General features: G+C 34.8%; 1 protein-coding gene across 3 annotated transcripts; it reads right to left on the bottom strand.

Moving 5' to 3' along the window:
• Positions 1–33,846: 33,846 nt before the first annotated feature.
• Positions 33,847–132,038, bottom strand: PCDH17 (protocadherin 17). Of its 3 annotated transcripts, XM_053916612.2 has the most exons (6): positions 127,243–132,038; positions 127,033–127,116; positions 95,435–95,493; positions 95,131–95,303; positions 50,867–50,950; positions 33,847–34,759 (listed from the first exon to the last, which is right to left on the bottom strand). In XM_053916612.2, exons 1-6 carry the CDS (start codon positions 129,595–129,597, stop codon positions 34,077–34,079), a joined length of 3,438 nt encoding a protein of 1,145 aa, XP_053772587.1. In that variant the 5' UTR covers positions 129,598–132,038; the 3' UTR covers positions 33,847–34,076. The 3 variants fall into 3 exon arrangements, with proteins under 3 accessions (XP_053772587.1, XP_045057924.1, XP_053772586.1); XM_045201989.3 differs by having other exon boundaries at positions 127,033–132,038; XM_053916611.2 differs by lacking the exon at positions 50,867–50,950 and having other exon boundaries at positions 127,033–132,037.
• Between the last annotated feature and the right edge of the window lie 12,141 nt (positions 132,039–144,179).

Below are 144,179 nucleotides of genomic sequence, written 5' to 3'. Positions count from 1 at the left end.
TTGTTTTCTGATGCGATAATGCACTGGAATACTAATAGCAGCAAATGGTGACATTAACAGGAAGATTCTGTTTTTCTGGCTTTTTACAACTAGCATCAGGTGAAAATTTGTGGGTGATTGGATTGCTTTTGTTTGAAGATGGAAAGATGGGCAAGGTGTTATCCCAGGAAGCAAAAGAAAAAGAAATTGCTTGTATAAAGGGATGAATAGATTCAGATTAGTACTCAACTATTTATGATACCATTAAATGAGTTTGGTACGGATGCAGAATATGGAATGCCCATAAAGTAAATATTCAAATAAGAGAACTGTTGTTTTCATGCGTCTTCTTCCATATTCAGCTTTATTTTGTACTTGATATTTACAAAGAAACTGCAACATTGCTCAAGCTGTATTGAATTTGTGTATTAAATTAATTCAAGTGTTTTCTTATTTCACAGAACAGACTATTTTAGCAGTATAAATGCTTGTATATATTACATACATAACCATAAATGCAATTGATTATTGTATTCCCAGAGTGCTAACTGCTCCTGTGCAGTTAGATAAAGGGCTCTGATTTTAGAAGTTTACAATATGAGAAAACAAAGAAACTAAATAAGGATTTTGCTTTAGATGTAAAATTATCAATTGTTTTCATTAGGTATGGAATAATTTATGAGTAATACCTTACATACAAGAATGCACATTAAAGCCAGTTTTGGAAGAAGCAAATGTCTACAGAAAGCAGACAAATTGATTATTCCAGGCATACAAAAAATACCAAAGGTGAAACACAGAGACTAATTGCACGAATAGTTGAGGAGGAGACATGGTGAGAGTAGCTATAATACAGTTGATCCATTGTGCTTCATACGCTGCAAGGGGCTTGGTGGAACATTTGAAGATCTGATTTTTCCTATACTTTGATTATTCTGGGCTCTCTCCATTGCTTAGAGGCAAGCTGTCAAAAAATACCCTAAAGTGAATATATCCATTTTTGTACTTTACGCTTCAAAACTGGCATATCAGGAATAGGCAGAACAAATATTTGCTACCAGTCCCCTTTCTCTACCCTCCCCCCACCCCACCACATACACACATTAGAAACACGGAGACTGTTTGGAATCATTGTGAACAGAGAGAATTGAAGGGGAAAGTAAAGTAATGCAGGTAGGTGTGGTGTATATCCATGAGAAGAGATCGTGCACCCTCCCAGCATGGGGAATGGGTGACTATGGCTCAGGAGAGCAGAGTATAAGGGCAGAATGGTACAGGGCAGCCTCTTGGAATCTGTTTGCTCCTTGACAGGGAAGAATAAGAATCCTCTCTTTTTTGTGCATGAATGTGGCCTTATTTTCTCATATCCTTTCAGCTGAGATAAGGAAATTATGAGGTGTTCAGACGTCACCCCCCCCAGGTCACATAAACCCCTCAAAACCTAGCTGACTTCCTACAGGGAAGTTAGGAAGGTGCCATTGACCAAATTTATCCTGAAACAGCTGTGGAAATTCTCAGCCAATTGAATTTATGATATTAAGTATTTCATTACCACATAAAATGGCTCATTAAAATTTTTACTTAAGTTAGAGTAAGAAAACAAGGTTAGATTTTTGTATATCCAAGTGCGTGAATTGAGAATTTATACTTACTATATAAATTAATCAACAAATAGTATTTTGGAAAATGGCCATGATTTCTGATTGAGATTTATTTGTGGAGATAAAATTGGTGTGCATAAGGCAATTAGTGAACAAAATCCATGATGGTGTATATGGTACCCTATACTAGAGTGTGTGATGTAGACCATTAATACTGTGAACATTTGGAAAAGGTCACAGATGGAAGAGGTCACAGATGGCTTCTTGGAAGTTCTGGGAAAAAATGGCTATATCCTGATTTTTTTTTTTAAATGTGTATTTGAAGATGGAAAAGGGACAGAAAAAGGATAGCAGAGGGACTAAACTGCAATCAACCTGAGGAAGAGTAGCATGCCTTCTATGAACACTGGATCATCAATACTCAGTCTAAGTCTGACATACAATAGACAATAAAATTGAATTATTGATGGATATTAAAATATCATCATTATACATTTCAAGTTCAATTGAGTTGTTCAAGGTTTCCCAACATCTCACTACTAATATCTGGGACCAGATGATATTTGTGTGTGCAGCTATCTTGTGCATTATGGCAAAGTTAGCATTATCTCTAGTGTCCATTCACTAAATGCAAGTAACAACTAAATGTCTCCCTGAAGTCAGAATAATGCAGAATGAGATTGTCAAATGGCCCTTGGGAGGCAAAACTGCCACCTCATTAAGAACTATTAAACTGGCCTGAACACAATCTAGAAAGCAAATGAGGAAATGAAGTATGATAGGTAGAGCAGCTGAACATATTTTATGGATACAGGTTTACATGTTTTATTTGATGAGTCATGGCTTTGTTTTCCTAAATGTGGCTCCATTTATTGAGTTCATAGTCTGTCAGGGCATTTTATTAAGTGCTTTATACTAATTAGTTAAACTTTGAGATAGGTATCACTACCTTTGTTTTGCAAACAATGAGATGCCAAAGTGACACAGTTAAGATTTGAACCCAAACCTGTCTGACTAAAAAGTCATTTTCAACATTAGGCTATACTATTCTTCTGTAGTACTATAAGTTTATGCTACAATCAGATTCTTTTTTTTGTCTCCTTTGTTTATTAAAGATTCTTAAATAATATATTTACACAGATATGCCCTGGCTGGTATGACTCAGTGTACTGAACACCAGTCTGTGAACCAAAGGATCACTGATTGGATTTCTAGTCAGGGCACATGCCTGGGTTGAGGGCCAGGTCCCCAGTAGGGGGCGTGTGAGAGACAACTACACACTGATGTTTCCTTCTCTTTCTCCCTCCCATTCTCTAAAAATAAATAAATAAATCTTTAAGAAATAAGATATTTACACACATATGTATGCATGTCTATGGAGAAATAGATGATATATAAATGGATATATATGCACATATATACATATGTAGATAAACATAGTTCTTCCATGTCGTACGACATAGCATACATTGATTACTTTGGAGATGGGTTTATCTGGAATGAGAGATGTATTTCAATTATTATCTGAGTCATATTAATCTTGCTTTATTCAATTTGAGTACAGTGTTGACTAACACTTCAATTAGTTCCAGTTTGCTTGATTTCACACCCCATAAAAGTTAATGCTGGCTGTGTCTACTCAGGCAAAGTGGAGATGAAGTGATTATTGCAGTATCATAAGTAGCAAACACACATTCTGTTATTGAAGAAAGGTAGCCTGATAATCCTGAACTGTTGAGACTGGCTTTCTACCTTCAGCTCATAATATTAAAAGACAGAACAATGTTCATTGACCCTTGTGACCCTTACTGTGTATTACATTTATTTCAGCAAAAGAATGGAGGGTAAAATTAAAGAGTACTTTTGACCCTACTTTACAACTAATCTTCAAGTAACACAAGTCTAAAACTCCATTTAAAATGCAACATAAAGAGGTTGTGAGAAGTAAAAATGTTTGGAAGTCTTCTGAATTGTGTAACACTGTTCTCCTCCCGCGGCTGCACTGAGCAGGATGGCTGCTGACGCCTTCAGTTACTCTGAAGAAAAGGCACTCAAGGTCCTCAGGCCTCCAAGGTCGGACAGTTTAGTCTTCTGTTGCAGGGTGACCACATTACCTTTGTGTGTGCGTGTGTATATACGACACAATTACTTTTCACATTAGAAAGTGGCAAAACTCTACTGGGCATTGCAGCTATGCAACTTGAGTTCAGAGGGCTCAGTTACACTGCCCTTGAATTCCTTTACTTAATACTTGAGCTTTGTCCCTTCAAGCAGGGAATCTGGTCAGGATCTGTTTCAAACTCCCCAAATTGCCACCTTATTTATTATCTCTGCTAATATTTGCCTATTAATCTAAACTGGCTATCATGATGGTAATACTGTATCACCTCTTCTTCCACAGTGGTAGTAACATGGAGGGTTAAGAGTATGACCTTCGATCCAATGGTGGTTTTCCCTTCATTGTAAGTATATCTTTCAGCAGGTTATGGAAGCTCTGACCTTCAGCTTTACTCATGGATAAAAATAAAGTAATAATAATAAAAACTACATAGGAATATCATGAAGAATAAATAGCTGAATAATGACAAAGTACTTAAAACAGTGCGTGGTATATAGTAAGCCTTTACATATCTTTGATATTTTATATTATAATATTAGAGAAATAGAAGATGTGATTGTCCAACCACTATGTTATGTACCTGAAACTATTACAAAACAATATTGAATGTAAATAGTAATTTAAGAAAAATTTTAATTTAAAAATTAAAATAAGCCAAAGGAAATCTAGGGCAGAGATATGCAAACAACTAAAAGTTTGTGAGGAAAAACATTTTACATTATAAAATTACTAACCTTCAAGCTATAGTATTGCCTTTTCTCTCTATTTCAACAAATGTGTATAAGCAACACCATTTTATAAGCTTTAAATGTTATTAAAATTGACTCAAAAATGCCAATTATTTTTAATACCCTTTAAAGCATTAACACCTAACACTCATTTTTTAAATAAGCACTTTAGTGCCATAAATATACCTACTTTATATTCTCCCAAATGCCTTCAAATGATGTATTTTTAGGTAAAGTGAATAATATATGTATTTTGAAACAAACAATTGAGCAAAATAGAACCAGAGACATGGAAATAAAGAACAAACTGGCAGTGATCCCAGGAGAGGGAGGCGGGGGATAACAAGGGAAAAAGGGGAAGGGTCAAGTCAAGGACCCATGGGGCAAGGACAACAGGGTTTGGGAGAGGATTGAGTGTGGGAGGTCGGGGTGGGTAGAGCAGGGGAGAGTAATGGACAGAAAATGGGAACCACTGTAATATAACAACAATGAAACAAATTAAAAAATAAACTCTTTTTATTAACCAAGTTTCTTTTTTATTCAACTCACAGTTTTTCTAAAATCCATTTCTGAAGCAGAAATTACAGCCCTTTTTGTTTTTGTAGAAAATTTACTGTGGTTACTGATTTTTATTAAAAAGGGGGAAGTTTTCTAATTTATGAAATAAATACAAGAGGAGCTTCCATAGTGCATAAGGATTCAGGTACTAAGTAACTCGACCTCAAGGCTTGATTATTGTTTGACCACCTTTTCTTCTCTTTCACAGCTTTTACACTGTCCACTCTTTTTCATTCTACTTTAAATGTAAAATTTTTTGAAACAGAGAAATTTAAACAATAGTGAATTAAATATACAGGTTCTTAGATTCAGTACTTAACATTTTACCACAATTTTTTATTGTTGTTCAAATACAGTTGTCTCCATTTCCTCCTACCACTCCTCCTACTTCCCCACCCCCACCTCCCACCCTCAATCCTACCCCCCCCTTTATATATGTGTCCTTTATATATGTTACTGAAAACCCTTCCCCTTTTTCACCCCATTATCCCCTCCCACCTCCCCTCTGGTTAATGTCAGTTTGTCCTTAATTTCAATGTCTCTGGTTATATTTTGCTTGTTTGTTTGTTTTGTTGATTAGGTTCCACTTAACTATGTTTCTTTAAACTTTTAAAAATTAACTCTAGATATCTTTACATTTAACCCTCAATACACATTACATTCAAAACATAAATTGAATTTAATTATGTTCTCTCTGACCTACTCATGACAGAATAGTTTCACTAAATTTTTGAAACAATATATTGAATTTAATTATTATTATTTTAATTGTATTTTTCCAGGACCATTTATCCCCCTTATATCCTGTTCAACATCCACCAACCCTAAAACTGCAAAATCACCACATTCTTCTCCTTGTCCGTGAGTCCTTTTTCTTTTTTGTTCAATCTCTCCTCCTCCTAACCCACCCCCTGCCCCAGCCACCAGCTTTCTTTCCATCTATGAGTCTGTCTCTATTTTGCTTGTTAGTTCATTAGGTTCCACATATGAGTGAAATCATATGGTATTTGTCCTTCTCTGACTGATTTATTTCAATTATCATAATGTTCTTCAGGTTTATCCTTGCTGTCACAAAAGATAAAATTTTCTTATTTTTTATGGCTGAATAGTAGTCCATTGTGTAAATATACCATAATGAATTCAGTAGAGTAGGAAGATACAAAATTAAATCAGTTGCATTTTCATGTGCCAATAATGAACTATCAGAAAGAGAAACTATTAAAATAATACCCTTCATAATTGCTTCAAAAAGTATAAAATACCTAGGAATAAATATATCCAAAGATGTAAAAGACTTGGAAAATTATAAGACACTGAGGAAAGAAAAGGAAGAAGATACAAATAAGCAGAAGTACACACAGTGTTCATGGATAGGAAGAATTAACATCATTAAAATGTCCATACTACCAAAAGCAGTCTATAGATTCAAAGCAAATCCTATCAAGATACCAATGACAGATTTCACAGGACTAGAACAAATACTTCAAAAATTTATATGGAACCACAAAAGGGCCCAAATAGCAGCAACAATCTTGAGAAAAAACAAAATTGGTAGAATCACACTGCTTAAATTTGGACTGTACTGTAAGACCATAGTACTCAAAGCAACATATTTGACATAAGAACAGACATACAGATCAATGGAACAAAATAGACAGCCCCAAAATAAACCCACACCTTTATAGCCAATTAATATTTGACAGAGTAAGCAAGCACATACAATGTTTATTCATAAATGTTTATTCAAGATGTGGTGTTGGGAAAAATGGACAGATGCATGCAGAAAAATGAAACTAGACTAACTTCTCATTCCCACAAGAATAAATTCAAAATTAATTAAAGACTTAAATATCAGACCTGAAGTCATAAAAATCCTAGAAGAAAACATAGGCAATAAAATTTCAGACATTGTTTCTAGCAATATTTTTTCTGATATATCTCTTCAGGAAAGGGAAACAAGGGAAAAATAAACAAATGAGACTGCATCAAACTAAAAAGTGTTTGCACAGCAGAGAAAACCATCAATAAAATAAAAAGACAACCTGCTGAATGGGAGAACACATTCTCCAATACATCTTATGAGGTTAATATCCAAAATTTATAAAGAATTTATAAACCCAACACCAAAAATACAAACAACCAAATCAAAAAATGGGCAAAGAACCTGAGTAGACACTCCTCAAAAGAGGACATAAAGATGACCAAGAGACATATGAAAAGATGCTCATCACTAATCATCAGAGAGATGTAAATGAAAACCACAAGGAGATATCACCTCACACCAGTCAGAATGGCTATCATCAGTAAATCAACAAACAAGTACTGGTGGGGATATGGAGAAAGGGGAACCCTAGTGCACTGTTGTAGGGAATGCAGATTTGTGCTGCCACTGTGAAAAGCAGCGTGGAGATACCTCAAAATTTTAAAAATGGAACTGTCTTATGAACCAGTGATTCCATTTCTGGGAATTCTCTGAAGAAATTCAAAAGAACATAAGCACCCTTATAATTCATCACAGTATTATTTACAACAGCCAAGATTTGAAAGCAGCCCAAGTGTCCATCAGTAGATGAGTGGTTAAGGAATATCATATGGTAGCCCATATACTGGATTTGTCTGATTACTTGTGACTTCATTGAATCTTCATTTTAGCTCTGGAATTTTCTATAAAGTTAATGTTAGTTTTTATATCTTGATATAAATTAATTTTTTGGTAAGACTGTCTCACACATATTTCTGGGTCCTTTTTATGGTATGTATCGGGAGGCACATGACTAGTTGATGCCAAGTGTGACCACTCAGTTAAAGTTGTCACCGTAAGATCTCTATTGAGAAGACTTCTTTTTCTCTGCAAATAACAAGTAACCTATGGGATGATATTTTTCATTGTACAAATATTATTTAAAAATCTCTGTTTGAATAAATTATTTCACTGCATATTTTAAAATTATTTTTCCACCTCCATCACTTCTGTATTTGCTGATATTCTTTTATAAGTATATATTGCCCTGATACTCTGTAGTAAACTTAATTTACTCATTGAAAAAAAAGGATAAATATTTAATTCTTTTAGTTTAAGTACTAATTTTCAAAATTGATGTAGTAGCTACAACTCCCATAGTGATTATTTTTATTTTCCCATTACATTTATGTCATACTTTATGCACATATATATTATACATTATATTTCAAGTGTTATAGTTATATTTATTTACATGATATATTTTATTCTTATATTTTGTTAATATTTTAGCCTTCTTTGCATCAGAATTTTTTAATTAATATTTTATTAATTATGCTATTACAGTTGTCCCAATTTTTTTCTCCCCTTTATCTCCTTCCACCCTGTAGCCTCCCACCCTACAGCATCCCCTCCCCCTTTAGTTCATGCCCAATGGTTGTACATCTAAGTTCTTTGGCTTCTCCATTTCTTATACTCTTCTTAACATCTTCCTGTCTATTTTGTACCTACCAATTATGCTTCTTATTCCCTGTACCTTTTCCCCCCAATCTTCCCCTTCCTCTCTCCACTGATAATCCTCCATGTGATCCCCATTTCTGAAATCCTATTCCTGTTCTAGTTGTTTGCTTAGTTTTAGTTTTTTTAGGTTCAGTTGTTGATAGCTGTGAGTTTGTTATTTTACTGTTCATAGTTTTTGGTCTTCTTCTATTTCTTAGATAACTCCCTTTAACATTTCATCTAATACTGGCTTAGTAATGACCAACTCCTTTAACTTGACCTGATCTGGGAAGAACTTTATCTGCCCTTCCATTCTAAATGATAGCTTTGCTGGATAGAGTAATCTTGGGTGTAAGTTCCTGCCTTTCATGACTTCAAATACTTCTCCAGTCCCTTCTTGCTTGTAAGTTTTCTTTTAGAAATCAGCTGACAGTCTTAGGGGAACTCCTTTGTAGGTAACTGTCTCCTTTTCTCTTGCTGCTTTTAAGATCCTCTCTTTATCTTTTATCTTGGGTAATGTAACTGTGATGAGTCTTGGAGTGTGCTTCCTTGGGTCCAACTTCTTAGGGACTCTGAGCTTCCCAGAATTCCTGGAAGTCTATTTACTTTGCTGGATTCCAGAAGTTCTCCTTCATTATTTGTTCAAATAAGTTTTCAATTTCTTGGCTTCCTCTTCTCCTTCGGGCATCCCTATGATTAGTATGTTGGAACATTTAAAGTTGTCTCAGGGGTTCCTAAGCCTCTTCTCATTTTTTTGAATTATTGTTTCTTCATTCTGTTCCATTACAATGTTTATTTCTTCCTTTTGTTCCAAATCATTGATTTGAGTCCCAGTTTCCTCCCCTTCACTGTTGATTCCCTGAATATTTTCCTTATTTCACTTTGTATAGCCTTCATTTCTTATTTCATTTTGTGACTGAACTCAATCATTTCTGTAAGCATCTTGATTACCAGTGTTTTGAACTCTACATCTGATAGATTGTCTATCTTCTTGTCGCCTAGTTCTTTTTCTGGAGTTTTCATCTGTTCTTTCATTTGGGCCATATTTCTTTGTCTTGGTGGACTTGTTACATTGTAAGTGGTGCAACCTGAGATATTTGCCAGGGTGGGGCAACCCTCCTCCCTGTATTGTGGTGATGTCTTTGGGGGAGAGGCCAGAGAGGGAATAACGCTGCTTGCTTAGCTCTCACCCCACTTCTTGTCACTTCCCTTGCTTCTCACAAGGAGATTGTGCCCTTTCAGGTGCTGATTCTCAGTTGGGTGGGTTTGTGTATGTTCTAGGACCCTGTGGGCCTCTCCAAAGGCCTATGAAATTGGGAATTTCTCCCACCTTCACAACCCCCACAGAATTTTACAAACAGAGGTTTTTGAGTGCTTAGTTTCCTCATGCTGAAACCCTGCATTTCAAAGCGTGTCATTCCCCAGATTTTCCTTCTGGCATATCCGCATGAGAATATGGGAGCACCAATCCACCAGCCCCAGCCTCTTCCCAGCAGTCCACTGCCTTGCTGTGCATCCCCTCTGCCTGGCTGCCCATCTCCACCCCTCCTACCAGTCTGGATAAATGTTTCTTTATCTCCTTGGTTGTCAAAGTTCCATGTAGTTTGATTTCCTGGCACTTCATAAACAGAAGTTGTTTTTTTGTTTTTAAATTAGTTGTTATCCTTCTTTTAGTTGTATGAGGAAGCTAAGTGTTTCTACCTACATTTTCATTGGCCAGAACTGTATCAGAATTTAGGATAACATATATCCTTATAGTCTTAAAGTTCTCAAGAAAATAAAATTTGTGATTTTTTCCTATTATGTATCCTATCATCATGTCTCCAGTTTCCATGACCAAAGAAGCCCATGATATACTCTTAATCAAAATTTACTTGTTGCTTGGCTTTACTCTTGTCTTTTGAGTTTATATAGGGCTAGTAAAGTAGAACACTGTATGCACAAGTTGTTAACTTTTTTTATGTTTTCAACCATTTCCTCCATACTGATGACTTTGTAAAATGAAAATCCCCTGAATCCCTATACATTCTATGTCACCTCCATGATCAGCTTCTCTTCCTACATTATTTATTTGCTAAAGTTGTCACCATAACCTTTCCAGATACTGCATCTCTCTTAAACTCAGTTGTTTTGAAGGTTCAAGTTTACTCAACAGACGTTTACAGAGGATCCATTTTGTTCAAGAGTCACTTTTCTAAGTACTTGGGATATAAGAGTGGAGAATAGAAAAGAGAAGAGAAGAAAACCCCCTTCCCTTTAAAAAGGAAAGATTCTAGTAATGAGATTTGTCAATAAACATAAGTATTTTGTTAAAATGGTACTGAGGATTGGCCTCAGTGACAAGGTGAGAATGAAGCCAAGACTTTAAATAACTGAAGGGCTTAGGTTGATATTGAGAAGAAAAAGTCCAATGTGCCTGAAACATGGTAAGGGGATAGCAAAGTAGTACTTAAGACAACAAAAGTAAAAAGTAAATCCATCTTGTACTTTCTTATGGGGTCTTTGGCTTTTTTTTTTGAGTAACACTTGGAGTTATTTGCAAGTTATGATTTGACAGGATTACTTGGGGTTGAGTTGAGAATAAGCACTTAAAGGGGGAAGCCAAGGGGCAGAAAGACATGGTAGGAGATTATAAAGCAACTTGGGCTAGTTACAATGGTGTCTTGGTTGGTGGCAGTTTGCTGGAAACCATGTAGAATGGAAGGTTTATGCATACTTTGAAAAGAATGCCAACCAGTTGCCTGACATATTGAATGAGTTTGAAAGAAAAAAAAAAGAAAATTCAAGGAGGCCTCTATTGTTAGAGCCTGAGCAACTGAAAGGACAGAGGTGGGCATCAAGTTGGAAACAATGAAGATGCAGGAAGCTGTAAATGGATCCTTTTGTTTGGTTTTGTTTCATTTTAGTCATGGAGATCAAAGTTTGAATTTTGGATATGTTGAGTTTAAGATATCAACTGCACATTACAAGTGGATATATCAGGAAGAAGTTGGACCTGTGGAATTAAATTTCAGGGAGAGAAATCTGGGCCAGAGATGTAAATTTAGGAATCATTTGTAGATTTATTAAACCCATAATAGACCACTAAAGACCAGAAAAGACCACTAAAAATACATATAGGTAGAGAATAGAAATGATCCACAGACTGAATTCTGGGATTTTCCAAAATTAAGAATTTATGGAGAAAAGTGGAAGTCAGCAAATAATACTGAAGGATCAATTGTTGTCAGAAAGAAAACCAAGAAAGTCCCAGAATACAAGTGAAGAAATGCACTGATGAGAAAGCAGTGATCAACTACCTGAAATGCTGCTCATGGGCATAGCTGACCATTATCTTCAACAACCTGAAAGTCAGCCTTGGGTTCAACAAAAAAATCAATGTCATGGGAATAGAGAAGGGAGCAGAAGCCTAGTTTGAATGGTCTTCAGTGAGAATGGGAGATTTGAAAACAGATTACAGACCAGTTGTTCAAGAAATTTCCTTGTAAATGGAAAAAAATAGAGTGATAGTTGGTGGGGAGAATGAAATCAAGCAAAATGTATTTGAGTGTGCATGGGTGTGTATTTATGTGTTTATAAATAACAACATAATTGTTTGCTAATTGCAATGCTCAAGAGAGAGCCAACCATTGATTATTCAAAATAGTGACAAAAATTGCCTGAATTCCTGAGAAGATGAAAATTGGTGCAAAAATGAAGGAATTGGCTTCCATGGGAAAACAGAGGGATTATCTATGGTGACCTTGGAGTAGGCAGAATAGGTGGGTGCATGTTCTATTTTCTCTTTTGATTGCTCCAATTTTCTCATAAAACAAAAAGCAATGTTATTCGATTTGTAAAAGTGCTTTGATATCTGTAGAGACCTGTTAGTCATTATAATTTCTTATAAGGACAATGACCTCACCAATTTATGTGTTATTTGAACATGTCACACATATGTTCCAGATGGGCATTTTTGAAAGTCTTTCATGATCATCTTTGGTATGAAGTACAAACTCGTAACACAGTGCTCAAGGTCATCCAGTATAATACAATTTGAATATCACATTCTAGTTCACATTCCATAATATGTTCACTGGGTATTCTCCCAATATCCAATTAGTCTACAAAATATCAACCATACATAACTTTGTTCTTAGTGTCTCTTATTCGACAACTTTCTCATTTCTACTCATTTAATCTAGTGAATGCCTAGTTTGAATGGATATCCTTCAAATCATGAAAGTGTTTCCCATCCCCTTGGGAAGAATTCTCTCAGACAAAAGTAGCATACCAGTGACAAGGCATATATTTAAAACTGGGTCTTGGATAGAATCCTGTGTGAATGTCTACACTTCAGTTTTCCTATCCATTGAAAAAGAAATAGTGATAATTATATATGCCAATGTGTTTTAAAAATCAAATGAACTAAAATGTGTTCATTGGAACAAAGTATGCCTCTCTTTGCTATTCTTAATAGTTCTATGGTAACTTATTATACAGGGTGAGGCAACAGTAGGTTTACATTGTTCATATGCAAACTAATATAATAATAAATAAATAGTAAAATGTTTTGCCTACTCACAGTTGTAAACCTACTTTTGCCTCACCCTGTATTTTTAAGATCTTCTTCTATTAGTCATATGTTTATTTTACACAGTATCTAGTATATTTCTTTAAAACTCAATAATTGTTTTTCATCTTGTAGTAACTTGAATAGTAAAAGCGTGTCCTAAAATCAACACTACCCTTATAAAGAATTAATATGAGCCAGACACTGTGTTATATGTACATTATATCCTGAACGGTATCACGTTTAGTTTCACAGTGGCCTAATGAAATAGGCATAATCACACAAATGAAAAAATTTAACTCAGATAATTTAAATAAATTGACCAAATTTACACAGTTTGTGAGAGTTTGAAATAGATTGGCACACATATCCTTCTAATTTCAAAGATAATTATCTCTAATTATATATCTTATATTTGAATTAGAGAAACTTTTGGATGAGAAAAAAATAAGTGAGTATTTTGGGACATATTATATAAAAAATTTCAAATATATTCATTATGCTTATTTGCTTCTAGCCCAAATGATTGGCTTAGTGAAATTAATATGTATAGATATTGTTTTGCTTAAAATACAAAAATAGTGCAAACTCAATATTTGAAAGCTAATTCTATAAAAAACCCAAAATTTTAAATGTGTAGGGCAAAGAGAGAACAAGGCAACATCTAAAACATTATCTCATAAATGAGATAGAAAGGCACCAAGCCAATAATAGCAAAAATTATAATCTTGATAGCATATAAATATTTGTTAGAAACACTCACTCGGTGCACTAGTTTGATATAAATATTTTTTTCCTAAAATGTTTCCTTAAGAACGACCAGATCTGTTTTTGAAACACTGCCACCCACATCCATACGTATCGTCTTTCCTGCCAATGTTTTTAGTTAGCTTTTGCTTTGTGCTGTTTTGCTTTTGGTCACCATGTAGACATTAAACAGACAATAAATTTTACATATACCTATATATCACAAGATATATATGACACATAAATCATACCTTCAGAAAAAAGGTTTTTAAATCAAAGTGTAATTGAGGAATGCTTGCCATACTCAAGACATTTGAATTCATTGCTAGTTACCAAGTTTCTAAGCAAGATGAAGTAAGACCCCGCAGAATCTAGATGATTAATACAATTACCACACTTGGAAAGCATGCCAAATTATCACTTCTTTTGAAGGAAATCACTTATTTCAATGGAAAAATATTTGTTTCCTTGGAATAACTCTTTCAATCTAGTTTTAACACATTGCCTTGGCAGTTTATTAAAACTTCAACTGGGAGTCATTCAGATTAGTCTAAATATCTTATTTTGCTTTAACACTAGACTTCTGTTAAAACAGAACAGTTTATTACATTCATTCATCATCATTTGTGAGGCTTCTGTAAGCCAAAAATAGTCAACACTTGTGGAATATATAGTAATTAAGAGTAACAGAAAATTGCATTTTAAGGGCTCATCAAGGTGAGAATGAGACACTTCAATGCCATTCCTTGCTTTCTTGATAGAAACTTTGCTAAAATGGAGAAATTTAAAGATTTGTAAAGCATTGCCTTATCTCATTGACCTTTCTTCATTTGGAAGATTATCACTCCACCTAACTCATTTTTTTCATTTTGTGAAGATTCCCTGGACAGCACTGAGTTGCTTTTTTCAACTGAATTATGGATAAAAGCATAAACTCTATGTCCATGAAATTAAACATCATTGCTAAAAGTAGATCATGTGTTTCATATATTTCTATGGCACATCCCATTGCATCTCACAATTTAATGTTTATATTGTGCAGAAAATATGAGTAACAGGATGAAAAGAACAAAAATAATTTGAACTAAAATAATCTTGGAATAATAAAATGACCCCAAAATCCTCTTAAAACAGTTTCTCTCATTTAAGACTCATATGAGAGGTGACTGCCCCCCAAAAGGGAATTTATTATTACAAATTATGTATTTATTTTTGCATGTTTAAATGTCAGGCACTTTCAAAAGTACCATTTGATGCAAGACACCTATTGAGAATTTTTTTTTCCACTGCTCAAAACAAACTTTGAATTCACCGATTTTGATGCCTTTCAGTGCTGCTACCATTGTTTGTTTCACCTCTTCCACATTGTCAAGATGTTTCCTGCTGCAGACATTTTTCATCCAGGCAAACAAACAAACAAACAAACAAACAAAGGCACTTGGGGTAAGACGAGGTAATGGGGAGGGTGGGGTGAGCAGGTCATGCCATTTTTGGTCAAAAACTGATGAACACTCAGCCCAGGTTGGGCAGGTGCACTCATAAATCACCCTTCATGAAATGGGCAAACACACTGAAAGAGTCTTCAGAAAAATTCAATGAAGCCAAACACAGCCTCTCACAAGTCCCGCCCCCCAGAAGATAATTGCAGTTTTATGGATCCCCCTCATATGTTCTCTGATACAGTTGTCCCCCATGTCTGTGGCTTTACTTACTGTGGTTTCAGTTTCCCACAGTGGACTGCAGTCTAAAAATACTAAATAAACAACTTAGGCTTTAAGTTTTGAGCCATTCTGACTGACAGGATGGTAATCTCATACCAACCCCACTCAGTTCCACTCAGCATATGAATCATTCCTTTGTCCAGAACACCCATTCTGCATATGCTTCCTACCCATTAGTCACTTAGTAGCCTAGTTCTCTCGGTTTTCAGATCCAGTGTTTGTGTTCAATTAACCTTTATTTTATTTAATAATTTCTCATGCACCTCTCTTCCTTTCATCAGGTAGGCATTTCATCATCTCACATCATCACAAGGGGGGTGAATGCAGTATAATACAATGCTTTGAAGAGAGAAGGAGAGCAAGAGTGAGAGCACATTTATATAACTTTCACTACAACACATTGCTGTAACTTTATATTTCATTATCAGTTATTTCATTTTAGTTGTTTATCTTATAATGTACCTAATTTATAAATTATACCTTATTATAGGTACATATGCTTAGAAAAAATCATAGCGTATACAGGGTTCAGCACTTCCTGCAGTTTTTGGCCACCACTAAGGGTCTTATTCCCCACAGACAAGAGCAGACTACTAAATATCTTTGAGTACTGAAGTATTTTCTACCAGAACTTTTGAAATGTAGGTTTTCATTTTTAAAATAATAGAAAATATAGTTATTCAATTCAGTTGTGTATCACACTAATTGCAGTGGGCTAAAGAGAAAATAATAGAGGCAGAATTAATATGTAAATAAAGTTTTCCTTCAAACAACATCAGGATATGTGTACTAATGACTGTTTACTGTAAGCCAGAAAGAGATACAGCTAGGAGATTTGTGACATAAGATGCACAGGAGCTGAGCAACGCCAAATTTAAAACCACCTGCAGTCAGTCTCTACAGAGCAGTGTGCCATACTCGTATTCACATTTCAAGTGGTAATTTATTTTCAATAAAACATAATCATTCATCATCTTAAATTAACTATGATTAATTTGATCTTTATTGGATTTGTATCCTGTTGGTATATAAACTGTAACTTTTTCATTTAAGAATGATCAGTGTATGGAATTCACATCTATTTATTCTCGTACACAATTCACTAACATAATGGAACAAATGATTTTTTAAAAGCAGAAATCTTTTAAATATGTTTCCTTTAAGGAAGTAGAGATGTTAAAGGAAATATAGAGAAATCTTTCACAGCACCCTACTTGCCAAGAAATCATTCAATGGGCTGATAATTTTTTTTACAGCAGTTGATCATTTTAGTACAGAGTTTTCTATTAACATAATTTTTCTAAACAAGTCATAATCTTTCAGGTATCCAGGTTTATATGTACAGTTTCCATTTCCTAGGATTCTATTCTTTCACCAATTTCTCCGTCCCTCCAATTCACTATAAAAACTTCTACCTAACTTTTAAAGTGGGAGGTATTTACTTCCTATGATAACACTTTTGATGAAGATGATTAGGAGAATCAACTTATACTGCCTTATATACAAAAATTAATTCTGGTTACATTTCTCAACACAGCCCTTAACTGCCCTAAACAAAAACTACCAACAAATTGACCCAAAACACTATTATTAAGATACACTATTTATATTTATTAATGATCTTCAGAGAAATATAACCAATAGGAGATAGATAGAGAGATGAAATTAACACAAATTTAGATATCATAGTCCTTTATATATAAATCAAAATAAAAATATTATGAAAACAACATACTTGTAAGGAGATAAATAATTATTTTCTTCTCCTCATGTTCAATTTGATCCTTTAAAGAATAGCATGTATGAAAATTACTTCAAAACATGTTTCTTTATTTTTATACCACTGTTTTGCTAGTGTTCGTAACATGTGCAAAGTCTACTTTACCAGAAGATCCGGCACTGAATGTACCATCTATACCCCAAACTGAGATCCAAAATGTGGATTCATTAAGTTCGCAAGGACTTGATTTTAAGTTGTGAACCGCATGTGAGATTTAGCTCTTATTTCCTGAGATCTCGGAAAGGAAACAGTAATGAAAATTGAACAGAGTTTCCTGAGAGTAGTCAAAGCAGAGGAACTGAAATGGGATAAAGAAAAACAGCAAAAGAATCTAGCCTTTGGTAAAAGACAACATACCGGGCTTTGCAGTCAATGGTTCATGTTGTCCAAGTATTCGGTAGAGTCGACTGGTGGGTGTTTGAAAGCGCAGTTACATTGCGGGTCTGATTGTGTCAGAGGTAAGGTGGGAGCTCTGATTTTACTTTGTGACAGAACCCTCTCCCTCCCTCCTCTCAATATTCAAAACGCCTAAATATTTTTTGACTGGCAGAAATAAGAGAATATTTGGGAGAATATTGGTTTTCTTGAAGGCTTCTTTTTTTTTAATTCTTGGGACTGGACTTAAAGGCACGTATACTTGGAGACATATTTTTAAGGATTATTTGTTCTTAAAAGAGATAAAAAGAACTACTTACTGAGTAGAAGTATTCCTAAAAATATGTGTTCTTAAATCTAAATTATGTTTTATATTTTCAGAAAGTTTTTTATATTTGATATACTTTAAAAACACTTTTGAAACTGCATCATTATATTACATTTTATGTTTGGGTTAAAGAATCTTTAACTTAACTAACTTTTTAATTTTATTTGCCCCAGTGTGGACTATTACTGTGATTTCTTCTGTGGGGTCCTAAAAGTTCTGGTGTGCTATAAATACAATAAATTTCTTATGGGAATTTTGTTCTTTCTGGATAAGATTATAAAAATATTTTACTTTTCTTTGAAAAACACAATGGAACAAATATTAGGTCTTAAGATTTGGGAAAAATCAGAAATCAAGTTGTTTTTTTTAGATTAGATGCTAATTTAAAAAAATAATGCTTACCTATGTAAATATAACAATCCTATGCCATTATTTTATATAGGCATTTAAAGCTGTATTAATGAGTTTTGAGAGAAGAGGAAACTAAACGTTTGCAATTTTTTCCTGAATTCTGCCCCCTTAGCATTTTTCTACTTATTTAAAACTAATTTTATTGACCTCCAAAAATACTTACTAAGCTTTTGCTTTGGAGCTGTTTTTTAAGAATTCAAAATAAATAACCATTCCTTTTTTTCTTTTATTAAATTGCCTCTTTCTTAATCATTTTACCTTTCTCCTTTTCACTTCTAAGCAAGCCTTTTCAGGTTGTTCTCCCATTTACCACCTCATTCATCTGTCATCCCCTTGTAATTTCCAGGTACTGGATTTCATTGGCTACATATGCTACAAAATAATTAAGTCACATATAATCAAATGCTTAATGTGATACTTTAAGTAGAACACATTTATAAATGATTTTTTAACATAATCTGAAGAAAGGTCAACTCATTATTTTAAATCTACTGTAGGTGCACTGGTTATACATAGTTTCGTAAATTCCATTAAAACAATATTCTTTTCTGCCTGTTGACTTCACTTAAAAACATCTATAGCTTGAACAACTGTCTGAATTACATAATGAGACAATTACATCATGTAATGACTGATGTGTATAATATTGGAAGAAAGTTGCCAACCATGAAAAAATTGGTTAGTTTGATATTAGAGCAAAATGCCAATCCTTCCACAAAGTTGGCTAATAAAAACTATTGCTTACAGTGTGATAAGGACTGTTAAATAAATTTATGGTATGCAAAACGTAGAAGCTTTCAAGGATCGCTGTGGAGTTTGGCAGCACAGGCAGCCTATAGTGTGCTCCCTGTTTGTGCAAGAAACAAACACAATGGAATAGAGGGTGAGCTGCCTAGTAAGCAGTCCACATTACAATTGATTAATTAGAAATATTTCATGTTCTGTATGCATCTTTTATCTAGAATGTTCTTTGGAGAGTTCTATATTTCACGTTCAATTTTTATGTTTACTTTCAAGTTTCTCTGGTCCCACATTTCAAAGAGAGTCTATTCAAGGGGAAATTAGAGGCTGTGATTCAGAATTCAGTGAGTCTAGTCCCTGCAGAAACTTGGCAGAGGAAAGAATCAGTCCGTGGGTTGCCAAATTTAGTGGCCCTGGGCCAGACGCTAATTTTGAATGCATGGCACACATCACTTTGTTTCTCGATTAAGCCATGGCTGTGAACCCCATGCAAGCCCGGGAACAGACTTTATACGGTGCATGTATTAGCGTTCAGTGCATCATGGATTTAATTCTGGCTTTAAACATGTGACAGAAATTACTTTCTTACATTATAAATTCCACTTCTAAAAAATAAATAAGAAGTGCTAATTTGTGTGTTTCTCTTCATGGTTCCTTCTTTGGATTTTGACATCAATTCTGGCCATTTTTTATGAAGGCGTGTTCAAGAAGAAAAGTAGTTTTACATAAATGTAAAAATATGGCAGAAATAGTATAGGATTATTTTCTCCATTTTCTTCTTGCTTCTCTATTATATATTAGGTAGAAATGTATTCATGAAATTAGATCTGTTTATTAAGCTAACTCAGAAGTCTTAGAAAAGACTAGTAAAAATTATGGAGTAAAATAAAACTAAAGTTAATATATTAAAATGGATTTTAAAAGTTTTATTTATCAATATATTCACCTTAGTTGAATCATCCTGCTGTTTTATCAACTTGGAATCTCACAAGAATGTTTCCTGTCTTGGAAAAACCTTTCAGTGTATCTGAGTCTGCAGAAACATGACCCTTTCCATTGTTGTTATTTTTAGTCATTTGTGTGTGTGTATGTATATATAAAACTAATATAATTGTTAAAAATGGGAGCTGGTGCCATGAAGTTACAGAGAGGATTAATGTGCTATCTGAATGTACTGAACTTGAACTGTGCCAGCTTGCTTTGTTTTCAGCCCAGATTAAAAAGACTAGGATGAATCACCTAGTGCTGGCTGGGAAAATTATAATAAACATAATATTCTTGTAAATCTATTGTCCGAGAACTATATACAACAGTTTTCTATTCATACTAATAATTTTTAAAAAACTCAACCAATGTATGTGAAACTCTGACCTTTTATTCAGAGAAGAAGTCTACTAGTTAAATGATTTCGTGGTCAATTTTTTCTACTGCATTTTATTTTCTCTCTGTATTCTTTTTAGTGTTTTATGCAACTCTGAGTATTTATTCACCTTTAGATACTTAAAAGAGAAAGGAGAGAAAAAGATAAGAACCAAATTAGAATCTTTTCAAATCATTGGCTCTTGTTGTAGCCAATCTTCTTCGGAGTCACAAACAACGTTGCTTTTTTGAGAATTAAAGAGGAAAAAAAGAGTTCAGTGTAAATTATATCATTATTTTACAACATGCTTGCATTGGCCAAAGGGAAACACAAATTGAAACAGAAGAAAGTTTCGAAGCACAGTCTGAAAAAAATCTTGCTTTCATCCAACACTGGTATGACTTTGAGTGAATCTGGTCTACACTGTGGGTATTGTGGTCACATATAATAGAGATGAGATCGGGAGATCTGACATCTCTTAATTTATCTCTTCTACCAGTGTAATGCTAGCCACCTCCTGTTTTTATTATACCAATTTAATGCCAGCCATTTCCTGTTTTCATGAGACCATTGTCATGCTAGCCTCCTACTGCTCTCATTAGTGCAGGACTGTGTAATGGCAGCCACCTCATGTTTTCATTATTACAGAGCTGTGTGAAGCCAGCTGCCACTTGTTTAACTTTATTGAGAAGCATTTGACCATGGACTACTTACTTTCCTGGCAAAACAAGGTAAAGGCATCCAGAGTTCTGGTGAAATAGAGTTAAGTGCTTAAGTGACTTACTAGCTATTAAACCTGAGAGGAATATAGCTGCTGAGTAATATCTGGAAAACTACAATAAACTGGATAAACTCTTGAACTGTTTTGTTATCATTGTTATTTTATTGTGTTTTGTTTTAGAATAATTTGTCTGACAAACGCCTTCAATGGGATTTGAAATTATCTCTTGTGGTTTGTGTGGAAAGATTCATATTACTGAGAAGAGTCCATTTCCAATAATGATAGCATTCATTGAGAGTTTACTGTGTCCAAAATGCTTCTAAGCTCTTTGTTATCTCATTTATTCATTACAATTACCTTAGAAGTCAGTTACTCTTATTTACACCTTACAGAGGGAGAAACTGAAGTACATAGGAGTTACATAATGCAGGGCTGGCAAATGTGTTTTGTAAAGGGCCAGATAGTAAATATTTTCTGCTCTGTGGGCCATACAATTTTGTCCTAACTACTCAACTTTCCTATTGTACTGGAAAACAGCCATCAACAGCATGTAAATGAATTCGTGTGGCTGGCTTCCAGTAAATCTTTACTTCCAAAAATAGGCTGGGGGTTGGATTTGGCTTGAAGGCTGTAGTTGGCCCACTGCTGACATAGTCATAGAGCTAGAGAGTAGCGGGTGGGGGTTATTGCTGTAACCAAACTACTGTGCACCTGCACAGCCTCTGACGTTCGCCACCATCCACAACTTCCTCTGGGTAACTCTGAAACTGGAAACACTTCCAATTCCTTTTATTTGCAAACCTTTATTGTGCTGACATTAAAGCTTTTAAACAAAACAAAACAAAAAAAACAACTTTGCTTAATTATGTGCTTTTGAAACTTTTTTGTTTTATTATTTATATTTTCAGTTTTGTCTCTGATGCTTTTATTTATGAAGCATGGAAGAATTATTTAGAATAATAACATAAATATGAAATTTATTATGGAAAACAAAAGAAGCTTTTTCTATGAAAAAAGAAACTTTCAAATATGGTTTAACCTGTATTTTTATGTGAAGTTGTTATCAAATAAAACTTTTAAAAAATCCAGCACTTTGTCACCCTCAGATTGCTGTATTATTAACTTTATCGAATAGGGTAATTGACAGATGTGTGTAAGTTTGTTGAAATTATTAAAATCTGTTGAGAATTGCAACCTGTCAGTGATCCCTGGGAAACAAAGCCCTATCCATCTGTTGGGGGACTCTCTAAATAACTGTAATGTGTCACCTTTAAAATGGCAGCTGCCACCCTAGGGTTTGAACCTTGAAGCAGGAAAAAAATGCATTATATATAATGATGCATGTGCTTCAACAAAAAAGGGAAAATATATCCCCAAATTTCATGCTTTCAATCACAGAAGCAGTTCAGAAAGCAATGCTTTGTTTTATTAGCTTGTGATCTACAGTTTGCACTCCTGTCTGAGGCCAATAAAAGTCAGGCATGCAGGAGTGATGATGAAGTTCGGTAAGACCTTCTACTTCTGCATGTAACTTCTCACTTGTCCTTAAGATTTCTCAGGATGAATATACCCGCACAATGAACTCGGTATGGCTCAGCGTCACCTGTGAAAATTACTGTTATTGAACACAACACTAAAGACTTAGAAAGAGGCAGAAGATTGAAACAGAAAGCCAGGGCTAGTTTGAGAGTTTGAAGCATCAGAGATTTCCACGCCCTCTCCAGGCTGCTGGGTTCCCTGTTGCAAAGTGGTGATGGGTAGGTGAGAAGTCTCATATATTCATTCTCTCCTTTAACTGTTTCTATTTTCTTAGTTTTGGTGTTTTATCTAAAGCAGGGCAGGTGGAGTCATAACAGTTGCTGTAAAATAAAATGCAAATTCAACTATGCAAATAGACCATTAGAAAGTAAATTAGCTTGAACAGTAGTGGTATTTCAGCAATTATACCACTTTTTAATATAGAGAAATTCAGCATAAATAAAACCCAGCAAGTCTCTGTATGTGCTGGGAGGTGACTGAGTCCCCACTGCAAAGGGAGCCCCCCAAGGCTGTGGCTATGCTTTTCCCTCTCGGATGCTTCTCAAAGTGCCCCTGGTCTGTCGCTACCACCACCATTTACTACAGTGTATAACAACAGCATTTCAGTACATATTTAATCAAGTTATACCAAATACAATCTCAAATGTGAATTGGCTATGGTAATTATTTATATTAATTAACTTGTCAATGTTCAGACTTTCAACTTTGCCACTGGAGTTCCTGTCACCCTTTTAACACATTACCATTATTATTTTTAACCCAGAGTCATTTCAAGTTCAAATTCATAAAATGTGCATTGGAACCACCCACTGTGCATTACAGATGGGTAAAACAGAATATGTGTCAAGAGAAATAAAACTTTCAAGAAACAGTTTGCACTCACCTTCCCCTCACCTCATTTAGAGAGTCAATTTGACATTTTTTTTGGTATTCCACATATTACTTTGAAAGAATTAAAATCAGTGCTTACACGAGGACGAAGCCTGAGAGATCAACAGGGACATTCATTCTACAGCATCCAGGCATATTTATGGTCACCTAGCTTTGGCTCGAATGTTGCCATTCCTTGATTCGCCACCTCCACACCGTCCTCAACTTTTCCAGTTGTGACCCCCATAGACTTCCAATGTCATGGTAGAGACAAATTCCACACACATACTAAGGACAGGTGACTTGAGAGGATAGGTGGACTAGTTCCTTGAGATGGTCCCAGAGGCAGACTCTTTCCTACCCTTTACAGCTGGGGAATTCGGTTTCACCTGCCCTCCTTAGGGAATCCGCTTTAAACTGCTTCAGGAGAAGTGTAGTAAACAGCCATACCAAACACCACCTTTCTCTTTCATTCCCTAGACATTCTTTCAATATGTGTGCTACTGGAACTTATTAGAGTCTGCGATGATGCTCTCAGCAGTAGGAAGATGCTGGCTCTGTCAATTTCCGAGCAGAATATATCCACAATAAGTTGGCGGTATGTCCTTATGCTAAGTAATTTAGGAGTATTTTCTGGACTCCTCCCAAAACTCTGGAAGAAAACATGTCAATTCATTCAGCATTCATTGCCCATTATCTCAAGCCCAGTGTCATTCACTCCTCTTTTTTAAAATCCATTGTTCTAAGCAGATTTCTCAACCTCAGCATTACTGACATTTTTAAAAGGATAAGTCTTGGGGTGGGGAGGGTAGGGGACTGTGTATTGCAGGGTGTTTGGTAGCTTCCAAATTCCAGTAGCAATGTAACGTCCTCACCTCTTGACAGCAGAAATTGTCTCTAGCTACTGCTAAATATCCCTGGGGGGTCAAAATTGCCCCCAGTTGGGAACCACTACTCTAAGCTCATTATTCCCTATGTCAGTGCCTAAATAATCAATAATTATAAGCTCCTCTACTGATATACATACAACATCATAGAAGCATTAACATAGGACTCATATATCATCAGGCTGGGGATTGCTAGGAGAGTGAACACAGATAAAGAACTCACACAGAAGATACCACAAGATGCTTGGAGAATCAGGGAATATTTAAAATTAAAACAAAACAAAACAAACAAACAAAAAAACCACCTCTTCCAGGCATGAAAATCATTCGTGCTCTTGATCTTCACTTTTTTCTTCTGTCTCTCTTTGCCTCCCAGAGCTTCAAATACGATTACAGATTTCAAAGGAAGAATTATTTTGGGGAAGTTGAAAACATACACATAAATACTGTGCTGAGGGCTTGAAGCTGAGAACTGTGAGATTCAGCAAAGTTGGCATTGCCTTTAGATACTTGGACCGAAACCAAGAACAAGGTGCTATTAGGCAGCATCTTATAAAGAATGGCTCACCAGGCAGCAGCAAGCTGTCTTAGTGTTATTTTCCTGAATTCACATTCAGCTTGGCAAGTGTCTAACACAGCTCCCCCAGCTAGTGAGCCTAATTCAGGTGTCTTCGAGTCTCTTCTTCCTTGGAATAGGCATTTGTGTGACATCTCAGCTCAGCATTCGGTACAAACCCCACTTGGACCAATCCCACCATTTCAACCCTTCCTAACATTCTCACAAGGAAACCTTCCGACTTTTTAAAAATTTTTTGCACTCATTGCTTCTCTCTTCTTCTCAGATGCATTTCCTGTACATCTCCACTGCCAAAATCCTGTCCCACCTTAAATGCTCAATTCAAATGCTGCCTTCTCTAAGAAGCTGTTACTGATTCTCTCCACCACCTCTCATTTCCTCTGCTGAAAGGGCTTGCCGGCTCCCTCTCCCCCTTTCTCTCTCTCTCCCTTTCTCTCCCCCTCTCCCCCACCCGACTGCAACGTGCACTTCGCTCACAGTGCCAACTACAAACTGTGCTTGTGTAAATATCTTCATTTCCCAGAATACCTTAAATTCTACAGAGACTGAATTTTGCTAATATCTGTGTGCGCCATTAAAAAACACAATACAAGCCCCATAAATTAGTGTTGAATTGAATTGGGATGCACATTCTCGGGAAGGAAAACTGCCAGAGGAGCCACATTTAACCCATTCATTTACGTTTTTTCCTCCTCTAGATTATGAACAGAGAGTAAATTTTAGTAGTTATCCAAGATGGAAGAAATTATAAAATATGTATAATAGTTGAGATTTAGAGGTGGTTGGGGAAGAATTGCAGATTGAGAAATCATAAGTGCATAATCTCGGAAGTAAGGGTCTTTTTTATGTCCAATGAAAGTCAATGATAAAATATTAAAATGAGTATTTCTTAATAGATAGGAATTAATAATAGAGTAAGATGACTCACTTTCAACCTTTCGATGAAACAGCAAAACACTCTTGCATAAAGATTTTAGCTAAGATCTGGCATCCTTACCTACTTACAACTGTGTGCGCATCTGTTACATTTCATTATGCATTTTGTTCATTTTAACACTGTATGTAGGTTACATCTAAAAGATATTGTTAGTTTTTCAATAGGTTAATAGGAACAGTTTGGACTTTTTTCACCTGCAGTAATTATTGAGTGAGACATCACTACCTCTGCAATTGATCTATAAACAGGAAGACATTTGAAATTATATATAAACATGAACACATGACAGAAAAATAGATGAGAAAATACTATGTAATCGGTGATATTCAAAAAACATTATGGAACGGAGATAAATAAGAGACTAGTCACATTCAAGAGACTAGGGAAATATTATAAGATGTTTAATACTTTAAAAGGATGTAGACAAAAATCTAATTTTAAAAAAGAAAAGATAAAATTAAAAGTTCAAAAACCTTATCTCTAGCCAAATTATTATATTGAACACATAGTCTCTCATCTGCAAAAGAGAGAACAATACTGAAATATGATTGAATTTGCTAAACATATAGTATTAAGATATTCCACAGATCAGTAGAACAAGTGACTACAACATCTCACCTACTGGAATTTATATTTCCAAAATATAAAATAGCTAATTATTGTGAAAAGAACATTGACATTTATTTCTGGATTGCTTGAGAATAGATTTGGTTTTCTGTCAGTTGTAAAAAGAGATATTAAACAATGTATTAGTAAGTTAAGTCAAGGCAGAATCAGAACAACTTCATTAACCAGCCTGGAAATGACTTTAATGGCAATTTCAATCTTGCTTTTCTACGCGCTCATTGAAGAAGTGGATGACACAATATTTTATCCAATGTGGCTGAGGCAGGTAATATATTTTTTAAATGTGTTTTTCATCCCTGAGCCATATTTCTACTGCTTAAATTCCCTCTCTCCTTAAGTTTGTGATACTGGCTTTTAATGTTATTTGACTCTCATGCCTCTATATGTGTATATTAATTCATATGCATGGATGTAATACATCAAAGTCTCAAAAAAAGTTTGCTCAATATTGCTGGGATTTATGTAATTATTTTCTAAGAAGCCCATTGGTAATCTTATTACTTTAGTATATGCAAAAGTTAATGATATAAAGGAATTCAATAAATTCTATATGATTGCTTTCAGGTAAGAATATATCAAATTCATGTGAAAATAATGTTTCATAATATTCTTTTAGAATAGTTTGGAGAACATTATACCAATGTTGTAAAACACTTATCGATAGCAATTTAAAAAGTTGAGGGCAAACTTAAAAAAAGCATACATTTTATGTTTTTTAATTTTTTTTTAGAAACTGCAATCCCTATTCTCTGCTTTTCAAATTATTTAATATTGTTATGAACTATTAACAGAGACAAACTAAATTCTATGATGTGATTGTCAATTTAAAGATTTTATTTATCTATTTTTAGAGAGAAGGGAAGGGAGGGAGAAAGAGAGATATATCGATCAGTTGCCTCTCACACAACCCCCACTTGGGACCTGGCCCACAATTGAGACATGTGCCCTGGCTGGGATTGAACCAGCAAACCTTCAATGGGTTTGCAGGCTGGCACTCAATCCTCTGAGCCATACCAGCCAGGGCTGATGTGACTGTCAATTTAAAGGGGAAGGAATATAACTGGTGTAAGAGAATTTTTCAGATGATAAATTTAAGATACTAGGAAGGCAAGGTATTAGCTAGGAAAAGATTGAAGAATTCACAAAAGCTGAGATAGGAACTGGACTTTTAGTTCAAGGGTGGTCTTAAGTCTTCCTTGCTCATTGTCCTTGGATAAGTGCATTTGCCTTTTTGAGCTTCTTAATCTTTAACTCTGTCTTGTCTTAAACATTTGTGAAAATGTTCTGTAAATTGGAAAGATGTCCGCAAACAGAATTTGTCAGTACTTAATTTATGTTGGTGTAATTGGTCTTTTAGTTGGCCTGCCTGGTGATGAAAACCCTTAGGGAAGTAAGCACAATTTTATGTAAGCAAAGCTAAACAACAATATTTTCAACAAAATATCAGAACCTGTATAAAGTTTACAAAAAGACGGTTCTGATTTTAGTTCTGTTTGTTTTTTAACAATCTTGAGAAATAGTATGAAATAATTTGACTGACTAATATAACTTCAGGACACTAGATTTTTAAATATAAATCATAATCAAAATTTTGTTTATTGAAATGCTACAGGTAATTTAATGTGCATAAAAAAGAGTGGAACAAATAAGTTATTTTTCTCAAAGTGAAGTATTTCATTTGTGAGACAAAAACAGAATAGCTATCTTGACCTAAAGGGTGATATAAACCAGTGTGATACACGATTTGTAAAGATACTCATTACCATTTAAAAATAGTTTGCAAAATCTGAGTAATTTTTTACCACTTTTCCTAAAATACTAAAATGGCAGAGTAGTAAAAGAACTTCACTCTCCTTTAAGAATATTGAGAATTGAATCCCTAATGTACAATGGGATGCTTCGTATTAAGTGTCTAAAATGAGCAGAAAATGGTACATCTCCTTGGTGAACTATGTACCTCCATCTCCAAAAGCACATGAGTTTAGGGAAGGTCTGTTAACTTGCTGATTTGTTTGTGGGTGCCATACTGATGAACTTTAAAAATGGGTTCTCTTCATCTTTTACAAAGAATTGTCTACAATTGTTGAATAATTGTACTTGTGATCATACGTACATAAAAAAAAAAAACATAGTGGAAGGGGTTTTAATAGTTCATTGACAAGGAGGAAGCCCGTAATCTATGTTCCATTCATGACCACCTCCTGACTTGTGGCATGGCCAGGTGGGGTTCTTTACCTGAGAAACTCAGGCTCCCACAACCTTGGTCACAATGTGAGTGAGACAGTGAACAGCTTGCTCTTGCCTCGCACTTGAAAGTAGTGAATGACATGGTAAGCATGTGGATTTAGCTCTTCTTAAGAATGAAATTTTTCACATTATGAAGAAGTAATAATGTCATGGCAACATGAGGTCAATTCCTATTTTAGTGTATATCACCTGGGCACAGACTGTAAGTTCTCTGAGGGTAAAATGTAATTTGTTTAGTTCTTTGTACTGTAGGATCCTTGTGAAGCACGTTACACTTGAGTGCTGCTCAAAACCAATAATGAGGAAAAGACTGAGTAGATAAGCTATTTAGTCTGTCCCAGTAACTCTAAAACACTTTTCTTGATATAATTTATGCTTTCAGAAGAAAAGTAAAATTAAAGGAAAAAATCTGAAAGAGCAAAATATTACATTGATTTATGGCTTAGGAGATGCCACTATTGAGAGTGAGGTTTGTGGAGTAACTGAGGAAAATGCAAACAACGAAATCCAACTGATAAACAGTAATGTGTATCAGCACTTCCCTATTTGTCTCTCTTACCAGCCTGTGGCCCACATACCATTTCTTGTGTAATCTTTACTCCTGGGATAGCAGCCCAAGGCAAACACACAACAGAAATGCCGTAGATGTTGAGTGAGTAGAAAGAGAGGCTTATTATTTTAGCTTGCCGTAATAAGCATGTATTTATTTTAAAATGCTATTTATAAACATGTGCTTTTCTAAGTCATGGAAGATCATGAGAGGGCTTATAAAAATGACTTTTCTGAAGTCCTTTAGGATCTTGTACCAAATTATCCTCAATTATAAATATTAAATGCCACAAGTATCTTTAGGCTATGACTCCCTGGTAATTATTTGCCTAGCCAACTTATCTGGACTATCTGAATGATTGTTAACCCATTTCTGTGAGAACCTAGTAACATTATATTTACATACATTTTAAAATCTTATTTAACGGACAAACACATAACTAGCAAAAACCATCATGATGCTACAGTTACTTTCCAAAGCATTATGACCAGGGTCTCTGTGGTATAGTGTGGGTAACACATTACCTGTGTGTTAATGAAGTCAAGGGAATGCAATGCCACAATTAGTAATAGCTTTTTATTTGGAGTCCTCATTTTCCAGATAGGTCACATTAAACATAGCCATTAAACAATAGCATTGTGATAAATCCATACAATGTATGCTGCTTTTGTTGTTGTCCTTGTTCACCAATCACTTGGTGCAGCTAAGAACCTTATGGTGTGACGGAGCTGATGTATGGGAATAGCCAACCTGCAAAAACTGGGGCCTGGAAAGTCAGACGTTAATCAGGTCTCGTTCAATTATGTCTCAAAACAACACATTGTGATAGTCAAACTCTCGTTGGAATTAATGCTCTGATAAATGCTGTCTGTTGTCAAAATAATGTATCAGACAATAATGAGTGGCATATATTATGCCAGACCTCAGTTTACCTGTTGACCTCAGCAACTTTTACTCCATTAGGCAACAGAATTTAACCTGGTTCTAACAAAGCATACTGCCCTATTACTACATGGCATTATTTTTATGGTGTGATGTTTTCAATCGAGCAGTGCCTAGATCTAATAAAGGAAAGTCATGTTTTACAAGATCTCAGCTAATTTAGGAAAATAAAACAAGTCAATTTCCCAACCAGGAACTCAATTAATTTATTAGAGTGGGGAACCAATCTTTGTATATTGCCTGCAATAAGGATAAGTATGTCAGGTTAAGAAATAATATGAAAGCATTGTTTGAAATTGCATGAGATGTCTCTTCAATGTTTACTTTGGTATAGGTACAACTAACACTGATTCTCACTGCTTTTCACTACGATGAAAAGATCTTTTATCATTAACATGTAATGAAAAGATTGTTTTGTTGCTGATTTATTTTTAGTTCATCAGTAAACAATTTCTAGAACTTTGACTTTCTTTACAAAAATTTCTATAAATTCTTGTTCTGTGCTTGACTTCAGTTATTTAAAGACCTAAAAGAAAAAGTATCAAATTATTAATTTTGAATATGTGGCAGCTTTTTTGAGGGGTTTGTAAATGAGGGATGTGAATTAAGACAACTTTTTCACATTCTGAATTATGCTGAAGCCTCTTGAACCATCTCTTTTGATCATGTATCACCCCTTAGAGCAAGTTGCTTTCAGAAAGGGTGATTTTGGCATCTCATAAACTTCCATGGAAGCCAAGCAGCAGAGGTCTGCGATAAAGGCATTTGACAGCCAAATGAATAAAAGCAAGATTCCCTCAACTCAACTATAAAAGCTTAGAGTCTTGACTGCTGAATTACCACCAACTTGTAAATAAATAATCACTACTAAATACAGATAATGTGTTAAACAGCTAACACTAGTAAATCACTGGTGACAGAGAGCCTAAAGGTAAATCCCTCACACATTGGCACAACCAATTCTTAAAATCTTATAGTGTTTTAAAGTCTTCAGACACATATACTAAATTGAACAACTGGTTACTCAAAGTTAAGAATGTTTTAAAAATAACCCCTACTCTCTTTGTTGATTTCACTTATATACTGCCTTAGATTTGACTAAGTGGCTATATGTCCAGTAAGAGAGAGGCAACGCTTGGTAAAACTAAACAGAAATTGGTTTCCCATCAAATTTCTGCTATCAAGCTAAATCAACCTGTAGTCTCCTGGCAAAAAAATAACATCGTATAACAGAGACAACACATTTCAGATACATAAATTGTCCAAAATATAGAGAGTCAATTATGTTTCACTGTACAAGATCCCTTCTTTTCTAATTTAAACATTTAAGAATAATAAAAAAAAACAAGACAGAGCTTTGGAAAGGCTGTTACTAGGAACCAAATACAGTTCTTGAGAGAATAAGGCTGATGGGAGTTGTCCACTCTTCCTTTCAAAGCAGTTTTACAAACGAGGTACAATCTAAAGTCTTGACAGCATTTGACGGAAATATTTTCAGTTGAATTTGTTGAGGTTTAAAATTACAAAACTTAATTCAGTTCAATGTTTGTATTTGCTCTTGTTTTTGTTTTTCATATAAGGATTTTATGACATTTTGCTGTTTCTACACTGGCTTGGTGGCCAGAAAAGAAGGCACAGAATTCTCCACCAGTTTGCAAATAATGCATTTTCTGCTCCAGTGCACAAACAGCCTTTATTTAATTCAGCACCACATTTTCTAAGGTATGGGCTGGAAGCTGTTTATCACGAAGCTGTAAAATGCCAAAAATTTTTGACACTGAAGGAATATGTCAATCAAGGCATTTTCCCATCTGCTACTACTTCTGCAAGTGCTAATTTTATTTTTCCCAATTCCTGAAATTTGAGGTTTCCTAGCCTCATATGGAAGTAAGGTTGAAACTTGCTATATGACACAAGAAAAACGTGCAACAAAATGAAGGAATAGAAGGTGTATTGTTTTCGAAGGTCACCAATAAAAAGAAGATGTGGCTTGCACTACTGTAAGGCCTTTTCAGGACTTTCAGTAGAAGCATTTGATGACTGCTAGAAATCTACCACAGAGACCAATAAGAGCATTGAGAAAAATGAAAAACATCCTGTTAAGACCTAGACTTATTGAAAAACACTACACAATGCAAGTAACTAGGGCTGGTACCACACATGCATTAAAGCATTTTTCATGGTTTTGAAATAAATGGGAACACACATCTTAAACCACATAAGATACTTTTGAGAACCAATCAACAGCATGATATCTACATAGGCAGAAACTTTATGTTATCGAGAAAACATGAGAAGTTTCAGGTATTGGTACAAATGTGATTCTTGCGATTTAGCATGACTTTGATAAAAGCTTCTACAAGGACTTGCACATAACCATGACTGACAGATGTATTTTTTTGACCTTTCAGATAGCTCCATCGGCTCACTCAAACACATTTTGAACAGATTATGTACTGTAGTACTTGGTAGACTATACATTAAACAAGAGACTTTGCTCTGAGGCACTGCTTCCCACACTCCATGTGGAAAAGGAAGCAGGAAAAAACAAAACTCATAGAGTTCGACAGCTACCGAGGCAACACTTGCCATTTACAATATAAGCCCAAATATTTTTGCAACACAACTATATATTAATTTAATAAAATACACAATATAGCTCTTAAACACTCAACAATTTGGCTCATATGCACTGAATCTGCAATAAATCAATAAAAATATGTCATTTGATGTAAACACATTGATTCTTCTTACATTTGCACATTTAAATGGTCATGTGATTTGTGTATGTCTAAGAAATTTTCACTTTCCTGAGCTATTTTAGTGTCCACAAATGAGTAAAACATATTAATCATGTTAATTTTCTCTGAATATTATTACTGAATGGTAACTATTTTTCAGAACCTTCTGGGTCAAATTAAAAACATATCCACCATTATTTGCTTGTTTGTTGGACACTAAAATGCTAACGAGGCATTTTTAAATCTTTAGACTTTCTTCTTCTTTAATGAAGTGGATTAGTCTATGTGTGCGCAGGACAAAATGGACTATATTTTTTCACACTTAACTCTTTTACGACATGAAGTGTCTTACAAATGACCAAGTTTTTTTTTTTTAATTTTTCGACTAATGTTATGGAATGCTCTTTGTGTTTATATGTGTGGCAGGTAACTTTATACAGAAATGTTTACCACAAATATGTGTTAATGTTTGGTGTAGCTTGGACCACTGCAAGGTCTTTTCGGGACTTTCAGTAGAAACCTGTGATAACTGCTAGAAATCCACCACAGATCACAAATTATGACCCTGCTTTGACTGGGGTTTATAGGTAAACAGTTAAGTCAGCATAAATCACAGAGGACAGTCTCAAGAGTGATCAGAAATACTTCAGTTCTTACACTGCATACCTTCCTAACAGATTGTCAAAAGGTAACTTGCCTCCTCCTCCTCCTTTTTCTTCTCTCCTTTTTTCTTCTCCATTTCTCTTTCCTCTTTGAGAATCATTAATTCTGTCCTAATGTAAGTTTGGTCAAAACAAAACCATTGTTATCTCTGAAAAAGAAATAGCAGTGAAAAGAACATACTTGTGGGCACTTCAGATGTTCACTCAAAGCCTTAAAGCAGCATTGGTCTCTCTTCATCCCTATAAACCAGGTTGTCACCAGGAGGGACCGTTTTTAATCAAAGAAGAGACAAGAAAATGCCAATGCTCCCCACCCTCACTTTCTCACAGCCACAGGGTCATTTCCCCGGCAGTCCTGCAAAAGCTTGTCAATTTCTCTCACGACTTCCTCCGCATCCACAGACTCTCTGCCCAGATCCCTGCTGGGGTGGTCAAGCTGCTCAAGAACAGCACCCATCTCGCTGGAATCCCGGCTGGCTCTGGAATGCACATCTGCGAAGACCCTTGCCATCTGATCGGAAGCCATGAAAGGGGGGTCTCTTGGTTGCTTACTGGGCGACACATACTGACTGTCAGTGGGCAAGTACTGGCTGCTTGCTTCGGCCAGGGCTCCTGGTTTTGCTTCACAACCATCCAGAGAGCCTTTTGCTGAGGTGCAAGGCTCCATGCATGCCTTGGTTGGACTGCTTGATGCTGAGGGGACCTCTTGGAGGAGAGGGCTCAGGGCACGTTTGGCTTTTAAATAAGGTTTAACATTGGCAATGAGAATAGTGTGCTCTCGCTTGTCTTTTCCGAATGTACAAAAAGTCTTTTTCCCAGTGGGATTCACAGTTTCGTAAGTCTCAGTCTCAACATTAGCTTCAACTGTGGGTACAAAGAGATTTGTGCGGTAATCTGCATTTTCAGCCTGATTGGCTGCAGGGAACTGTGGCATCCAACACCTGTCAGAATGACCAAGCACTCGGCATTCATCTGTGCAATTAACACACTCTTCTGGTTCTGCAAAACAAAAGAGAAGACAGCAAATCCAATCATTAGGGTTGCTTTTACATTTCTACCAAGGCTGTGCTTAGCTCTCAGTGGACTTGCTTGACCTCTGGTCTCTTAATTAAAAAAGGAAAAGAAAACAATAATTAAAACATTTCAGGATGGTTACATAAACCCGCTGGTTGAGACAATGGTTTTATTTAAGTCTATTCTCTAGATATTAATGAATTCCCATAGCCTGAGAAGTAAAAAGTGGCCATTGGAGAATCATTCTCAGTAGAATAGAAGATCACTGTAAACTAATTTCCTGGGGATATTCAGTTAGTCTTTGTTCTGCATAACCCTTTCTGGAAATAGTACACTTCAAAAAGGATTAGCAGGATTAATTTTTCAAGTCAAATAACAGGACAAAAACTGGATTGCAAACTTCTATAACAAGTCCTAAGCTCCCTTTAAAAAATGTTTTATCCCTATTTCACTCGTAATTGTTATTTTGGTGACAGTCATAAAATAAAAGGTTTCCTTTAAAAGTCTACTTTTCCTATTGAAAGTAGCAAATAGAATTTTCTATCAGAATGTGTTATGAAAAAGCTTGTCAAAAAGTGCACATTCCTATTTTATTAGACATGGGTATGTATCATGTAATCAGTTTTCTTTAGCTTTTTGTTTGTGGTATAAGTAGGTGAAAATGGATTTAGTCAACATATATAGTTCAGAATGAATGACAAATCATGATCTCTATTTTAAATGATAATGCTTTTTGTGAGAATTTTTGCTTCTCTTTTTTGCCAATAGGCATTTAGTGATTCTAAATAAAGCATTCCTTAATGATCCCTATTTCAAAGATGCTGAACAAGAAAATATGAAAGAAAATGCCTTCATTATGACAACAGCTGCATACTCCCATGACCCCAATATTTTAAAATATAACTTTGAACTATGTCTTCCTAGTTGTCCTTTCCATTTCCAAATAGTTGTTCCTTTTAACGTTTAATGATCCTTTTTAAGTCAGGGACTTCTTTTTTTTTTTTTTTTTTTTGCAGGAGAGGATATTTACAATTTACCTCTATATGATGGGAATAGAATTCCCTACGCATTTAGGAACCCTTGGGATTGGCATTTAATTGACGCGAGAAGATCCCTGCAAATTTATAGTGTCATGTGCAAGGAAAAAAAGTTCACATGAAAGATATTTAAAATATGAAGCAGCCAATTTAGTAGCTTTGATAAATTTATACAGTTACTTTACAAAGTCATCAATAAAAAGTGTTCATGTTTAAAACACATAAATAATTCCCTCTCCAATAAAGAAAAAATAAACCATAACCTGATTTATCTCAGAAGGTTTCAGATAAAATAATTTCCTATGAGACTAATATTTTTTAGGAAGTTATCAAAATGGTGTCTTGACAGAACAAAAATACTGCGGTATTTCATTTGCATGTGTCACTCATACTTGTGAAATATTTAGAAAGTATTTAGGTAGCTTGCATATACTTCAATTTTGTCATGCTTTTAAAAGTATACTTACCTGTGAGTAAATAAACTATATTAAAGTTTATTATGTAGTATAGGCAAGAATGCTGAAATGGGTCCAACAGAACTTTCACCCAGAAACTCAAATGTTACCTGACTTGAAAGTTGTTAGACAAATGGACACAAACAGAAGCAGAAGAATCGAGGCACATAACTTTTCTAGGAAGCCTTCCTGTATAGACTTAAAGTGAATTTTTAAAAAATCCACAAAAGTTTAATATCTGGTATCTATTTTCTTTACCTATTCTGAATAGGAATCCTACAAATTACCTCTATATCTGTATCAGTTACGTGATAGAAAAAATATGCATAATTTCATTCATCTAATTTTGTCCTTCAATAATACGGTAGAACACTTTACTACCTATTTCACTTGGTGATACTTTTGAATCTTTTAGAGCTGAAATTTTTTAAAAAATCATTTACAAATCATATGCTGTGTCTGAAACACACTGACATAGTTTTATATTCCAATCCTGACTGGCCTTCAATTTCAGCCATTTGGATAGCTTAGCACTGAATACATTCAATATGAATTTAAGAAGAAAGTAAAAGTGATAGAATAATGCAGATACATGAAAGTGCAAATCGACCTTGAATTTGAAACCATCAATATAAAATGATTGTTTGCACTTTACTGCTGAAAATCTGCAGCTTTTTACTTGACTCCTTTATTTTACATCCTAGGGAGAAAATTCTGAGTATTGATTATGATACATTATAAGCTGTTCACCTTCGGATTAGACCATAATTTTGATGGCAGCAGTTCAGACAGTGAAGAAAATCGAATGGACACTTAGGTACTTGCAGCTGAAACAATGAGCATAAACTGAACAATAACTGCCAAGCGTCAAATGAGAATTTAAGAGAGTGAAATTATTTCTGAAGTAGCATACATAAATAAATAAGTAGGTAGGTACATAAAGGAGACAAAGGTAGTATTTAATGAATGACAAGCTAGACAAAAAAAAAAGGAAGAAGAAGAGGGAAGTAGGAAAGGTAAGTGAAGGGAAAGAGGGAAGAGTCAGGAGGAGTGGCTTAATAAAGGCAGTTGTATTAGAAGGATTTCTGTCATGTGTACTTTTTATTATATATTTTCAAATCCCTTCAATAACCTATGCATGTATAATAAAAAAATAATAGCGTGGAATGTTTTCTCAAGCCCTACAGCTATAAAGCTAGATAAACTTCTTCTGCACCTTAGAGAAAACGGATCCCAGAATAGATATGTTGAATTATAAGCTATAATTTTTTTTCAAAAAGCAAATTATGGAGACTACCAAATTATGGAGATTCTGATAAGTTAGTGTATCAGTAAACAAATATCTGTATCAGAAAACAAATTCAGAGTCCTTGGACAGAAAAGTCAAAGTAAAAATAATTGAGCCAAGATTTATTTTTGTCTTCTAGACCAATCTGGGATCATAAGAAAATTATTTACCTTTATTTTCATCCTTTCCTTAGTATAACATGATTACACTTCAACAAATGCACCCTCTTCCAGAAAGATGGCATAGTCCAAATGGTATGCAGATGAGAAAAACTAAGAGGTAAGCATGTCTAGATTGCAAAGAGGATACAATTCTGAAGTCCAACAGCTGGAAATATGGACAGTTTTGCCTACAGGGAATGTTTACAGTGTTCAAATTTTAAAATGTATGATTCTGTGAAGGATCATGCAACAACCAGATAAATGTAATACCTGTTTAGTGTTAAAAATCATTTTCTATACGCCTACAGACCCATCTGACTATTACACCAGTTCCCACAGGGAGGGATCTAAAAACAGTCATCCTAATTGGTTCAGTGTTGCATCTTAATTTATGGTATTCTTTTCAAATGATATAAAGTTACTCAAATGACTACATTACTGCAGTTCAATTGTACCGTACACCACAAACACACACACAGATCTTTATTTGTGTGTGTGTGATAAAATTGAGATTTCTCCAGGATATAGTCCAGACAAAATTTAAAAACTCAGATACATAGCCAATGCATTCCTGAAGTTTAACTATCAGTAACTGTCATAGCGAAGTACAGGTGAATCAATAAAAAACACAGGAAAATTCTATGTTCATAATATGAAGGAAAACATAAATATAAATAAAATATATTAAACTATATACATATAACTTTTTATTTAAAATCTATGATTGGATCTATAACAACTATCTCTGATTTTAGAATTTCATACAATGAAAATTAATTTAGACATAAAGGTATCTGAAATCTGCATATCCACATTGGCTAATGTATCTTAAAGGTTTCCCTCTTTTTTTTTTTTAACATAGATGAAACAGTTTAATAACTTAGTCTTACAGATAATAGGTAAGCAATCATTCTGTGCTAAATATATTTTCAAAAGAGCTGCTATTGTGTATGTAAGGAAAAAATATTTAAGCAACATATCAAATTATCCTCTCTTAAATTATTAGATTTTAACAATCATCCATAAAGTTTACCATAGTTAATGTTTACAGTGTGACTCTAATATGGTAATGTTGCTTTATCATTAGGAATGCATAGCCTTTTCAACAATGGTAATAGGTACTCTGGAGAGCAGTATGTGAAGCATGGGAAGTACAGCAATGACCAGAGAAATAATACAGCCCCTCAGCATGCACAATACAGTGTGGCAGGCAACATGTGCTTATCTGAAGGGTAACAGCACCCTCTCAGAGCATGCACAGTAGAGTGACATAAACCACGTGTGCCTAATGAGGTTGTGCAAAATAACATGTGCCTATCAGAAGGGACATAAATAGGGCCTATCAAAGCTGATGCATATAGCATGTGCCTAGTGAGCCTGAAGGAAACAACGTGTGCTTATCTAAATTAAGGAAAATATGTTTTTGAGAAATTGTGCAAAATCTACATGACTTTGCAACAAAAGAAGCATAAAAGCAGAAGACTTCAGACCATGGACCACGGAGCCAGAGGGTGAGTCACTGTGAGATATGCTGGTGTTCCGCCTGGGGAGCCCTTCCATCCCTTTGACTCCGCCTTGCAAGACACTGCCATCCAGCCCTGTTGCCTCCCAGACCTGGACTTGATCTGGACTCTTGGGACTTGGGTTTGTTATGCCCCAACTATCTTGTGTGATATTATTACTTATTGTTTCTGAGTGACTATTATTGTTATTAGGTTAGTATTATTAGGTTAGCGTGGATTTGGAGTGAATCTGCATTAACAAAAGCTGAGAGAATAGCAGTCACCTGTGTTGGCTCCCTATTATTTCTCAGTACCAGCATCACCTGTAGGACTGATGGTCTTACAGGCAGGCAGCCAGCGATTTCAGTTCTTAAAGTCCTACTCAAAAGACCTGAGCAGGGATTATACCCTAAGAATCCTGAAACACCAGTTCAAAAGAGCCTATTCAGGAGCCCAATGTTCATAGTAGCACAATTTATAATACCCAAGTGCTGGAAGCAGCCCAAATGGCTACCAGTAAATGAGTGGATCAAAAAAAATATGGTACACTTACACAATGAAATACTAAGCAGCAGAAAGAAAGAAGGAGCTCCTACCCTTCACAACAGCATGGATGGAACTAGAGAGCATCATGCTAAGTGAAATAAGTTAAGCAGTGAGGGAAAATAGGGGAAGGTCCATCAAGGAACGTGTATAAAGGACACATGGACAAAGCCAAAGGGGGTAGGCTCCAGTGTGGGAGGCAGGGATGGATGGGGTGGTGGGCTGTGGTGGGGTGAAAATGGAGACAACTGTACTTGAACAACAATAAAGAAATGAAGAAGGAGAAGAAAACCCAAGAAGACCTGAGCAGGAATCAAAGGCTGACTTACAGGAACGATTATATCATGAAATACACACTCGGGACAGGTGCCAAAAATTACTATCCACAAGATGAAAATAGGAAGCCAAAACACGATTTAAACCAACAAGGATTAACAAAGACTAAGGGAATCTGTGCTGAATATCGTTTTTTCGGAGGAAAAGTCAGGGGGACAATCCTTGCGTATTATGACTCCATGGTGTTCACTGCAAAGGAAATATGTTGAGAAACCAGTCTGGAAAAGTTCTTAAGAGAAAATCTACCTCTTTTTCTAATGTCTCATTCTCTAGCCAGAATTTATCACAAATCGGAAATTAAACTTATTTTCCCAGTCTAGGACGTATTAAACAACTCCACCTAAAGAGAGATACTTGACAATTAATTTGTTATCACTTAGGGAAATATTAGAAAACATAAAAGGATTTCTTCCCCTCAGTTTCAAACTTGCTTGCTGCCTCAGAAGCCTGCATATTTGTACATGAAAATATGCATAGTCTCTAGCATTAGAGTTTCAGGTATGCATTTGATTTAATTGTTTTATAATTAGGAAATAACTGTGTCTTTGAAATGTGAAAACCAAAATCTTTAAGTCAGGGCATCAGTGAGCAAGTTCTAAAGTTTGTAGCCATGGGAGAAGGAAATTTGAGAGTTTTCTCTTCTTATATCTTAACAAAATGGGTTTTAGGTCAGCTTTGTACATAGCTTTAAATAGGAAGAGTGCTCTTCTATTAGTGTTGTGGTTGCTACTGTTTGTAACAGCATCTCGAAATTAGAGTTGTTTCCAAGTAGGCAACTCTATAAATGGTAGTTCATTTTTTATTTGTTCTCATTTTTCTTTTTTATTTCTAATTTACCTTTTTTTCACTAACACAGACTTTCAGAACACCTAATTAGCTGTCTAGAAAAGCAGGGAACAGGAAAACGTCCCTATTTACAGCTGGCACAAGTGTTCTGGAGATTAACTCTACACTAGTATGTAAACTAGGTACCCATCACGGATTCTCTACCTGCAAACAAGGATGAGCCAACTTTAGACTGGTAGTTCATTTATACCACTTTTCTACTAAAAGGTTCTAATGATGTAACAAGAGTTTGCTATCTTTTCCTTCTTTGGCACACACATACCTATACAATTTCACACATGCACGCATACTTCCCTGTAAGTACAACAAATTATGATTTATCCAAATATATTCTAACATCAGGGAAAATATCAATACTATAATAGAAATCTTATCAGGATGTAGTAGAACAAAACTCCAATAAATTTTTCTTTCAGTAGGTTGACAGAACTTGCCACATACTATGAGATGACACTTTTCTAACAAAGAGTATCTTTTGTAATGTTGACTGTTATTTACATACTGCCGTTCACCATCCTTTAAACTCTGAAACTTGTTATAATAGGGTGAGTCTTTTCACACAGATTACACCCTAACAATTATATTCATTCAAATAATTTCCATTTATGATTTCCATGTCCCATTTAACTAGCATATTAGTTAAAAATAAACCTGATTTCACCCCACCTGACTCTAAGAGGGGTAAAAATTTCATTTTTAATATTATTTCTAGAGGCAGTATTGAAAAGTTGTCTCAAAACTTTTTTTTCTGTGTCAGAATAAAAAAGAAAGGAGTATTCTAATATTACAGTTTTATCACACATTTTTTTCTGCTAGTTTCCGTGACTGTCAACCTTAATTTTAGCACAATTTTTAATAAGCTTGGTGTATCCCTTATGCAGGGAAGAAAAGGGAGGATAAGGAAAAAAGTCGCATTTGAGAACCAATCGCTTTTTTTAGCTAAGTGGTGTTCCATCTATTACATTATATTTCCTGTGTTTCTTACTCGTGCACAGGGGTCTATGTTGTTCTCCTAATCGAGAAATTGATACACAAATACGCAGATGGGGGATAAGTTTTTGATTCTTTTATTTCTTAATGTGAAGGGGATTGTGTATTTTGTTACAATATGCTCAATTTATGAGCATGCCAAATTCACATAGTGGCACTGATATAATGATGAAACACTAGATAGTAAGAGTCCAGAAACTTAAATTATTTCCTAATAATTGGCCATAAAGAATCAGAACTTAGAAACATACCAAACATAATAAATATATGATGAAGAAACATATTTTCAGGTGGATGCACTGCAAATTTGGCTTCCAGATTTTACCTCAGTTGTGAAATGCCATTCTATCTGCTTTTAATAGGCGAATAGCACATTCTGAAGAAGAAGTTGTTATAATGCTATCCACAGTCACACCATGCAACTTTGCAGCGCTAATCCTCTAGTGCGCACCTGCATCGCACAATGCTTCTGAATGTATTGCCACGCTGCGTTCAGACACAGGAGACCACTGGCCTGTATCATATTCAACTGAATCCAATTGCAGCTGGGTGTTTGGGGGCTTGGCGCATTTGCACTTACTAGTCAGCACAGATGCACCCCTTCAGGGATAATTTTCAGTGTTCGGAACTCTCTGGGCATAACAACCTGTCTACCCGAGTGAACTTTTTGGCATAATTAGGTATTGACACCACACACAGATAATGCTCTGAGATAAAGAAAACTTAAATGAAAACGTATGTTAAGGAGTGAAAGCAAAATGATAAAAGAAAATGTGATGTGACAGCCCCAGAAATATTTTAAAAATGAGAATCTTAACCATAGATAGGGAATCATGGCACAAATATAATTATGTCCTATGGCACACTGCTCTGAGATTAACATTGAAAATTTAGCTGCCTGGCTCCCCCAGTCCCACACCGTAGTTGCCGCCATCACCTGGGGCAGAGCAGATGCTCGGACGTGAAGGCCTAGATAGATGGGGCCATCGCTTCCTAAACAGTTACCGCAAGGAGAACTGGCTCTGAAGCTCAACACTATCTTAATGGAACAAGTTTTTGCTTTGTTTCCTTTTTGAGAAAAGGACTCTGAACGAGCCTCTCAAGGAAAAACAGTATAGCTCAAATGATCCACCAGAGTAAAGACAGCTCGGATTCCGTGGGAGCATTAGCTGTGTGTAGTTCAGCAGTTAATTTAAAGGAGTTATACTCAGTCATTCATCAGGTAGTTTTCAAGGAAAGTATCTTGAACATAATATAGTAGAATAGCTACTGTGTCAAATTTTATTCAAATGCCTCTTTTGTACATGTTCATGTTCATTGTTTTCTTAGAATCAGCAACTCAAGGAAGGTACTATGAGGATTTTTCTAACTGGAAAAACTTGATTACATGTTACACATGAGTACATGTTAAAATGAGGGAATGCAAATTAAGTTAATTATAAATAAATAACAAACCAAAAATGTTTGTAAACATTCAAGTGATTATCTGAACAAATGTGGTTTGTTTTTCCTTAACTCATGTGATGTCCTTCTAAATGTGTAGGGTGAAAAAAATCAATATTAAATTTTATTTACTTAAAATAATTTTAAAAACTGTTTGGGCAGCTAATGTTGAAACCCTCTGGTATCAGTGGGGCCCACCGGCAAACTCAGGGGGATGAGAGGTGCACAGCAGAGGCGGGGGGCCCCGGGGGTAGAAACTGGGTAAAGGGGGGCACCCAGCACAGAAGATGAAGAAGAGGAGGAGGAAGTCAGGAGTCGGCTGGGCACTGAGCGAGGGGTGGCTCAGGGCAGTAGTGGGCAGTGAGAGGTGACTGTGCAGCTAGGGCTGTGTCATTTGTGGTAAACAAACCTGTGTCCACCCACCTCTCAAATCCTCCCTCCAGTCATGACCCTTCACCAAAGAGTTTACACTTAGATTGGAAACTAGAAGAAAGTTTGAATCCAACATAGGGGAAATAACCAATGATAAAGTTGCATTTCATCACAGATAAACCACAGAGAAAAGTATAGCCTACAATGTTATGAATGGCTTTGTACGAGAGGGAGAGGTGGTGCTTGATCTGCATTTCAAAGGATGGTCAGAGTTTCAACAGATAGTGGAGAACAGGAAGAGGGTGATCCAGATGAAGGAATTAGAAAATGAAACCATCATCACACAGGAGTGTGCATTTCACAAGGAAATAAAAAAAACAGCTTTATATGTCAAAGGACATCATATGTGCAGTGACAAAAAGGAAAATGATAACATAGGGGATATTGGCCAGGATTTACAAGAGAATGCAATACCTCTAAGTAAAGGACCAAATTTAATGTCGCATACAATGGAGTATTAATGCAGGTATTTGAGCAGTTTATTGCATCTCAGAAAATTCTTGAAACACTTAGGTGCTTGATTAGAAAGGCAAGAGACAACATTTATGAACATATAAAATTGGGATGAGCCACAGGGCAAGTAGTATTTAAATCGGTATTTCTAGAAAGAGGTATCTAGAGTTTGGGCTCCAAACAAGAATATCTCCAACACAGCAAAATAGGCCCTGGCATGATTCAGTGGCTTAGTCATTCTGACCCTAGTGCCACCCATGTGCAGCTCATCAGACTTCTCTTAAACTACGGAGTGTTTTCATGTGTGTGTGTTCAACTGGTATTTTATATCAACAGTATAAATCTTACATTTTAAATCTGTATTTGAAAAATGTATCTTCTTCCTATATCTACTTTACCTCTCTTCCTTCTTCCTCTAATTTGCTATATTATTAACCAATCATAAGAATGCATATGGTCACATATCTGAGAAATCAAAGAATTCCTTCAAAAAGCCAGAAGAGGGCAAATCTTATAGAAAAAAAAATCCTCCAAAGAATCTAGGGAAGAGATAATAAATTTATAAGGCAAAGAGAATGGCCACAAACAAGGTAGGTATTGACTCCCAGAAACCTTTCAAAGTTGATTTTGGATATCGAGAAGAATAAGTAATTAAAGAAAGTCCCTGCAAAATTTCTCCAAAATAAGTTTCTATTTTGGATGAAGATAATGCCACCATTTGCCCATTTAATTACATATTTTAAGACTTCTCCCTAAGTCATTGTTTTTTTAGTCTATTTGCCTCTCACTGAGATCTTTATGCCCCATGAGGATCAAGAAACCGGCACATGGTGTGTCATTTCATGCTGCATTCCTTTAGGACACAGAATGCACTCCATGTTCATTCTTCTGAGCATGAACAAAATGCTGCCACTGATGGAAAGAAACATTAAATTTAAAAAGTTTCAAAAACTATTGGCAATCTATAATAGAATAGGCTACTCCTTACAAATTACTAATTTCATAACCATTCATGAGGTTGTAATGTCCATTAAGATATGCACATGTACAAATATATTTTACTATGAGATATACAGTGTTTAATGTACCATCAGATCTGTCTGTTAAATGCCATGTTTATATAAAAGTCCAAAGTTCTTTACTTATTATTGAGGGTGCCATTTGAAATAAAATAAATTCTTCCTGACATATATCCACATGAAACATGGAGGTCAGATTTTCTCCTAGGGAATTTTTTAAACCAGAGATGATGATGCTATCATTAAAATTGAAGCTTATATTTAAATAATCACTTCTTTATAATTTTAAATTATGAAAAACTGTATCTTGAAAAACTATACCTCACCATCTACAGGTTTCTTTTTTTTTTCTTGATTATTCCTTTTGTCCTGTTTTGATTCTATTGCATTATTGGGTCAAATATGTCTGTTTCTCTCACTGTAGTTAGCTGCCTCTATATCTTAGACTTTATCTGGCAGCTATTATCAACATATGAATTAATTAATAAATCTTGTAACTTTAGAGTCTTGAAAGGGTTAATGCGGCTTCCAAGAGTGCCTGATTTATATGCAGCGAGAAACCTATGCTCTGGCATGCAATAGTTAGTAAAAGCTGTTTGGTTTACAAGAACAAATTTAAAATTCTAGCAACTTCACACTGTGAATTTCAGACCCAAGACTATTTAAATATTCTACTCTTCTTCATCTTTAGAGAGGATGTTTTCCTTATGCTTTTATGGCCTGTGTAAGCTAACCCCATCTCTAATAACAACACCATTTTTGATGACATGGATGAATACATCTGAAATTCAAGTCATCCCCTTAGCAAAGTGATAATCCTGTAAGGAAAGGCAATGAAAACATGCTAATTAAGCCAAACTCTGTGTAAGAAGCAAGCAAGATAGTCTTATTAGAGTTTTTCTCTCAGGCCTGCTATCTGATTTTTATTGGGATGTTTATCTATTTAGCAGTTTAAATGCTCTTGTTTATCTTGTTTCTAACACCCCTTTTGTTTTCAATTGTTAGAGACAAGTAGACAGGATCAGGTACCATTTTTGGTATTCTCACGAAGCAGAGTTAATCCAGATGCAACTAATCCTCCCCTGGTTATATTTAGTAATCCACACTTGCCAATAAGATTTGGGAGTCCCAGAGGGATGATTTTAAAAAAGTGATTTTCGACATTTTTATATTTTAATGACATTCTAATATCCAAAAGACACTCATTAAGTTTATAGAACTCTACTCTGGAAGAAGATATAAAGTTTAAATTAAGTTACCTACATAGATGTACACGGCTCCAAAAGGACAGATGGGTGTATTGCTTAATTAGCATTTTAAATATGTATATTTAAAGAAATATATATATTTAAATTAAAAAGTAATACAAAATATTACTGTATAGAAATACAGTAATATTTCTATACAATATTTCTATATAATATTTCTATACAATATTATTGTATAGAAAATACAATATATTTTCTTTTAAGAGTTTAAGGATTCTGAAATATATATGGAACTATACCAGTCCATAGATAATTCCTACAAAAATTATTTACACTACAATTAAAAATAAACCAAAGCTAAGTGTCCTCAATGTATATGCACACACACACTTTGCCCAAAATGGCTCTTGTGAAAAGAAGTCTTGTTGATAGAACTATTAAAATTGATATTGTTCCAAAGATAACTTTAGAATAAAATACAGGCAGTTCAAACCTGAATGATTTGGCCCTGGTTTTACTAGAACAACTCCTACCACCAAACTGCTAATACCACCCTACTATTAGTATTACTATTACTATTACTATTACCATTATTATTACAGATTGTTTTAAAATGTATAAAGAGTAGGAAAGGAAAGATAGTGAGCATTTTAAATGGAGCCTGTTCTGGAAGTTACTTCTCTAACACCAGTATGCTGTTGCCTTTGGTGTGCTGTAAGTTTATTGAAAGCTGATGTGTTTCATCCTATTTGATTGGCTCATCCCAAGAATGAAAATTTAAGCAAAATCAATACACTCAATATCCATGTTCTAGAGTAAATACACAGAAGTGTTTCTTGTAATGGGTTTTACTGGCAATGACAAACCATTTTTCTAGTAACAGCTTTAATAATTCGTAATCATTAAAACGCACTGAAGCAATGAAGATACTAGGAGAAGAGGTCAGAAAGACAGGAGACTGGCCCTCCGGATCACCCTGCTATGTAATCAAACTAAGGGTCAAAAAGCTATGGGACAAGGCCATCATTTAATCAGAGCAAATACAGAAATGTGTTTTTAAAGGATATGAAAGCCTATCCATACATAATGTACCATGAAGATCAAAAGGTGCCTACAGTGGTGTGTTAAATACTTTCTTACCTTAGAGAGTACTTCCTGTTATTCAAATTGATAATCAACCACTCCCAGGATAATGAGCAAACAGTAAAAGTGAAGTGAGTAATAATAACAGAGAAATAATTATAGACATACAATAATTTAATTCATCTTCAGATTTATAATCTAAATCTAACTGGAGGGAATTCATTATGACATCACAGGCAGAATTCATTGAGACAGTCTTTTTTAACTCAGGCATGGCATAGTTGAGTACTTCTATTTAAAAATCTGTAGGCTTAGTCTCATCAAGAAGTGGTACTTTGTGCTGCCAAACTTATGTTTGAGTAGCTGCTTAACAATTTCCATGGACATTACTGAAAAAGGTTGAAATCCGAACTATTCAGTTTGATGTTCAAAGCCCTCTACAATCTGATCCAAATAAATTCTTCAGTTCTATCAATTCTATCAGTTCTTCAATTCTATCTTATATGGAAAAAAAAATAACCCTTAAATTCTAGCAAGTCAAATTCGTACACTTCCTTTTACAACAAATCTCTTTGTAACCTTTCGGAAATGGCAGCAACTTTCTTGTTGAAGCCTAACATTCCTATAGAGCGTTGTAGGGCTTAAGTCAGTTGGAGAATGTGTAACCTGTTACTGGAAACACAGTTGGGATCAAAAGTATCTGCCCCAAGGAGAAAACAATTTAAGTTTGAGAAAGTGTCACTCTAACCTTAAATTAGGTGAATTATTTTAATTTTTCAGGTTCAGATGAGTGTATGCTTGATCTAAAATTTTCTAGTATTAAAATCCAAGGTACACATAGAAATAGAAGTTAACTATTTGATTTGGCAAATTTCTAAGAAATACTTAATGTTTTTCATTGAATGTATAAATATACATGATCACAAAAGAATATTAACTACCTAATTACCATTGTAAATATGGTCATTTTGATGAGCATTTATGCAAAATGAACATCATTTTTAATTTATAATTATTTAGAAAATAGAAACTTCCTATCTATTGGGTATAGTTGTTTTATTATTATAGACATATATATATATAATTATAAATATAAGCGATATATTTGTAATCTTAAGATTAAGATTTATTTAAATTAAGATTAACCATTTATTTAAAAAGTACACAGTCATATATTTAACTCATTAACTTACTTATTACATAAGCATAAGGATTGTATCTATATTAACCCTTTGCTTAGGAGATAATAATGATTTAAACAAAAAATATTATTCTGGTTATTTAGTAATATGCACATGAAATATATTACACAATGATTCCAGAACATAATAATAAAATACTATGTATACAGAAATAGGAAACCATTACACTGAGTTAAGCTCTGACAATTAAGTTCTAAAATCAGTTTTATTATAACATGTTAATCAAAAATATTTCAAAGCTTCACTATCTTGCTAGTTTGAAGAAAATAAAAGCTTTGAAGTTATAAATTCCAGTATGTCAGATAACTATCAACAAAGAAATACAACTAAAAACCAAGCATGCATATCCTTATGCTCGTGCCCTTTGTACACATGATAAAAACACACATTATTACACTAGATAGAAATGAATGGAAGGAGCCTTGCCTAAGGGCAAAATTCTTCTAGAACAATTTAGTAGATACAAAAACAGAAGCCTAAACCACCAATGACAGCTCCTGGTTTGCTGAAGCTCAGTCACAGCTCCCACAAGCTTTGTGTTTCTAGTCAGTAGACAGTCGTGGTCAAGCCCAGGTGTGTACGTGCACAGACACATACATGCCCCGGGAAGCAGACGCAGGTACGTGAGGAGAAAATGGGCATCAGATCAACAGAGATTTCAGGAACACATCAAATAGTGTAAAGAAATTTATACTGTAAAAGCTAAAATGCTTTATTGGTATAAATGTTATCCTTGAAATTAGTTTATATTGAATTATGAAATAACTCTTTTCCCAACTGATTATAATTTAATGAAGGTGAGCTCACAACTATTTAAAGGTAACAGGAATATTTTGTATGGATGTGTGTGTGTGTTCAGGCATGCATGGAAAACTTTCCACTTCACCTCCCAAAATCCTTAACGAGTGTAACTCTCTTAACTCTACCATTATTAAAGGCTTTTGCTTGTCTTTTCTCTTCAATTTCCATTCATTTCCATATAGAAAATAATTCAAGCTCTTCTGTTTATTCTGGCATGAAAAAGCAACACAAATGGTCGTAACAGTAATTGTCAGATTGCTATAACATACAAGTGAATTTGTTAAGCTCAACAACACCCGATGTACCAGTTTTCTCCACAAGCTTCTTTCTCTTACATAGAAATTAAAACTACTCAGAAACAAACAAACGAATCTCTCTAAGGCATTCAAATGACCCAAAGACTTGGATTATATTGTCTCCAGACATAGAAAAATATGTGGTTAGCTAAAATTTCACCTGAGATAGACACTCATTTCTGCCTTTCATTATTCCATTCAGTTATTTCAAATTTCAATGTGTTTTCACAGCATATCTGAGTCACATCCAGAGCATACACAGAGATTGAATATATTGGCAAAATTTACTGAACTTGGGGATTTTAATATTGAGCTTCACTAGCTATTACAATTTATATGATATTTTTTCTGCTTGCCCTTAGGACTCATTATTAAAGTGGTGTATAAAGATTTTATAAAGCAATGTGTAAAGAAGCCTTTAATATATTTCCACAAAAAATCACTTATCTAATATGGAGGGTAATTGCCTGTACAAAAGAAAAGAAGAATTTGGTGACCCAGTTTCTCAGGTGAAACACAGTTCTTCAGGGTGAAGCAGGCTGCTTTACCCATAACTAACTTCCAAATAAATAAACCCCCTTTCCTGTACCAGCCCACTTTCCACTTCACCAATTTGTTTTTTCCTTAACATTTCCTGCACTATTTCCAAAGGGAAATTGCTGAGTAGTATATTTTTATATTAAATAATTGAGAGTTGGACCACTTAAAACTCCTTTAAGAATAATAAATATGAAAGACCCTGATATAAATGAATATTTAGATTCTCTTTTCAACCCCTAACTCTACACAGGTTTTCCTGAAATGTTAATAGTACCGAAGCAGATACAATAGAATAAATTACTTCTGTGATATTTTCCTTTAAAAAACAAAGTCTACAGCTTCTGAACGGCTATCTGTAGAGAAAGCCACTTTGTGCATCAAGTCTCACGAGAGCCATCATCTAACAAGTCAAAACAGAGCACAGAAAGGAAAGCTAACACATGACGAGATTGCTCACCTGGAGGAAGCGGATCAACAGACTGAAGTCTACTTGTGATGGTGTGTAAGGTGAGGATAGCAAAGGAAAGCAAAGTCGGCAATGCTTGAAAAATAAAATATTTTTGGTTAACAAATAGAAAGACCAAGTGAGAAAAAAGGGCCAGTTGAATCATGAATCCTTTATTGTTTTCAATTGTTTTATTAAATTTCTTTGGATTGACTGATTCCTAAAAGATAAGGTCATTCGGTATTTCCCCAGATACATAAAACTTAGTCTCATTGAAAGAAAATTACTGTTCTGGAGCATTTCAGCTTAAATGAGACAGAAACAGTACAAAGTAACTATATCAATGCCTAGATCGACAGGAAAAATACTATAGTGATGGTGATGGATTCATTCATCCTAAATAAAATAAGGAAATTTTCTGCCATAGTGGGTAGATGTAAACAAACAGGCCACCAAAATTAAAGTTGTAAACTGTCTACTCTTTTTTTTTTTTTTTTTTTTTTTTTTTAAATTTATTTATTGTTATTTAATTACAGTTGTATGCCTTTTCCCCCATCCCTTCACCCCACCCCAGGTGAACCCACTTCCCTCCCCCCTCTCCACCCTCCCCCTTGGATTTGTTCATGTGTCCTTTATAGTAGTTCCTGTAATCCCCTCTACCTACTGTCCCCGCCCCCACCCCCCACCCCCGCCCTTGCTATTGTTACATTGTTCTTAACTTCAATGTCTCTGGTTATATTTTGTTTGCTTTTTCCTTCTATTGCTTATGTTCCAGTTAAAGGTGAGATCATATGGTATTTGTCCCTCACTTCCTGGCTTATTTCACTTAGCATAATGCTCTCCAGTTTCATCCATGCTGTTGCAAAGGGTATAAGCTCCTTCTTTCTCTCTGCTGCGTAGAATTCCATTGTGTAAATATACCATAGTTTTTGGATCCACTCGTTTGCTGATGGGCACTTCGGTTGCTTCCAGTATTTGGCTATTGTAAATTGTGCTGCTATGAACATTGGGGTGCACAGATTCTTTTGGATTGGTGTTTCAGTGTTCTTAGGGTATAATCCCAGCAGCGGAATTGCTGGGTCAAAGGGCAGTTCCATTTTTAGTTTTCTGAGGAAATTCCATATTGTTTTCCACAGTGGCCTCACCAGTCTGCATTCCCACCAACAGTGCACTAGGGTTCCCTTTTCTCCGCATCCTCTCCAACATTTGTTTGTGGATTTGTTTATGTTGGCCATTCTGACTGGTGTGAGATGATACCTCATTGTGGTTTTAATTTGCATCTCTCTGATGGCTAGTGACGCTGAGCATCTTTTCATATGTCTCTGAGCCTTCTGTATGTCTTCCTTGGAGAAGTGTCTGTTCAAGTCCTTTGCCCATTTTTTAATTGGGTTGTTTGTCTTCCTGGAGTGGAGTCGTGTGAGTTCTTTATATATTTTGGAGATCAGGCCCTTGTCTGAGGTATCATTGGCAAATATGCTTTCCCATATTGTTGGTTCTCTTTGTAATTTGGTGCTGTTTTCTTTAGCCATGCAGAAGCTTTTTATTTTGATGAGGTCCCATTTGTTTATTCTTTCCTTTATGTCCCTTGCTTTAGGGGATGTGTCTGTGAGGATGTTGCTGCGTGGAATGTCTGAGATTTTCCTGCCAATGTTTTCTTCAAGGACTTTTATGGTGTTACGGCTTATATTTAAGTCTTTTATCCATCTTGAGTTTATTTTCGTGTATGGCGTAAGTTGGTGATCGAGTTTCATTTTTTTGCACGTAGCTGTCCAGATCTCCCAACACCATCTGTTGAAGAGACTGTTTTTGCTCCATTTTATGCTCCTGCCTCCTTTGTCAAATATTAATTGATCGTATAGATTTGAGTTTATTTCTGGGCTCTCTATTCTGTTCCATTGGTCTATGAGCCTGTTTTTATGCCAGTACCAGGCTGTTTTGATTACCGTTGCCTTGTAATACAGTTTGATATCAGGTATTGTGATACCTCCTGCTTTGTCCTTCTTTCTCAAAATTGCTGCTGCTATTCGAGGTCGTTTATGGTTCCATATGAATTTCTGTAATGTTTGTTCTATATCTGTGAAATATGTCATGGGTACTCTAATAGGGATTGCATTGAATCTATAGATTGCTTTGGGTAGTATGGCCATTTTGATGATGTTAATTCTTCCAATCCATGAACATGGTACATGCTTCCATTTGTTTGTATCTTCCTTAATTTCTTTCTTCAGTGTTGTGTAGTTTTCTGAGTACAGGTCTTTTACCTCCTTGGTTAGGTTTATTCCTAGGTACTTTATTTTTCTTGTTGCTATATCGAATGGGATTTTTTTCCTGATTTGTGTTTCTGCAGTTTCGTTGTTGGTGTACAGGAATGCCTTTGATTTCTGGGTATTGACTCTGTATCCAGCTATTTTGCCAAATTCATTTATTAGGTCGAGTAGTTTTTGAGTGGAGTCTATAGGGTTTTCCATGTACACTATCATGTCGTCTGCAAACAGTGACAGTTTCATTTCCTCCTTTCCAATTTGGATGCCTTTTATTGCTTTTTCTTGTCTGATTGCTGTGGCTAGGACTTCCAATACTATGTTGAATAGGAGTGGTGAGAGAGGGCATCCTTGTCTTGTTCCTGATCTTAGTGGGAAAGCTCTAAGTTTTTGTCCATTGAATGTGATGCTGGCTGTAGGTCTCTCATATATGGCCTTAATTATGTTGAGGACTGCTCCCTTTATTCCCACTTGGCTGAGTGTTTTTATCAGAAATGGGTGCTGTATCTTATCGAATGCTTTTTCCGCATCTATTGATATGATCATGTGATTTTTGTCTTTGCTGTTGTTGATGTGATGTATTATGTTTATTGATTTGCGAATATTGTACCATCCTTGCATCCCTGGGATGAATCCCACTTGGTCATGGTGGATGATCTTTTTAATATATTGCTGGATGCGGTTTGCTAATATTTTGTTGAGAATTTTAGCGTCTATGTTCATCAGCGATATTGGCCTGAAGTTTTCTTTCTTCGTTGTGTCTTTATCTGGTTTTGGGATTAGGATGATGTTGGCTTCATAAAAAGAGTTTGGGAGTCTTCCATCAGTTTGGATTTTTTCGAATAGTCTGTGAAGGATAGGGGTTAGTTCTTCCTTAAATGCTTTGTAGAAATCTCCTGTGAAACCATCTGGTCCAGGGCTTTTGTGTGATGGGAGTTTCTTGATGACTGCTTCAATTTCCTTTGCTGATATTGGTCTGTTTAGGTTTTCTGCTTCTTCTTCAGTCAGTTTTGGAAGATTATATTTTTCTAGAAATGTGTCCATTTCATCTAGGTTTTCAAATTTCTTAGCATATAGGTCTTCATAGTAATTTCTTACGATCCTTTGTATTTCTGTGGTATCAGTTGTAATCTCTCCACTTTCATTTCTAATTCTGTTTATTTGGATCCTCTCTCTTTTCTTCTTGATAAGCCTACTTAAAGGCTTGTCGATTTTGTTTATCTTTTCAAAGAACCAGCTTCTGGATTCATTGATCCTTACAATTGTGCTTTTAGTCTCTATGTCATTTAGTTCTGCTCTGATCTTGGTTATTTCCTTCCTTCTGCTTGCTCTGGGCTGTCTTTGTTGTTGTTCCTCCAGTTCTTGTAGGCGTAGGGTTAGGTTGTTTGTGTGAACTGTTTCTAACTTCTTAAGGTAGGCCTGTATTGCTATGAACTTCCCTCTCAGGACTGCCTTAGCTGTGTCCCATAGGTTTTGGGTTGTTGTGAGTTCGTTTTCATTTGTTTCCAGGAAGTTTTTGATTTCTTCCCTAATCTCGTTCTTGACCCATTCATTGTTTAATAGCATGCTATTCAGTCTCCATGATTTTGAGTGTTTTGGGTTTTTACCCTTGGGGTTGGTTTCTAGTTTCAGACCCTTGTGGTCAGAGAAGATGCTTGATATGATTTCAATTTTCTTGAATTTGTTGAGGGTTGCTTTGTGTCCTATCATGTGGTCTATCTTTGAAAAAGATCCATGGACACTTGAAAAGAATGTGTATTTTGCTTCTTTGGGATGAAAAGCTCTGTATATATCAGTTAAGTCCATTTCCTCTAGGGTATTGTTAAGTGACACAATATCTTTGTTAATCTTTTGTTTGGAAGACCTGTCCATTTTTGATAGTGGGGTGTTAAAATCCCCTACTATAATTGTGTTGCTGTCAATATCTTTCTTGAAATCCTCCAAGATTTTCTTTATGTATTTGGGTGCTCCTATGTTGGGTGCATATATATTTATAATGTTTATGTCTTCTTGGTGGATTCTTCCTTTGAGTATTATGAAGTGACCTTCTGGGTCTCTCTTTATGGCCCTTCTTTGGAAGTCTATTTTGTCTGATATGAGTATTGCTACCCCTGCTTTTTTTTCCTGTCCGTTTGCTTGGAAAATTTGTTTCCAGCCCTTCACTTTCAGTCTGTGTGAGTCTTTTGTCCTGAGATGGGTTTCTTGTAGGCAGCATATGTGTGGGTCATGTTTTCTTATCCATTCAGCTGTTCTATGTCTTTTGATTGGAGCATTTAATCCATTTACATTTAAGGTTATTATCGATAGGTAGTTATTCATTGCCATTATTTCCTACCTGTGTTCCTCTGTCTTTCTCTTTTCCTTCCTTTCCTTAAAGCAGTCCCTTTAGCATCTCTTGCAGAGCTGGTTTGGTGGAGCTGTATTCTTTTAGACTTCTTTTGTCTGGGAAGCTCTTTATTTGGTCTTCTATCTTGATTGAGAGCCTTGCTGGGTAAAGTAGTCTTGGTTGGAGGCCTCTGGTTCTCATTACTTGGAATATTTTTTGCCATTCTCTTCTGGCTTGGAGCGTTTCCATTGAGAAGTCAGTTGCTATCCTTATTGGGGCTCCCTTGTATGTTACTTCCTTTTTCTCCCTTGCTGCCTTTAAGATCCTCTCTTTGTCTTGGAAATTTGCCATTTTAATTATGATGTGTCTTGCAGTGGGTCTCTTTGGGTTCCTCTTGTTTGGGACTCTCTGTGATTCCTGGATTTGGGTGACTTTTTCTCTCCTCAGATTGGGGAAATTTTCCATCATTACTTTTTCAAACAGGTTTTCTATCCCTTGCTCTTCTTCTTCTCCTTCTGGTATTCCTATTATACGGATGTTGTTACGTTTCATGTTGTCCTGCATTTCCCTTATTGCCTCTTCATTCTTTCTGAGCCTCTTTTCCTTTTCTTGTTCCTTCTGGGTGTTTTTTTCTACTTTATCCTCCAGCTCGCTGATCCGATCCTCTGCTTCATCAAGTCTGCTTTTAATTCCTTCTACTGTGTTCTTCAATTCAGAAATTGTATTCTTCATTTCCTCTTGGCTCTTGTTGATATTTTCTATTTCCTTTTTCATGTTGATATAGTTTGCAGTGAGTTCATTGTAGTTTCCTTGTAGTTTCTGGTAGTTCTCTTTGAGCTCAGAGAGCTCAGTGAGCTTCCTGATGACCATTGCTTTGAACTCAGTATCTGATAGTTGACTTACCTCTTTTTCGGTTAGTATTCTTTCTGAGACTTCCTCCTTTCCTTTCATTTGGGAATTGTTTCTTTGTCTTCCCATTGTTTGTGAGGCTCTTCTTGTTGGCCTCTGCTTCTTAAATTGCTTTGTTCTGAATCCCTGGGTTTATGATATGAACTTCTATGGTAGAATGCCAATGGGATTCGGTGGTGCTGTCTCCTTACTCTCCTGTGCTCACTGGTCTTGAGCTGACGTTTATGTGTTTAACACGGTCTAACTCTAGTCTTTTCAGCACTCCAGGTTTTGTTGTCGCACCTGTGGGAAAAATAGAAAGGGGGGGAGAAAGAAAAGGAAAAAACAAACAAACAAACAAACAAACAAAAAAAACCAAAGATGGGAAGGAGGGAAAAAGGAAATAGGAAAGGAGGAAAGGGAGGAAGGAGGGAAGAAGGATTAAAGAAAGATCGGAGGCAAGATAAGAAGGAATTTTAACAAAAATTAAAACATAGAAATAGATAAAAGAAGGGAGGAAGAAGACATAAAAATGGTAAAGGATGGGAGGAAGAAGGAATGAAAGAAAAAAAAGAGAGAGAGAGGAAGAAGGAGTTCAGGGGGAAAGGAAAAGGGAAAAAAAAAAAAAAAAAAAAAAAAAAAAAAAGGGGGAAAAAGAAAAAAAAAAAAAAATCTTCTGTTGGCTTTAAACCGTTCAGGTTATTTCTGCTGTTGTCCTGTCTGTGCAACGGGAGGCGGTGGTTGGAAGGATTGGTTTCACTTTTCTTCCTTCCTGGGTCACACTCTTCACTGTTTTGTAGGTGTGGTCCCTGGCAGGCAATCAGGCCGTTGATCAGCCAATCCAGCAGCTTTGTTCTTGGGACTCTCGAGTGGCCGCTCCAGCCGCTTTGGCTCCGGACACGTGCGCGCGCAGCAGGGGAATCCAGCCGCTTCGGGTTTGTGACGTTATTTGGGCTCTGAGCGCGCAGCCGGCCGACCGATCGAGCCGCCCAGGCTAGGGAGGCTGGCGCGCCGCAAACTGCTGGTTCAGCCGCCTTGGTGTTACGTCTCTCGCCAGCCCCTTTGTGCTTGGGAAGTGCGCATCCAGCCGGCCCTACGCCTGGTGAGCGCGCAGCCCGCCGCCGAGCCAGAGGCTCTGTGCTTGGGGGCCGATCCAGCCGCCCTGGGCTTGAGACTCTCGGGTGGGCGGGGCCGCCCTGGGACCGAATCACGCGGTCCTCGGTTCCGAGGTTTTGGGTCTGTGGGTGGAGCAGCTAGTCTCTGCTCCAAAAGATCTCGGAGGTTTCAGGTGTGGGCGCCCCTCCGGGGTTTCATGTACGGGCCCCGTTCGCTAATCTGCGCGCGCGTTACCGCGCGCAACCGGACCTCAGGTGAGCGCCGGTGCTGCTTATCCCGCGTTCCCCGTTCGCAGTCCAGGGGCCCTGTCTACTCTTTAGTATCCCTGGAAAGCAAAGCTTTAATTTAAAAAATATATATACTACATCTTAATGTTAGTTACACAGATGTATATTCTCTGCAACCTGAAAAAACAGGCTATTTACAATTTAGTTCTTTATTCAATCATCCAGAAACCCTCAATTTTTAAACATTGTATTGACTTTAGTAATGAGAAATATATATAATTCTGCAACAATATCTACTCTATTTTCCCCAACATAAAATATTTATGTAATATGAAATTAAGACAATTTTTTTGTTTTTGTTTTGTTTTTTATGAATATCTTAGGTGTATTATAAATGTGTAAAACTGATTAATTTCTTGGACTTGAAAACTACAAATTTTTTGCATTAATGTTATTGAGATGTGCAGTGAATACATGAAATCAATTGCTGCGTAAAAGTACTGCTAAAAAAACCTGTCAGTGAGCAAAAGTAACTTTTATTTTAAATGGTCTCGCTGTCTTCTTTCCGACCTTTATTCACCATCTGTTGTTTGCCACTCCCACAGAACGTCCTTATGCAGGATTCCCATGTAAAACAGGCTGAGTAGTTAGTAACAGGAAGCTCAAGTATTTTTTGACATTATTGGCATACAGATGTCTCTTTCATTCCCACCACCACCACTTGTTATTTAATTTGTGTGTGCTTCTCTCTTATTTTAAAGTATATTTCCCACAACAGATACAAACACCTGAAAATAAGTCTGCCTCATGCACATGTTTATATTGCCTATTGTGAAATTTAACATAGTAAACAGAGCAGAAACTATATTAAATATTGTTTAGAGGAAGGGAAATAACTAACATGTAAGTTACCTTGTTACTATGCTCAATTTAAAATTTGGAAGAGACATTATAGTTCTTGCCAAAGACATATGAAGAATAGTTTATTTTCTAAAAGTTACATTTGTTATTTTTAACCAGATTCTTTTGTTTTATTTGCATTTGTCACAATTCTCTTAAATGTGCAGTCCTACCAGAAATTGAAATTTTTCTACCACTGATCATTTTTTCATGTAAAAGGCACTTTACAGTCTCTTGATAATAATCCAAACTTAGGAATCAATATCTAAATATTTTAGATATATTCAAAATGTCATAGTAATGTAATGTCTAAATAATATAATCAGAGTCACATAAGGTATAGAACTTCTTTATCAGAAAAACATATCCCGTCTGAATTAGAGAATGAAACAGTATTGGTTATGCATCAGGTTGGATGTTACCTCCCCTGATAGTCATGGCGCCCTGTAACAAAATAACATGATCTTACTTGAAAACAGGGTCTTTTCAGATGGAATTACTTAAGATGAGGTCATATTAGATTGGCGTGGGCCCTGATCCAAACTCCTGTGCACTTCGAAAAAGAGTTAACTGAGACAAAGAGATAGTCCCGTAGGGAGAACACCACACGATGACGGAAGTAGAGACAGGAACACTGTGTCTCGGATTGCTGGCTACAGGCGAGGCAAAATCCTCCTCTAGAGCCATCACAGAGCATGGTCTTGCTGATACCTTGATTTTGTATGTCCAGTCTTCAGAACTGGTAGAGAATAAATTCCTCTTCTAAGCTGCCCAGTTTATGGTTTTTAGGTCTGGCAGTCCTAGGAAACCAATACTGATTTGGGTACCGGGAAGTGAGATGTTATGGCAACAGATACCTAAAAATGTGGCTGTGACATTGGAATAGGATAATGGGAATAAGCTGGGTAAGTTTTGAGATGCATGATTTTAAAAGGCCTAGATTGCCTTGAGGAAACTACTAAGAAAAATATGGACATTAAAGGTGATTCAGCTTCAATCTCAGAAAGAATAATAGCTGTAGAGAAAAGCGTCTGTCATCTTAGAGAACACCTTCGTGGCTATATTACCATGGACAGAATGTAAATAGAAATATGAACATTAAATGTGCTTCTTGTGAGGTCTCAGACAGAAATGTTAATGGACACTGCAAGGCAATCCTTATTATAAAGTGGCAAGAAACTTGGCCAAATTGTTGCATGGGAAGAGAACTTATCAGCAATGAACTCGAATATTTAGTTGAAGACATTTCCAAACAAAGAGTGGTTTGTGTGGCTGTGTTTCTCTTTGTTGATTACAGTAAAATGTGAGAGGAAAGAAATTGAGGAATGAGCTCTTAATGGAAAAAGGCATCAGAACTGTATTTGGAAAATTTTCTGTCTATCCAATAAGCACATTCTGGAAACAAGGACAAAGTTATGGCTGGACAGTCATTTACTATAATGAATAGGCATGCAATTTAGGGGTCCAGTCAACCATCTCAGGAGAAGTCAGGATTAGAGATAAGATTATCGAGAAAAAGGCTCTGTGGAGGATGCTCTCATCTAATGGTGTGGATTCCCTCCAAGTTACTGGGAACTTTTACTAGCAGAAACATTGTTAACATGGACTGAGAGGGCAGAGATGGAATGAAATGAAAGAAAGATGACTCCAAGAGCACTGATGCAGGAGCCAGGAAAGGCAAGTTAGTGTCTCTTGAGGGTCGTGAGCTTAAGGACATAAAGGGCATTAAGACAAAGAACTAGTACTCTCAGGCCTTGAAACCTAATGAAATTTGCCCTCCTGCATTTGCAGCTTCCTTTAGACTAGTAAGCCTTTTCTTCCTCTTGTTTTCTCCCTTTCAGAATGAGAATTATCTGTCCTACACCTGTCCCACCCTTGTATTTTGGGAGCAGGTAACTTGCTTTCTAGTTTGCTGTCTGTGGAAGAAGCAGAATGTTGCCCCAGGAGGGACCCATACCCAGAGGCTCACTCATGCCTTGCTTAAGCAGCAAAATTTGGGACTTTCTGAGTTAATATTTAGATGAGATTTGGGACTTATGAGTTCATGCTGCAAAGAGTTAAGACATTTGAATGATGTTGCAGGGGGTGAATGGATTTTGTAAAAGGGGTTGATGTGAATTTGGGGGTCCAGAGGTAGACTAAGTTGAATAGTACTCCCTCAAAATTCATGTGCACCTAGAAAATCAGAATGTGATCCTATTTGGAAATAATGTCTCTGAGGATATAATTACATAAGGTGAAGTCACTTAAGTTAATATTAGTGTGTATCCTAACCCAATGACTGCTCTTATAAGTGGGGGAAGAAGAGACACAGAGACAGTCATATAAGAAAACCATATAACAACAGAGGTTGAAATGGGAGTGTATAGGATTACCAGAAGTTAGGAAGAGGCAAGGAAGGATCCACTCCTAGAGCTGAGGGACCATGGTTTTGGACTTCTAGTTTCCATAACTGTGAGGGAATAAATTTCTGTTATTTTAAGCCACCCATTTGGTAGTGTTTTGTTACAGCAGCCCTAGGAATCTAATACAGACTGTCAAAAAAGAAACTTCAAAACAGAGTACCCAGATGGCAAAGCATTACTGTTGTGAATGAAAATGGGATAAATGATAAAGCAGATTCTAGAAAAGTAAAATCAGATTAATGAGACTAAATTAATATGCTTTATTATATATTATAATTTATAAATAAACTAAATTCGGCATTAAATTGATATGTTGCTACTAAGCATAAAACTGAACTTGAAATCACTCAGAAAAAGTGTGCATATATTTGTAAGATTTTTCCAAATCTTACCAAGTGCTTAGAAATAGACTATTTTCATAAAATCTCCACAAATTAATAGCTCTTTGTGCCTATTTTTAAGATGGTTGGCTTATCTTTTCAGTTTGTATTACTTTTGATTTTTATGTCTATTGATCACATTTTAAATACCATTTGCATAGCAACCTTGCTTAAAATTCCCGTAAATACTGCTGGGCTATTAAATAACATGTGTGACTGAAAGAATGTGCACATATGTGAATCAATATATGAATTAACAAGAGAATAGTCTCTCATAAGAAGAAAGCATATCACCATATCTATAAACATGGCTTCAAATTAATGCATGATTTTAGCCAGAAACTTACTGTGGCTAGTATTGATAGATGATTGAAATACATATACTCAGCATCATTTCAAGGAATATATTTAATGTTAATATATTCATCCATTTTTGAGGAAAATACATGCACAAACAATAAAATATTCAATTTTCATATATTTACTGTGAGATATTTAACTAAACTTTTCATTTAAATAAAAAATAAGGCTGAAATCTATTTCCCTTAAGACATGTGATACTAAATTCAATAAAATATATTGTACATAGACAATAGTTACATGCATGATTACAAAAGGCAATTCTTTTTACATTAATTTCGAACACACACATATGCATGCACTATATTTGTTTGAGGCTTTATGTGCCAATATATTAATATTAAATCATCTTTTTTTTCTGTAAGACACATATCTCATTGGGCTGCTATCACAAACTGTAGGCTGGGTGCTTATAAACAACAGAAATTTATTTCTCACCATTCTGAAGGCTGAGAAAATGTTAGTATGAAGACCCCTGCAGATTCAGTGTGTAGAGAGGCCCCACTTCCTGGTTCATAGAAGGGTGTTTCTCCCCCTGTCTGCACATGGTCAAAGGGAGCCACGTTCCTAAGCGCACTAGTCCCCTTCGCTAGGCTTCTCTGCCATGATCCCATCACTTCCCAAAGGCCCATCTCCTGATACCGTCACATTGAGAGTTACCTTTCAACATATGAAATTTGGGGGGATACACACATTCTGCTAATAAAACACTCACTTTAATAAAAACAGTTAATAAACATATTCTACTTAATAAAATAAAATAAATGATGTGGGTGGAAAGCAGACTACAGATCAAGTTGCTCTAAAAAGAAATTGAGTCAAATCTTACAACTGGCCTGTATAAATATTTTTTTCTAAAAATCTCTATTTTAGAAAACAGAGTGTAGGAGGAACCAAGCTAGTTTCCTCCTTTCCAAACACAAATATATAAATATATAAATAAATTATTTATTGATTTATTGATTTAATTTATTGATTTTTATGTGCCCTTTGCAAGTGCAAAGCCTAAGAATCAATCCACTCAAGTTACATAATATCTCTCAAAGTCATTAAATCTAACAGTGTGTAAAAACTGACAATATTTTATCCACAAATGCAAGAAAATATGTCATTGTTTTATTATATTGTTCACAGTCGACTCTGTCATGTTCTTCCAGTTTATTTAAATGAAAATAAATCAATGCATGCTGTATTGTAGCACAGCAGATAATCGCCTGTTACTTTGTTTCAAATAGTATTTTCTAAGGATCATGCCTACATTTTTGGTTTCCAAGGGTCCTAGGTAGAGATTTGAATCACTAAGCCAGGTTTTACAACAAGGAATAACTATTCAATTAATTTATCCTTGATATTCAGCACTCAATCATTATGCTGACCCCCCCAAAATAACACAAAATTAGATCCTAAAAACTGACTTATACTATCAGAACTATAATCAAAGGGAAAAAATGCTCAGTACACTTGGGATTTTATACAGAATTTCTGCTGACTACTAGACTGCTTTAATGAGCAGATTTTGTAATCTGTACTGCTTACCAAAAAGTCATGAAGACATAATAAGCCATGCAATCATCATTATCCTTGACGATGGCTACGGAGAAGAAGGAAATCATTTAATCCATATTACTTTGATGTGAAAACTGGCAAAAGGACAGGCACAGGCTGGGTTATGATGAAATGTTTAGCGATTATAAATGTATACAGCTGCATTCTCTCTCATTTTAGTCACCTATTATCTAAGAATATTAAAACATCAACTAATTCAGAAATAAATCTTATTTGAGAAAACATTCTCTGAATTTTCCCAACTCAACAATGGTAACAATAACAGGAAAAAAGAAAAAGATAAATCAACATCCTCATGACAGAGACCAAACATCACTAACAGTCTATAAAATAACCCAAATATATGTATTCCACAATAACAAATGAGTTATGTTCTGTAAGCTGATTCATTATTCTGACTTTGGAAATTCAAAATGTATTTCATTACATTAAAAACCATAGTGCTTCTGGCAAAGATGGAGGCATAGGTAGATATACTATGCCCCCTCGCACAAACAAAAGAAGGACAAGAACAAATTTAAAAACAAAAAGACAACCAGAACGCTAGAAAATTGAACTGTATGGAAGTCCGTCCACCAAGGAGTTAAAGAAGAAACATTCCTCCAGACTGGTAGGAGGGGTGAAGATGGGCAGCCAGGCAGAGGGGATGCAGCACGGCAGTGGCTGGAGGACCAGGTTGGGTGAGGCAGGAGCTGGCAGACAGGAAAGATGGCAGCTGTTGGAGTGGGTGGTCCCACAATTGAATGCAGATAAACCAGGGAGGAACAACTGGGGAGCGAAACAGACCATGCAACCCAGTGTTCCAGCTCTGGGAAATAAAGCCTCAAAACCTCTGACTGAAAAAAACCTGTGGGGGCCAAGGCAGCAGGAGAAACTCCCAGACTCACAAGAGTTCTTTGGAGAAACCCACAGGGTCCTAGAATGTACACAAACCCATCCATATGGGAGTCAGCACCAGAAGGGCCCAGTTTGCCTGTGGGAAGTGACTGACAGCTAAGCAAGCGGCATTGTTCCCTCTTGGACCCCTGCACTATATACAGCCCTACAATGCAGCAACATGGGTTGCCCTGCCCTGGCAAATACTTAAGGCTCCAACCCTTATTATGTAACCGGTATGCCAAGACAAAAAAAATATGGCTCAAATGAAAGAACAGATCAAAGCTCTGGAGAAAATACAACTAAGTGATGAAGAGATAGCAAACCTATCAGACGCATGGTTCAAAACACTGGTAATCAAGATGCTCACAGAAATGGCTGAGTATGGCCACAAAATAAAGGAAGAGTGAAGGCTATGCAAAGTGAAATAAAGGAAAATGTACAGGTAACCAACAGTGAAGGGAAGGAAACTGGGACTCAAATCAATGGTTTGGACCAGAAGGAAGAAATAAGCATTCAACCAGAACAGAATGAAGAAACAAGAATTCAATAAAATGAGGAGAGGCCTAGGAAACTTCGGGGCAACTTTAAATGTTCTAACAACCGAATCAGGGGTGCCAGAAGGAGAAGAGGAAAACCAAGAAATTAAAAGCTTATTTAAAAAATAATGAAGGAAAACTTCCCTAATCTGTCAAAGGAAATAGACTTCTATGAAGTCCAGGAAGCTCAGAGAGTCCCAAAGAAGCTGGACTCAAGGAAGCACACACCAAGGCACATTATAACTACATTACCCAAGATTAAAGAGAAGGAGAGAATCTTAAAAGCAGAAAGAGAAAAGGAGACAGTTACCTACAAAGGAGTTCCCATAAGACTGTCAGCTGATTTCTCAAAAGAGACCTTACAGGCAAGAAGGGACTGGCAAGAAGTATTCCAAGTCCTGAAAGGCAAGGACCTACATCCAAGATTACTCTATCCAGCAAAGCTATCATTTAGAATGGAAGGGTAGATAAAGTGCTTCCCAGATAAGGCCATTAAAGGAGTTCATCATCACTAAGCCCTAATTATATCAAATGTTAAAGGGATTTATCTAAGAAAAAGAAGACGATCAAAAGTATGAACAGTAAAATGACAACAAACTCACAACTTTCAACAACTGAACCTAAAGCAAAAACAAAAATGAACTAAGCAAACAACTAGAACAGGAACAGATTCACAGAAATGGAGATCACACGGAGGGTTATCAGCGGGGAGGGTGAAGGGTTAGAATGGGGGGAAAGGTACAGGGAATAAGAAGCATAAATGGTAGGTACAAAATAGACAGGGGAAGGTTGAGAATAATATGGGAAATGGAGAAGCCAAATGTACACCCATATGTACTCATATGTACACCCATAGACATGAACTAAGTTGAGGGAAGGCTGGTGGGAAGGGGGGGCGCAGGGCAGAGGGAAATAAAGGGGAGAAAAAATGGGACTATTGTGATAGTATAATCAACAAAATATGTTTAAAAAATCATAGTAAAATAGATTCTTAGTTTAATTTACAAAAAAACATGCTAAATTCAAAGGGTGGCTGACTATAGTATTAAAAACACTAACTGTGGCTTAAATTTGAAGTCCTCCCTACAGGGAAAATAAAACAATGGAAGTGGAGGAGGAACTAAGCTATTTTCCTCTGTGCCAGCCAGAGAAATATTTTATGAATATATATGAAATAAGAGTTTGTTTTAATCCAATCTCCTTTGCTTTCCCATCTTTATATTTCCTGTACTTAACAAATACTCTTTCTCTCATCCCTCAATTTATTAACTTCCTTTATTTTTCTAATGGGAAATATCATTTTGGCTTATTTCCTCCCCACATAAGTTCACGATGCTCCCAAGTAACCAAAAGACTTTTCCTCCCTCAAGAAAACTTCATTTAATGCCAAGTAGTCCTTAGAAGGTACATGTTATGCAAATGAGCATGAAGCAAGATGATTAAATTACACCTAAATTCATGTGACTTAATAAACATAATTTTCTCAAAATTTAGAGAAAAGTATAGCACCTTTTTTGAACTGCTGAATAAACTTCTTGTCCAAAGTGTCTTTACAAAATGGGAATAGTTACAAAATGTCTTAACTGTTTCCTTTGAATTTCTAATACGAGTAAGCTGGTGGCATAAAAACACAAGGAGAAATAAACAAACACCATGCTCACCTGCACACACAGCCATAGACACTTCTGCGAAGAAACAAATGCCAGTGTGACATGGAAGCCTGCCAGCATCCCTCAACCTTCCTGCTTCTGATAGCTCTCTCCCTTTCCCTCTCCAGAAGGCACAGTCCCCAGCAGGGGTTCAAACTGTGTCAAAGACAATGAGGAAGGGAGACCCTTCCTCTGTGCACGTGCATCATTTATAAGTCAGACACTGCCTGTCTCTCCACGTGCAGCTGCGTATTACGCTGTCAGAGAGCACATCGGAGGCAATGAGAGAGCAGTCACACCATCTTTCGACTTTAGCTCTCTGCTCTGTTTGGACAATTGAAAATTTCAACCTCTAAAACTGGATTCGCACAAATATCAATAATGTTGGACAGTTACAATATCCAAGATGTGCAATTTCAGCAAACCTGGTAGCTGAATCCAAACCTTCACTACGTGTGTTCTGGGTCAAATTACTTAGCTTCTATATCTTTCACTAACTCATTTTTGAAATGAGGTTAGCCTACTGTGGTGATTGCTGTAGCGGGGGAGGTGTAAGGGGCCTGAATGCTAATGGAAAAATACAAAATGTTAAAATTAAAAAATAAATAAAATGAGGATATCCTAATAGGGCTGTTGTGGGGATTAAATGAGCACATGCATGTAAAGCCCTTAGAACAGTTCAGGAAAACCACTCAGTAAATGCCACCATTAGGTCTAATGCTAGGGCAGAAATGGTAAGTCAAGGAAGTACAATACAGTTTGGACACAAACTCAGTTTGTATGCATTGCTTCTTGCAACTGAAAGCCATTCATTTTGGGGGCTCTATATTTGGGACTCCAGTTATTGCTCTGGCTGTTTTTAATACGCTCAGTATAACATTTCTTACCCCACACTTAGGCAGAGTAACACTAATAATCTTTCGAGGATGACATTAATTTAGAGTTTATGTTAAAAGAGATATAGAGAGATAGATATACACACACACAATCTCTGTGTAGTTTGATTCTCAAAAGAGATATAATTATGTGTGATGATTTATATTGCAGGGATGAGAGAAAATTTAAAGATCATGCAATACAAAGTCTTTATTTTTCAGGTAAGATAACTGAGGTCCAGAATAGTGGCAAAGCAAAAATTATATAGATATAGATGATAGATAGATGATAGATAGTCAAAATTCTCTCCCTGTACAGCATTTTTATAATGAATGGAATCAGAATCTAGAGCTGTTTATAATGTATCTCTAAGCTTCTCTTTCAGGAATGTGTGTTCAATATACACTAAACAAAAAAAAAAATAGACAAGACAAATTTTCCTGAAGAATAAAATTACTAAATGAAAAATAATTTAAATCATAACTTCTCTGTTAAAACAAATATTATTATAAAAAAGAGGAAAATTATGGGTATTTCTAGCAGTTGTAAGAAGACTCATAAGTATGCATTTACTATCCTCTGCCAGTAGGGATCCTTTAGTGGGAAACCTGAGTAATACCAGAAAGGTAAGGGGATTTGACTTGAGCCACACACAAATCAGAAATAGATTAGGATTAGAATGAATTCCCAAGACACCATGCAAGTTCTTTTGCTACCATCCATTTCTAAAAAGTATGTAACAAAAATCCCGGAGGCAAAGAATGTAAGCAATAGGGTGATAAAGTAATATGATAAACTCAAAAGTGATGATAGCCTTTGTCTTTGATTTTTTTTAATAAACCAAATTCAATTTTTAACATTCTTACCATCACATTTTAATACTAGAAGAGAATAATAAGAAAGTTATTTTTTTTAGATTGGCCATCTATTCATAATTTACATACAGTTTACTGACATTCAAAGAAATGGTGACACAAAAAAGTCCATCTTATTTAACTCTAAATGGAACATTGTGGAGAGAACCCCGTTTTCAGAATCCTTGGTCTGAACTTTTCTTAGAGGTTCAGGTTTCCATGTGTATGATTCACTGTGCACATTGTAACAATACATTTATTTTATATTTTTGTAAAAGGATTTGGATAATACCAACATAACTCCAAGCATGGAAAGCAAATATTCACACATTTTCAGGCCATCTCTTAAATCAAGTACACCCATCTAAGCTTTTTTACTTGCAACTATTATTTATATGCATAAACAATCTTTGTGTAGTTTGACTCTCAAGAGATATATAATTATGTGTGATAATGTATATTTTAGGAATGAGAGAAATTTTTAAGATCATGCAATACAAAATCTCTATTTTCCATGTATGATAACTGAGGTCCAGAACAGTGGCAAAGCAAAAACTATTATCCTTAACCAGGTACAGTTCTTTTCCCACACTATATGCGTCTACATATTTCTCTTCCTAGGTCATTTTGGTTTTGTTATATTCACCCACAGCAGGATGACCACATAGTGCATTGTCCAAACAAGGGTATTACTGAAAATTATAGAGGTCACTATTAATAATTATGCCTGGACAACAGGTATAGGAAGCTAGTAAAGAACAACACACAAAAATAAAAGGCTGAAATACATTATGTCCAGAGTGAATATACGAGTATGCAAAGAGGCCATGTGAATTAATCATACAAAACAGAAAGGAGAAATACGGTGTGCAAATTTAATGAAGGGATTCTGGTGGTGCTCACTTGAGCAATCAGAGAATGACAGATCAATAATTAAAATTAGATAGCTAAGAGAATAGTTTGTTTAAAATTCAGAAAATTAATAGAAAGGAACTTTCACCCTTGTTTTAATTTGGGGATGAGAAAACCAGAGATATGAATTATTTCTCTCTCTCACACACATACATGTTTCAAAAACACAAATCAATGAAACATAACTAAATGTATTCTAATACCTCTTCGACACAACATAAATGCCTACAAGGGAATGCACACATTCTAATATTGCAAGCCCACACCATTCAGATTAACATGGTGAGTAATTATCTAGGACGCTAAAGGATCCCAGCTAAAGTTAATCTAATAAATCTGCCATTATCTCTAATAGTTCAAATCTGTGCCTTGAGCTAAACAGTTGTCAAAATGGAGCTCTGTTTACACAGAACTGAATGTGAGAGGGAGAAAAAAGATGTCAAGGCTTTCCTAATTTTGTTCCTTTAAATTGTTGACATAAATGATTAGCTGGTATTTTCTGATTTTCCACATGAAATGATTAACAGGTATTTTCTGATTTCCCATCAAGGTGCTAAGATCACTTTTTTTCTCTCATAAATGTACACTGCCTACTGTGAACGTGAAGGGGACTATGCACTTGAGTTCTCCAGCTCTGAAAGCCAGCTTTGGCAGTGTTAGGGGCCGTTCCGCAGAGCAACAGGCCAGATTGTTTCATCTCTGTGACCCGAGTAAAAGCTGACTCAGATTCAGAATAAGAGATAATATGTTGGAATGTTTTTGGAGGGGTCACATGATTCAATGATTTCTGTAAAATACTAATAAGTAAATTTATTTACTAGATAATGATCCAAATTAGTAATTTAAATTGTGAAAAACACAATATGCTATTTTTGGCACTTTTAGTCACATGAGCAGGAAAAATTGCCCAAATTATATTATCCACCTGTGTCTCTCAGGGAGATTAGAAAATGCAGTATGATCTTTACAAACCACGGAAGACCACCATCTGAGCCCTGACTTCCTTCAGAATTGTGACTCTATGCACGGATATGCTCTGCAGCTTCAATGTCTCTACCAGGTCAACAAGAGAAATCTCTTCCCACTAGTATCTCCCAGTAATGGTACTTAAAACAGGCAATTAAATGAAGGACTTTATGTTATTAAAAAAAACTAAATAAAACAAAGCACTTCCTCTTTCTATATTTATCCCTCTATATGTTTCCATATTTATAAATAGAAATTCAATCAATTCAAAACATTTTATTGGCCTATGGTACTGCAAAATACAGGGTCAAGGTGAATTCTTGAAATCTCATTGTACTCTGTTACAGCAAAATATGCATTTTACTGCTTTATCAGGATTACGGATGCTCGATGTTATTTCCTTGAGACATTCCATTGTTATGACTTGGTTATCCATGGAAAACACTGAAGAGTATCTGGAATGTTAAACTATATTTTATCAAATTAGAAAGAGCAGTGGAAATATGAAGTAGAATTATGATCTGATTTCATGTAGTAGAAAATATATAAATTCATTTAATATGAAGTGCATTATACTTGGAGTTTTTGTTCTGCTTTGTTTCTGACCTCCTTTCAAACTTTCTTTGTGGCCTTTAAAAGAAATCATTTTTGTTTTGAGCTGTAGGAAGAGGATGCTACACATATAACCTCTGTGTTTTTTATTATTGTTAGTACTCTATGATCTTTAAAATAAAAAAGTTTTAGAATGTTTGACTTTGGATGCTACATACAGAGTATGTGGCGACAGTCATTCTTATCGAAGCAGTACAATTTGCTAACAGGTGGTTCACAGTTCACTGTTGGTAGAAACGTGGCAGAATAAAACCTGAATAGCAGGGAACATTAAAACAAAGCTATTCAAGTTGGCAATGAGAAACTGTTGGCTTCTTAACATAATTTCCCTACTTTGCCTACTTGGCAAGACCTCTGCATTCTTTTTTTCTATGAATTGTATATAGTAGATGTAAAACACATTAACATAATCTAAAGAAATGGTTTAAAACACAAATATCTCTTCAGACAAGAAAGAAACTCATAGATTTCTAGCATGAAATGCTCATGCAGAAATTTACTACATCACTGTTATGCAACATGGCTAATATGCATAAAAATCAGTTTAATTTATGAATAAGTAAGAACTGTTCTGCATAGCCATGAAGCGCTAGAAAGAATAAAAAGCTAGCCTGTGTTCATGGAGCTTTCAGTTAATGGAAACAAGCACAAGCAGCCCGGTGGAGAGAGGGGCATCTGACAATTCAAGCAGGTGCTGAAGTGAATACAAGATTGTTTATACAAAAACCGCACCATAAAAAGCAAGCGGTGTCTCTAAAATAGTTAACCTTCAACAATAAATAAATGCTTACATAAATAAAGAATGAAAGGCAAGAAAGAAAAAGAAAACCCAACAAATGATTCCACTTGATGCAAGTATTTCCTAATGATTTCTTCAGGTCTACTTCAAAAATCCAAAAAATTTGAGAATTATTTAAAACAAATTAAGTGGGCAATTATCATTTTGCTGAGTGTCAATCAACAGCAGATGTGGAAGGAATGTGAGCAGATGAAATCACTGCCAACCTTCATATCTGACTTCCTTCTTCTATCCTCAACAGAGATAAAAACTTAAACAGTTTCACTGCCATTGGGAAGCACAAATGATTTTTTCCTCATTGTGAATTTTAATTTATAATTATTTTCTAATCTTTAATGTTAATACTCAAAATGTGTAATTCTGAGTTTGTGTAATAAAATGTGTAATAGTGAGTTTGAATAAAAGAACTGCTAATTTCCCTTATACAGTATAAATGATAAAAATAAATTTTAATCTCACTATTAATGCTTTGATATAGGAAATATAATTTGCTGAATACAGTTAAAGATAGAGGGCAGAGGATTAATCTTAAAGCATTTAAAAACAGTCCTATTATTTTCCTCAATTATTTGTTTGAAAACCTGTAGATATCTTATTTTTCTTTGTTAAAATAATCTATTTAAAATACCATTGACATTTTCTACTGATATTATCTTCTAATAAGCCTTTCTATTCATTTAATGTGGTTTTGTTTCTTAAAATGTTAAGGCTAAATATTATCAGTTTATATAAAATTATATATCCACATTTTGAAAATTTATAAAATAAATATTTGGCTGTTTCCCACTAAAACTTTAAATAATTTTATATCATACTCAATATTATATTTGTATTATACTCAAGGTAGTATTTTTGTAAAATGTCATCTGTTGAAAGTTAAAAGTAACTGGTTTTAAAAATCAAAATAACAGTTAAAATATGTAAAAAGATCAGCCATCCATTCCTACTTCTTGTTCAGAACAACTTCTATAATAATATCATACATGTATAGAATTATTATATCTGGTTAATATCATAGATGTATAGAGTTACAGAGTTAACACACTTTGTTCACATATGTCAATACACTTGAACTTCATCTCTAAAGAATATGGGATTTACATGTAAGTTGTTAGCAGTTCTGCATTTCAAGAGGATCCTTAAAATACAGGGTTAAAGTGAGAAGTGGTAAAAATAAACCAGAACCCAATTTTCTGCTTTATTGTCTTTTTCTACATGGAAAAAAGCACCTTGGTCAGACTTAAAATACAAGAATAATTGCTGAGCAATAATCTCTTTTTGCATAATATGGGAATAATATCTATATTACAGGGTTTTTAGTTAATCTTTGAGGACATTGATCATAAATGTCAAGAGTTGGACACAAAGCAGAAACACGGTAAATAGCACATAGGTTTTCAACCATTCCAGCCCATGAGACTTAAATTGGGCCCAATTTTTCTATTCAAAATTAACATCACTTCAGAAAACGTTAGGTTTGGGGGTTGGGGATGATGACAATGAGAAGACTATAATTTCAAAATGAATAAAATCTTTAAAAACATAAAAATAAATATGAGTTGGTTTTCATTGAAATAAATGAGTAAATAAAATTTCTCCTAAAAACATAATTTACCTTTAGAAACCAAGTTCCCCTTTCTTTCCCTCTCTCCTTCCTCCTTTTCTAATTTGTAATCACAAATTTATCTTGTATATTTTTATATGAAAGCCTTGTTTCTGGCAGCATTTCGAAACCAAGGCACTAAGATATTGCTGAATAAGAGATAATCACTTACAAGCAAACTAAATGTTTGTGCCCCTCCTTTTTGAGAAATAATTTTTAACACGTAAATTTTCAACATACCTGGATCCATTGTTTTATGCCAGGTATCCTACGGTAAAGAAAAGGCAACTCAACGTTCTCTTCTCCAAACACCTGATTTTAATTTATTTAATAAAGAAAAACAGTTGATTTCATTTCTTGTAGGCTGTGGGGAGTTTTTTCTCAAAATTATATTAAATTGGACAATAAGACATTCCCTTTTTGGAACACAAGTGTGTCCTACTTAGCAGGTACACTGAGCAGCAATCATTCGGTTAATAAAATACAAAACACTAAAATCTATACAGCACAAAAGGCCAGTATCTTTCTCCTCCTCACCAGGGGATTACAGAAACATCCTGACCCAGCTCCTTGGATACGCAGGAGCTGCCATCCCGACTCAGAAACTTGATTAATATACTCTAGACTGATGCATCTGGCAGTGGCCTACATAGGATCTCTCTGAGGACTGGGGAAAAGAAGACGACCATGAAAATGGAACAAATATACCACCTTATACTACAAATTTTTTTCAGCAAAACTAAACAAAAGGTTACAAATTTTAAAATATTCAAATGCTGGTCTCAAGGGAAGAGACTTCAGAATATAATTTATTTAAGAGAATGAAACTAGTATCAAGTATATTTATCAAATAATAAATCAACTCAAACTTCATTTTGAAGGTAAGATTTTACTTCTCACTTCTGAATTAGCTAATCAAGGCTTCCTAACGTTTTTCCTAATACTATATACACACTTTTCACAGGAAAATCCCTGCATGTAGGAGGAAGACTGAACATTTTCATATTTATTACTTATTGGATTTTAAAAATTGCTCTTCATGATAAGTATGCAAGGCATTGCCGACATAATTTTGCAGATAAACTGGTAGCTATTATAATGTAGCTACTGCATTGTGCCCCCAAACTACTGCAGAGATAATCCCTCTCCATCAGGCATTTCTAAAAACAATTTCTCTGAGAAAACAGGACATAAACACGGGTGGGTTTACCTACTTCTAGCTTTCACATATTCATAATTAAGCCAAGAATCAACTTCTGCCACTTCAAATTAGGATGGATTTCATTTTGCCTCTAACTTGATCCAGAAAGATAATGTGAATCTTGGCTGTGAAATGTACGCGAGGTGTTGCCATCAATTGTCTGTACGTCCCTGCTATGCCATTCTTCATGTAGACTGCCTCGGAAAAAACGCGTCTCTGAATGCTGTACTATGGTCTCTAAAATGGATGTTTCTACAGTTTACAAATCTGAAGTATTTTTACAAATTATTTAGACTTTAATCGGTCTCTGAAGACATGGCTTAAATTGTTATGAAAGAATGTAAGATATAAAACTGTATAAACCTAACAGTCTTTAGATTTTTCTTCTTAACTCGAGGGTTTATAAAACTATATTAGTTATTTTTTTCTGACAATATGTGCACCCTCCAAAGATAATAAGGTCATAAAATATGAGCCGATAATGTAAAAAGCCTCATATAATTAAGAAAACTATTAAGCTGCTATGTAATAGTGCTATGTAATATTTTATCTTCTTATAATAAAAGGTATTTCTGTATAACTGAACATTAAAATATGAAGCAATGTTGAATTACTGTATCCCTCACCATAATACATGAAAAATGAGATCCAAATAATTTTAAGTAATTTGATTTCATTTACCATTTCCAAATAAAATCTATAGGATACACCTCCACTCTGACCTATCTACCTGCAACTCCTCTAATAAATGTGCCGAAACTCAAAACAACAACATATGAAAGGATGATGCACAACTGTTAGTAGATATGCATCTCAAACTTGAGTATTACTTGAGGAGATATATCTTGTGTCCTGACTCCCTGATATACCCATAAAAGTAAGCAAACACATTAGTTTTCTTTCTTTCTTTTTTTCTTTACTTCAAATACTATTTCAATTCACAATGAGCTATCACACTGAAATTAAAAAACTGTTGATCTGCATTCAAGTGTTCACCTTTACTACTTACTGCTTCACTTTTACTACTGCTTCCTTGGCATTTGAAAATTGTGGGAAAGTCTTAAAGTGGAAACACTGACAACTGGCACATCACCCGAGAAGTCAGGAATTATCACCCCCAAGCCAAGCTTGGTCCTGGATATCTTTGCAGCTATGAAAAACTGAGAAATTTCAATGTCTTTATTTCTTTAATTGAAGAAATACTTAAAGTTCTTAAAATTTTATTTATGAGATAAATGGACGTTTAAAAATTTGACTATAAAAGAAGTTCAAATAAATATAAAATAAAATATTGTGTTATATAGATACTACATTTATATATGTTTATATGTTTGCTTTTAAATTAAAATGGAAATTTTAAAAATTGCATTTGCTTTTATAGGCTGAGCTGGGAAACTTAAATAAACACTTTTATTCTCCCTTTGAAAAAGACAGCATGGAAAGAAGACTAAAGAGGAAAGAGAAGGAAAGGAAACAACCTAGAATAAGTGAATGTTAAATACAATCTGTGTTTTTCCCTTCTGTTCTGATTATATTAGTTCATCTAGCATTGTCTTATTTCAATATGAGATGCCAAATATCTGCCTTGTTAACCTCATTATGAAAAGTAAAAATTAAAAGTAAATTAATTTAGATATAATTAACTGTTGATAAACCAAGGAGCCAACTAGTTAAGGTAACATTTAATTAATATATAAAAGTGAAAACTGTCAGTATGTTTCCTGGGCATGGATAAGAAATAAAGAATCATTTATTTACCCATAAAATTGCAGTTAATTTAGAAATACACATTCAAAGCATGAAAATGTTAAATATCATTGTCTGGATTCCAGAAAACAGAGAATGAAAAAAAATGGTAGCAGAAAATTTTATCAGCCTGCACCATGAAACATTGTCAAGTTGTAATTATCTTCTGAATTTTATAAGTATTTTAACTTCTTGTTCTCACTGGCATTTATTAAACCATAAGTCACCTTAAATTGGTTTACTTCCATTAAAATTTAATAAGCTCTAGTATACATTCAAAATAGAAGGACATGGTCTGATGCGCATTCAAGTATAGGTTTTCCAGTAATGCAAAAATAAATGATTTTTATTAATTGACATAGTATGAATAAGTGCATTGTTTTAGACAAAGGAATACATGTGCAAGCAACGTGCTTTCACTTTGGCAGCAATTAAAATTATTCTAGTTAGGCTGTTTTATGTATGAATTAATTTTTAAATAATTTTCCTTCTCATGGATTTCATTTCCAGCAAGCCACTTCTACTTCTAAATGCACAAGAGAGGTGTGTAAAGTTATCTGTTAAGCAATTAAACACTTAATTGATGTGTATACATACTACATAATTAACAAAAATAGTTTGCATTTTTCAAAATTAAAATGTAAGTGTTAGAAGCTGCAACATTAAAAAATTAATTAGGGAGGGGCCCAGGAGACAATATTAATTTTATTTCTCACTTCTTATCTCTCTATTGTACTTATATGCATATTTTAGTTTTCTTGAAAAGACATTGTTTATTTGATTATTTAAAAAATCCCTATAGTAGGCTGACTGTAAGTTTAAATTTGCCCAGAAAATCTGTCCCAGAAAAAGTACTAAAAATGTTTTCAACCTAGAAAAGAAATTGCTTTGGATAATAAATCATGTGCTGTCACTAAGTGCTATTAAAACGGTTATGAGTTAAAGAGCTAATGAAGCTCATTTCAAATTCCACAAACTTTGTTTCATATTCCTTCTATACATATATTTTCATTTAATAGAATAATGGCTAAAATAATTAAATGTTTCTATATAATTTCCTTATAGTATTCAACTTTGGAAATGCTTTTGATTAATTAATTGATAAATAGTCACCAAATAATTATTAATTTATTGTAGTTTAAATGAGCAAGGGCAAATTAAAATAAAAGGGTATTGCAGACATTTTTCAGGAAATGTAATTTTTAAGATAAATGCTTGTAACTTAAATGCCTGCAAAATGATTCTGCCAAAATGTTGATGCTGCATTTAAAAATCACGAGGGATACCATTTTCAAAGGTTATATAGTTATACTGTCAAATGAAGGGCATACTATATAGCTAGAGTAATGTAATTAGCGAACATGCTGTGTGGTTAGATTATTTTGAGTCTGTACGTGGCACAGATACAGACTAAACAATTTGCACACTATATATCCTCACATAAATGATACTACGTAGGATTTGTATTATGGCTCATGCATTGAACTATTTTTTTCTATCCATGCGAATTTTCAGTTATATTCAGACAACATATTTTCTGATGAGAGCTACATACTAAGTAGACTATTGCACCCACTAAAAATTCATGCATTTGCTCATTTTCACCTTTTTGATTCAGTTTCAGTCACACAATTTGATAAAACATGGTATATTCCTTTGTGAATATTATGGTAATAATTTGAGGGTCTTTAAACTGCTGAATCTAGAACTGAACTCCCTCACTTCCTTAAATGATCTCTTTACTTTCTGATTTGATAGAGAACTTTAAACACAATTCCCTAAACTCTGTTACCTTAAACTTACAGTAATTCCTAAAACGAATTTGTGAAGCAGTTTTGCCCAAATAATGCCAACACGTAATAAAAACCCAGCATGAATATGGTTTGGGTGCTGCTCGAAATATTAAAATAATGTTATATGTGATTTCTATAATTAAATATAAAATATGAAAAACTAATTATATTTTATTAAGAATACTTCCTCTACACATTGACTGATTTTGCATGCAAAAATTTGAGGAATCTACTATAAGCCTGTTCATTTTATTTCAAGTTCTTATGGGGTTTTTGTTTTTATCAAGAGCTTTAAAAAACATTTGTTTTCTGTTGAAACAATAATTTTACTCCAAGGATCACTTCTTAAGTAAATAATAAGAGAGACATTATTATAAAGTCACCTTTAATAGTACATTATTTTTAAGAGTAATTAGAATAACCAATCATTTATAGAAATAATTATAAAATGTGCCTACATGTGTATTATATGTAAGTTTCCCAAAATAGAAACATGCTTCAATAAAGAATTGCTCAATACCGACTTTGAATATTGAGTTGGATGAGACTAATGCTCATGAAGACATTCAGAGATCAGAAACTTGCTCAACATAAAATAAGCATTATGGAAATGCACACATTATTTATTTGGGATGGACCCAATTATGGTATATGTGTATCCACACATGAATACCTTTAAGACAATAATCGAGAGAAATGCAAACGTGTTTACAAAGGTTATCTCTGTGCCAGTGTGAATATAATCTGTAATTCCCACAAGGTTTGGTGTTATACTGTATGAGAATCCTAGATGATTCTTCACAAGCATCTTTAGTAAGATAATTAACCAGGACTTGGTATATGGTGTTATACCATATGCCACCTTCTCTCCGTTTGATCAGACACCTTCTTCTCAAACTCACTCCTCTGCTCCAGCCGTGCTGGATTTTGTGCTTCTTGTTTCATAGGGCAGACAGGCAAGGTCTGCACTCTGAGAAAGAATCTACCCAGAACTCTGCCCCACAGATAGCTCCCTGGCTGTACTTTCTCACTACCTTCATATGTTAACTCAAATGCCATATTCTCCATGAAGACTCCTGTCCACACTTTCTGCAATATAGCTGGATTAGTGTAAATACTTACTAAAAAATGTTACGTGAATGAACTGTATTGCTCAGAAATCATTTTAATTACTAATATATCATCATCATTCTTACCAACAATAACAGAAAGTTTGCTGCAATTTTGAAATAATACAAACGAATTTTCTCTCTAATGAATTCTTAGATTTTGGTATCGCCTATGTAGAATTAATCATATTTATTTACTGAAAAAATAACTCGTAGAATTTGAGTAGAGGCTGCAGAATCAGTCTTACAATGGGGAAACTTCAGTTTACATGGAATATGTATATACATCCACACACACACAGCATGATAAGGTGGTAAGAAATATTGGAGATGATATAGTTTAGTCCTTGTGTTCATAGATAAGACCCAGGAGGCTATGTAACTGGTATTACCATTGAGCCACTACTAGAACCACACCAAGGGAATTGTTTCATACAATGGCAATAAAATTCAGCTCTCTCTCAAGTCATTACTGGCATTTTGTGGGTCACTTTCAAATTTGATCATTCCAACCATTTATCTTTCTTGAAAAGTTACAGAAGTAATTTATTTTCACTTGAAAATATGGGACATGAAATTATTTTTCATAATCAAAAGTAGAAATGTAAATTGAATAAAATAGAAATTACTACTTAAGATTTCATTTTTTAAATGAATTGGGGATTGTAGCAATGTGCCATTTTTAGACATCCATTATCACCATTAAATAATATTGTGAATATATATTAGAGATTACTGATGAAGTGATAGTCTGGCAGCTGGAAGTTTTCCTATTTTACTCATATTTTAAGAGGATATGGCTCACAATGTGCTTCAAAAAAGATTATATTTTAAATAAGAACTTAGTAATCATATAAAAAAGATTGCAAAAGAGACCATAGTGACATTCTAGACTCAAAAATTCTAAGCATTTCTTATTCACTGGTCAAGAGGTTGCAAATTATTTAACCATGAGACATTTTGGAGGATATGATTAAAATTTCATTTAGCCTTAGAAACCCAAACATATCTTCTTTCACCCTAACACCACCAGAAACTTGTTTCATCCAGTTTATTACGTTCTAAATCTCTTTTCCGTAACATCCAGACTTTGTTTTTCCAATAGGCTTCATGTCCAGTAAACTGCAAACATTGTTAGTTATCTACAGCGGTGAATCATTAACTTTCCATTCACACTAACCACCACATGAATTCTGGTCTTTATCACTTTCTGTGGAAGTTTTTGAATCAGATTGGACTCCTTGATGCTACCTTTCCTTTCCTACAATTTATCTGTACAGTCATGGAAAAAGTTTCCCTAAACGGCTGCATTGATTATGTTACACTCCCATCCACACATTTTTAATGGCTTCCTACTAATCATAAACAATGCTTAAATTCTTTGGTTAACATCTAAGGTTGTGTACAATTTGGTCTGCTCAATTTGTTTTCTACTGAAGTTAATAATTTTTTAATTGTTGTTTAATTGTTTAACAATTTTTAATTGTTGTTCAAGTACAGTTGTCTCCATTTCTCCCCCCCACCACTCCCACCCACCCCAGCCACACCACTTCCCACCATTGATCCTACCCCCCTTTGGTTTTGTCCATGTGTCCCTTATAGATGTTCCTTGATAACCCTTCCCTCTTTCCCCCCATTATCCCTTCCCACCTCCCCTCTGGTTACTGTCAGTTTGTTCTTAATTTCACTGTCTCTGGTTATATTTTGCTTGCTTGTTTGTTTTGTTGATTAGGTTCCACTTGTAGGTGAGATCATATTGTGTTTGTCTTTCACTGCCTGGCTTATTTCACTTAGCATAATGCTCTGCAGATCCATCCAAGCTATTGCAAAGGGTAGTTAACACTTTTTAAATAAACTTTTAAAAAATTTAAATGGTTTTTTTTATTTACAGAGAAATTGAGAAGATACTACAGAGCAGTCCACGTATCTTCCACTCAGTTGGCTCTGCTGTTAATATCTCACAATCATAGAGTATATTTGTCACAAGTAATGGAACAATATTGATATATTATTATTAACTAAAGTCCAGTTTTTTTTCAGATTTCCTTAGTTTTTATCTTATGTTCTTTGTTCAGGATTTCATGTAGAATATCATTCATTCCTTAATATTTTTATCTAAGAGGTAAAAATTCCATCCTATGACTTCAACAGCTGCAACAAGGTAAAATTTTACCCCATCCGATTTTAAAGTTCATTCCTGTATTCACTGATTTTTCACACGGTAGGTTTAAAGTGTGGTTTTCAGACTGGTAGGTTTCACTAACAAAAAGTCAAATTAAATTTTTGTAACTTTCTATGGTAATGGATGGTAAATAGGCCTTATTGTGGCTTCATTTTGCAACACATAAATATCAAATCATTATGTTATACATCTGGAACTAATATAATGTTATACTTAATCATAATTCAATAAAAAAGGCAAAGTTAGATGTTGATCTAAGAGCTCTGAACAACACAAACCTCAACTGGGGTGAATTTAAAAGAGATCAAAACTTAGCTCTGTTTTGTGCATAATTTCATCCCTTACTATCTCATGCAGTCAGTGTCTGGCACAAATAAACGTTGAATCATTTAATGCAAACTATATTTGTATACCACTTTGAAATGTCAATAATGCTTTATACATCAGTATAATTATTACTCAGTAGATATTTCACCTTGTCCAATATGTTTAATTGATATTTCACATTAAAAGAATAAACATAATTGTAAAAGGATACTAATAGCACTAAGGGAACAAACTACTTTTAGTCTCCCTCAAATAAATTAGAAACAAATTATAGATAACATACTAATTACTATCTAACATATCTATTCATCTTTGAAGATTTTAATAAGGATTTATATTGGAACACACTATTGACTCTATTTGAATTTCATATGTCTTTGAATCAAAGCAAAACAGAAATCTGACTTCTTTTTAAAGCAATTAACGATGCAGATAGGACCTCCCAGATAGAATTAATAACTATGCCATATTATTAAAATGAATTTGAGTATTGCATTGACATCAGAGGAAAACTGGTATATCTGAAGAAAATAACATATCACTGAGACATTGATGGTATTGACAAATGTATCCACAGTGTTCAAATAAACTGATAATGTTAAATAATAAATATATTGAAATAAAAGTACATATTTCTATTCATAACACCATAGTTCCTAAAACTAATTAGGCAGAATACATAACTTCTATCAATACAATCATATTGTTCATAACCTAAAAAAGAAAAGATAATAACTTCCCTTATGACTTTTTAAAAAGTCTGTTTCTGCTTTGGCTGGTGTGGCTTAATGGATTGAGCGCCGGTCTGTGGACCAAAGGGTAACCAGGTCAATTCCCAGTCAGGGCACAGGCCTGGGTTGTGGGCCAGGTCCCCAGTAGGGGGCTCATGAGGCAAGCACACATTGATGTTTCTCTCCCTCTCTTTTCCCCTCCTTCCCCCTCTCTAAAAATAAATACATAAAATCTTTAAAAAATAATAATAATAAATTTGTTTCTTTCATTATTTTCAACATTCAAAAATTTTTAAATGATGGTTAATAAAATACTGTCATGTGAACACAGAAATAATTAGGTTGTTCATGGGTTTTGAATACTATTATGCTAATAAATCTATGTGAAATGCATTATTACATATTATTTATACATTCTGTAATTTTAAGAACAAGTCTCTAGCAAACTGGTATAATTTTCAGGTACAATCACAATACATTTGAGAAGTTAATGACATCCTGGTGTCTATAAGTTAAGTGCAATTTAAAAAATAAAAGAGCTTTGTCACTTAAAATTCGAAGATAAATATAGGTTTACAAAAACTCATGTATGTTTTCATGCATATATGTGTGGATACAAAGCAGAAATAAGCTTAGTAATCAAAATATAAGTCAGTTATAGCTTGTAAAAATGAGTCTCATAGATGTATTTTCTAACCTCTAGAATTTCATGTAGCTTAGTTTCTTTTTTATCTCAATATTTCGTAGAAGAAACGAGGGACCCAAAACAGCAATGGCATCCTCAGTAAAATACAAGAAAATAATCTGGAAAAGTTTAGCTTCTGGAGAGTTGTTTCTTTAATCTTTATTATTTTAAATATACATTCTTCTTAAGTTATAAACTGAAAGGGATCTCACATCATAGGTACACTTATCTTTATTTTTAGAAACTTGGAAACTATTTAATATATGAGTACTTTCCTGTTATTAGTTTAGTTAATGTTGTATATTATCTATTTTGACATTTTTATTTTCACTAAACCTCTACCACTTTAGATGAACTTACCTAATTTGATGGTTTTTAGAATACTGTATATGTGTGTGTGTGTGTATATATATATATAGAAAAGCATATTGGTAGTTCACAAACAAGCAAACACTACTTTCTGAGTATTCAAATCTAATTATTTTTGTTGTGCACATGGCTTCTGAGTCCATTGATACGAAAGACCACTTCTGAGCCCTGTGGGAGGTCTCCACCTGTCATATCTAAGGTTCTATATTGCACTTAACTGCAAGATGCTTTCCTCTTATTCATTTGTCTTTTGTTTCATAATAGCGACTTGCTTTACTGTCTTCCTGAACGTGTCAGTTTATCCACTTGCCCTAAATTCTGTATACTTTATTGTCCAGATTTGTAACAGGCACTCAAAAGGCAACATAAATTTGTTCATCTTTCCCTTGATATTACAGTATATTCTGAGTGTCTGCAGTCACATATTTCAAGTGCAGATGTCACATATTTCAAATAGACTGTACTCACTTTTTTGCGTTGTCCCTTTTCCTTTCACCCACTCCTATTGCATCAGGTGCTTACCCTGCAGTTCACTTCAACCAGCCAATACTATTCAAGACCCTGACAATATCATTGAGACTTGATAGAAATTTTTATTATTAAAAAAAATTGATGACTTTATCAAGATGTTAAGGTCTTCATTCTCCAAACACAGTCACCAAATATATGACTGTTAGAATGCTTGTTGTTTCTCATGTAACTATTGCCACTGTGAAACAATGAAACATCCATGAAATTAGCATCAGCTACCCCAGGCTAAAATTTTGGATCAGCTACATAGAGGCTTGAAGACCTTAAACTGCTAATGTTCTCTATTCAAAATGACAACGGCAATGCCTATCTTGTAAAATTATTCAAAATTATGTATGTAAATGAGATAATTTAAGTAAATATGCATACTTCAGGACTCTAAAGTTATTAAATCTTTGTTGGATCTGTTTTTAACTGTAACTTGTACAGAGCTGGTTTCCCTATAGGTTAATGCAATCCCATGTTCTTTACCAGATCAAGACCCTTTAACATTTACTCAGGAACTTCAAGTTCTCTAAAATCTTCACCTTAATCTGTGGTTTTAATCTATAATGACCAATTTTTTTAACTAAACATTGAGGATACATTGGAAAATAAAAGAAATATCTCCTTTGCACCTGCAGTGTGTAGACAACTGGGAGAGGCAGGTTAGTAGGAAAGAGGTCTCAGCACTAGAAACTCCCTCTTGTGAAAGAAACTGCAAACTGAGAGAAGACCTCCACAGCGGGTGTGTAGTGAGCTAACAGGAGAGGGACACAAGAGGAGGGTGCATAGGCAGGCCGAGGTTAGAAGTCCAGGTATTTTTTCAAGTATTCTGTGGTTTTAAATGGGGGAAAATGATTCAATTTTTATTGCAAACAGACAACAAAAGAAGCAGGTGACCACCTACCTGGGAGGGTGTTGTGACCAGAAAGAGAGGAAGCCTCTAGGGTAGGTGTATACCCTGGAGGTAAGTGAACTAAGGAAATGTCAAATAGAATTGGCTGACAGTAACAACTGGATTTAAGGACACATGGTTGGATGAGGAAGAAAAAGAAAAAAGAGCAGTTCCTGTGTTTCTAACTGGAGTGATTAGGTTTAAAAAAGTGGTATCAATGTGTTAACATGGGAAGTTTTGTGTTTTATGTTCGTTTTTAATAAGACAAGTTAAGATTAACTGAAGAATCTGTAGGAAGGAGGAAAAGTTATCCCATGTAAAGGCAGCTAGTTTCTATACAGACCAAAAAACAATAGTCTCAGTACTAGCTGCTGCTTCAGAACAAGTCACAATAATACTAATAACTAATCAGATAACTCTGTGTGTTTCTGAAAAACCTGTCACAACTCTATACACTTAAGCATGAAGATTCAGATTCAACTCTTCTTTCAGCAGTAAGATGTCCTATTTTTAAACTTACAAATACTAGTATAACTGTCTTGCACATTCTCTGTTTAAGACTGTAAATAAGCACAAGTCACTAGAGTGGAAAGAGACGGCATCATATAGAAAATTGCTGCACTGCTAAGGGCATCAACGGTGGGCAAGTTATTTTGGTTCTCAGATGCACAGGTTTTTCATCTATTAACGGACAGAACGGTCATCTCCTCAGCTTGCCATGAGGACAGATTTGTTTAAAAGTGTTTGGTGCAGGGATTGACTTAAAATAGATGTTTACTAAATGTTATTTTCTTTTTAATTCCCTATTAGTACTAGTTGATCTGTTGTAATCTGATTGAATAAGTACACAGTTTGTCATATATTTGTATTCTTTCAAGAATTTCAATAGGATTTATATTTAAGGTAGAGTTGACAGCTCTGCTGTATAATAAAAATGAAAGAAAAAATCAACGGCAATCATTATTGACAAATATAAGTAGAAAGTACTTTGAATAGAGTAATCTTTCTTTTGAGTTATGTTTATTTTTCAGAATAATTTCAGTAAAAACTATGAGGCAGAGCAATTAAATTACATAATATTATTATATACAAAAATTAATAAGTATCAAACATGCCCCTGCCCTTTCAAAACTTAATGAATAATCTATTTGGTCATTCGACTCCTCTGATCTATTATTAATTGGTCATTTTAGAACAAAACTATGATGAGGTAACTCCAATTAAAATAACATTTTTATTTTTTTTAAAGACTATATTTATTTATTTTTACACAGAGGGGAATAGAGAGAGAAAGAGAGGGAGAGAAACATCAATGTGTGCTTGCCTCCTGCATGCCCCCTACTGGGGACCTGGCCCACAATACAGGCATGTGCCCTGATTGGGAGTCGAACTGGTGACCCTTTGGTTCACAGGCCTGTGTGCAATATAATGAGCCACATCAGCCAGGGCGTAAATAACATTTTTAATTGCCTGTAGAATCATATCCAAACTCCTTAGTATGTCATTAAAGGTCTTTCCTAATCTGACCCTAACCCATTCATTTGGTCCACTTTCTATTTTAAATCTACACCAATATTCCAACAAAAATATTTCTATTTACTTGCCTTTCCTGGATTGTGCTTTGACTTACCTCATCTCTAACGCTTTGATCATGCTGCTTCTCCCAGCTTCACATACTCAACTCACACTGTATCATATAGCCCTATTCTACTTTCAAGACCCTACTAAAAAGCACATTGAATTTGTGAAGTAATGTCTTATTTATCCCCTCAGAAGAATTAGATTTACTTATAAATGTAGTTTTTAACTGGTGTAATTACAGCTAGATGGACAGAGAAGTGATATCCTCAAAGATAAATACCTTTAAGGCAGAGTGTCATCTACATGAGTTCTAAAACAATACTTACTGAATGAACTTATTTATGTATTAATTAATGGTAATGAGATCTTCCCCCGAATAAGAGTCAATATAACTCCATGAGTTAAGAAAATTATCAGATATATTTACTTAAGATTCACTCCATTGTCTATTGCTTTCTTATAGTGTAGAGTAATAATCATTCATACCATAAAGTCACTCGGCATGTCTTAAATTTTTCTGAAGTTTTATTGCCATCTTCTCTTAAATACCTTAAAAAATGTTACTTTGTCTGGGGTGGAGTAGAGGGATGGGGAGAAAAGGCAGACAACTGTAACTGAATAACAATACAAATTTTTTAAAAAATAAAAAAATAAAATATCTAAAAAAATGTTAGATTGTAGGGGTTAAAGATCAGATGTCTATAAAAATGGTATTATGTAGGAAATAGTAATTAAAATTAGGCAGGAAATGACTCAAGACAAAAAAATAATATAATTTCATCCCTCAATATGAATACTCAAAACTTCAAAGAAAATAAAATCCAGGTCAGACAAATCCATCTCCATGAAATATATATTTTATATCAAAAATATAGCTAGTATCATATGCAAGAGTACATTTGTTATCAGCCTGAAAATCCTAAAAGTACTACTCAAAATTATCTTATGAACTGATTAAATATTTAAATGTTCTCAACTTATTCTGGCTTCCCAAAGTGAATATTTATCATATTAAAATCATTAAAGGGATAATAGACAATTTTTTCTATATTTAGTCTGAGGCAAGAGGTCAACTACACATTCCTAATCTAATAGGAAACTGTATAAAATCACTTTTCTTTGTGGTAGATACACTTTTCATTATGTTGCTAGTTGAATCATCATCAGTACAACTGATTGTCAAGAATTTAAGTGAGCAAAGCCCCAACATGCAAATTAACTACAAGTCTACAATTCCTTGTCCATATTTTGAAATCCCAAGCAATTCAGATCTGGCAATTATTTTGTTACTCATTTGTTAATGAAAACTGACTTGAACTGACATGGGCTCTTAATGTTTTCCTTTATTCCATTTAGCATGAATATTTAGTTTTTCACCACAAAATCATCAATGTGTTTGACTGTGAGCACTGCCTCAGATCCCAGTACGATCATTATGAAATATATGGCACAGGCATCACATTGCTTTTGTATAATTTGAAAAATTCTTAACTCTGGAAAACTTCTGGTTCTACGAATTATAGGCCTACCCATCAAAATACAAGTTCATGTGAGTTATGAAATTGAAACGTATAGGAAGATTCAATTTTTAATGTGTTAAATGTTTGGATTGATATATTAGAAGTTATTATTTCTTGTGTTTTAACAATTATGAATATGAAATAATTGCTATATGTTTATGACAGACATGCATCTTCTACTTCCTGACTTTTTCTTTGACTGCCAAAGCATAATTTCCAGCTGTCTCTTATGATACTCATTTAAACTCTCCTTGTTTCTTCCCAGATGTTCCCCCTTTGGTGACCTCACCCTGTCTTCACCCCTTTCATAAACTGAACTCAGTTACCCAAGTCGTAATTCTAAGATTCATTATCACACAATTTTAAACCACCTCATTGTGTTCTGGAAGTTCTCCCAAAGATTTGATTAACTGAATTTTTTTTGTTTGTTTTGTTTTGGTTTTTGTTTCTCTTAGTTTACTTGGATGGTAAAGTTTTTTAGTAAGCCAATTCCAGTATGCAGATAAGCATTAGTCATTTACAGAAAATTCCAGAAGTTCAAAACATATATGTTAATTTAATATGTGTGGTATATATGTACTACATAAAAACTTAAAGGCATTAAATAATTCAATTGATGATTCATTCATTTGGTTATCAAGTGATTTCCTTTAGAAATCCTTATCCCAAAAATCAATTTTAAATGAATACTAAGCAACTTATTATAATCATGAAAATAATAGCATGTAGTAAAAGGAATTTGCAATCTTTCACTTGGTTCCATTCTTATTGCCTCTTTACTACTCTGGGCCTCATTTTATCTTGTCTTGGGTTACTTCTTCAGCTTCCTAATTGTATCCCTGTCTCCCCAGGGATTGGCATAAAAATCAACTCTTTAAAATGAAACTGTGAACTCTTACTTCCTGAACATCCAATGGCTCCCTCTCAGTTAGTCCATCACTGGGCTTCTCATACCCTTGTCGGTCTCATACCCACCAATCCTAGCCTCACACATCCCTATTCATCTGCACCTAATAGTAACTCGCCATACAGTGCTTATTGCATTTCCGTTTCTGAGAGTGTTCTGCCATCCTCCCTTTCCCAACTTCACCCTGCCAGATGATCTAAACATTTTCTAAAGGGTCAGCTCAAGTGTCTCCTTTACCAGAATTTTCTTCGATTTCCCCAGTTCTGGTCTGAGTGTTCATTCTCATTACACCATTAACATTTGGGGCATAGCTCTCACTGCACCAACCTCATTGCTTACATGTCCAATTCTCTGAATACAGTGTGGGCTCCTTGAGGACCCAGTCAGCACCTTATCTCATCTTTTATCCCTGGAATAGTTGTTTATTAAAAGAAAAAAACTCAGTGATTGAATAAATGAACTCATGAGAAGCTCTCCTGGACCCACCATTCCTTAATGCACTAAGAAATAACCAGGGACCTGTAGCTAGGAGCATTGTAGGTATTGTGCCCAGATTGAAGAAGAAAAAAAAAATATATATATATCCTTGTGCTTGGAGACAAACCATACAGCAGTGTCAATGTCTGCCCTTGAAACGATACAGTTTACTGAACTATTGGAGCTTTTATTCAATATATATACAAAGTACGTGACCATATTAAATATTTATTTAAAATATATGTAGAACCAAGTTCTCAAGCATTGCTGCTGACATCCTCAGACTAATAAGAAAATAAAATGTGATGAAAATTTCAAGTGCCTGTACTACCTCAACCACCAATTTAAAGACTCCATTGAAGTCACTTAATCTGTTTGTTTTGTTACCTATAAATAGGGGATTTGTACTTCAAAATTTCTTTTTACCCTAATGTTTTGTAATATGGTTTCCAAAAGAACAGAGAGCCTATAATATTAGAATATGCTATTAAACTAAAATAATGGAAAACTTCTGGGAGAAACATAATTTTCTTTGAGTTCTTAGTTGACAGATGAGCTTATAGTCACTCTGGATTTTCATAGTTTGCAGACATACTCTTAGTTTCATAAAAGTGTACATAATATTAATACAGTAGCATTTAATTTATAAAATGAAATTGATATAGATATAGATATATACATATACATGGTCATTATAAAAACACACAAAAAGGAGAATCCTCTGATTGTGTGGAGTATTTGAGAGATTACAATAACGCTAAGTCTAGGGAAGGTGCCCCTGTCCCCAAGAATGAGGCAAAATGGGTTTCAAAAGTTTGGGGAAAACTGTCCCATCATTTCTAATTGGAATATTTTAGCAAAAATTATTGCTGTGCTTACTAAAAGCAAGTGAAATCTCAAAATTACATGAGTCTATAGTAAATCATGCAACACTTGTTAGGAAGGTTTTACGATGAGCAACAAATGTGAGGGTGATAAAATCTCTATTTTCATGATACCAGCTGCTGGCTTCTAGAAGCAGATGTTTGCACAGGAGAAAAAGAGATATCATTGAAACTTTTAAAGTTAGTTGAACTATGAGACAGTTGCAATGTTTGGTAAGCAAAAATTAACTGAAGCTGCTCACAGTTTGTGGACCATTTTATCCAGTAAAATGAAAAATCAGATGAATTCTGAAAGCCCTAAAAGATAGAACAGTAGGTAAAAAAAAAATTGACATTAAAGTGTTTTTAGATAAATGCAGTCCAAAAAACTTACAGGACTTGAAAACAATAAGAAATCTTGGCAAATAATATAGTCTTGTAAATACCACATATGTGAATCATAAAGTATTAGTGCCTTTTAAAATTCATAAGTGATTTTTCTGAAATTAAATATTGAACAGTTTCTTCCCACCCCCATATATGGCAATAATTGTCCATTTCCTTCCTAAGACATATTTACTATTAATAAGTTTATAGCAACACTTCTTTTAAAAATTATTTTCAGAGGTTGCCAGATGGCTGCTGGTGAGAGGATGGACATAGTCATCACCTTTATGTTCTTCCTTACGTAGAGGTAGATTTGCTGCTGCCTGTTATGAGAAGTTCTAGGAAAAGACACTGCTTGATTGAGAGGGTCAGAACTGTAGTAACCATGACGGAGAGTAGAAAACAGAGCAAAAGCTTAAGAATAGAAAAGTACTATCCTAAGTCACTTCTGGGGGAAATTGAAAAGTAGGTCAAGTTTGTGTTCAGTGTCATAATCCTCTGTCCAAATAGTTCCTCCCCAACCCTCGATATATGGTTCTCTCCTTACTGCAGCGGATAAGAGCCTTGGGGAAATTTAAAGGAATAGGGCTCAGAACCTTGTCAAACTCTGAAATCATATAATAAACACTGCAGTCATTTAAACTAACCTAATCATCTTTTGAATGTAAAATGCATAAGCGAAATTTAAACACTGACTTAAAAGAAAAAAATTCCATCAGCTTTAATTTTTATAGTGTTCTAGAATGCCCTCTGGGAAGACAGAAGGCAACCTTTAAGAATGCCATTTAATTTTAAAATTGAAATTCATTGGGGCAAACCTGGCTCATTTGGAATTTCTATTATTCTCAATTTTCTATTGATTTTATTTTTATTAGATTTTTAATCAGGGATTCCATTGTGAAATATTTGGAACCTGGAATGAAATTTAAAAAGTAGAATTTTCTAACATTAAAGGGAGAACAGGGAAAGCACAGAATTAAATAGGGGAAAAAAGGGAAATTATGTAGCAATTAAATAAAATGAGGGGAAAAAATAAATTGAATGGAGCAACATCTGAAGATCAGTAAAGTCCTGGAAACCAGTCACAGAAGGGACTCTGCCAGCTGCCTACCGGACACAGGAGTTAGATGATGATGGTGAATTTTTCACTGCAATCCCGGGTATGGGTTGTCAACAGTTATAATGTACCATGATATTCCACTAAGTTCAGGCTTCAAAAACTTGGTTTCATTCAGTTATAAAGATATCAAGAAGACTGATTATCCCTGGAAAATTGAGAACTTGATATCACTTGGTATCAATAAGAAGATCACCAGTCACTCTTTACATAAATGGAACATTTTTATTTGGGAATCAATAAGAACTACTGAATTTTAGGGAAAGTTCATTAAATTTTTTGAAAGAAGAAAGTTATTGCTAGTAAACAAAATAATTTAGAAGCTTTTAGTGGCTAGAAAATCAAATACTAGAAGTGGCTAGAAGTCAAAGATTGAAAAATATCCTGAAGCATAAGAAGTTAACTTAAAAATGTTTATTTTATTCTTTATAACACTGTATGTGACTCTTCTGCAAAGAAATAACATTACATGTATTTTTTTAGTTCTTGGTATAAATCTTTTTTTTATTCTAAAACATAAATTCAGAAAAATAAGATCACATGTATAGTGGTCAGTTCTCTGTGTCACTTTCTGACAAACAATGCTTATTAGATAGAACTATAAATATTTGTATTTCTAACTAAGTAACGTCCTACTGTGATAGCATACAAATTTCAAAACATTTGGATAGTTTTATCCAACTACCTACCTACCTATAATATTTGGTGAAGGGAGTATAGAGAAAAATCTAATTTAAAAAAAAGGCACAAAAATGCAATGAAATACAAATAAAATAAGTACATTCTTTGATAGCTTTTCTTAATCACACTAAGAAAAACTAAAATAACCTCTTTCTATTAGAGGATTTGTTAACACATAATCCTTAAAGCTGCGTTCAGAGGATGTGCAACACATCACACCTTCAATTAACTACTGGACCCTTTTACTAACATAACGGGCAACACAAACGTGTGCTGTACATTTGAGAGGATTAAACTGATGGGAGCAAAAATAAATACCAAGAACAGAACAAATAAAAAAAAATAACTGCACAAAAGAATGAAAACCTAATATTTGAGCTCATAAAATAAAAGCTCATAAAGGCTTAGTCATAGACACAGGTAAACCATTATTAGCATAAAAAGTTCCACTGAAAATGTGAAGATTATTTTTTGAATTTATTTTAATTTCTAAGTTAAAGAAATATTTTAATTTACAAATAGAACATTATTTATCTTGAGATTATTTAAATAGAAACGCAAGCCAACTAAACTAATATGAAAGTGTAAAATACAATATGCTGATTTATTGAAAGCTGTTAAAACACTGATCCAAAATTTTTTTGCCTTTTTTTTTCATTGTTCTTCAAGTACAGTTGTCTCCATTTTCCCACCACCACTTTCCCCTGCCCCACCCACCTCCGCCTCCCACCCTCAATCCTTCCCCTCTTTGGCTTTATCCATGGGTCCTTTGGGAAAAAAACTGATAAATGGGTTTCTTTCTGTTTAGGTCTTAGTTACTTTCACTAATATGAATCTACTTTTGTTCTTTTATATATTGAAAGCATTTAATAGATACATATTAAATAAGTGTATTAATGAATCAAATTATTTTTTCAATGTAATAATATGTTAGCTAATCCTCCAAATTCATGTTTTAAAGAGTCAGATTCCTATTCATAGACTACCTAAGTGTGGCCTTGATTTATAATAATTGCCCCATGTTTATTAATAAGGATGTGTGGAAACTGTTTTACAGGAGACCTTTCTACTGGCATTCTTAGACTAGCAATATTTATGTATAATATTAAATAAAATATATGCCAAATATATTTTCTTTTAAGAATAATAGCAACCTTTTAAAAATATTACTTTTTGATTTCAAAACATTATCATCAGATTTCAGTATAAATTATATTTTCAAACATGAATAAGACAACTTTCTTTTTCTATAGGAGTCTTTTTCATGTCCATTAAATACACTGCTCAGTTAATGGGTGAAAAGGAATTAAAGGACTAATGTGAACAGCAGTGTACTCGTTTTTGGTTTTGATTAACAAAGTTTCTCATGAAGATATGCAAACTCTATGCAGCTTTACAAATAGGATGAAAAATTATCTGTTTAATTCCTTCATTATGCACATAGATGGGTCTATCTTATGCTGTGCATTCACATGTTAAATTGTAACAAACTATTATTTAAAATGTATCTAAAGGACTCATATAATACTGCATAGTCTTATGCATATAATGACCCATCAAGATCATTGAAGTTACTTTAAGTAACCATTACATATGCAGGAACTGTAAGTATTAGGTAAGTATTTAAATAACTTTAGTTAAAAAATTTTAAAAACAATACCGCATTGTTACAAACAAAATTGTGATGGTAAAAAGTCAGAAAAAAGCTATCTGGCACTTACTACTTAGAAAAGAAGGCTTTGGAGAGGTCAAATTTAAGATAAATACAGAATAATTATATTCATTGCACAAATATTTATATATATATGTTTATTTCTGTATTGAATATATGTTTGTGTATTAAAATTTCAACATGATTAGAAAAGTTAAGAAGGATTATATACACTACCTGCTAAGGCAGAGATCCCCAACCTTTTTGACACCAGGGGGTAGGGGGAGGAGGCTCAGGCTAATGCCAGCGACCTCACCCACTGCTCACCTCTTGCTGTGTGGCCCGGTTGCTAACAGGCCAAGGTCTGGTACTGGTCTTCTGTAAGCCCAGGGTCTTGGGACCCCTGTGCTAAGGTATATGTGATGAGATAGAGTGCACTACAGTTAAAAATTACTGTCTATCAATCATCTATTAATAAATGAATTAGCAGCACTGCTCACATTGTAGAAATCTAGTTGTTCATTAGAAAACTGAAATGACAAATATTAAATATTTAAATACTATGACTATTTTGAAAATTAATATTAACTAATATACATCTGTAATTCTGAAATACAGTTTATAAAACAATTCTTTTTATTTATTATAATTGGAGATGAGAAAAGAACTACTCATAGTTTAATTCCTACACATAAAAGTAGTAAGTAGTTTAATTCTCTTTGGGTAAATCATTAGCAAATATTCCATTGTATTTGAAACAATACAAACACCAAATTAATAAAAATGCATATCAATTGAATAAATTGATGGTAGACTTTTAGAATATATATACTTATTAAGAAGTGTTTCTGTTTTATCTCTGAGCAAAAAGTTCATGCTTATTTGATATCCTTGAAAACTGATGTAAATCAAAAATTAAAAAGTCAAAACTCTGGTTTAGCTGTTATTTTACTATTAAAAACTGCTTAAAAATTAAAATACACACTAAAAAACCCAACATGCTAAGATCTAGAGCATTCTAATCAAGTTTTCATTTCAGTTAAAAGTGTTGAATGTACAATTTTAATCTTATAAACTAGTATATTAAAATGTGCATATCTAACTAATCTGTGACATATTTTCCTTGTTAATAAAATGCAAAATAGAAAAAGTTAGGAAACATTCACAAAAATAACAAAGCTAGTGACTTTAATCAAATTCTCATTCTAAGAAGATCAACGAGTATTACCCATGGCCTTCCTTATTCTGTTGTTACTGAAGTACTTGAATAGCTGTTTTTTGTTGGGGACAAACTTGGGATTTGCTGTTTGTTTTGATACAATATTAATGGTCCATTCCACCTTAATAAATCACAAATCTAGTACTAACAGGTTTATAATGATTGCTTAAGCTTTATACTTGGTAAGCATTGGAAGGCTTCACTCACCTTGTTCAAGTGGTTGGCTTTTAGTTGAAGTAGTTTTCATCTTGAGTGCCTCCCTAACAGACATGTCACAGCAGGAGCCTTTGTTAGTGTCTTGGTCACTGTCAGCCTGATCACTGTCCCCGTGCCCACTGTCTCTCAGGCTGGCTCTTTCTGGGTCCTTAAACGTGGAGCTACTGAAATACATACAAAGAAAAAGAAGAGAAAGTGTTGTCTCTACGAGTTGGAATTGAAGTGTTGTCTCTTGCAAAGCAATTTGACATGAATGCAAATGGGGAAGCTGGGAAAGTTATTTAATAGGCCTTACCTTTGAACAAACTGCTGCCTGCTGCCCATGTAATTGGGCTCTGCGGGAAAATTGTCTGTCTGTGAAAGAGAAGGAAAAAAATACGTATAGTTGTACACTGGACAAATCTCCTGCAGAGCAACAAGATTTCCTAGTGGAAAAATGATTAATAATTCAAAAATTCCCTTTAATCTTCAGATTTGTACATTTTAATTAAATTGGAAATTGCTGACATGTAATTATGTACTCAGAACAATTAAATGATTCCGGTCCACAAATTACCTGTTAAAGTAAACAATGAGCCTGTCATAACTGGCATTCCCAGTTAGCACCAGAATGGATAGCACTGTGTGGTTTCATTATTTAGATATTAAGATTGAATATTTGTGGGAGGAGTAGAAAAATGACCTAATTTCTCCATATTAAAAGTATGAATTATTTAATAATACCCATATTTAACATAATTACATAATCTGCTGGGAATCTATGCCTCCCTTGATGTAATACCATTTTAAACTCATCCACTCCTCAGTGAGGAGATTCAGGCCTTCTCTTTCCAATTACAGAGAGGAAGGAAGCCAGGGGGAGGCAGAACAGTATATGGGGGGATACACACAATACCATATACAGATGATGTATTAGAGAATCGTACACCTGAAAACTATATAATTTTATTAACCAATGTCACCCCAAAAATTCAATAAAAATTAAAAAATACATAAGCACGGAACATATAATTCATTCTCATCTACATCTTTACTATAGAAATTGCACGCAAACAGGACAATGAAAAGAGGTGGTACTTCCTGGTTATTAAAACAAAGTAAAAGAAAAGCAAGAAATAAAGTGTTACTTAAAACATGGAGAGTAAAGACATTGAGAAACCAGGCTTGTTTTCGTGGCTGTTTTTACTGCTTCCAAACTGACATGGATATTTGCCAAAAAGAACTGAATTCTCCTTGTATCATGGAACAGAGTCTTTTGGGAGAAAGAGACTAGATCTTTCATAAATCTCCCTATACTGTACATTCATATGCGTTACTTCTTCTTGCAGCTGACTCCAGGACAAAGGTTCTCCTGTTTTCTGCATCACTTCGTATCACACCATTATGCTCTGAAGCAGCTATGGGTTCCTACAAGATCATCCAGCATGCGAGTATCAGTGGCACAGGAGCATGCAATTCATGAAGCAGAGGGCCCAAGGTAAGGCTTAATATAGTGCAATATGTGTTTTCTGTGTAAATAAGGTTAATCTAAACTAACAGTACTCTTTTTTTCTCCCATGTAATAGTTTAAATGATTTGGCTTAAAAAAAAAAAAAGAAACAAGTTAAGAGCAACAGCTTAAAGCATTAAGTTTCAATGTCTATTTGAAGTTTGGAGGCAGGAAAAAACCACTCACAAATATTTTAATTCATACTCTTCTGTTGTTGTTCAAATGAATTTTATCAAAATAAATGTAAAGGTAAGGGTAAACAAGGTAGTTTCATTTCTCACACTTAATCTACTTTCACAAGTAGTTGGTAGCAGACATTTTTCATTAACATGTTTTACTTTTGTCTACATTCTGTGAAGCACCTTATTTATTTTTAATGACAAACTATCAATTTTAAGGATAACTTAAAGATCTAATAAAAATAATAATGAAAACCACCACCAGGGGCAAAAATGTTTGCAAAAATGTTTTTCCCATATTTAAAACTATAATTACTTAGAAACTCCACATTTTAATTTAATAAAATCTAGTTCACCTTTTGAATTGGTCAAAAATATGTATCCAACCTAACACTGAAGTCAGTTAAAAGCTAAGGATGAATGTCTTACATTTCAGAAAAAGAGAATTCCTGGGTATTTAGGAGAGAGTAAAATGTAACCTGAAAGTAGAAACTCTAGTTAGAATATATAAGTGCTATTATAAGTAATCTTGTGATTTTAATGGATTTAATTAGGCAAAGCCTCTTAAGAAGTAGATCTGTACTCAGTCTGACGCAGAGAGACACATTGGGGAAACTTTTCTTTCCCTGTGCTAATCAGGATTGTATCTAAAAATGTTTGCAATTTATTAAAGTTCTAAGGAGTTTTAATAAAATAAGAGACTTAAACTAAAAAATAAAGTGCATTTTCTCATTGCATGAGAAGTTGTTTTTAAACATGTGCAGGTGAAAAAGCATGAGTGTGTGTATGTTTTCACTCATGTGTCAGTGTCTCATGAGCACCAGGAAATGGTATGGCTACCAAAAACTCTTTTGATGAAAACACAAAAACAGAGAAAGTTAGAAAAGAAGTGATTTTGAAGGGAAAGAAAGAGAAGAAAAATAACAGCAGTGAGAAAGGCAAGAAAAAAATAGGGGAAGAACAAGAAGGAAAAAACAAAAATATATATAAAGGAGAAAGAATGAGAGAGGGAGTTACAATGAAAAAAAATAAATGGGTTTATTATTGTGGAATTTCACAAAGTGCAATTTCAAAAGTTTATAACTTAATCAGTAGTAAAGTATCAGAAGTTTACTAATAATGCCAGACATTAAAATAGGTAGAAATGGACACATAGAGCACACCTACATCTCCCAGAGGACAGGGGAGTAGGAAGGGCTGGAAGAGATTAGCCTTTGGGACTGTATATGCATATATGCATAGCCCACGGACACATACAACTATCTGGTAAAGGCCATTGGGGGGGGCTGGGGACATCTGTGACAGTGTCAACAATAAAAATAAATAAATAGGAACATGAGAGATTGTGTGTGTATTTATAATTATCATAAGGAAATAGCCATTTGGCCTTAACAAACACATAATTAATTCACTCTCAAAAAAACCACACCGGCTTTATTAGAGAAAATAACATTTTCATTATCCAGGCTCCAGGGGTGTCAGACAACTCATTTAAAATAATCTGAATATAAAATAACAGTATTTGCACACAAAAATGGAAAAATAGCCATGTGTATCAACATATAACATCAGTTAGAAGTAAAAGGGTTTTTTGATATTTTTCAACATTGTACTCTAAGAACTGTGTTCTATCTACTACATTTATAAATTATCTTTTATGTCTAGGAAAAAAAATAAATTTAAGGTCACACACTTGTAGCATTTTAAGTATCAGCAGTGTAATTGAATGTGAATGTTTATAACTCCTGAAAATTTTATCTTCTTCCACACAAACTAATCTTTAAAATGTTTCCCCTTCATATTCAACTTGAACACAGTCTCAACTATTATTTTTAAAAACATATAATTTATTATAAAAATGTGTACCTTGAATTGGGTAATTACCGAATAGATGTGAAGTAGACACTTTCGATATATGTTTATCCTATTTCAAAGTCAGGAATAAAAGTACAGAAGTTTGGGGTTTTTTGTAAGTGATAATTTGTTCATAATAGAAAAGATTTGAACTTATAAAACAGAGTATGCTCTCTTATTTTGACTTTGCTTGTTTCTTATTTTCTTTGATAAAAATAATAACAATTTAGATATTTTTACTCTTTTTATAAAAACAAATAAAATTGTTTCCAAGTAAACCCACAAAGTAGATATGAATGGTTTCTTTAATTATTTGCCTTTATGCTTTTTCCTAACAGTACAGTAAATTGTAGTAAATCGATAAATTATATTCCAAATCAGAATTTTTTATCAGCCGCAGTTCACAGTCAAGTGTCATCTCTAATTTGCTCATCCTTTTAGAAATATAAAAACACATCATGATTTTAAAAATGAGAGTCTCTGAGAAAGTGGAAAGGGAGCAACTACTGAAACTGAATCAAGCTGCTAACATTGGGAAGGCTCTTCATTTGTGGAAGTACATTAATTTGATATAGTCACTTACATGCGCCTAAAGAAGTTGCAAAAATGAATAGTGAAAGGAGTCAAAATAGTTTTTTAAACTATTAATATATTACAATTAGAAAATTTAAATATGTATCTAAAATTTGACAAACAACATTTATTAATGATAAAATTCTCAGCAAGTTAGAATACAAGAAAACTTCCTCAATTGTGTAAAGGGCATCTGCCAAAAGTAAATGGTATAACTAATGTAATACTAGTGAAAGACTAAAAAATTTCACCATGTCTACTAATTATTACACTGAAAGTCTTGCACTTAAAGTACTAAAAGTTTTTATACCAAAAGTACTTTGTACTAAACTGTATAAACTTTCTCAATGTATAAAGGGTATCTACCAAAAAAAAAAAAAAAGGTATAACTAATGTAATACCAGTGAAAGACTGAAAATTTTTACAACTTCTATTAATCATTGTACTATAAGTATAAAAGTCTTTGTACTAAAAGTACTAAAAAAATAGGGGACACACATATTAGAAATGAAGGGAAAAATTTACACACAATGTTATTGTATCCACAGATAATATTATGTAGATAGAAAACAGGAAGGAATCAACACCAAGAAAATTTCTTAGAACTAATAACTAAGTTAAACAAAGTTGCCATATTCAAGGTCTCACACAAAAATCAATTATATTTCTGTATTGTAGCTATAAACTAATCGGAATCAAAATTTCAAAAGCAATACATTTATAATTGTTCCATGAAGATCAAATACTTAGCAAAAAGTACTTACGAAAAAAAACCAAGTATGGAATCTGTATGCTGAACATTACAAAATCTGATTAAATAAATGAAAAAAGCCTACACACTGGAGAGATGTATCACGTCTATCATCAAAGACACAACATGGTAACGTTGTCAATGCTCCTCAAGTAATGTACACAAGCAGCATAATTCCATTCACATTCCCAGCACAAATTTCTGCAGATACCAACAAGGATTGAAGGTGTATATGGAAAAGGAAAGGAACTGTAATAGCGAAAATAATTGTTAAAAAGAAGAATAAAGTTGAAGGAGTTATACTAACCTATTTTAAGGTGCACCTTAAAATATTTTATTTAAAAATATAGAAAGACCCAAATTAACCCATCAATTTTCTATTTACCTTGAAGAAATGGAAATTATTTTCAAACACAAATTTGCACATGAATATTTATAGAAATTCTCTTTGTCAAAACTAGAATCAGCCCAGATATCTTCTAACAGGTGAACAGATTGTGCTACCTACATACAATGGAAAACTATTTAGCAATAAAAAATGCATTACTGAACAACTTAGATGAATCCCATAAGAACAATCTTGAGTGAAAAAAGCCAGTTTCAAAAAATTGCTTGGTGTAAGATTCTCTTATAATATTTCTCAAAAACAAAAAAAAAAGCAAAACAAACTAATAAAACAGAACAGACTAGTGGTTTCAAGGGGTTAAAGTTGACTTACAGAGGAAGCTTTTTAGGGCAATAGAACTATTTAGTAATCTGATCATGACGGTAGTTTCCTGATGCCATACATGAATAAAAATACGTAGAACTATATACTTAAAAAGGTTCATTTTACTGAATTCATTAAATATTCTCAATAAGAAGTGTTTCTGAACAGTATCTTTTAAAATTATAGTAAGCCAACTTTTAAAACCCATCTAGAAATCCCATTTTCATTTGGGCAGACTTACAAATGGATTAAAGATATAAAGATCTATTTAGTCACAGTAGCAAACCCAAGTAAAAGCCCTGTAAGACAGGCACCTTAAATATGAATTATTTAGGTCAATTTTCATTTATTTCAAGGATGTTTTTCTTGTGTGCAGTTCCCGTTTACCCAACCACAAAGTAAATATTTTAAATAAAGATTTCAGAATGTGTTTTTTTTGCAAAGGAGTAGGTTTTTATTTCGGTGCAAGAAACAAATGTGGCTATATCATGAAGAACTGGGAGCCATCCTGAAAAATGGTGAGTTTTTAAACTGTGAAATACCTTGTAAAACTGAGTCTGCAGCTGCAAGTGAATAGCATATCTTCATAAAGCCTCTAAAGATACTTAATGCGAAATGATTAGTATTAAGATTTGCCAAAATGTTTGCAAAATATTGTCAAAATAATTTTACAACTTTGAGGCAAAGTTAGAAAAATGCTATCTAAGAATGCGTAGGTTTATATTTTATATGAGATAATACAGGACAACTTCTTAGTTGTGTAGTACCATCCCTGGTATAAGTTTATAATGTTCTTAAAGCCCTATGTGCAGCACACAAATGATCGTGAAATCAAGATAACTGGATGAAAAGCCAGGTAAAATTTAAAACAATACTTAGATTTCTTGAAAATATGACACTTGTAGGATGAGAAAAATAAAGATGACATAATTTTCAGTAGTTTCAAATGAATTTCTATGAAAAACTACCAGAATACTAGTCTCCAAATGTATCCCTGCAAAAGGAAGAGAGAATAATGTAAGCATTAGGAAGCTGGATTTTATTGTTAGTTTTCACCATCATAAATACTATTTAAGTAAATGTTGCTAGATTCCAACTTTGATCTGTGCAATACCTGTGTGATAAATATATACACAACACCTTAGTGTTATTTTGGCAGTATTATCTTATATTTCCCATAACAGAATTATGGGATAGTCAGGAAATTGCACATGGAGAGAACAATTTTGGCATTTCCAGAACTATCGTTGTGAAAACCTAGGAGACAGTAGTTTATGAACTGCTGGCATTCTTGACCTCCATTTGCCTTTCTATGTCAGTTTCTTCACACAAGAGGACATCTTTGGGACAGAAACCAAATGGATACATTTATTTCACAACATACGTGTAGCTTGGATTGTAAGCAATACTTTAAAATCCAGCATTTAATCATGTAAAATTCACAGTATCTGAGATATTGCACAATCAGAAATGACAAGGCATACAATAAACCAGGAAGATATAACCCTCACCTAAGAGAAAACCCATCAATAAAAACACACCCAGGAATGAAAAAGCTGATAGAAATAGCCAATAAGCATCTTTAAAAATCTATTAGAAACATTAAAACTATGGCCAGGAATGTAAAACTATGTTCCTGAGAGCAAATGCCTCCCTAAATTTGGGGCCCTAAGCACCTCTCTTATGTCATCTTAGGTCAGGCCTGAAGGAGAAAAGTAGAAAATATAAAATGACTCAAATGGAACTTCTAATATTTAAAAAAAAAAAACACAATAGGATTACACAAGAAGATTAGACACTGAGAAAGAAAAGATGCAGCATTTGTCACCAGGTTTTAGAAACATTTTACTCAATATTATATACAATATTAAATCTATTTTATGTGTTTATATGTATAAGTTTATACAGTATTTGTCTCAATTTTATCTTTATAAATTTGCAGTACACTAGAGAGTAAAGACAGGTGTGTCAAATACAAAAGCATCTCCCAAAGGTTGAAAAAAGAAAGTTTTAATTCTAGAGATATTGATCTAGAATAAGAATTAGTAAGAAAAAATTAAAGTATTCATTTGACTCTGACATCATCATTAAGAGAGCAACTTACTCTCACAAACTAATTTGGGGTTAAATGTGTAGTTATGGTTTTAAATCCCATCATTTTAGGTTCAGTTATACTTAGGTAATCAGTGGTTTCCTAATCCAGAGATAGAGGGGGATTAAATTCTGAAAATTCCTCTGAATTAGGAACACCAGGTTGATTGCACATATCAGTGCTATAGGGTTGAAAATGAAACTAAAGTCAAACTTTTCCCTTAATTCAGAGGCACTGCTCTTCACATGGATAACAAGCGTTCTTTTTGTAGTAGACTAAACACAAGGGAGTATTAAGAGGTGAATAATTCACTGTAAGCCTTTTCATACTGACATTGCTTCTGATAGCTTTGCCTTCAACAGAATATATAGTGTGGTTCTCTCTACATTGCTGAAGTAGGCAACAGTATTTTAAGCCACCACTTATAAAGTTATCTGACAGCACCTATGGATTTGGAATTTTAAAAGTGCATGAGGTATGGCAATAACTGTATTTATCACTGATGTTCAAAATAATACATTTTATAGAAGTATGGTGTGGTCAATGTTTGTGCTTTGTTACTAAAGAAACAATAAATAAAGTAACAATGTTTGTTACTAAAGACACAATAAAAAAGCGTGAAAAATTCATACCACATTTATCAAAAACAAGAATCATTTTAAATGTAAAGTGGAAGGACAACAATGCCATATCTTGAAGCAAGAATTTTGTCTACTGCTCAATTAGAATGACTTAATTTTTTTCTTTTCTACTTCTAAACAATGATGTTATTTTATTTTATTTTTAATCATTACCTGAAAATATGTATTTGATGAGAGAGAGAGAGAGAGGGTGGCATCAATGTGAGAGAGGAACATCAATCAGTTGCCTCCTGAACTTGCCCCCACTGGGGATCTTGCAACCTGGCTATGTGCCCTAACACAGAATTGAACCTGCAACTTTTTGGTGCACCAGATGACATTCCAACCAACTAAGCCACTCATCCAGGGCCCCTGTTTTCCATTGTATTTTTTTATTGTACTTATTAGGGTGGCATTGGTTAGAAAAACCATACAGGTTTCAAGTGTATAACTCTCTAACACATCATCTGCATATTCCTTTGTGTGCTCACCACCCAAATTCAAGTCTCTTACCATCACCATTTATTCTCCCCTTGACTTCTTCTACCTCTTCTCTTCCATTTCCTCTGGCACTCACCATACTGTTGTGTCTTTTTTTTTTTTTTTTTGGTTTAATCCCTTCACTTTTTCCACCCAGCCCCCAAAGTCCCCTCCCCTCTGACAGCTGCCAATCTGTTCTCTGTATCTATGAGGGTGTTCTACTTTGTTTGTTAGTTTATTTTGTTCATTCGATTTCACATGTAAGTGAAATATGGTATTGGTCTTTCTCTGACTTCCTTATTTCACTAAGCATAATGCACTTTTAAGGGGTATCCATCCATGCTCTCGCAAAAGGTAAGTTTTCCTTCTTTTTACTGCTGAGTGGCATTCCATTGTGTAAATGTACCACAGCATTTTTATCCACTCATCTACTGATGGGCACTTGGGCTTCTTCCAAATCGTGGGTATTGTAAATAACACTGCAATGAACATAGGGGTGTATATATTCTTTTGAATTAATGTTTTGGTATTCTTTGGATATATTCCCACAAGTGGAATCACTGGGTCATAAGGCACTTTAATTTTTAATTTTTTGAGGAAACTCCATAATATTTTCCCCAATGGCTGCACCAATCTACATTCCTAAAAACAGTGCAATAGGGTTCCCTTTTCTCCACATCCTTACAAACATTTGTTGTGTGTTGCTTTATAGATGATAGTCATTCTGACAGGTATGAGGTCATGTCTCATTGTAGCTTTAATTTCCATTTCTCTGATGATTGCATTTCTCTGTTGAGCCTGTTTTCATTCATATATATATATATATATATATATATATATATATATATATATATACATATATATAATCTGTTGGCCATTTGTATGATCTAGAAGCTCATTAAAATCTCTTATAAATATGAACTTTTTATAAATGACACTAACTTAAATAATAATTCTGTGCCAGAATTAGATTATGTAATTGATGAATTAAAGAAAATCATCTTTGAGAACAAAAAAATTAACATAAAAGGTAAGATGGATGCTATTTCTTATCTATAAATCACAGAAGATAGAGAATGCTCTACATTCTCTGTGTTTTTGCTGAAGCATGGAGATCAGAAGCCACTGCACTGTGGTGCCACTAAATGCTAAATGTGCTTTCTCATTGGCAATGGCAGAGCATTATACCATGAGCTGATGTCCTCAGATAAATATTCAAACATATATCCTGGTTGCTAATTTCAATTTCTCTGATTAATTCATTCTCTTCAGTGAGGTCAACCTCTCCATCTTAACCCTGTCCAATAATCAGTCTACTCTTTTTCTTCCAGTGGTGGGACTGTGGTGGAGGAGTTCAGAGCTCTTTCATCTGCTGTGTGTTTGCTTTCTCTCAGCCAGAATTTTCATCTTGGGAGACCTCTCCTCCTATTGTGCTCTTTAATATCTCCATGAAGATATACTAAAGGATTTTTTCAACTGGAAGAAATACCTAAAACTGAATTCTCTGTAACTGGGTCTCCAAGACTAAAGAATTAAAGATTATAAGTAGACAATAAAAATTTACTACAGGTCTGAACTTCTTGTAGAATTCTTGACATATGACAAGTGAGAGAGAAGATGGAGGGAGACAACTTGGTGACAATTTTACTTATGATGAATGCTGAGTCTTCTGTAAGATACATTTTTAAGTATTTTCTTAATTTTTGGAACTTGTTAATTAGAAAATTGTTACAAATTGAATATTTAAATTCCAACCAGTTTTTAATCTAATTTATTTAGCTAATACAGATGTACTTTGAAACTATACTGCACTGAATCTAAAAATACGTAAATTGAGTCACTGTGTCCATTCTGTGCTAGGAAATTTGGAAGATGCTGTCCTATGTTAAGATCTTCAAAACAGTACTATTAATATTTATTATTCATTCTTCTCATAGCCTTAGTAGACACAGTAGTTTACTGTCCACATTTTTTTAAAACCAACTACAGCTAACAGACTTTTATGGAGTTGCCCATGATATGCCTGATTCATTATAGAACAATAATACTTGCCAAAGACTGACAGACTCATTAGTTGCTGTACAGCTTCTCTGAGAAATAGAGAAAAATAATGATCCATCCTCATAATGTATCCAGCAATGTAATATGGAAAATAGAGAAATTTATTGAAGAAGATATAAGAAATGTACATAAGACATTGATGCCTCAGTCCCCTTCAAAGTAGGTACTTTGGGACCTCACACAGTTCTCCCAATTGCCGTCAGCTCCCTCATCATATTTTCCTGAATCTCATCAATGGTCTGAAATCTCTTCCCTTTCAAAGGTGATTTTAGTTTTGGGAAAAGCCAGAAGTCACAGGGCACCAAATTTGAATCTGTAGGAGGGCTGAGTCACCTGGGTGGTTTGATGTTTCACCAAAAATCTCTGCACGAGATGTGATGCATGAGCAGGTGTGTTGTGGTGATGGAGCTGCCAATCTCCAGTTGTCCATAGCTGTGGCCTTCTGAATCATCTGAATAGTTTCCATCAAAGAATGCTCAAGCTTAACACAAAATTTGATGCAGATTCATTGCTCTACTTGCTCAGTCATTTTGAATGTGACAAATACACAATACACATGTTCACTCAAAAACATCTACGGCTCCCACTGACTAGTACAGTGAAGTCATCACTTTCATCCAGGCGCATTCCAGACCACTCTCTTGGGCTGCCAGGTTACATCAATGTCACACAAACAGGTCTCATTATATTAATAATAAATTGAATTTTTTCGGACAGACCAAAATATCATATATGACTCTAAAACTAGATGTTTCCTTTGGTCAATAACATAAAGAGGTAATAATGGTCACTTATCATCAAATATCCTAATGCATAAAGTAGGCTTAACTGTACGATTACTTACCATCATTATAGTCAAATAAATTGTCAAAATGGGCACTTCAGAACAAATGCTTACTTCTCGAAGTGCAAAAGAAATTTATTAGGTTATGTTAATTATTATGTAACATTCTCAGATAACTAATTTTAAAAATGAACCAACCTGTATGTCTGTTATCAATTTCATCAGTTTTTTAAATAATACACTAAAACTAAAAACTTTGTGAATGTAATGATTTGTTAAACACAGTTCACCAGTCTTCTCTTAAAAATATTAAATTGTTAAAAGGAAGATAAAGTCTATTATTACATAATGGATAACATTTTACAAATGAAATTAAAAGTGACCAATAAGGTCAGTTTCTTGTCTGATTGTGCATCAGTCTTTCAAGTCATCACCTGTATAATAGGTGCATACCAATTCCTTATAGCAGAAACAAGACAGAAGGAATTCAATGTGAAATTGAATGATGCTATACCTTTCGAATTATCTTCTTTCTCTAACTCTTGATAGGCACAGACAACTTTTAAGTCATTACAATTATTAGCAACATTTTAGCCAACCAGCTAAACAACCAATATATTTTACAGTAATTAGAAAATACTTTGTGGGAATTTTGAAGTCCATGGTATTTTGCATGGGTTTCAAGATAATTTACTATTCCTTTTAAAAAATTATGTAAAAATTTTAATGTCCAATATAATGCACCCTTTGAATTTGAATTTCTGGTTTGAAAACAAAACAGTAATTTGAGAGTACAATTATGAAAAATTAGGAAATAACGTGCAAGGAATTTGGAAGACATTCTCAGAAATGACTAGTACAAAGGAAAAGTATTCCTACATTTAAGGAAAAATTAATTATTAATCAAATCTATGAGTATTAGATTACCAGAATATTTATCATTTTCCCTCTGAAATATAAGAATAAGTATCACATTTAAAATGTATGATTCAATGAAAATGGCCTATTTTAGGTTGGCATTCATAGCTGAAATTAAAATAAAGCTAAAGTGTCTTTATTAATGTTAACATATTTTTAATTAAACATTAGCACAAAATGAAGTGGAATATATTTTGAGTTGTTATCACACTGTCACTTAATCCTAATTTCAGCATCCCCCGTTCTTCCTTTGCTTGAAGAGTTTAATTCTAAGAATTTTTCTCTTCTTACAAAAGAACCAGCTTTACCTAGACAATAACTTCGCAAGGCAATAGGTCTATTTTCTTCCCTCCCTAGTTTTGACATTATCAATCACTTTGATTTTATTAGAAAATGTTTACAATTTCATGGTGCAATTTTACTATAACACAAACAAAAAAAAAGAGAGATATTGTTAAGATTTAGTAATGCATTACACAAAAGTGGTTGGAGAACTCTGGTTTGTTAACCACTATCTGTTTTTGAAAATAAAGTTTTATTGCAACTCAGCCATGTGCTTTCATTTACATGTTGTTTATGGCTGCTTTCATGCTTCAATGGCATTACCGAATGGTTGTGACAGAGGCGATATGGGCCACAAACCCTAATACATAATAGTTACCATCTGCACCTTGCTAGAACAAGGGCAGGCTCCTGGCTTAGGAAGACTGTGTCTCAGTTTTTAACTATATATTTAATTAAAAATTTTACTGTACTCACTGCTGTAGGTAAAATACTAATGAATCATTTTAATATACATTATGCTTAATTAAGTCATCATTTAGAAAAAAAACACGAGTCACTTTCATCCTCTGTAGGAAACAGACTTCCTTCACAGAATATGCATTTGAAAGGTTCCTGACTGAAAAACTGTTCACATTTTTTTCAGTGGATTTCAGTATTAGGTGATTTGTAGCATGTTTTTATTCAATTCCAAACTACTTAAAACTGTGGAAACAGTACCATCATGGGGACACCTGAAAACAAAATGCATTTAGACACATGAAGCTTCCTGAAGTAAATTACAAGGTCCTTCAGAGTCTATTCAGAATAAAAGTAACAGAGCTTTTCACAGAGGAAAAAACTCTTCAGTTCTTGGTACTTTGTGTCTCCTTATCTTCTTTAGAAATTTCACAGGGTGACCTTGTCACTATATTTCAGCTCTTCAAAAATGTTATTTCCTTTCACCTCAGCAGCTGGGACCATCATAATTATTTCTATTTTATGGATGGAAAAACTAAGGCCAGTGGAATTCATGAAAGACTAGCTGGAGGTCTCAATATGAGTAAAATATGTGAACAAGTTCCTTTTGGCTCAAAATGTTGTACTCTTTCAAATAAAAACACCTGAAAGTACTATGTGATTCACCTTGTTTTCATGTGTGTTGTAATTTGCTTTCTACTCTATTCTGTTTATCACTGCCTGATGTATTTTACAGATTTATTTTTTCATTATAATTGCTAATCAATGCTCCCTACAGAGTTCTAATGCCAGGTCATAACCCCTTCAATTGCTTTGTTCCTTTAACTGTTCATTTCTTAATTAGATTAAACACAAACAGAAAAAGTGAGGTCTACTGGATAATTTTGGTTAGAGTAAAAGAATGAAATTTAGTTCTATGATCAAATCTGAGAATCCTAGTTGCTTCTGCAAGTCTCCAAAATTTGGAAATATTTTTGCTATATAGAATCAGGCTATAGAATCTCTTCAAAGTACTACTGGTTTCCCAATTGAAAGACCTTGTAGAAATGTGTTGTACTTAGGTCCCCACAGAGTTTTTGATGGTTAGTATGTGGAGACCTTAAAGAATTCTCTTCTGATTGGATGTGCAGTCTAGGAACCATTACATTGCAGTACTTCATAGCAGTAATTACTCATGAAATGAGGTGTTCTCATGCTCCATAAATACCACGATAGAAATGCATGTCAAACATGATATCCCAACTGGTATAGAAGCAAAATGCCTAAATTCGAGTTAGATGACATTAGTTCCCTAGTTCTATTCCTAGATAGCTATAAATACCCAGATAACATTCTGTGCTGCAATCTTATCACATAAAAATAAGTGTAAATGAAATAAGATGCTATCATATGTCTGTAAATTTCTAGTATTCATTGTCCTACAATAGTTATTTTGTAGAAAAGTCTCAAGGTCTCCTTGCTTGAAAAGCATGGTTAAGGAGTATTTCTTAACATCTTTCCACTTCAGAGTTTACTTTGGTAATTTAAAAAGTTTACAATATCTGGAAACCACTGTTTCCAGATCACAAGTTGATTCCTTTAAAAAAAAAAATGTCTAACATTAAAACAAAAATGACCAATACTAGTTCAAAGAGGTCAAAATAAAAATTTTCAATAATATAAGTTAGCATTCCAGTAAAATTACTGTTTTATAATCATAAGTACTCTGGGATAGCATTGTATTCTTATGTAATTACTAATATACCAAATGAAATATCATTTTCACAGATTATATGTCTGTATATCTGTACCCTAAAGTTTAACTGCTCCAGAATGTTTTATGCCTTTTGCTGTTAACAATAATCATAATATGTGTTAATAGTTATTCAGCATGTAGTATTCATCCTGTTATTTACATGCATAATCATATATCATCTTTAATTCTTATGACGGCCTTATGAGTAGCAAATATTACACCGGATAAGAAAACAGAAAAAAAAAACAGTTAAGCAACTTGCTCTGGACTGAAAAGCTAGTATTTTAAAAAACAAGGGTTGTGGGTATAGAATCTCAGGGTAAAGAATCTGTCAATCAGAGAGTAAATGATTAAATGAATTATAATATATCTATTAATTGACCCAGAATTCCACCATTGTTAATATAATATGACATTACAGCATCAGCATGGGGAAATGTTTATGATATATTTATGTATCTTTAAGCATAAAGCAGCTTAATGTGTTTAGCACATACCACTTTGTAAAAAAACCCACCTAGTGTGTGTATGTGGGAGTGCACGTACACACACAAGGGATGGAAAATATACAAGCTCGCAATTCTTTAGTCAAAGCCCTTGCATCCAGACATGTTCTGTATAACTTATATTTGAGAATGACATTTTGTTGTATATGTTAAGTATTACCAATTCCAGCAGGGACTGGTTGGAACAACATCTCAAATTAAACATATTAATATTTCTTCAGTAAAAAAAACGTTAATGTTAACAATAAGTAGAATAAATCAAGATTTAAAATAACCAAAAATCAGTTCAGGTCTGAAATCTTTGGATTTTGTAATTAGGGAAGCTATGGATCTAAACAATTGAAAAGGTTAGCAATAGCCACCTCTGGCTATTAAATTAGAAGCAATTATCACCTTTGAAATGCAATATTTTCTATTTTAAATTAACAAGTATGTAATGAGTTCATACTACGTACCAGCTACTGTTTTAAGTATGGGTTTTTAGTAGAATGTTTGCACTTTAAGAATTCCTCTTTAAATTGGGGGAATACATAATCATTTAATTAAAAAAAACAAAAAAGAAAGAACCTTATAAGACATACATATTTAAAAAACTTGAAATTCTTTTAATGCAGAAACTTGGACTTTTGAGTATCAGGGTTTAGTACTAGTTGTTTTTCCCAAGAGTAAAGGCTCTTCTAGGCAAACTATTGACTTGCTAAAAATCAAACAGGAAAGGAGTATCTGGCCCTGCAGTAAAATGTAACCAATCCATCCCTAGAGGCTGACTACAAATTCTCAGTTCATTGATGGAGTGGTTGAAATCCAAAAGGCACTAGACTAGCAGTGCCTGAATCTCAACAGCACAGGTCTAGAGGCACAGTCTCAGTGGAATAACTCCATCTTTAGAAAATCTGTCATGGAACAAAAAAAATAAAAGATCTAGGTTTAAAAATCTCATATATTTATACCTCAATTGTTTTTGAAGAAATTTTCTTTATAAATTACCTAATTCTATATTTATAAAAAATAGTATATCTTTTTATTGTAGCATTAGACCCATTTTTGTATGAATGTAATGCTCAAAGTAGATACACTTCATCCAAAAGAAATGAAAAGCAGAATTGTTCTGTTCACTGATAGCCTGCTTTCTCCTTCCTTCTTTTAGAACAGGGAACCGAACTGTCATATACAGTTGGAAAAATAGGTTTTCTTTTTCTCTCTGTGAAGGGACATGAATTTTTTCAAGCAGAGTCAGGTAGTTTATAAAAACTACACACTTAATATAAAAATGATAGAGTATAAAATTCTTCCTTATGTCTAATTCAGATTTAAGGATACTGATAGCCTTTTTCTTGAGAGGACAGAACATCACAAATATGAAATGGTGCATCTAGTAGCACAGCATATAAACAGCTCAAGCTGAAAACATAACAGTAAGCTCTCCGTCTATTATTGCAGAACCAATAAATAAGGAAAATGAAAACCATGACACATTATTACATTATTCTGTATTGCCTCTATTCATTAAAAAGGAGGTGAGTGAATTGAAAATAATTTTACATGTCAAATGACAGTAAGCCTTGAAATTGAGATGATACTGAAAGGAATGTCTGTAAAGCATAGATACATGGTCTGATGTAGCTTAAAGCATGATTATGTAAAAGTATGGAGATCTGATAAATAAGTACTTTACACCAAAATAGTAGTAGCATAGTATCCAAACACTTACATCATTCACCTGTGCTATGTGGTTTTGCTATTATGAAGTCAATAAAAAAACACATTAAAAAGCTTTAGAAAAAACTCTTCTTGTCAATTGGGCCTTAGATGGATTCTACCTTTTCAGTTTCCCTGTTGATTTAATATACTAGATTACATTAACAGCACTGGCTTGTAAATAAGGAAGCTCTGAATCCTATTAATGAAGATATGCTGCCAAAATAATCAGCTTCACACGTAACAAGTTTCCAAGTATTTGAAAAAGCTGTGAAATAGGATTATAAGGTTAAGCTGTGTACATCTGGCTTGTCACTACATAAATATTTCAGAAATTTGATCTCATAGGCTGAAGAAACACCTGTCTAATCATGTCTCTTTTCCAAGTTACATGAACTTCTGCGAGCAGAGCAATGCGCAAATGCTGACAAAAAATCATGTCAATTTCCTTTTAGGTGTGTCATTTTATTGTATATCACCTTTCCGAGTGAAGATATAAGAAATATTTTCAAGAGATTCTGTGGTATCGTACTGGAGGGAGTGAAATTCTTTTAAACTAGAATAACCACCTCAAATATCAAATACTGCTTTTTTGCTATGTCATGGCATGTAATTTTAGTGCAATTGGGTGTTGTAAGTATAATGTAGTGTGATATGGACCCAGAAAGTAATTAATGTGAAGCAGGAGTCAGTGCGTAAAATAACAGCAAAAAGTTAAGCAGTCCTTCTACTTAATCGAAACGTTAATGAAGTTGAACATTAGTTACTTTAACCAGATCTAGGATTAAATAACTACACAGATTCTTTGTCAAATATACAACAGCCCATTAAGCCTGATTTCATTTTTTCAAATTTTGTTCAAAAGGTAATTGGATTAAAAGTGTACTGAATATTGCTCTGATTAGGTTAACTTCAACTGTCTAACTTGAAAACATGTATTTTGAAACTGTGGTACAAAATGGCAGCTAGATTCAATGATCAATGAATCAAATTTCCAATTATACTTCCTGGGGGAAGACGGGTGCAATGAAATCTAGTGATTGAATTTTAAATGCTCTCATGCACCTTTTATCTGTTTCCCAACATGTTGATTCCACCTTAATGCTCTAACAACATAATAAGTTTATGACAATTAACCAACCAAAATGATATCTCTATTTTTCAATTATTTATATCATGTTACCCAGGAATATTGAACCAGAGCTCCTTTCCTTCTCCCACCCCTAGTGCCTTTCCATCACCGTTGCCCATTTCCACCAAACAAAACCCAAACAACTATAATGTCATTAAATAGAATACATGTCATTTGAGTAAAATAATGAGGAAAATAATGATTATTCCAGTAAAATAATGAGGAAAAAAAAGGGGGGGGGGCTCAAGTTCCCTGAGGCTCAATGGGAAATTGCAGATGAAAATAAATTTAAGGAATTTGTTGACTAAGTTTATAAGTTTCTTTTCCTTATGTTATGAACTGATATGTTAGTTTATTTATCTGACCTATATAGGAATAAAATATAAAGAATATTTATCAAGTAAAAAAAAACAGTCTATTTTTAGGAGTGGTAGATGGAGAATTTTATCTTTACTGTATCTCAATAGAGCACACTCTTGCCCAAAGAACAAAGAGGACATCACATGGAGAGGTTTATTTTAAAGTATTTTTTAATAAAATAAAACCAACATTTACCTATTAAAATATATATATATTTATATATATTAAAATATATATATATTCAATTTTAGATAAAAGGGAATCCAAGCACTTTTTATTTTAACTAATAAATAAAATTGTTCCTTGCATTTAAATATTGCTAAACGTAATACTATTCAATCCAGCCCATCTCAAATGTAACCCACCCCTAAATAGCTCCACTCTGTATGATCAATATAAGAATATCAGGTCTGGATGTACATACAGGTTAATTATCAGTCTGGTGGTAACACCACCATGCATCAACATATATATCTAACTTTTTAAATGTTTACTTTAGATGTAAATATACAAGGTTCTTAAGGTATCCCTGTAAAAAAATATTTTCTAAATAAATATCACAGAAAAGAGACCAGATGGCAAGGATAAAAAGAGAGAATTAGAACGGGTCACTATACAACATAACAATTTCTTTCAATTTGCTTCATTCAAATTATGTGTTTTATGATGCTTTTCAAATATTTTAATAACTTTTTGAAGTTTTTAAACAAATGGTGCATGCTTTAGATTATATGATTTTGTGTGAAGACTAACAAAAATTCATGAAAAACTGGTATATTTGCAAATATTAACATTTTTAGCAACATTGTTAGGAAGTCACATTTCCAGTAGATATCTAAGCTCTTTTCTTCAAAACAGCGATTTTCAACGGCTGTGCCACAAGAAGTTTTAAAACATGCAATACCTGACTATTTAGTCAGGGGCACTGACCTCTTTTCCTTTAGATTGTCAAATAAAAATGTGACAACAGCCAACATGACAATAGTGTGTTCTGAAACACAAATAGCTATTAGGTCCTATGATAGATTTGCATCTTACTGGTCATGTCTCATCATAAGGTTGCATCTGATTAATTCCCGGTCCCAGAAATCCTTACCTATAGGACCTGATGTTTTTAAAAGTCACTTTGGAACAAAAAGAGTAGGTAATTACTATAATTATTTCTTTGTAAATTAATCAAAATTTTACTTATTTTTTTTCAGATGGGCAAAAACATATATTTTTTGTGTGCCACAGAATGTTAGTTTGTGTGCCATGATAGAAAAAATATTGAAAATTGGTGATTCAAGAGAAAACATGTATGATAGTTCAAAAAAATCACATTCAAAGAAATGAGTAAAATTCAGCCGGATTATGGCTGTCTGAAGAGAACATCTACGCCCAGTCCGTAGGCCTTTAGTAGTGACCTGAAACCAAGACCTGGTCAGGAATTCTGCCTGGAGGGAGGAGCACCCAGTGCTGATGTGTCTTCTTTCCCAAAATGGCAAATATTCCAGGGTGAATTTACGGATGGACTTAAACCATAATGTTTTGATAATTGTGGATACAAATGTCCCCATTGACAACCTACTATTTATGGGCTAATCTTATAAAATAATTAACACCATTAGTTTAATCTTTTAGAAAGTCTCTTGTTTTTGAATGTGAATTTACAATGAACCCTAAACTTCTTAAATTTATAATTGCATGTTCCTTTCTATTGTATTTGCCTTCATTTTGTATCCCAGCTACTCTGGCACATGGGAAAGATTAAATTTTAATATAGTTTGAAAGCTTATTTGGCTTGAGGCCTTTATTCTATCAACCCCTCTTATTATTTGTCATAAATTTTGCAATTAAAATTTAAAATTCAAATATATAGTAATTAAGTCCTAGAATAGCTTGAAAGTAGTAAATTATTTTAATTAAGAGCTTTTACAATTATTTCACTTTTATTAACTAAACGAATGATTATTGTTTGAACAGTTCTGCAGGTAGTACATGTATTTTAAATAATAATACTAAAATGGGCAACATATGGTATATATGAATGCTTAGCTTATGTTTCTTCAGTATGTGACTGTCAATTTCATACCACCTATACACAAGATGGATTCTAAACTTTTGATAAATTTGTAAGTTGGATTATTGTTATTACATACACGTGATAATTATCCATGGTGATTTTCTTCTTCCATTATCGGATGGCAAATGGTGGATACCAAAGTGATTATATCATAAAACCACATGTCAACAAATATAAATCAATGTAATCCCAAAGTGATCATTTATGATTTATATGTATTTCACTCCATTAAAATTTATACAGAAAATAAGCACATAAGTTATGGAAAGTGTTCATAAGTATAAGAATCTTAAACAAATATTTAAAGAAGATCACATTAGTTGTCTTAATAACAAATTAGAGCTATGTGATCCTTAAAACCTTAACAGTCATTAAATCTGAATTACATAGTTTTAATAATGTATAAAGCATATCAAGGAATAGAACAAAAGACAAAAAATATGCCCTTACCAATGCTATGTTTTCTTGATATACTCTATACAATTTATATATTTATATATACACATTTATATGTATGTGTATATATTCAACAAATTCTGTGAAAGTTGGCTCTCATAATTATGAACCTTTATCACATGTTTTTTTTGTGAACTTGTAACATGATCAATAGAATTCTATGGGAATTTTCATTATAGTTATTTAAATGGTAACAACTATGAATAACCATTATCGAAATATGTCACCTTCAAAAAATTATTTACTAGCATGTAATTATTTCAGTATTTTTATGTTAATAATACCTCAGACCTTTGACTTAGTAATTTCTAAGTTTGAAGTCTCGGCTCCGGAACATATTTGATCAGTAGTCATAGGAAATTATAGAGAATTTGTATTTTTAAAGTGCCTACTATGTATTAGAAGCCATGCTATGTTTCCTCGGCTACAGTGACAGGATGGAAGTGACCCCTGTCCTCAAGCGTTCTGCTACCTAGACTGCTTTGTGACAAATTACCTTTACCAATAGTTACAACACTGATCCAGAGAATTAAAACTGTTCAGACTTAATTACATTCATTATTTTGTGTGTAGATCAATTAAATCTTTATTAAGAATAAAGGTTATACACCACAACCCATAGAATGAATAAATGGAAATTGGTAGCATGTTAAATCACCTGTTATCCAGTCACAATATATTTATTATGGTTCTTTAAAATTCTTATCCATAGGTAGCTTTAGAATCAAGCATAGAATGAAAATATATTCATTGATTTCTGCTGATAAGTTATTACTTTTAAGTTCAAAGAACTGTGCTTTCCTGTTTACCTGCCAGTCTTGAGTCCTCCTTTCTCAACACTGCCAAATGGTCTTGCTACAATTTACTTCAAACTTAACCAGGCGATAGAGGAGCATGGTGGAAAACATTACCCACTCCTTTGCTAAGACTTTATGTGTCAACTTTTTGCCTAAGGCAAATTATAATAGCTGACATGTGGATCTTTATTTCTAGAGATTTACTATGGAAACACTGACATAACCTTTAACCACAGCAAACAGCCACTCTAATAAGCAGGCACCCCCAAATCTAAAAATGCAGAAGGAACAGAAAGATCCTGGCAGGAATTAATCTGCCATTTTCACACATCTGCCCAAGGGAGGTATTGTAATTGCAAAAATTTACTCTAAGGCTGCTGAGACTCATAGTAATTATGCTTCTTTTTTTTTAATAGAAATAGCCACAGGTGGTAACAAATTGGGTTTTAAGATGGGGAACTGGGCATGCATTCTAACCTAAATTACTATGTAATTGTCTTGATTATAAAAAAAAAATTGTGGAACATCTATTGCTCAAAATGAGAAAAAAGAAAGTTTCCTTAAATGTATGTCTTGTGTTTTAGTTTCTTCCCAATTAGGCATATTGCTTCATTCTCTGGTATTGGCACATCTTACATTACGGCCACACCATAGAGTAGCCTTTTTTTTTTTGCCAATAACCCTTACAAATTCCTGTGAGTGTGATTTGTTTAATATGATAGTTCTCTCATTTCTTGCCTTATTACCATCTAAGAATAAATAGCAGCTTTCCTAGAAGGTCAGAACCTGGAAATTTAGCTAATAATTACTACTATCCATGTATTTAGTATCCAACACTAAACCTACAGGTTATCGACTTTCTTTTTTTCAATCTATTTGTTTTATTAAAATGTTTGTTATTTTACAAATTTGCACATGTATGTATATATGTATATATATACGTATATGTATATATATACGTATATGTATATATATACATGTATGTATATATGCTCTCAATAATTCTTTTTCAGATTACCATTAGCCTCAAGCATTAACACCAACATATTTTTATTGTTTATAAAATTACAAACCATGCCAAATAAGAGTTAATGTGTATCACCACACTTTTTAAAATCAGGAAATTCTGATTTAGTCAGCCAAGATTAAAATAAAACACTAGGCATTGGTTTAAAACAAAAATAAAAAAAATCCAATTCATTAATGTAACATAAAGTGATGCAAAAATTTAAATAATAATAATAATGATAAAACAATCAATATCTTACCTTGCTGTGAAGGCAAGTTTTATGCAGTCTTTAATTCTATCTTAATGATAATGGTAATGAAGATAGATCATTAATTTCTCTTTTATTATGCATGATTTACAACTCCTCTTATTCACTTTCTTAATTCAATAAGTTGATTTTGGATAACTTGTTTTAAAATAGATGCAAAATTGAGAAAGCAAAATTGAAAGCAAGAATTTTGTGCCCAGTGAAATACAGATTAGAATTCAGAAACATTTGGACAATATTCTGGGAGGTTATTTGCTGACAAAACTATAAAATCAAAGCAAGTTATTTTTAAGATTGTTTAGAAAGCTATGACCATATTTATATAAATATGTGTCATTAAGATATTATCAGGTTTGAACTTTAAATAATCCTTTGCAAAGCTAATTCCTTTTTTCCCAAAATAGTAAATAACATTTTTTCTTAGAAATTTTTCTAAGATCTTAAGCATATTAGTTTTCAAACATTCTAATTTCTTACTGTGATCTCATCTACTGAAATTGAGACATGGGTAAAAGCATATATCAGCCACTTTATACTGTGTTTAAATAATCCTTCATGGTAATCATAGGTGAATTCTTGCTATAAATATCTGTTCTGCATATTCAATTGCTCTGGTGAAATAACAGAACAAATCTATCAACTATTCATCATGAAGTAATCTCAGTACACTCTGATAAAACATGCTGTGTAAAAAATAAAATGAGCAGCTTCCAGCAATGATATCAATATTAGACTTTGTCAATTACAAAGGAAGATTATATCTTAAGGATAAGAACTATAGTTTTAGCTTTTAAAAATGAAGCATCTGTTCATAGTGCAAAAAAAGATTTTAGAATTTATCCCAGACATTGATAGTCTTACAGTAGGTTATAAAAATAAGAAAGTTATTTGGAACCCCCGACAGTTTCTGTCTACAATAAAATACCTGTTGCAATTCTGCCTTATAATGTGAGTGTTTGGAATTTAGGATATATATGGATATTTTTATTTGAGTTTTATTGAAATGGAGGACATGAAAATTCCAGGTAAAAGTATTATCCTGTCATTCACTATTCGGCAATGATTATTAAGGAGTCAGGTAGACACACGGTAAAGAATTATATCAATTGATGACTAATGCTTAAATTACATTTTTGAAAAGTTATCACTAAAAGATCCTTAAGAAAATATATTTAAAGCATCAAGTTGTTAGAAAGAAATTATTTAGTTGCAATGTACATTAAATGTTATTTTAAAATATGTATGATATTAAATAATATTAGAACATTTCTGCCTATGAGGTCATTATCTACATTATGTATTAATATAATTTACAAACTTATACGTAGTTCTCTTAAAGGTAGTATATATCTACAAAACAATTATGAATGTATAGCCTTAAAAACTTGAAGTAGAGTTTTAATGTTCTTGCTTTCAAATTCTACAAAGGCTGCTTTTAGCTTATAAAGAGAGTAAACAAGAAATTGTCCTTTAAATGGTCTCTTTAATGTGTTCCACTAATTAAAAATCATTCAAAAACATTACAAGTTTAAAAAATAATAAATATTGCTTGGTCAGCGTATATTCCAGAACCAAATAGAAGCTTACAAAATTACATTTATCTTTAACTTGCTCACTTTTCATCCAATGTATATATGGTTCAAGACTATATTATTAAATAGAAACACAAAGAAAATAACTCAGGTGTTTAAGTGTTTCAAAATGACTGATATAAAATGCATATCTAATACCATTAAATTATTTTAATATATTCCATTTCTCTAATCAGAAGAGTCTATTTATGTAGATTAGTTACATTGAAAGTCTCATTTATCCAACCTGTATTTATCCTTTGATCACAAAGCTTGTTAACTTAAATTGTCTTTTATTGTTATGATTCATTTTCCCATAATTATCTTGTTTAAATGCCTTATTTTTTAATAAATATATGCAAACGTGCCAATCATATTCAGCACAGTTACGCTAGATGCTCAATGAACTGTAAGAGCCATTTCACTACAATAAAACTGCCTGGAACAGATCCCAGGGCACAGCCTACAAAAACCCGGAATGAGAATGTCTCTAGGACCAGAACAAACAGAAGTATGTCACATGTATATCAACAGATTCTCTCAAACACTGTCTGAAAGCAATTTTACATTCTATCAGCAGAAAAACCTGGTGCATAAAAGCAAAAGATGCCACCCACACAGCCACAATTTGCATGTGTATTCTGTTCTCTTTTTTTCCGCCTACCTTACAAATACTGAAGTTATACTCTCAGTGGCAACGATGCACTAGCAAGCTTCTGCTTAGTCACCGCAGAAAATGTTGATATCATTAAGGACTTCTTTATTGTAGATAATTTATTTCAGGAGCCCAAAGGATAGCAATATATCACGGTCAAAGCTAGTGGTGAAAGCTATGACTAACTGTAAAACACTGTGTGGCCATTGAAGGAAATCCTTGTCAGCACCTCCTTTCCTAAAATAAGTTGACAACAGATTAGTGTTGGTCTGATGAATTTTGAAAGTATTTTGCAGCTAGGTGGAAGAAGTCACACTATCTTCAAATTGACAGGCAAAATGAACTTTATGCTATCCTTTAACAAATATACAGTCACTGGTTGAAGGAATTCAATACAAAAAACAAAAATAATCCTTCCTTAATGACTTGACTAAAATATGACTTTAAGATAATGCACTGTGGGATTTATTAAACAGAGGTACTACTAAGGAGAATACATTCTGGAGCAATGACTAATATCGTAATTAGCAGGTGCATTTGTAAGAATGTACCCACTATTGAGTGTATTGCAAGACTACTCAGAGTAAGGGAGTTAAGTTTCACTTCCTAACTGGCATGAGACCAATTCCAGCGGCTTCATATTTCTCCTGTTGTTTCATCATCAGGTCCTCAGACTTACAGCATATATTCTCACAGTGCCTCCGGCCATCCTACCATCCTCCAAAAGAATCTTGCCTGAGATTTTGTTTCTCTCAATCTGCATAAGTTTCAATGAAGGCCAGTTGTTCCTTAATTTCTTCTCTTCTCTAGAATGACCGGCTCTACTCTAAGGAACTTCAAACTGTATGAAGCTTTAAACCATTAAAATCAACAAGTTTCAACATGTTTTCAAGGGAAAAAAAAGTTTGAGTTCACCCTTAAAAAGAGAACTGCCTTTTAAGTAATAACAAATAAAAATGGGCTAATATTTGTGCTTATGTATTTTCATACATTAGACTGAAAATACGTACACATATACATGTATATATATACTTTAAGTTTGCCAATAAGTTTTATTGTTTACATTTCCATAATTATAGGCAGAGTCAACCTTTACTCTAATAAATGCATGTAAGCATTTTTAAACTTAAAAACAAAATATTTTCTTAATTTACAACTTTTATAGATATATTTCTATTGCATAATATTACATATGCAGCACTAACAGTTAAAACCTGACAATGGTAGTGAAACATGATAAAGCATAAATATTATATTTTTAAATAGTATTTAATAACTATCTGGAGATTTTTAGAGTTTTTGTGTTAAAATATGTATACTTCTTAGTCCTTTCATAGAGATATTTGAAATTACTTGGAGAATAATTAATTTTTAACCTAAAAATTCATTTAGTTTATGTAAACCTGTGTCTATGCATTGTAAATAATGCATATTATAACATCAACTTTATAAAGAAAAGTTTCGTGAAAATGTGACTTTTTGTGTGGCTTGATCTATATAGACACAGGCAATAGGAAATATTTAAAACATATAATTTGTTTCCTTGATTAAAAATATATTCAAGCAGTTGAGTAGGAATTGTAGGGCATACATTTCCATGACCTTGTATTTTTCATGATCACACAAAGCCTTAAATAACATGAAGATGCTAGAGTAATATTCCAAAATCCTCCATGTAGACTTATAAATAATAGTTAATGAAATTATGGAACTCAAGAATGCAAGTAAAATTATGAAATTCACTCACAAAACTCAAGTAAAGTTATAGAAGTCATTTTTAGAACCCAAGTGAAATTTAAAATTATTTTACTTTTACATTTATAAATGAGTGATAAATTATCATCTCAGTGTAATAATGATAAGTATTACCTAGCTGGTATTTTGAAAATTTTATTAAAGACTAAAAACTAATGAATGAAGACATTATTACCTTATGAGTAGCTATATTAACTAATATTAAAAATAAGATTTTCAGGTTTCTAGTTCACATAATTAAAAAGTACAGTTTTTGTGTTTTCATTTATTGTATAATTGAGAAATGAACAGAAATGTGAAATATGAAGCTCACATTTTCATGGACAAACACTAAACTAAAAGTAATAATATATTAAGAAGGATGATAAATAATAATTTGAATTTTAAATTCTTCTGTAAAGCAAGTCAAAACACCTTAATGGCTGATTATCTCTTTCAGTAACTTCATTTGTACTTTATTTGTACTACTTTTAATATACAGTAAGACAGAAAAAAAGTTCAACTATTTTGTACTCACATTAATTTAAAGTGGGAATTAATCCGATCTTTATTTTTTTTTAAGTGTACAAGGCACTCCTGTAGGCATGTAGTAAGAAACATTTCCTTTTTACTCAAACATAAAATAAAAACTGAAAATAGAGATGTATATGAAGTTTATGGAAATAACTGCATGTAACTAATCAAACTGTGCTATTTTAGAGAAACACTGCAGGAAAATATCCTCAAAATTGTAAATGAAGGAAAAAATGTTCACACACTTTGTTTCTTGCTGAAATTACTAACATACTGGAGGAGAAATTTTGAAAATCATGATCTAGGGAATTCATTTAAGTTCCTATTTTTAAGATTCTCTTGGAGATTAGAGACATGAGAATAAAGGCATACAATGAATATGTTCCTAGTAAAGGTACATTAGTTCTTTCACCTTTTCATTCTAAAACACTGAGCTTATTGTCTACATTATAATACCTTAGACTTCTATGTCTCAATTTTATTTTATACATTTACCATGTATTTAATTCCCTTCTATTGAGAATGCCATGCATGTATATCAAAAGAATTTTCTCTTCTCACATAAAGAATCTAAAGTCAATCCTAATGTGAATCTTTCAAAATTACACTGTAAAAACTGTATAAGAATGTAATCCTTTTAAAATTTATTTTAGTAGATCTTTTTCTGCTTCCTCAATACATTTTCTTCTCTGAGAGGATATTAAAATGACTTGTAGTAGTACTATCAAAAAATGTGAAAACACAGATGTTTTAACAAAACTAGAAATACTCCCACTAGTAAGAAGCTCCCAGCCTTCCCCCTCTTCTCAGTGAAACCCTGGTTGAAGACACCTGTTGAGAAGTTTCTCTGAAACTTAAATAATTCTTGAAAAACCAGGACTAGCAGTCAGTTACTTGTGACAATTAGTGATGATCTCTAATTGATTTTAGATTCTCATATTAACATATGAAATAATGCATATAGAAATTGCTCCTAGGAAAAGTGTTTTTATAAATTTGTATAACAATCTATTTGTCTTACCTACCACGAAATCTGTAGTCCTATTTTTGAAAATATTATGTCTTTAAAATGCATAAAATATTTAATTACAACCATCTTTTATTCTGACTCACACTACTGAGGATATTTTAATCACTAGTCCATTATTCAAGGACTTCATAAACTGTCATTACTTCAGCTGAGAAACTTGAAATAAAATCTCTTAAAAACCTGAAATAAACTCTCTTCTCACAAACCACTCTTTCTACGTTAGCTTACATAATTGTTCTGCACCTATAGTCAATAAAAATACCATTATGTCCAAGAACCTACAGATTGTAACCTTAAAATTTTGGGCCCTGATTCACCCAAAATCTTTTGATGCTTAGAAAAATCTTAATTTGAGCTGTAACTGGAGTCTTATAGATCCTGAAGCTTCTAAGTTTCATGTCATTGCTCTCTAACAGTGTATCTCAAGCAATGATGACACTTTTTATTTGATCAATAGAAATACACTGTACATCTTCCAACAGCGCACAAGATGCTGGAGAATAAAATAAACCAGATCTAGTACCTACTAGTCCAAGTGCACTCTGATGGATTAAAATTCCTCCTTCAGAAATACACATAAGGTGAAAACTATGTTTCCTCAGCAGGCTGTGTTAAACACACCCACTAATAAATGCACTTGAAACAAGATTAGGGGATGCCTGAACACGTTAATTTAAACATATCACTTCAGCACAAATTATTTGTAGCACACTAGTTTAAAAAAAGAAAGAAAAAAGGTCACTGTAGTCAATCTACTCTGTTCTCTATAATAGGTATTGAGAAAAATATGATACATTTAAAAGAAAATTAAATTATTAGCAATTTATAAAGCATCCCTTCTAGGATTGCAAAAGCTCAGTAGAAAAAAGAAATAGATCATGTTTTAACAATTTATATTGAGGATATTTCCAGGCCAGAGCAAGAGCATAGGAAATGGAGTCCATTTGGAAAAAAAAAAAATGAAGAAGTTAAAACAATTTTGTCTGTGTTTTCATGGTAAGAATTAAGATTCTAGAAGAAAAAGGATGACAAGGAAGCTTGTCCTTTTGTTTTCTGTTTAAACTATCTCTCTCCCTCTCTTCTTGTGTATGTGGTTGTGTATATGTGTGTGTGTGATTTGCTTTAGCTCAAGTTTTACTGCTAATAAGAACAATTGCCATTATCATCATCATCATCACCATCATCATCATCATCAACTATCCATCCATCAAGCAATGACCAGCTGCAAGAACAGTATGATATAAATACATTGTGGGCACGCCATCCCTCAGAACCTTCTGGATAGTTCCATCCAAGACTGTTCCTCACCAATATGACCAAGGAATCAGGTTTGCAGAAAATTCGACAGCACCAACTTGACTTTTACATGGATTCTAATAATTCAACTGATAGAACTTGAAGTAGAAGATTAAGTAGTAACCCTCTGTGATATCATTGTAATTGTCAATGGTAAAAATAAAAGAAAGGTATATAACATATGTGTATTTGTAAAATAACTGTAAAGATCTATACATATATATTTTAACATATCTCCCTGTAAAGAGATTATCATTTAAATACCAGTTTTACACAATCACAGACTTTCATAGAAACCACATTTTTTTTAAGAAAGGAATTTCTTGTTCAGTATTATATAAATGTCAAAAAATCATGATTACTGATATACAGTAAACACTGTAAAAAGTAGAATTTAATGTTACTACAATTTATATTTTAGTATTCAGTAGCAGCAAATACAAGAGTCTGTTTTACAAGGACATTATACTATTGTAAGAAAATATGTTTTGCTAAGTTTTAGTATTTGTTACACTTATCTCAGAAAGTTTAAGATTGTAAAATTTTAAAACTCTATTTTAATAATAAAAACATTCTTTAGTCAAATGTCATTAAAAGGTATTTGCCTTTCAAAGCATAAAATAATGAACAAATTATTTTCATTTGCCCCAAATTAATCCTCCTCTGAAAGTGTCACTTCTAGTAAAACTCAATTTTGAATTTCAAGTACTGCGCATCCAGGGTAATTTGCAGTGACACACATTCATAATAAGCAAGAATTAAGTTTATCTATGACCCAACTCAACAGTGGATATAAGAAACGTGGCAGTGACTAGGCGCAGCACAGTCACCTGCTCGTGTTAGAATCTACGTCCACGCTGGGCCAGTCTTTTCCATATATTGTTAACTATGAATGATGCTGTCTAATACACAGCAAATACCACTGAGATACACAGAAAAGCCACAGTATGCAAACTAATGCATCCTGAATTCTTTTTGGCACAAGTGCCTATAGTGCAACTTTCCCTTCTGTGTTCAACAGCCCAAAATGAGTCTGTGACTCTCTTGTGAACTTTCTTCATTCCTCAAGGACACCCAAACAACAGGTCAGGAAAACCACTGGACAAAATAAATACAAACTTTTCATAGATAATGGCTCAGCATTATCCAGAGTCTACAAGTATTCAAACTTTTTAAACAGCTTCAAAGCATATTTCCAAAGCTTAACCAACTCAGTGCATTATGCTGCAGTTTCAGCTGAAGAATAAATAAAATTCATGTCCTTTAGAACATTTTTTAAATATAAAACTAACTTGGGGGTGTGTGAAAACTTAGTTCAAATAGACTCAGACTCTGGAATTCTGGCTGGATGCGATGTTGTACTTCAAGTAGCTTCTTAATATTTGGGTACACATTTCATTTGGCATCATATTTTTTAATGGAATTAAATTCACCTTAAAAGTGTATTAAGTTCTCTGGGAATCCTTTCATATAGAAAAATGTAGACCATCAAACAAAAATAAAGTAAAATAAACTATGAATACTGAACACTGCTAACATTTTTAAACCTATAAAAATAAACTTTAAAAACGCAACAAAAGTAACACATTTACATCTTGTAGATTTTAGAGTATTTTACATGGGAGAGGTTAAGTATAATGTACACGCAGTAGCAAAATTGTAAACCATTTTCATTAAAAAAAAAAAAATCCCCTCTCACTGCTGCTGGCAATGTGGCTTGTCCTGTACCAAAGGTTTCAGGACAGCTCCCAAACCAGCAATAAAGTGAAGTCCCAGGTATGCTAAAAGTCTCCTACCTGAATTATGGACATCCGAGTGGCAGGGGTCTCGCTCGCATTAGTCCCTTGTCCGGTGAAGCTGGTGTGGCAGCCCGCGTGCCCCTGAGGAACAGTCAGGTTGTTGGAGGCTGGTTTAAGATACATCACCTCCGACCGGGGCGAGCTGAGGGGCAGGCGGGTCTGGTAGTCAAAGTACATGGGGGAGGTGGCCAGGGAGGGGCTGCTCACCACGTTCATGACGTTCATGGCGTTCCTCTCCTCCACCTCGCTCTGCACCAGCATGATATCGTTTTTGTTGATCTTCTTCTTCTTGCCCTTGCCCCCGCCCAGCTGCGGGTGGCTGTACTCGGCGATGCGGCAGTTGTAAGTGCGGATCTCCTTGTTCTCTCGCTTGCACTTGACGGCGATGGTGATCATGGCCGCTAGGAGGATGATAGAGATAGTGCTCAGAGTCACGATGAGCGGCAGGGACATGTCCCAGTGGTGCTGCTCGCCATTCACCCGGGGGACCCCCTCGGGCAGGGAGCCGCTCACCGAGCGGATGATGAGTTTGGCCACTGCGGACAGGGTAGGTTTGCCGTGGTCAGTCACCTTCACTACCAGCTCCACTACCGGAGTCACGTCCTCCCAGAAGGGATGCAGCGTGCGGATCTCGCCGCTGGACGGGTCGATTTCAAACAGGTGGTCGTCGTTACCGTCTACGATCTCGTAGGTGAGGCGCCCGCTCTCGCCGAAGTCGCTATCAAGGGCGCGCACGGTGCTCACCAGGTAGCCCAGGCCAGCGTTTCGCGGTACCTGCAGCTCAGCGGTGTCGTTCTGCAGCGTGGGCAGCACGATCACCGGCGCGTTGTCATTCACATCTAGTACGGTCACCCTCACAGTGGCGTTGCTCTCCAAGTGTGCGGGCGCCCCTGAGTCCTTAGCAAGCACCTTGAACTCAAAAGCCTTGGTCTGCTCATAGTTAAAGGAACGCAGGGCATAGATGGCCCCGTTGGTGGGGTTCACGGACACATAGGTGTAGATGGACACGTCGCCGATGTGCGAGGGCAGGATTGAGTAGGACACTGTGCCGTTTTGGCCCAGGTCGGGGTCCTGGGCGAGCACCGAGCCCAGGTACTCTCCTGGGATGTTATTCTCGTGCACCTGCAGCACGTAGAGTCCCTTGGTGAAACGAGGCGGGTTGTCGTTCTCATCCAGAATCTTGACGGAAAACGACTTCGTGGAGTTGAGTGGAGGGGATCCCCCGTCCCGCGCCACAATTGTCACGTTGTACTCGTCTTGTGTCTCCCTGTCCAGAGGGCGGTCAGTCACCACCGTGTAGAAGTTGTCATAGTTCTCCTCCAGCTTGAAGGGCACAGAACCTCCGGACCCGCCCAAGGCGCCGCCGCCGGCGGTCCCACCTCCTCCCAGGACCCGGCACTGCAGTTGCCCGTTCTTGCCGGAGTCTCGGTCAGTGACCCGCACCAGGGCGATGACGGTGCCTGGTGGGGCGGCCTCGCTCAGCGCCCCCTGGCGCACAGAGACGAACCCGATGGACGGCGCATTGTCGTTGCGGTCGATGAGTTTGACGGTGACTTTGCAGTGGGCCGGGATGGGATTGGGCCCCAGATCTCGGGCCTGCACGTCGATCTCCAGCATCCCATTTTCCTCGTAGTCCAGGTTGCCTTTGACGCGGATCAGGCCAGTCTTGGGGTCGATGGAGAACAGCTCCCGCACGCGGTCGGGCACGTAGCTGCTGAAAGAGTACAGCACCTCGCCGTTGGGACCCTCGTCGGCGTCAGTGGCATTCAGATCAATGACCACGGTACCCAGCGGGGAGTTCTCGGGCACCTCCACCAGGTAGGAGGGCGCCTCAAAGACTGGACTATTGTCATTGGAGTCGATCACCTTCACGTTTATTTGCACCGTGGCGGAGCGCGGCGGCTCGCCGCCATCCAGGGCGGTCAGCACGAGTGTGTGGTGGTTCTGCTGCTCGCGGTCCAGTGCCTTCTGGATAACCAGTTCTGGGAACTTGGTGCCGTCGCCGCGGGACTTGACGTCCAGCGCGAAGAGACCATGGTCGTCTCGCGTGAGCAGATAGGTGCGGAGCCCGTTCTCACCCGCGTCTGGGTCGTGAGCACTGGTGAGGGGGAATCGGGTGCCAGGGGCCGCGTTCTCTGAGATGTCCATCTCAATCTGGTCCGAAGGGAAGGAGGGCGAATTGTCGTTGATGTCCTGGATCTCCACCTTGATCATGCAGATCTCCTTGTCATTGGCGAATACCTCGAGGGACAGCTGGCACTTGGCGGTGTGGCGGCACAGGGACTCACGGTCGATGCGCTGCTTGGTGTAGAGGAGACCGCTGTCGGCGTCCACGTCCAGCAGGTGTGGCGCAGAGTTCTCCAGTACCCGGTAGCTACCGGACTTGCTTCGCCCGCCGCTGCCGCGCTCTGCGGGCGGAAGCCCCGGCTGCAGGCGAGCATCCTTGCCGATGTTGCCGATCACCGTGCCGGCCCCCTGCTCCTCCGGCACGGAGTAGTTGAGGTTTTTGAGCGTCAGGGCAGGGGCCCAGAGCAGGAAACAGCAACAGATGGAAAGGTACATCCCAGACCGGTGGGGTGGGAGCAAGAGCAGCTGGACTGGAGGGGCGAGAGAATGGGTGCGCGCCAGCCTGGAGCCCCCGCGCACCTTGCGAGGCGACGCGAGCCACAAGTCGGTGGGTCCTTCCTCCCTCCGCTACCCGGCTGCGGCACCCGGCGGTGTCTCCTTATTCGCTAAGTTCCCGAACCTGTTGATCTACAGCATCCGCACTGGGCGAGAAGCAGCTGCGCAGCGGAGCTGCAGGGGCACAGAGCTAGGCGGAGGCTCCCTGCGGCTGGGGGCAAGCCCGGGGCTTTGTCTCTGCCGCCCGAACTTGGGGCTACTCAAACTTGAGCGACGATGCCGTTGATAAGAAGTAAATCTCGACTGGCGATAATGAGGATAGAATCCGTAGGATATCCTCGCTCCCGCTAGGGCGCTGCAAATCCACTCCCTCCAGTAGCCTCCGGAATACACTTCGCGGTGGGTGGGGGAGGGAGCAGGGAGGTGTGTCTCCAGGCAGATCGGAAAGTGGAATCCTTACTTGTTTCTGGCCGCCTCCAGTGAGGAAATTGATGGGGATGGGGAGCAGCGAAGAGAGAGTCAGATATGTTCTGAAGCTTCCCCGGAGCTCTGTGCAATGTCTGTCTGCTTGCTTCTCGGGCTGGTCTGTTCTCAGGCAGTGTTTTGCTGCATTTAGAGATCTAATCTTGCATTTCTGGCCGAGGCGGCGGCGGCGGCGGACTAAATCTCCCAGCCAAAGCGGTGTCTCTCTCTCTCGCTCGCTCGCTCTCGCTCTCTCTCCCTTCCGAGCAGGCACAGGGAGGGGAGGAAATGCAGCTCAAAGAACTAGTGTCCCGATTTGTAGTTTCCTTCCTCCACCAAGCTCCTCCCTCTCGTTTTCCGAAAAGGCTCTCCCCTGAAGTCAAGAAAGCCACAGCCGGATCGGCGTTTGCCGAGTGAGTCTGCGGGGAGGGGGGGATGTACCGACGTGTCTCAGCCTCTGTTGGGAGGACGCACACTCTGATTTCTCTGCGCGAAGCCGGTAGCCGCCGCTACCAGCCCATTCTCTCCCCGCGAGCAAGGACTTCTCCCGCTGCAGTTTAATTCCAGCTTGCTTTGCTTCTCAGGCGAAAGGAAATCAACAGGCAACTCATGGTTGAATGTGCAGATTCGAAGGGGGTGGGGAGGCGGAATAGAAAGGAAGGGGGAGCCACCTCCCAGGCCTCGCACACACACTCTCCCTGTCTCTCGCTAGAAGGGAAACAGTCTCTGCATTCACAGGGCTGGGCTGTCAAGTGCCTCTCTTTTCTTCCCTCTCAGCATCTCCTTCCAATGGCCCAGTCTCCCAGCCCTCTTCATCTAGAAAGGAAAGCCTTGGCGAGGAATAAAAGTGGTGAATATTTGAAGAGAATAAAGTGCGCCCCCCCTTTTTTTAATAGTAGGAGGGGGTTGGAATAAAAAAAAAAAAAAGAAGAGAAACACCTCAAGGTTTGGCGTGATGCATTCTGCAGTCTCGCCCGCACAGTCTCTGGACGACTCGGGAGGGCAGGGGGTGAGAAGCTGCGGCCGCGCGGGTCCAGCCAGGGGCGCCCACCCCGGGGAGCTGCCTCCGAGGGGATGTTAGGCACAGGTTTGTCTACACATTATTTCGGGTTCGCGAGGCGCCTAGACCTACGGGAATGACACATCCAGAAATGCAGGTGTTCGGATCTGCCGGATGAGTCAGAGGCAGCGGAACAAATCGTATTCACTCTCTCCTGCTGGTCCTCCCTTCACAGACATTAGTTGCGGCTTCTTCCTAACGCTTTCTCTGACTCACTCCACAGAAAGGAAAGCCAGATCCTTGCTTTGGAGAAAAAGGGAAAAAGCAAGAATAAGGGTGGGAAGAAAGGAGAAAGGTGAAGCTGAATCCAGCAGCACTTTTACTCTACCTCTCTCTGCGGGGGTCCAAGGCTTGGAAAAAATAAGGCGTCTGTTTTGCTAGGTGTATTTATTTATTTATTTTTGGAAAAAAAAAAAAAAAAAAAACACCTTTCCTTTTGGTTAAGCGTGAGGAACCCCCAAACCTTTCAGAGTCTTTGGGGAGGCGGGAAATCAGGATTCCGGCGAGTGTTGACAGCTTAGCCCCGCACCATAGTTCTCGATTTTCCTCCCAATGTTCTTTATTCACAAAGTCCAGCCCCGGTGTGCATAGTTAATTGTGATGTCCGCTGTGGAGGGTGTTTTTCTTTCCTCCCTTTCTGTCACGGGTGGTCTCTTTCAATCTGGTGTCTGTCAGAGTCAGCTCACAGCCTGCGGAGGACGTGAGGATTTCAAGGCAAATACATCCATCTCCGCAAGCAAAGCATCGAAGGAAAAGAAAGGCGAAAATTCAACAGTTGGAGTAGCTTCCCCGCAGCCGCCCTCCGCCGCCGCCGCTGCAGCCGCCGAGCTCCCCGTCCCTGCTCTCTCCCCAGCGCCTCTAGCTGACTGACTCTATTCAGCTCACGCCGCGGCTTAAACATTGATACTGATTCCCTGCCAGCCAATCAGCGCGAGGAGCAAAGCCCTGCCTCCTCCGTCCGCGCCCAATGGAACGTAGAGTGGAGACTGGTGGAGGTGGAGCCAGGAGCCCCAGCGCCTCAGAGTCATTGATTAGATCAGTTAGATGGGAGACCGGCGGGGCCCACTGAGCCCTAGTACTCCGCTGTTGTTGCTGTGCCCAGGGCCTCGCCATCGGGTCCCCCGAGTATTAGACTACGGGGGGAGGAAGGTCCTTCACCGTCATCCTCTGGAAAAGAGAGAATTAAAGGGGAAAAAAGTTCGACAGCGATTTAATTTTGTCCGTTGTACACAGGAACCGGAATCGCAGCTTGCTTGCAGAATAAGGTAGCTGCAATCTTCCTGGTGGGTTTTGGTACGCACCCACACACACACCCAAACACACCATACACACACTCATACATACCAAGGGAAGCTTGGATCTCTGCTGCGGGTCTTCCGATCCGAATGAGGTGCAGAGGGATGTGTGTGTGTGTGTGTGTGTGTGTGTGTGTGTATGTGAGAGAGAGAGAGAGTGAGGGTGTACGGGGGTGGTGAGGGAGTGTGATGTGTATTTCACTGAGTGTGTGAATGCGAGGGCACTCGTGCGCGCCAGCTTCTGCCCGCGCTGGTGCAAACACAATACCAGCAAGAGCAATCAACATGTAACTTTCTTTATCCTCAGAGAAAAGGCAGCAGTCCCGAGGCACCCATGCAAGGAAAGTCACTTGATTATGAAAGTGTTTCAGAAGAAAAGTAGAAGCCCAGTGAAAGAGAAGCCCAGAGGCCGTGTCTCCCCAGAGGAAAAGTGCCTCTCCTTTAAGGAGAACCGCTCCCTGTCAATTCGAGATTTGTAGCCTGTTAAAATTCAAATCTGGCTAATAATATTTAGGGCTTTTAGTCCAGATTCAAGGTAAAGTGGACACGCATCTACCCACACGCAGTAGGTTCTGTATTTTGTTCACCTCAAGCTTGTCATTAAAGTTCCATGGGGCAATTTGAGTTTTATCTCCTTCAGACCAAGTAAGTGTTGATAGCCACATTTGCCAAAGCTCTTATGCATAAGAAGCTGAACCATGAACATGAAGGCAGATCGATGGGGGATCTGTTAAGATTCATGTTTTGTAAATAACACAACCACTACCACACACACACCACGCACACACTTGAGGCTGGGGGGAGGAAGGGGGATATGTTGGGGGTAAGGGTGTGTGGGGAGAGAAAGAGAGAGAGAGGCAGAGAGAGAGAGACTCCTGATTTATTGACTTCAACCTCCTACCTAACCTGAGAGATTCTTTCTTCCCAAATTATTATAACAAACATGCACAAGTGAGGACTACTTTTGCTGGTGATCCAGCTGTTCTTGGAAACAGTTAAGAATGAAAAAAAGAAATTGAAGTATTGAAATGGAAAAGGTGAGTGTTTTGATTGTTATGGTATTGATCTCAATTCATAAATACTAAATTTAAGTTGCCATTTATAAATTGTGAATGACTAACATACAAGTCTGTAACATGAATCATTCAGGATTCAAAGAAAATCAAATCCAGACCAATTACAAGAAAGTTCTGATGATTATTGTTGGGATAATTACTTAAACAGCCAGGTTTTTAAAAGTTATTTATGTCCCAGGAATTCAGTGATATAATCTATGGTCTGAATTTGCAGTCAGATCTGGATGCAAAATCCACCACTCCCTTAAGAAAATATCTTTAATAGTTGAAAAATTTAAGGAGGAGCTCTTCGCAACCAGACCTTCAAATCCTAAAGTGGCTTTGCACTTTCTCTAATAAGTAGTTTGGCATGCTTATACATTTGCTAAGCAAGGGAGCTAGAGCTTTTTAGAAATCTGGATTGTTTTGTGCTCAGTGGGGGCTTAACCATGCTGCCACATAAAATCCAATCTTTACATCTCTTTGGAGTAACATCTGTCCCAACATCTACACTTTGGAAGGTAAGGCTTTGAGGCTTTCAAAATCTCAGCAAAGTTAAATGAAGACTAGTAATTATGTACTCATTTATTAATCATTACTATTTTAGTATGATAAATCTATGACTTTTTTCATTGCGTACTAATTTAAGGAAATTCACAAATTATGCTTTCTTGAAGTTTATGATAAGGTAAAAACAAGAGAATAAAAAAAATTCCAAGGAAAAGGTAGTATGGTTTATTGATTAACCTTAATTAGCTGTGCTCTTATGCAAATAAGGGGAGAGACAAGGTGGCGGTGACCAGTGCTAGAAAATGTATCCTCCCAGACATCAGTTTGCCCAAACCCCTCCGAAGTAATTATGTCACACTTCCCTCTAGTGTATGGAAAGAGAACTACCATGCTTATGGTGCATACCACAGGCTTCTGCCACAGGGAGCCAACTACAACTACATTAAATAACATTTATATTTTATATAATGTGTAGAATTGAGTTTTGTTGTTAAATACTAACATGTACCCAAAATAATTTATTTTTGGCATTATTTCTCATCCTTATTTTATTTTTAAAGGAAAAAGAGTCAACTGGTACTTCTAATTGTTTGCCTTTTAACCACACAAATTTTTTTTTAAAAATATAATCATTCCTAATTTTTAACCATCTCATAAGTTCTGCCTTTTTTCAACAGATATATTTTTTCTGTTTACAATGTAGTTATTGAGGATTTCTTAAGACTATGCTTAAAATATTGAGCTCATTTTTTCAAAACAGAAATGATATAAATATGGTCAAACAGTTCAAAAATCTTATTGATTTTTGTACTGTAGTAGGTAGGCTATGAACATATGAGGTCTAGTTAATGAATGTAGAGGAATGTAGCATTATTTATAACTAACAATACCTACAGTCTCACATTTTTCAAGAAGACACGGCTTTATAATCATGATTTATAATTACAAATGATAGTTTCAAACTTAAAGCAAAATTATACTACTTCTTTTTTATTTACATATAATATTGAATAAACAAAGATCTTGTGTGATTTAATAAATATATCTAAGTATGCATACTCATTGAGAAACTTTATTTGGACAGACATAAACAACAATTTTTAGTTAATAAGATATTGTACTGCCTATGTGAGTTTCAAAATAAATTGATATACTGAAATAGTTTCAAACAGAAGTATTACCATCTATTTTTATAGACTGATAAAGACTGATTAATACTGCTACATTAAGTCAATAATTGGATTAATGTTATGAAGGAATAATCTTAAAAATGCCTTTTAAATAAAATGTTATGTTATTGAAGTTATTTAATTTAGTTTCTGTGAGATTATTTAAACTTCGTGTTTATTAGTCGTAGTCATAGTTCAGAGAGTTTATGTGCAGAACTACAGTGGCAGCAGTTATACTATTCTTCTAGAACTTTCCCTGCTTGCCATTTTCTTAAATTCAATAAAATACAGTTCTTAGGAGATTTTTGATGCTAGTTTCAATGCAGCCACTGGTTATATGAATGGAATATTCTTTATTATTTTCTTCTCCATCGTTTTTACCATTTTTTCACTACGTGCTCTCATATTTTTTTGTTAACACAGAATTTTTAAAGATAAACTTAGTAGCTAACTGTTTTAGATGTAATAATTATCCATATAATTTAAATCCTTAAGTGAATGGTAATATTTCATTCACAGCTAGTTTTCCTAGTTTTCACTGCCTTTTAGAGATATTTGTGGCTCACCTCCAACACACAGCTACTGGCTACTACTTGCTGATTTTAAACAAAACGTTCCCCTTTAACAAACAGCAAATTCACATTATTAATAAGACAATTACTAAAACATATTTTTCTCCTTTATGATAAATATGAATTCTACTAAACCAACACAAATTGACTATCATATTAAACTTCAGGGGAAATGTTTATAATTTTAAAATTTTGATAACTCAATCTCCCCTACATAACAACAAAATAGAAAGTATATTCTATTCAAAGTATAATAGAAAGTATTTTCTAAATTCAGAAGTATAAAATATCTCCAGAATAAACACTATTTGAGTTGTATATTACTTTACTAATTTTTTTTTAAATTATTCATTCTTGCTATTAGAGAAATATTTGTCAGGGAATGATATATTTTACATATTTCTATATTTATGTATATGTTACATTCTATATTTATGTATATGTTACATTATGATAATACATATGTATCTATGTGCTCTCCTGTCATGCGTGGGGTGTGTGTTCCCAATGAACAGTCAAAAATAAAGTCACAGGATTAACCCAACAAAAACAGGCAAGTTCTTTTATTCTGAAATTCACACAATAATGAACTAAATTATTAACGGGTGTGTATGTATTTTACATATATTTCTAGGTATGTAAGTCAGAAAGAAATATTTATATGCTAGTTGCCAATGATCAACTTTAGAACACTGACATATTTTAAGGCATGTACTTTAAAGCATTGAGACTAATTTAAAAGATAATTTAAGATTTGTACATTTAAGTTTTACAGTTGAAGGTTATTTGGTGTGATTTAAATAAATTGTGTGTTCTTGTGTGTAGAGTACCTGAGAGAGAGAACATATAGAAACAGAAATTTTCAGAGCAAAAAAAATAAATGTTACATTATATCAAATGATAAATATATTAGCATATATTAAAGAAGAGTTGGATTACTACTCAAAATGACAGAAAACCATTTTAAGTTTCATAAGTTCCAAATGGCATATTTGTATCTTCTTCTGACTTAGCTAGAAATAGAAGGTTTCAATTAATTATGAAACCTCAACTCTGCTGCCCCATAAGAAGTTACCTGCTAGCTCCCCCTTGTGGATATGTTGATAATAAACAGAGGCATTCAGGCATTTGTTTTGGAAATTTCCTTCATAAGAAAATCGTTTAATCTTGTATACTACTTTTAAAACAAATGAAAAGTTTGTGCAACAAATAGTTAATTTATAGATGTGACTACTGGATTGTTAAAGTAAAGTGTCTAAATCTGGAAACAAAAATAATAACTATTTCATGCATGGTGCAGCAATCCCATTATTTCTTATAGTAAGCATGTTAGGGCAATTCTAAAGCTGAGAGACCAGCCCTTGCAGAGAACCCAGAAAGTTGCTTCAGTAGGTGGCACTCTTTCCTCAGAGTCAGTTTTGCTATGTTGACCTGAAATGATATTTCAAAAAGCTATGCCACTGGAGGTCTTGTCTTTCAGGTGAGGCAAACCCCAAAAGCTTATAATTACTTATGGTTGTAACAGGTCACACATTTCTTTCCATTATTCTGAGTCATTTAAACATCCTGTTACCACACGGAGATCAATGAAAAGAATATAGAGAAGTACACTGAGCTATTCAGAAAGCAAATAAGTGCTCTGTGAATCCTCTGCATTTTAATTATCATCGGTGATCATTAACCCTCCCAAGCCTCAGTGACAAGGACAATGTCTCACTTGGATAATTACGTTCTACTTATGCAAACCCTTCTTTTCAGTAAGCGAGGCATATTATTTCCTCTTATCTTTAAAAATTAGGAGCAGTTTCTATTGAAAACCAAGCACTGCTAAACAGCTATTGTTTGCCACCCTGGAAATAGCACACTTTTGTTTTAAATAAAGCAACTTTGTTTAGTTTTCCCGTCCTATACATACCTAAAGAAGTACACATCAAATAAAATTATTTCTATTTTTACTCAAGTGAAGTTTTTTTGAAATCACATAGAATGTTATAAGAGGAATCATTGGAATGAATCATCTTTAAAATTACCTTGGCCACAGTGATCTGTGGAGCTACTGAAACCTAATTTCTAAACTCAGATTCTTAGAGAGTTTCTACAGTTTTCTGAGTCAGTGTTGCTGTTTCCAGAAAAGATGAGAGCAGAATATACAAAAAAGGGGTCATAGTCATTTACAAATTGCCAAGTCAAAAATAGGAATATAGTGATTTATAATATTTTAATGAAACTTTGAAGAACTTCGAAGAAATACATCTCTAGTAATAATTGAATATCTTTGTTTCTCAACAAAAGTAGTTGTTGTGGTATGTTTGATATGTGATAACCATAAATGTAATATTAAACAAAAAATTAGAAGCTTGAGTACTTATTTAAATATTGGCCCAATCATCTTAGAAAATCACAGCTTGAACCCTAAAACATATTGGCTATTACAATTAAATGAGTTGGGATGATCTATTTTTCCCTTCTAAGTGATTTGCTTAGGACATAGAAATCAGAGAAATCATAAAAGAGTATTTAACATTTATTGCATTATTAATTCATTTATATAAATGTAAATTAATAATACTTTGAAGGTATGTAAAAACTGAAGTAATTAAACACTTGTGACAGGGTCCTTTTAAGAATATACTGATTCCTACAGAGTCCCTTTCTAATAAATTTGATTATAATCTACAAATTCTATTTGTATAAATATTTTAATGTACACATTTGATTTGCATACTCATTGTGTGCAATTGAAGAAACTTTGTTTTGAAAAATTATACAAAATCATCTTTGCTCTTATATTAATTTTTAAGCAAAGTGAGGTGAATTGGTATAATGAACTGCACTAGAGAAGATATATTTTAATAATTGAAAAACAATTTTTTAAAAGAAAAAACTTCTTGTACCTTGATCATAAGCTTGATTTGCAATAAGAAGCTTAATTGATTATAACTAGTATATCTCACTACCAGCAGGGAAGTAAAAGATTGGTTAAGGAGCAGCCTTTTTGCTTTACTATTCAGGTTTAGCGGCAGTAAGTCCATTGAGATATAGAGATCCTTCTACTCTGACTGGTGAAGGATGGACATATAATTCTGTCTAGTTAGAGGGCACTGCTGATATGAACAGGCAAGAGTAGACAGAGAGGCACAAAATGGCAAGAATTCAAATGTTTATTTTATGGCTCAGCCATTTCAATAAGTATAAATTAAATATATTCTAAAAGTGGTAACTAGACTCTTGAGTCATAGAAACTTCCAATAATCTACTGAATGTTTTCTGATATATTTGTTTATAAAAATATACATTTAAAAGATCACATCATTTTAAGGGAACATTTAAGAAGGAACAAAACATGGTATTCCTTGTGCTCCGTGGACTCTGGACTAGAAGAACCTTCAGCATTTTGGAGAGAATAGTGTATCATTCCAAGTAGTTTAGGTTAAGAATGAAAACATTTAAGAAAAGGAAGCCAAAGTACTTGGTTTTAAATGCATGCAAACATTAAAAAAGTTTATGATTAATCAAAGTCTAAAATCCTATCCTAGTTTCAAAGTAAACTGGTGATATGTATAGGTATCACTTATTCCTCCTTTTCCTCAAACCTTGCTACATTGTTATCAACAATATCATTAGAAAAATAAACATACATCATGTACAAAGGGCAATATTGACATATTTGAATAACTAAGAGTGTTTTATAGATACAGTTGAGATAAAACAATGTTGAAGGAACTTTTTAAGGTCTTAACTTCCTAGATCCACTTCCCGGGAAATAAGAGTAAGAGACCTGGAAAAAGACATTTGCCCAGAGGTATCCAGCCATGTAATATGAAAAATAGAGACATTTTTTGAGGAAGATACAAGATAAAAGAAACATTATACATGGGACAGTGACAGCTCAGTCCCCTTCAAGGTAGGCATCTTGGGACCTCACACAGTTCTCCCAATCACTATCAGCTGCCCTATGGTATTTTCCTGAATCTCATTGTTGGTCTGAAATCTCTTCCCTTTCAAAAGTGATTTTACTTTTGGAAAAAGCCAGAAGTTGTGAGCCACGAAATCTGGGCTGTAGGGGTCTGATGTTTTGCCAAACATCAGACCTGGATGTTCTGATCTTTTGCCAAAAACTCTGCATGAGACCTGATGCATGAGCAGGTGCGTTGTCATGGTGAAGCTGCCGATCACCAGTTGCCCCTAGCTGCGGCTTCCTAAACCATCCAAATAGTTTCTATGGAGGAATGTTCAAGCTCAACACAAAATTTGATGTAGATTCATTGCTTTGCTTGCTCAGTCATTGTGAATGTGAAGACCACACAGCACACATGCTCCCTCAATGTCATTTACCAACCCCATTGACTAGTACAGTGAAGTCGTCATTGTTCAGGCATGTGCATTCCAGTCCACTCTCCTTGGCTGCCAGGTTATATCATGTCACACAAATCATTCTCATTATATTAACAATGGCTGGACTTTTTTGGGACACAGCTCATGTACTTAGCAAAAAGAAGTCAAAAGAGTGGGATTGTGGGGAGAATGTGGCTGCATATTTTGTTTTATCAATCGTGGGAATTGCACCAATGACAGGGGCTTTACTTTAGTCTGAATCTGATTCAAAGTCTATACAATGTCTCAAGAAAACTGTCTTTATTTTCAGAGATCTCCTGCTGTGAAGGGGAAGATGAACAGGGTAAATTCTATCATTCTGAAAAAGAGATGCTGCAGATGAGAGTTTCAGGACCACACTGAGAAATCGAAGCCCACGTTTGGTTGTGAAGTGGAATTAATGCAGAAACAGAAGAAAGTCATTCCAAAATTTTAGTTCATGTGCTCAAAAATGTCTTTGGAGATAGTGAGTCTAAGAAACCTGAAGAGGTGGCCATGAATGGGATATAATATAACATTTGAAAGCCACGACTGTGAAATGTAAAACAACAGTAGAAGCAGTCAATACCAGAAAGATATTACAGAAAACCTAGAGAAATGCATGAAAAAAATTTGGCTATTTTTCTTTCTAACTCAGAGGAAAGGGGCAGATGGAGATATAAATAAAATAAAAGAAAAATAAATATAATGGAAGGTGCAGGGTATCTATTAAAAAGGGAGAACACAAAATAAATAACAGACAGAAATGATAAAAGATATGAAAAATAGAATGGGCAAAATGAGGAAAATCTATAACCATAAAAATATAGGAAAGAAAAGGATTTGAAGTTCAAAAAAAAAAAAGGCCCAGTTTCGTTCATTAGAATAGTTCATGACTACCAAGAAATGCAAAAACCAACACAGAAATAGTTCCTTGATTTTTAAATTTCAAGGATAATGAAAAAATTGTTAAGTGTTAACTCCCGATTACACTCCCCAGTGTTGGGTAGGTTGCACCCTGTGGTCAGAGAGAAAAATGCAAGCAGCAGCCTGCTACGTTTACGCAAGCCCCAGACCCACTTGTTAACATGAGGGTGGGCTACTGCCATTTCCAGGACAAGTGACGTTTACAGGGAGCAAGCTGCTGGGAAGTCAACTCCCATCAACGCAAGTCAAGCAAGCAAGACAAATCAAGCCAAGCAAGACAGCATGGACACTTAATTGCTCGATGAGTAAACCATTGTGGCTAAACCATGGAAGAAGCCACAGTTCTACAGTATCTCAGATTTTGGACTCAATTTATTTTTTTATAAATAATACATATTTTCCTTCATAACTATTTCTTAAAAATATTTATGTTTTTAATTCTCATGCGATTTTATTTTTACTGGTTTGAGAGACAGAGAGAGAGAAAGAGAAATGGAAACATCTGTGTAAGAAAGAAACAGGTTGGTTGCCTCTAGTAAACATTCTGACAGAGGAAGAAACATGCAACCTTTTAATATACTGGATGATGCTCCAACCATGTGAGCCAACTGGCCAGGGCACGACTTCTTTTATTGAACAGAATCATTCTACCCCCCTCCCTGGAACCAAGAGTGGTGCTTCAGTCTTTAATAAAGCCTTGACTCCATATACTCAAAGTCCTCTGCGTTCTTTGCTTTTTCTACTCTTGCACCTGAATAAATGGGCAATTTCCACTGTTCTGCCTTATTTTTCTCCTTATTTTGCTTTTCTTTCTGTCAGATTAGCTAAAGAATGCAATGTTTTCCTGATTTTACTGAATTGTTCTTTTATTTCTAGTAACTCATTTTGGTGCATTTTCTTTCTTTTATCAAATAGATTCTTATCCTAAGTTTCTCATCCAAACAATATAACGTACAGAACTTGTAGCTGCTACCAATAAAGAAAATTAGGCTCATCTCTCAAGAGAATAAAAAACAATTCTACAAATGATATTAAAAACCAATCTACAAAAGTAGAGATTTCATTCATTCATTCATTCATTTAGCAAATGAAATGTACATTTCGGGTTTTGGAATTATAACAGTGAGCAAGGCAGACCAAAATGTCTTTTGTCCATGACCCAGGATTGTTGGCCAAATTCAGTTCAGTGTGACTGCAGGAACGAGGTCCCCATTTCCTTGCTGGTTGTCAATCACATTTTCTCAGCATCCTATGGCTGTTTACATTCCTTGTCAAGGTGCCCTTTCCATTTTCAAACTAGCCAAGCCGGCATCTTCCCAAACTTTGAATCTCTCTGACTTCTTCTGCTACATCTCTTTTGCCTCCAGCTGGGGGAATTCTCTGCTTTTAAAAGGGTTTATGCTACTAGACTGGGTCTAATCAAACAACTCAGACAATCTCCCTAAATTAAATTCTGTAACCTTATTTACACCCGAGAAGTGGCTTTTTCGGTGACCCGCAACGTATTTGCAGATTCCAGGGATTACGATATGGACATTCTTGCAGAGAGTATTCTGCCCACCACAAAGGAACTGGAAAAACGTATTGTAAAACAGCTAGTTCTATGTTAACATTCTATTCAAATGTTAATGTAAGAAAAATTAGTAAAGCAAAACAATGCTTAAAAATTTACATTAAATAACATTTAATAAAAACAAGGTATACAATATTTGAACTTTTAAAAACTTGTGTATACACATTTATACATAAAAATTAAGTGGGAAGGTAGGCATCAAGCATTTATAAAAATATAATAAGCACTTATGACTTGGTTATAGTCAATAAATTTTTGATATCTTCAGTTTAAAATTTTTTCTATTATGGACACATAATAATTTGTGTTAAAGGAAATATATAAATAACCTAATGACACCATTTTCCCTCCACAATACCTTAATTTCAATCACTTCATTATTTCTGATATAAGCAATATTCATTTTCATAGTTGCTTTTGTGCTACTTTCCACTAGACAAGTTTTTTTTTTATAGAAATCACTCAGTTTTCTAGAACCCTAGAGCTCCACAAGAAATGATCAATTGTTTATAACTACTTTCTCTGTCTTCCATTATTACAGTCACTGTAAATACTTTATCCCTCAAGAAGAATTGAGCAGGATCCTTGGTGTAAGTCCATAACTAGCATGTCCTTTTTATCTTTAGCATTGTTGAGCAAACAGTCAATACTAAAGAGAGAATTTAATATATAGGTAAATGTAATAATTACCCTTTGACTTGTATGCCATATGTGACATTTCAAAGGGAAAAGATTTATTAGTACCTCCCACTTTTATTTATGTAACTTACCTCTTTAAATAAGGCATACTAACTTGCTGTTTCAATATCATTCAACATGTAAAGTCCAGTATCTGATAAATTTCTTTAATGAATCAATTAGATTAGTGCCATTTAATAAAATACTGTTTTTCTTATAAAAGTGTAGATTAATTCATTGAAACTTACAGTTGTCAACATTTCCGTTCAATTGAATACATTTGTTATTCATCCCAAATGAGTTTAAAATACCTATGAACTAAACAAACCTAATTAGTTTATATGGATTTAGTGAGAATTTTCAACCAAAGCACAAATACATAAATTTATTTTTTTAAAAGCACTCTTAAATATAATCATGGTGTATAATAAAATACATGAGATCATTGGCAGTCTTAACTGTGCCCAGAAGTTTTGGCAACTTGGAGTGGGGCTGGGGTGGGCTGTTCAGGATTGGATCTGTCATTAATGATGTTGAAAATACCGCTAGAAGATCTCAGAAATGCTAATCAAGTTTTTAATGTTCCTTCCTCCCAAATTTGTAGGGACCAAATGATATACGACATGGAATCTTTTAACTCTAAAAAAGTTGTACTATTATAGTAACATTTCTCCTTTTGCAGTTAAATTATGACAAAAATGAGTATAATGAGCATTTAAGAATTACTATTTTAAAAAAATACAGTAATTGTATTTATCTATAATTACTGTCTCTTGACCACCCTACATGTCATTTCCTCTCAAATATTCCAGATGTTTAGAAATGTGATTTTGATATTTTATTTTATTAATCTCTTAAATATTTGAAA

The sequence above is a fragment of the Desmodus rotundus genome, chromosome 13 (genome assembly GCF_022682495.2).
Source record: "Desmodus rotundus isolate HL8 chromosome 13, HLdesRot8A.1, whole genome shotgun sequence".
NCBI lineage: Eukaryota > Metazoa > Chordata > Mammalia > Chiroptera > Phyllostomidae > Desmodus > Desmodus rotundus.
This window is presented reverse-complemented; position numbering and strand designations above follow the sequence as displayed.

Coding starts and splice junctions, on each gene's coding strand:
- PCDH17 (XM_045201989.3), bottom strand. CDS start 129,597: ATGTACCTTTCCATCTGTTGCTGTTTCCTGCTCTGGGCCCCTGCCCTG. Junction 50,951..95,130: donor AAGCCAACCACTTGAACAAG/GTGAGTGAAGCC, acceptor TTATTTTTCAAG/CATTGCCGACTTTGCTTTCC. Junction 34,760..50,866: donor TGTTGATCCGCTTCCTCCAG/GTGAGCAATCTC, acceptor TTTGTTTTGCAG/AACCAGAAGAGTGTGTTAAT.